The sequence below is a fragment of the Manis javanica genome, chromosome 7, assembly GCF_040802235.1.
Source record: "Manis javanica isolate MJ-LG chromosome 7, MJ_LKY, whole genome shotgun sequence".
Taxonomy (NCBI): domain Eukaryota; kingdom Metazoa; phylum Chordata; class Mammalia; order Pholidota; family Manidae; genus Manis; species Manis javanica.
Window position 1 is genome coordinate 31805695 of NC_133162.1, and position 103283 is coordinate 31908977.

Here is a 103283-nt window from a genome sequence, read left to right on the forward strand (position 1 = left end):
ATTGTCATATTCTAACAAGTTATCAATTATTAGAATCTGAATCAGAGAGGGACCAGTCCCACTGGGGTGAATTCAGTTCATCTCTCAAACTGACAATAAATGAGTATATATTTTAATACTAATTTTACTATTATATGGTGAACTTTGTTGTCTGAGCTATTGCAACTAATCTTTAATATTCAGTTTGCATTTTGACTATAGAATATAAGCATCAAAATCGTGTTACTTTTGAATCCAGATTAAATTTTCCAAGGGTCTTTCTTTCGTCAGGCATCTTGGCCTAAATTACAGGCATCTCTGCCTTCACCAAAACAACAAAACCTGAGGAATAAAGTGAAATTCTGAGCTGGATCTTACAAGCATATTTAAGAATAATATTAAACTTCATATATAATAATTAATAACAAAATGCTATAGTATCTATAGCTACTTTTTTAAAATCCAGCCTCTAGAGAAAGATTATTGCCTGTATCTTTTTAGCTTTGAATGTATTTTTAAACATGTGCTGTCCAATATGGTAGTAACTAGTCACATGTGGCTGCTGAGCACTTGTAGTATAGGTAGTCCTGATTAAGATGTGCTGCAAGTGCAATATACACAACAGATATCAAAAACTTAGTATGAAAAAACTAATAATAATAATATTTATTAACTACATGTTGAAGTAATATCTCGGATATAGTCACTTTCTTAAACTCTCCCTAGTTACCCAGTTTAATGTACCATTTTTGTTAACAAAGATCTTGATAAGTACAACATGAAAATGAAGCGTACTTTTTAAAACTTTTATTTATATTTCATTTTATATTTCCCATGAATTCAAAAACTGAGTAAGATGAAACTTTTCTTTCTCTCTCTCTCTCTCACATACACATACATACACACAGCCTAATTAAGTTACTTAATTCTTTTATCTACAGAAGTTACCACTGCCGATTGTTAACACCTATGTGTTCACAGGAGAAGTGTTTCCACCTTCTAAAGAAATGGGGTCACTAGAACCAAGTTTGAGTGAAGGTTTAGGAAGGAATGATAACCACTTATAAGCAGTGGCCAATCCAATATTAAAATTAGTTGATATTTTTTGGCCTTTCTCATCCAGAATGGCCCAAAGCAGATTCCTTAATTTGCATCAGAAACATTTTTCCCTCCAACAGAAATTAGATTAGGTTGTGCTTGCTGATCATCTCCATCATTTGAGATTTATAACAAGGGCAGTTTGGCTTCCAAATACCTTAAGGGATTTTTATTTTTTTTACCCAGGCAGCAATACAGAAATGGATAAGATAAGATTTTAGTGTTTATTGAAGGAAACATGAATTCTAATTTCAACTTGCAAGGAGCAGTGTTGGGAAAAGAAAAAGCAATAAACTTAGGGCAGAAGACATGTGTTTGAGTATCAGCCCTGCCAAGTACTAGTTTGTGTGACCCTTGTTTGTAAAATTGAATTAATACTTACACCCCCCCATGGGGTTTTTTAGGATCAGAATAATGTACATGACAGTATTTTGTATATGCACACATAAGGAAGAAAGGAGTTGCTATTGGCTCTATTTATACGACCTTTAATTTTCATCATTATCATCAACTATTTGAAATGGTGTGCAGTAATAAGCAAACAATAAATTTAAGAAATTAGGAGTATGGGAATCCTTGATTAGCCTTGTATGCCACCTATGTTACCATGCAAAGTATACAAAATAACAGTGTTGCCATGACAGCCTTTTTGGACTTAAAGCAATATGAAGTCTCCAGTCCATCAGTTAACACATCATCTATCTATGTGCCTTTCCACCATGCCCATAAGCCCGGTATTTATGCATAATTAAGTGCATGCTTACAAGTTATAAGGAATCAGAGTAGTATATTTGAGAGAGAAAATAATGGCTAAGTGCATGCCAAGTTTTAGCTCAGGCTTATGGGGAAATGTCTTAACCTCTCTGAGCCTCAATTTCTGAAGTGAGAGTAGAATAGCTACTGTCAGATTGTTGTGAGGGGAAAATGAGAAAATGAATGTATTGCACGTGAGCACAGAGCATGATACACAAAAAATGCTCAATAAATACTAGCGATAACAATATAACCAACTACCACTAGAAAGAGTTTAAATATTCCTAATTTGGCTTCTCATTCTTTATCAAGGTACAACAAGTTGAATTGTGAGTAGCAAAAAAGAAAAAGTCCCTTATATTAAGCTTATATTCACCTGGATGTTGTCAAAAATGACTTGATTATTCAAGAAATATAGAGATATTTGGCTTTAGTTTTGAGGTGAGCTTTTCCTTCACCCCATTCCCCACCCTGTATGAGCTCAACAGTCAGTCCCCAGATTCAGGGATGGAGAGCCTGGGACAAGGCCAGAGTAACACATCATCACTCAACAAGTAATTTACAGCAAGCCTTAAAGTAGGTACAGGTTCTCTTCATGTTCCCATGATAAGGTTCATAGTTGCTCCTCCCACAAAATACTCCATGAATAAGTAAATAGAGCCTATTCTTGTATGATGGGAGGTGCAGCACTTTCAGATCTGATTCCTGACACATCTTTATGAATACCATGAGAGTGAAAGGCATGCCACTTCTCTAACTAAATTAAACCCTTGGACAATAAGATATGGCATGGCTTTAAAACTTAGTGAGTATCTTTGTGGTGCAGTTGGTTGGCATACTTGGCTATGAACTGAAGGTTGGTGGTTTGAGCCTACTGAGGCATGGGTGGTCCTGTCTCCAGCCAAATTCTTGGTAATGAAAATATTGTGGAATTAGATACGGTGATGGCTACACAACATTGTGAAAGTACTAAATGCCACTGATCTGTACATGTTAAAATGGTGAATTTATGTTCTGTGTATTTTATTACAATAAAAAAACAAAACCCCAATAATTGATGCATTGGTAGATGCATTTTCACAACCCTGCATTGTAATTATATTTTTCCTCCTGACATGTATCCCTACCATGAAGTATGCCCTAGTATCTGAATGCCTATATGTACATCAGCTTTAAAAAAATATCTGGGTGTTCCATTCTGTAGCATTTTGGCCTCACCCAGGAATATCTGATTCATCCACATCCCTGTTTTGAATTGGATTAAATATTATATTACCTGCACAAGTACATAAATTCCCTTGCAAGACTTTGGTCCTAGCACATATTTGCCTAATCTAGAAAATTCTATGTAAAGGGCAGGCTGGGAATGTCTGCCCTCTCCAAAGATATTACATGGCTTTCGTAGTAAGTGGGAAACAGGAGGAAAAAAGGGTCTGTATGAGCATAACTGAACCAGTTCCTGAGATTCTTCTCTCAGCCAGTGCAACTTCTCAGCACAGGACTCAGAAATCTCAGTTCTTCTGGACAAAGTCAATATTGTTCTTATATAAAGCAAAGAACATGAAAGGTGACAGGTCCTTAAGATCTATACAAGCACAGAGTACAAAAGGTAAATGGGGGCATTGGGAAAGGCTCATAAAAGAGATAAAGTCTACCAGGAAATCCTTGAGGCAGAAGTGGTGAATACCTCCCACAGAAAGGCTTCTGCAAAAGCCAAGGAAACTTCATGCTGGTCAAGACTGGTTTTGGTGAGCAAGGAAGGATGACCTCGTACACCACTGTGGAGGAAACTGCTTCTTGGCAAGTTTTTTTCTCACTCCAGCCCGTAGATTTCAGTTGCTCCTGCTATACCATGTCTTTCCAGAAATATGAAGGCTTGCGAAAGATAAACAAGCCAATGATGACCACTGTGACCAGGATCAGGGAGAAGAGGACCATGAGGAAAACATAGGTGGAATGGGAAAGAGGTTTGGACAATGGCTCCTCAGCTGGGATCATATTGGTCAGGTTCAGCATGTAGCCCAAAGTCCATCCAACATTGCTGCCCTGGATCTGCAAACAGAAAAATCTGTTGTTTCTGGTCCAAGAATTAAATGAGCTTTCATGCAACCCCACTCATCACACTGAGAGACCAGGAGTTAAATAGCGCTACATTCAGTTCTCTAAATGGATTACTTTCACATTCTAAACAGGGAATTTGGTTGTAGATAAAATGGAGAAGGAGCAAAGTGATCAACAAAGAGATTCCCAAAATTCAGAGAGGAATTTGGTAAATGACTACCTAATTCTGCCTAGAAGACCTTAATTCAAATAAGTCTTTGGAGATCTGCATTCCTCTTGTTATTTGCATAAATGTGGGAAGATGGAGAAGGAGATGGTGGGTAGCAGGAAGCAGGCAAAGGATGAGAGAATGATGATTGTTCCTGGCCTTTTACATCTGTGTCAGGCCTAGCAATATCATCCATATAAAACCAGGGCTTCTCAGTGATTCAACTAGGGAAAAATTGGGGAATAGTCCCAGTAAGATTGACTTACTTAAATGCATACGCACATGAGAAAGGATACTTACTAATGATAAAACATGCTCTGACTCTGCCACCTTCCTAGAAATATTTTCTAGTCACCTCAAAACTTACTGGAATATAGATAGTCTATGAATAATAATTTCGGAAATGTTATTATATGAGTTGTGCATGGTCATGGTAGAAAAATTAGGAAGTACAATTAATCCTAAAAAAGAAAATAAAAACCACCTATGCTTCACCTCTCAGAAGGTGCTGCTGGCTATTATCATTTTGTGACATCCTTCCAGTCCTCTTTGTGCATATATTTTCTTACAAAAAAATGAAATTAGATTGTATATATAATTATTCACTTAACAATACCTTGTAAACATCATCCCATGTCTATCAAGGGATTTCTACATCATCATCACTGGCGTGAACTTATATATTCATTTTTACTCATTTTATCCAATGTTTAAAAATCCTAAAAATGGAGTAATAGGATAAAATGATGTGCATATTTTAAGGCTCTTAGCATATACTGCCAAAACAACCCAAAGGTTGAGCCAGTTTACATTATAACCATTACCATGTGGAAATGCTCCTTTCTAAACTCTTACAGTACTGGGAATTAATAATTTGTAAAAGGTCCACCTCCCTTTATGAGGGACAAGAACCTTATTTGACTGCATGTATCAAAGAAGGCTGCAGTTAGAGGAATTAACACTTAGGGTTTGGAAATACTGGATTGTTCGTTGAAGTTCAAAGAATATAAATCACTCGTAAGTTTGACATAGATATATCCTTCAAAGAGGCAAAGTAAACTGATGGTATGGAAGATTGGAATATTAAACCAAGGAAAAGATTTGTGTTTTATTAGCAAGGTCAATATTGACAAGAGTCTAATGAAACTAGTTTCCTCAAGGCTGCTGCAGCCCTCTGCTTCAGTGCTTTGTTTTGCCTGAAATAACCATATTTAATAGAGGGAGTAAACTGTTTTTGCCATTAGTGGATATGGGTTTAAAATATAAACTGTTCTTGAAACTTTTCAAGCATGAGTTACCCATGAATGGCACAACAGATGTAAATGTTTGTCTGTGCCTGGATACCTGCAGGTGGCGCTATGGTAAAGCACAGCAGTGAGGTTGCTTCTTTTAAGACTCAGGCTAAGCTTGGTTTTTAAGCAAAGATCTCACCTTCCCATTCACAGCCACTCATTCCCTTCTTCACACACTAATCTACTTCAGATTAGTCAAACTTGAAACTGTAAGTAAGGCCTTCACCCCTTATAAGAAACCACAATCATCCTTTCCAGATCCATGGAAGGGGCCTTTGGGGTGGATATTGAAGTCAGCACGCAGAATCACTGTGGCTACTGAAATACTGTTATATTACTTTAATATCTCATTTTTTTGTTTGTTTAATAAGGAATTAGTCACTGTTATGTGAGCAGAAAGGAGAGGCTGAGCATGCTGGTGGCTCTCCTTAGATAAGATATCCACAACTAGCTGGTCAACATAGGAGGATTTGAAAAAAAATGCCAGCTTGGGTTGGAGGTGAAGTGGTAGAACAGAACATCAGGCCAAAACTTAAGTCAGGTTGACTCTTGCCACTTTCAAGCCTAAAGCTGCCCCAGTCACTACCATCCACCCTTCCCCCAACCCAACAAGTGTCCAAATTACCTTGCCCATGAAATGAATATTCTTCCAGGAATCAGCTGTGAAATGATAGCCACTCAGAAGGAGAGAGAGAATGTAGGCTCCAGAAAAGCAGTATTCCCTCAGGTACTTCTCCTTTACGTCACCAAAATATATCTTCATCTGGAAGGAAAGGACAGATACTTGTACAACAGGCACCTCTCCATAGCCCTCTTTTTCACTATAGAGTTGATCAAGAGAGGAAAAAGCCCTAGTGCATGAAGGCCTGACAGTTGGCCTCTCCAGGGGGCTTTGGAAGTGGTGCTGCACTCCTTCAGTAGGAGCAGGGACTTATAGTTTAGGCTATGTTGAGGAAACATTTCCTTCACAGGGTTCTGAGATATTAATAAATGCTCCAGAAAAAAAGTAGTTTCTGTGGTCTAGTAGGTTCAGAAGTGCTGAAATTTTAGTATACCTTTTCATGCCTTGTGAAACTTGAGTTTCACAATCATGTAAGCATATTAAGAGCTGTGAAAAATCCTGCATGAAAGAAGTCCATTAATCTTTGTTTACAGAGTTTTCTAATTGACCAGAATTTCTGGTTTGGAGTCTCAATAAGCATCTTAAAGAAGTAGTGTCATAAAAAGCCTTGCCACTCAGTTTAGTTCCCAGACCAGCAACATCAACATCTCCTGGGAGTTTATTAGTCTTCACCCCAGTACTACCAATGCAAAATGTGCTTTTTAATGTGATTCCCCAGGTGACTGCATACACCATAAAGTCTGAGAAAGGCAGCTCTGGGACACAGCTTAGAAATGTTTTGCTCAGGACTGCTAAAAGTACTAACATCTTCCCTTCTGTCCTCTGTCCTTACCTAACCTCCTTTTTGGGGATCTTCTAGAGGCTTTCATATGTTTACTCACCCTACTCCTGAATGAAAATACTAAGGTTTGCCTGCTGACCCTTGCCCTTACCTCTCCTAGTTGTTGTAAATATATGCCCAGATGCCCACAGCTTGCTCTGCTTCTCTCCAGCCCTCAATTAGAGGACAGTAGGCCAGGATATCTCTAGCTTAACCCAGAGTTCTGTCTGCTATTAATTTCTCAGCCTTTGAGAAATACATTCTTTTGAAAGACATTCTTTTCTGGACACCATAGGCAGAGAGAGAACTAACATTTGATAGGCATTTTCATGTACTAGAATTATGCCTGATGTTTTATATTAGAGCCTCCTGGCTTTCTGCCCCCCTTCCCCTCTTCCTTTTGTCCAGATTTCTCTCCCCTCCCAAGGAACATCTATCCCATTTCTAAACCCTGCCTGCTAGCTGGGGGTTCTGTTTCTCGCTTGACTCCTGCCAGCCCGCAATATCTGGGAGGCTAAGTCCCCATCTAGCCTGCCTTGTCCTGCTCTGATGAAATTCTCTGAATGGCCCTGCTTGGAATTGTCATTTTATCACAGTTGTAGAAATTACTCTTTGATAAACTCTGTGTGTGATGTTCTCCTGAGACCTTGGTATGACATCAATTGATTTTGCCTATCCAAGTTCCTACCCCTTTGAGTGCCTGCACCCTGCTTTTCTTTTGTGGAAAGACCTCTTCTCCCATTTAATGTAGTTTCAGCAAGCCTGTCAGAAAACCCTTATAGGATATAGAATTCCAAGAATCTACCTGGCCCAATTTGAAATTGCTACAACCCATAGGTTCTTGATGGCTAGCTTATCCATTGGGGAAATGCCATTTTAGTCTAATTTCACTGAATTCTTCAACATTCCTATCCCCCTCCTCCTGGAAAGCTGTACATTGGCTATGCAGTCTAACCTGCTGGAGATTAATTATTATGGCAACCAACAATATAGAAACCAAAGACATCTACCTGGTTCATCAATCCAGAATTGATGATGCTTGTGGATAAAGTACTTTGTGCTCTCCAAATACAGGGATGGTTCTCCCTCCTCTTTCTCCCACTCCTCTGCCTCTCTCCCTTTCTCCTTTCTATTCCCAGGGCAGTGGGACAGTACCAGCTTCTCTCCTCCTCACCCATCCTCCTATATGAAGGGGCATGGTAAATCTTCAAGAATGGAATGCATTTTCCTAGAAAGGCTAAAGTCTGTGACATTGAATGTCAGGACCCAGAGTACACCGACTATACGTAGAATCTTACAGCATTGTTCTGTTAGACTGACCAGATCTTGGATGACTAGATTTTCAGAGTGGAAATGTGGTTGTGTTCTGGTTACTAAAAAACTTTTACCAGCTCTCTAAATAACCCATCAGAAGATAAGCATGAAGGGCCCCTTTCACTCACTTTCCTAGCCTCTCCTCCTCAGGGACCCAAGGATTTAGAACACCCCATGGGGCATCAGTGGGTATCGTTTGAATTTTATTTCCCATTTCCCCTGCCAAAGCAGAGACAATAAGTAGGATATAATATGTAAAAATCATCTACCCACTTTTCAGCACAAAGTATATGCCTAACAATTGTTAGTTCTCTGTCTGCCAAAGCTATCTAGAAGGCACATTCCCAAACTCAAGCCACACCAGAATGACAGTCCTTCCTTGTGTTGAGGCTAGCATGAAAAGAAGAAAAAAGTTACCCTTATAACAAAGTACTTGATAAAACTATGCTTTCCCTATGAATGGACAATGCAGTTGGGAGAAATGAACTCTGGGTCATAATACCCACCTCAACGTTGATTCTAAACTCTGGGTGATGAGGGTCTGAGTCTCACCCTGCAACTCTCCTATTGACCCCCTGTCAAATGTTTCAGAATTTCACCCAAATGCATGCTTTCCTGAGCTTACTTCCATGGCTTCTGAGCAAACTACTCATGTGGCTTATCTGAGCCAGACCTACAGGAATATAACATTCCCAACCTAAGGTAATCTGATGAAATAAAAACCTAGAGGAGGGTAGGGAGAGGAAATCTGACAGAGCATTCCCTCTGAACAAGAAGTAATTTTTTTCAAAGAGTAGCCTAAATCTACTTCCTAAACAGCCATACATAGGTCTGGTCACAAGTTACCCTGAATCCAAGATGTTCATCTTCCTCTACAGATAACCACAAACTGCAAAAAAGCCTCTTCTGAATGTTAACTGTAAAGTACCCAGGCATATTTGAGTGTCTCTGAAAGCCCTGAATATGTTTCCTTCCTATCCTAATTCAACAAAATACACAGAATTCCAAACCTCAAGGCTCTTGCACAGTCTTCCTCCCCCCTTTGTCAGAGAACAACATCCATTTTTACTTAATTGCATTTCTTCAGAATGAAAGTACCATTCATTTTTGCAACTGTGTCAACTTAAAACAGCTGCTGTTTTGAGCTACCCCTACATGGTCTGTTTTTTTCAATCAGAGTAGACCCCACCCCTCTCCTCCCTGGAAGCATGGGATCTTGAATGATTCAGTGCCTCAGACAAGAAAAATCTTGACAAACTTATGAGTAAGTAGAGGATATCTTGGAGAAAGGATCTTAGCCACAATGGTGTGTCTGTAGCAGATTCTGTGAATTGCCTTCTTCCTTGCTAATAAGGGGGCTGGGGGATGGGAATGTGTGACTGCCTGGCTCCAGAAAGCAGCTCATGATGGATCTTCCTTGCTAATAAGGGGGCTGGGGGATGGGAATGGGTGACAATGCCTGGCTCCAGAAAGCAGCTCATGATGGATCTAAGGCTCTAAGCCAGTCATAAAATCCTGCATCCTGTTTTCCTAGCCAGTCCTGGCCAATGAGATGTAAGAGAAAGACTGCTAAGGAGCCTCTGGGATAGCTTTTACTTTCCGGTGAAAAGAAACAAATGTAGGTGGCTCTACAATTCTCACCTTGAACATGGCAAGTCAATGGTCTCTGAAGCCGCATCTTGTTTCCATGAGAAAATAAGCATGACAGAATTGAAGAAGAAATGGCTGAGATAGTCAAGCTGCTGACCCTATGCCAGCACCTGCCTACTGCGAGACTTCTTATTAGGTGAGAAACATAAGACCTTTTTTGTTTAAGCCATTGTTTGCCAAGTTACCAAGGAATGCTGATGAACTCATTCCTCACTGTAGCGCACCATCTGGTCTTCTCTACCATATTTGCTGGATCCTGGTCGAATTGGCAGGACTTGAAAAGCAGACTCACATCCTCTGTGATGTCGGGCACAAAGCTGCTGTTTCTAGCCACTTACCTGTTCCCAAGGCCTAGAGCAGAAGTTTTCCATTGTGTTTCTCATCTTTTCCTGGGACGGGGGTTCCTCTGATGTAAAGTTTAAAAAGTTCATTACATAATAATAAGCTGAAAATGCCTACAAGAGAAAAATAGAGAGTTTTGCACACTGAGTCCAACAGAGGGATGTTGCTCACTCTCCAGAAGGCCGAACACCTAGTGAGGATGCTTGGAAATCTCTGTTGAGTAAATTAATAGATCAAATGATATTTCAGACCCAAGAGCTGTTTCCTTCCTGTCAGAGGTGTCATTTTACTGCTGACATGCATTTCTGAGCCACCTTCTCTATAATTTTAATAAGAGAGGGTGAAAGATGGGGAAAAGAGAAGAAAAGAGAGGAAGAAGTTACAAAAACCCCATCCTTAAAAAAATGTGTTATATATGAATTTTTTCTTCACCATTCAAATGAGTTTTTTTGCACTTTTTTTACTGAAGGATAGTTGAGACGCAATCTTGGTTTCAAATATACAACACAGTGATTCAACAGTCACCTGTATTATTAAATCCTCACCCCCACTAGTGCAGTTACTGTCAACATAGATGTTACAGAATCATTGACTTTATTCTCCATGCTATACTACTATCCCTGTGACCAATTTATATTATGATTGAGAATTTTTATGCCTCTTTATTCCTCTCACCGTTCCCATCCCCCTAACCCCTCCCCCATGGTAACCACTAGTCAATTCTCAGTTGTCTATGAGTCTACTGCTATTTTGTTCATTCCGTTTTCCTTTGTATTTATATTCCACAAATAAGTGAAATCATATGGTATTTGTCTTTCTGCACCTGGCTTATTTCACTGAGCTTAATACCCTCTAGATCCATCCATGTTGTTGCAAATGGCAGGATTTCTTTTTTCTTTATGGCTGAATAATACTCCATTGTGTATAAGTACCACATCTTCTTTATGCATTCATCTATTGATGGATACTGAAGTTCCTTCCGTATCTTGGCTATTGTAAATAATACAGCGATAAATATAAGAGTGGGTGCATCTTTTCAAATCAGTGATTTTTTTTTTCTTCAGGTAAATATCTAGAAGTGAAAATGACTGGGTTAAATGGTATTTCTATTTTTAGTTTTTTGAGGAAACTCCATGCTGCTTTCCAGAGCAGTTGTACCAATTTATATTCCATATACCAACAGTGTAGGAGAATATATAAGAATTTTTTAATAAAAACTGGAAAATTAAGAGTAATTTCTGAATGACAATTGTAGGATTTTTTTCCTTCCTATTTGTGCTTTTTTTTGCCTACTTTCTATAATTTATATATACTACTTTCTTTAAATAGTTACTCTTTATTAAATAAATATTTATTGCAAGTCTTTCATGAGCTAGGCATAGTTAAAGTTAAAAAAGATCATCATACATAAGAACTATAGGAAAAAGTTAAAATGAGTAAAAAAGAAAACATTAAAATGACCCTAAATTCTACCACTTAGAGACAACTGTATTAAATATGACATATAGGCTTCCAATCTTTTTTCCATTCTAATATATATAAATAAATAATTTTTATTATGCTTTATACATGCTATAACTGCCTTTTTTTAGCATGAATTTAAAAGAGGAAAGAGGAAAACATAATTGAGCAGAGCTTGCTAGATGAGGCAGCTCAAACCCCAACTCTAGTGCTTCTTTTCTCTCTACTGCCCTAAATGGTGCCAATATTTAGCAGAAATCATTTGAAGGTCATAGGAGCATATCATTTTGTTTTTTCAACAGATATTCTGAGCTCTGTATGCTAGGAACTGGGCCGAATCAGAAAGGCTACTGTGATTAATAGAAGCAAAAAGCTTTCCCTATGCTAGAAATGGCTTGGATTGGGGATTATATTTTGCCTTCTGCAAAATTACTAAACTGGGTTTGAATGTAGAAAAGAAATGTGATTCTCAAAAAACCAAGCACATTCCCTTATAATTCTCATGGGCAAAGATAAAGGAGGGCAAAGAAACACGCCTTTGATGGACAAAGGAGTTAGCGGAGTTAGCATTTTGGTAGACTCAATTCTGACTCAAACAATAGGAAAAATATCCTCTTCCAGACAAGTTGCCAGCTGCAAAGAGGTCTTGTGCTTCAGTTCTAGTCCCAATGCCAACTTCTTAAAAACTACATTATTTTAAAAAAATTCTTATACATATGTAACTTCTAATTCAATAAAAATGAATGAGTGAGTGTATTCATCCTTTTTAATGTTTTCTTTTTCATTTATTTTTTGGCTTCATTTTCTTCTCCATTTCTAGTTAGAACAGGATCCTACATTAACAATGTGAAGCCTTACATTTTTTTCCTCCCTGCTTATATAATCATACACAAACACAAATAAAGGATTTGCTTTTTAAGTAAAAATTTAAAACACATTCTGCATCTTGCTCTTCTTACTCTTCACTCCTTGAATTCCCCCCCAAGTCAGCTGGGGACACTCAAATAGTTACATAAGAGTCCATGGTGTACACGTATCATAATTCATTAAACAACTCTCTACTGGTGGGCATTCCCTTGGTTCCTGTATTTTTCCTTGTGAGCAATGTTACTATAAATAACTCTGTACACTTAGTCTGTGTGCTCATTCCCTAGGAGCTCTGATTGGCAATGTCTACATTCCTTGAACTCAGGAATTCCGACACTTTAAATATTATATGCCAATAGCAGAACAAGATCTTGATATGCTCCTACTTTTACTATCTTAAGCCACCATCATCTATGTGTGGGCCCTACAATGGCCTCTCACTTGGTCTCTACATTACCTTTCTAGTCCTAGTCCAATCCATCCTGCACGTGGTAGTTGCAGAAATCTTTTAAAAAACGAATTTGATCATATCACTCCTCTGCTTAAAGCCTTCAGTGACTCCTAATTGTACCTACAATAAAGTCCAAACTCTACCCGGTCTCTCAAGGCTAGGCATGATCTAAGAATGTAAGAGGCACTAGGTAAATCTCTTGACTGAAAGATTGGGTAAATCCAGAGACTGGATAGCTATGATATACAGAGCAAATGCTTGGAAAGATTACCTCCCCCCTATTAATTAAAATAAGTAAGAGGGTTTTCCTCTAGTGAACTGCTTGTAGGACAGGAGGGAGAGGAGGACTTTTTAGGTTTTACTTTTTAAAATCTTATTTTTATTGTATAAGGACATTTAACGTGATCTCTCAACAAATTTTTAACTGTACAATACAGTATTGTTAACTATAGGGACAATGGACAACAGATCTCTAGAACTTAATCATCTTGCATAACTGAAATTTTATCCCCATCAATTAGCAACTCCTCATTTTCTCCTCTCCCAAGCCCCTGGAACCACCATCTATTCTCTAATTCTGACTTTGATTACTTTAGACACATCATGTAAATGGAGTCATGCATTGTCATTTTGTAACTGGCTTATTTCACCTGGCATAATGTCTTCAAATTCATTTTTGTTGCATATCACAGGATTTCCTTCTTTTTAAATCTGAATAATATTCTGTTGTGTATATATATACAAATTGTGTGTGTATATATGTATGTATATCCATTCTTTGTCCATTCATCCATCAATAGACTTTTAGGTGTTTATGTAGTTTCCACATCTTGGCTACTATGGATATTGCTGCAGTGAACATTAAGTGCTAATATCTCTTCCAGATCCTGGTGTCGATTATTTTGGATAAATACCCAAAAATGAAGTTGCTGGGTCATATGATAGTTCTATTGTTAGTTTTTTTTTTTTTTTTGAGGAACCTCCATACTGTTTTCCATAGTGGCTGCATTGTTTTGCATTCTCACAAACACTGCACAAGGTTCCAGCTTCTCCAAATCCTTGCCACACTTGCTGTCTTTTGCTTTTTTTCTGATAATAGCCATCCTAACAGGTATGAGGTGATATCTCATTGAGGTTCTTATCTGCATTTGATTTGCATGATTAATGACACTGAGCATCTTTTCATATACCTATTGGTGATTTGTATGTCTTCTTTGGAAAAATGTGTTTTCAAGTTCTTAGCTCATTTTTTTAATTGAGTTATTATTTCTTGCTATTACAGGCCTTCCTTATATATTTTAGAAATTAACCTCTTATCTGATATATGATTTGCAAATATTTTCTCCCATTCCATAGGTTGCTTTTCACTCTGGTGTTTCATTTGCTAAAGAAAAGTGTTTTAGTTTGATGTAGTCCCTCTTCTCTATTTTTGCTTTCGTTGACTGGGCTTTTGCTGTCATATCCATGATATCAGTGCTAAGACTAATGTCATGAAGCTTTTCTCCTATGTTTTCTTTTAGGAATTTTACAGGTTCAGACCCATTCTAAGTTGAGTTTTGTGTGTGGTGTAAGATATGTATCCAATTTCATTCTTTTGCATGTGGATATCCAATTTTCCCAACACCATTTATTGAAGAGACCATCCTTTTCCCATGGGGTATTCTTGTCAAGTTTGTTAAAGATCAGTTGATATGTATGCATAGATTTATATTTCTGGGCTCTCTATTCTGATCCACTGATCTGTATGTATGCCAGTACCATACTGTTTTGATATTTTTTTTATTGGAGTATAGCTGATATACAATATTATATTGGTTTCAAGTATGTAGCATAGTGCTTCAAAGTTACATAGGTTATTAAATCCTCACCCCAACTAGTGTAGTTACTATCTGTCAACATAGAAAGATGTTACAGAACTATTGACTATATTCTCTATGTTGTACTTTCATCCCCACAATTAATTTATATTATGATTGAGATTTGGTGCCTCTTTATGCCCTTTACCTATTTCTCTCATACACCCCCAGCCCCATCCCAGTGGTAACGTCCAGTCACTTCTCAGTGTCTACAAGTCTATTGCTGGGTGCTATACTTTTTAAATTACTATTGCTTTATATTTTGAAATCAGAAAGTATGATACCTCCAGTCTTGTTATTCTTTCTCAAGATTGTTTTAGCTATTCGGGGTCTTTTGTGATTGCATATGATAACTGTTTTTTCTATTTCAATAAAAAATGCCACTTGGACTTTGATGAGGATTGCATTGAATTTGTAGGTCAATATTGCTGGTTTGGACATTTTAACAATTCTAAGTCTTCATTGAATGTGGGATGTCTTTTCATTTGTGTTTTCTTTAAGTTCTTTCACCAGTGTTTTGTGGTTTTCAGTGTACAAATCTTCACCTCCTGAGTTAAATATATTACTAAATGTTTTTTGATGTTACTATGAATGGAGCTGTTTTCCTAATTTCCTTTTCAGAGAGTTCATTGTTAATATATAGAAATGCAACTGATTTTTGTATGTTGATTTTGTATCCTGCAACTTTACTGAATTTGTCAGTTCTAACAGGTTTCTTGTTTGTATGTGAAGTCTTTAGGGTTTTCTTTATATAAGATCAAGTCATCTGCAACAGAGTTTTGCTTCTTCCTTTCTGATAATAAATGGATGCATTTTATTTCTTCTTGCCTAATTGTCTGGCAAGGACATCAAGTACTACATTGAACAGAAGTAGTGAAAGTGGGCATCCTTAACTTATTACTTATCTTAGAGGAAAAGTTTTCGCTATTGAGTATGACATTAGCTGTGTGTTTTTCATACAGGGCTCTTATTTTATTGAGGTAATTTCTTTCTATTCCTATTTATTGAGAGGTTTTATCTTAAAAGAGTGCTAAATTTTGTCAAATGCTTCATCTACTGAGATGGTCATGTGATTTTTATCCTTCATTCTGTTAATATGATGTATGATTTTTTTAGGTTGGACTATCATTGTATCCCAGAAGGAAATCCCACTTAGTCATGGTATATGATCTTTGTAATGCACTGTTGAATTCAGTTTGCTCGTATTTTGTTAAGGATTTTGGTTTTTCACAAGTGTGTTTAATTTCCACATAATTGTTGAGTTATCCAGTTTCCTTCTGCTATTGATTTCTAGTTTCATTCTATTGTGGTTAGAAAGAATATCTGGTATTTATCACTCTTCTTAAATTTGTTAAGACTTGTTTCATGACTCAAGATGTGATCTTACTGAATGTTCCATGTGCACCTCACAAAAATACATATTCTGCAGCTATTGGTTGAAATATTCTATATTTGTCTGTAGGTCTATTTGGCCTACAGTGATGTTCGAGTTTGCTGTTTCTCTGTTGATTTTCTGTCTAGTTCTATCCATTATTGAAAGTGAGGTATTGAAGTCTCCTACTGTTATATTGCTCTCATTTTGGGTATATATATATATATATATATATATATATATATATATATATACTTACAACTTTTTTATCATTCTGTTGAATTGATACTTTATCATTATGTAATCTCCTTCGTGGTCTCTTGTGACAATTTTTGACTTAAAGTCTAACTTTTCTAATATAAATATATATCACCCTTCTTCCTTTTGGTTGCCATTTGCATGGGATATCTTTTTCCTTTCTTCCATTTTCAGCCTGTGTATGTCCTTATTAAATCTAAAGTGAGTTTCTTACAGACAGCATATAATTGGATCTTGTACAATACATATAGTTGGACCTTTAAGTTTTTTTCAGATTTTGATTTTTTTGTGATGAGCATGTGTTTTTTTTTTTTTGTAGATGACTTTTTTTTGGTATCATTAATCTACCATTACATGAGCAACATTATGTTTACTAGACTCCCCCCATCATCAAGTACCCCCCACATACCACATTACAGTCACTATCCAACAGCGTAGTAGATGCTATAGAATCACTACTTGTCTTCTCTGTGTTGTACAGCCCTCCCCGTGCCCCTTTTATTCCTCTTATCCCTGCCTTCCCACCCATCCTCCCCAGTCCCTTTCCCTTTGGTAACTGTTAGTCCATTCTTGGGTTCTGTGAGTCTGCTGCTGTTTTGTGCCTTCAGTTTTTTTCTTTGTTCTTATACTCCACAGATGAGTGAAATCATTTGATACTTGTCTTTCTCCACCTGGCTTACTTCACTGAGCATAATACCCTCTGAAGCTCCATCTATGTTGTTGCAAATGGTAGGATTTGTTTTCTTATGGCTTAATAGTATTCCATTGTGTATATGTACCACATCTTCTTTATCCATTCATCTACTGATGGACACTTAGATTGCTTAAGGGTGCATATGTCTTTTCAAACTGGGTTGCTGCATTTCTAGGGTAAATTCCTAGAAGTGGAATTCCTGGGTCAAATGGTATTTCTATATTTAGTTTTTTGAGGAAACTCCATACGGCTTTCCACAATGGTTGAACTAGTTTACATTCCCACCAGCAGTATAGTAGGGTTCCCCTTTCTCCACATCCTCGCCAACATTTGTTGTTGTTTGTCTTTTGGATGGTAGCCATTCTTACTGGTGTGCGGTGGTTTCTCATTGTGGTTTTAATTTGCATTTATTTGATGATTAGTGATGTGGAGCATCTTTTTGTGTGTCTGTTGGCCATCTGAATTTCTTCTCTGGAGAAATATCTGTTCAGATCCTGTGCCCATTTTTTAATTGGATTATTTGCTTTTTGTTTGTTGAGGTGTGTGAGCTCTTTATATATTTTGGATGTCAACCCTTTATTGGATCTGTCGTTTATGAATATATTCTCCCATACTGTAGGATGCCTTTTTGTTCTTTTGATGGTATCCCCTGCTGTACAGAAGCTTTTCAGCTTGATATAGTCCCACTTGTTCGTTTTAGCTTTTGTTTCCCTTGTCCGAGGACTTGTCCGAGGAGATACGTTCATGAAGAAGTTGCTCGTGTTTATGTCCAAGAGATTTTTGCTTATGTTTATTTTAAGAGTTTTATGGTTTCATAACTTACATTCAGATCTTTGATCCATTTCGAATTTGCTTTTGTGTATGGGGTTAGACAATGATCCAGTTTCATTCTCTTACATACAGCTGTCCAGTTTTGCCAACACCAACTGCTGAAGAGACTGTCATTTCCCCATTATATGTCCATGGCTCCTTTATCATATATTAATTGGCCATATCTGTTTGGATTAATATTTTGGACTCTTTATTCTGTTCGACCAGTCTGTGTTTCTGTTCTTGTGCCGGTACCAAATTGTCTTGATTACTGTAGCTTTGTAGTAGAGCTTGAAGTTGGGAAGCGAGATCCCCCCTGCTTTATTCTTACTTCTCAGGATTGCTTTGGCTATTCAGGGTCTTTTGTGGTTCCATATGAATTTTTGAACTATTTGTTGCAGTCCATTGAAGAATACTGTTGGTGTTTTGATAGGGATTGCATTCAATCTGTAGATTGCTTTAAGCAGGATGGCCATTTTGACAATATTAATTCTTCCTACGCAAGAGCATGGGATGAGTTTCCATTTGTTAGTGTCCTGTTTAATTTCTCTTAAGAGTGTCTTGTAGTTTTCAGGGTATAGGTCTTTCACTTCCTTGGTTAGGTTTATTCCTAGGTATTTTATTCTCTTTTTGATGCAATTGTGAATGGAATTGTTTTCCTGATTTCTCTTTCTGATAGCTCATCATTAGTGTATAGGAAAGGCACAGGTTTCTGCGTATTAATTTTGTATCCTGCAACTTTGCTGAATTCTGATATTAGTTCTAGTAGTTTTGGAGTGGAGTTTTTAGGGTTTTTTATGTACAATATGATGTCATCTGCAAATAGTGACAGTTTGACTTCTTTACCAATCTGATGCCTTGTATTTCTTTGTTTTGTCTGGTTGCCGTGGCTAGGGCATGTATTAATTTTTATGATAAATATTTAAGTTGTCACATTTCAAAGGACTTTTTGAAATTACTCTTAGACTCATTCTACCAGCAAAAGGTTTAATAAGTTAAGCACGTAGAAATTCTCTTGCTTTTGCTAAGGTATGATGTTTGTTTTTTAAATAAGTACAGGTTATTTTTTAAAAATAGGAACAGAAATTTCCTAGGTATTTCTAGCAAAATATTGAGCCTTAAGTGGAACACATAGCAATCAAGTCAGCAGGGTATTAGGTCTCAAATCCTGCTGTCTGAGCTGAGAATATGTCTATTCATCATTCTTTCTTAGACAATTGTGCTCCAGAATAAGGTCATCTATTTTTCTTCCCTACTCCAGGACCAGTTCATTCATATTCATATTCATTGGTGGTTTTCATTTCATCTACCTGTTAATCTTCTTTGCAAATCTTCCATGTGTCAGGGCCTAAGTTGTAGTTTTCCTACTTGATTTGGTTTAATATCTAAGGCCTCTTAAATTGCTTGGAAAAGGTCTCTTCCAGAGGGGAATATCACTTACATCAACATGTACTGGAATTGAACCCAGAAAAATAAAGTGTTGATGGGATGGGATGAGAGGGTTTAAGGTGAATATTTTTTCCTTGATCTACATGTGTTGTATAATAAAAAAGAAACCTTAATCTTATTCAGAATGCTTCTATTTTTAATCTAAGAATTATACTGAATGATAAAAACCACTTTCTTCTTTTAATACCCCAGGAAGATCCATTGCTCAAAATAAGATGGGGTTCAAAGACACATCACCAAGTTTCTTCCTGTGGTTATGGTACGTGACTCTTTAAAAATCTTTAAGAAAAAAAAATCATCCTAGTGTTACTCTTGGGGTAAGATTTAAGAGAGTCAATCCATCAGATGTTCTTTTGACAGAGTGGACCCAAAGGCATTTCTTGAGGGAAATATTGACTCACTTGTAGGAATTGCTGACTTTGCCTTTATGTACAGGTGGTATGCCCTACCACTGAAGTCAGAATCTGTGATCAGAATCCTAATTTCCATATTAGGGATCAGTCTTACTTTATAAACCTTTCCTTAGTTGAAGTCTGTAACCTATGGGTCCATATTTAAGCAGCAAGTCAAAATAGGAACACTCTTGGCCATCTTCAGAGAACATAACCTCAAAAGGTTAGCTCTTCATCTTCTTTCAATTGATAGCTTAGATAATTATTATTTATGGAAGATAATTTGAAGGATATATGTCTCTTCTCTCTTCCAGCTACCTACTCTGAATTCTTTCCTTCTATCAAGTTGAGTATCAAAAGCCTATACTGCCCCAGTCCATTGCAGAATTGCTATCACTAAGTTGGCTTTTAATATTATGCCTTTGGGTTAAAGTTGCTATGAAGAAATTACAATTTTTTTTAAATGTGGTTAATTTTTGAAGACATTGTTTAATAAAATCTACTTTTTGTAAAATATCCTTGGGATCCAATTTTGGAATAGCTCTGCTTTGCCTTAGGATCTGGCACGCTGAATATAATGAAAATCTTGTATCTGATGATGTCTTATTTTTCCCCTTGGCTACTATGAAGCTCAGAGCTAAAAATACACACACATACACACATGTATATGGATACATATGTAAATAAATAAATGTTTAATGTTCTTTAATTTCAATTCCCTATTTAGTATTATACCCTTTCTTTCTATATAAATGATACAATATTATCTTTTAAAAAATTCCTTAATCACCTCATAAATAATTCCCTACAGAACTTCCCTCTTCTTTTTGATGTTTCTCCTTTGCCTATAAGTCAGATTCTGTCTGGCAACCAAGGCCACAGTATAGCCAAACTGACCAAGAGTACTGACAGTTTTTAATACTCTGATTACAAAATAAGAACTAGATCATCAGTGCTGAATGCAATTGCCACAAAATTCTCTGTGGTTGAAGAATACCCAGGCTAACTGGTCCCAGAAATAATGTGAATGCAACTAGACTTTTATGTTGCAAATAGTTATGCTTCAAGATGCAGGACTTGGCAATGGCAGTTTCCTGCAGGAACAAGGAAGGTTAAGAGAAAGAACTAACCTTTTGAAGCCCACCTGGTGCTAGGGTACTGTTAGCTTTTTGCTATTTCCAGTGGTACACTGGAGCTGGCTCTTACGCACTCATGAGAGCCAGTTGTTAAAATTTCATGAGTTTTGTGAGCCATGTTGATAGCTTAAAATAGGCCATTGTGGGAGTATTTATACCTGCAAATTGCCAAATGCCCACAGATCAGCCCCTCCATCCCTAGAGAGCTAGCTGGTTGTTAGACACCACCACTGCTTATCTGGCTTATTGCTCACAACTAGCAATAAAATAGGTCTTTCAGTCCTCATTCTATAAATGAGGAAACAGACCCCCCAAAAAGGGGAAATTGTCAAGCTTTAGTGAGAAATTACAGGGACACCAAAAAGAAAATGAAACAGAAAGAAAACTGCCAAAGCACGAATAGGTACAGGTACAGTGCTGACCCTAAGGGGCTATACTCAGAGAAGAAAGATCCTATTCAGAGGAAGTCAACAAGCTAATCTAAGGAGATTGCCAGACTGAGGTTCAGAAGACTGTGAGGAGAACAATTCAATGAGGGACTAAGGAACCAAACAGAAAGTCTTCTAGGGGAAGCTGAAGGTTCCTCTCCTTACCTTGGTTTAAGGAATCATGTTCAAAAGCAAGAAATTCCACCAACCCCAACCCAAAATAGAAAGGTTTGCTCAAGATTGAAGGCAAGAATTAGGCCATGTTCCCCAGGAGGCAAAGTTTTCAGAAAAGCTAAAAAGTCTACATACAACAGTATATTCCTTTTCCCTCAGATGTACTTCCTAGCAGTGGCTGGAATGGGAAGGAGGGCTCTTGGCTGTCCCCAGCATCCTCCCTCCCTCCCTTTTGTGGCACCCTCCTTTCTCCTTCCAGCAGTTGGAGCCAAGACAAGGGCCTTGGCCTAAAGAAGCCCAACATGAGTATCCAGTACTAGCTCAGCTATAGGTTCTAGTTCGTTCTGAATTTGGGTTTAGAGCCAATTGATAACCAAGTATAACTCTGCCAGTCATTGTCCTATCATGTATTTCCCTCAGGAACCTTCAGGAAAAGGGAAACTGTGGTCTAGGCCATGTTTAAGGTAAGCCTGAATCCACAGTATTGCCCATTGCTGTTTTCCCAGAGACCAAGGGAATGAGGAGCTCATATTGTTCACAAGTGACAAAGCCAGGATTTAAATCAGGTATAATTGCTACAGGGCCTGTGCTCTCTTCAGAAAGCTCTTTCTGTGCTATTGTGGGCTGTGTCTGGAGACCTTGGGAGAATTCTCCTGCTGGGATCCTGGAGGGGAATGAACCTCCCTTTCACATGCTGAAAAAGGTAGAAAGAGCATGAAGGCAGACAAAGCCCTTGTTTTTTTGAATGATATCTTAAGTGATTAAGTGAGATAATGTATATATAGTGCTTAGTCAATAACTGGCATTTGACTGATGGTATTTAATTTTGCTGTATACTACTAACTAGGATCAAAATAATGGTTGGTCTCTAGGATTGAAATACGAAATTTGAATAATGAGTAGATCAAGGATCTAATTAATATCTTCTCAAATATTATATCTTATTCTGGAGTAATTTAGAAAAGAAGAAACTTAGGTGTGGGATTCAAACTGTCCCTCAACTTTCCCCACCTCTTCAAAGTGAAAATGATGCTATCTTCAGTGTTTCCTTGGGATTTCCTGAGTTTCTAGCTGAAACACCTAACTGCTGCTTCTCATTCTTCTGAAATCTGAGAAGCCATGTATGGCAGATCTTAATGGGTACCCACCCAACAGCCAGCCCCCTCCTTCTGACTCATAGATTGTTGATTTTACCCAGGTAGAGGAAAGTGATGTGCTCAAGAAAGTCTCCCCAAATCCAGGGGATAAATGGTGTCTAGTCTAAACTAATCATGGTAATCCATTCCCCTTTATCACAGATTGGTTTAGAGATGTACATTTCACCAAATTCTGGCCAATAGCATCTGAAAGATGTTTGTTGGCACTTCTGCAAAACTGGACAGATATATTCAAGAGACTCGTCTTTCTTTCCTGCTTTGTCTTTTTGCATGTGAAGATAAAATGTGTAGAGAAGTAGCTGCCGTCTTAAGCATCACAAAAAGGCCAATGAGATAATGGAAAATCTGATCCCAAATCCTGACATTGTTAAGCCAAAGAACTAACTGAATTATCTACCTCAAGGCTTATTATCATATAAGAGAAAAATAAATTCTATTATTTAAACCATTTGTAGGCACATATTCTGTAACTTGCAGCCAAAAATCATCCTAACCAGTACACCTTATCATTTCATAAACTTACCCCAAAATCCCCTTGGAGTGGTGGCAAGAATATCCCATTGAAGGAACAGTGGGAGTAAGGGCAGTAACTGGTGTTGAAAAGTTGAAGGATGCTTTCCTGGCATCGCTGAAAATTACCAGTGCCCTGGATTTGAAACTGCTGGAATGGAAGTATCATCTCAAATCTCTTGGTGCAGGGGCCCTCATAAAGGTCACTTACATTCATTACAGTTGTGTATCCAGGGTGGAAACATGGATCACTGAGCGTTCCATTTGTACCCTGAATGGAAAAATCACTCGAAGTCATCATGTGTGAATGCTTTGGGTACAAAAACACCAGTTCATTCATGTGTAGGAATTACACAACAACTCAACACTCAGAATTGTCATCAGTATGCCCCTGCCCTGGCTTTTTCACCCTTGGGAATACTCATATTTGTGTGACAGGCACCTGAAGTGGTATCACATATAAATTAACTTTTGCTATTCATAGCAAGTTCATAAAGTTAGAGCTGGGCCCAGAAATACCATTAGTCCGAATATTCCCTAGTGTTTAGTACAAATAATGTAGGTCAGAAACAAATTCACAAGGAAAACTTTCAACTCTGAGCCTGCAGTAGTTCTCCAGGACTCTGCCTACACCCCACCCCCATCTCCAAGCAAAAATCAGAAGCTCCAAGAGCTGCAAATGTCTTAGATCATTTAAGCCAGGAGTATCAAAATTATTCTTAACCCACATCTCAATATGTTCAAGAGAAGAAAGGGGGCTACTGTTGATAAGAGGTTTAATGGATCCTTGGGTTCAGCAGACATCTCTCAACAACCCGTAGTCCAATGAGAGTCATTGATAGTATTTTTGAGAGCGAAAGAGAGAACTCTAGATGTGAGCAGAAAACTGGTTGTACTTTTCAGTGGAGACAGGGAACATCTGGAAGTGACATCCTTGCGCTGTGTTTACTTGTCAGGGTGTTCCTGGAACTGGTATGATTTTGAGTAAGTTTAACTTTTCTTGCTCTCAACAGAAAGCATCTGGGGATAAGATTTGAAGTGTTGATTGATAAGATAACCTTTGTGTTTTCCCTGAAGTGTTTCTTTCTCCTCTCCAGGAAGAGAACAACCTGACAACCCTGTTTTCTGAAGTTTGTAAGAAATGGGGATTTAAAAGTGGTGTTTTATAAATTGTACACACCTCCCCCAGCAATACCCTAGCATGTAATTTCTATTAACCCCACAATCCAGGGGTAAGAAAGTTCCCAAGAAAGGATTTGAGTCATGTCCTTGGAGATAATGCAGTAAACAAACATAGGAGGTGATGTCTGGATGGAGCAATTCACAGAGGTTGACCAGATGTAGTTAAGATATACTGCCTGCAAAGGTTTGGAAAGTACAGTATCCAAGTTCAGACCAATTACTGAAATAAAGAAAACAACAGGATGTGGGTCTGGCAGCCCACATGTGAGGTGGGTGGGCCTGGATTCAGTTACACTTGCCTGAATGTCCTTGGCCAGTTTCTGCCTGAGTGCTTGGTCCTTCCCATAGCACAAGAAGCTGTGCGTGTATACACTGTAGTCCTTGCCATAGAGGCGGAAGTGTAGTGCATTGTTAGGAGACTCGATATTCTTGTCTTGGGGCACAAAAGTGATTTGTGTAGAGGCTCCCCCAAGGTCCAGAGCTCCATAGGTTTCCTGAACATCGCCTCCATTTGGCTTCAGGTAGAGCCAAGTCAGCTTCTGAAAGAGAGTATAATCACCAGTGGTAGAAGTCTCTGGACAACCCCTTTCTCACACTATTTCTTGGGCTCAGGGACTTTGTAAGGTGAAGGAGGAAAGTCATAAGGGTAACGCAAAGGTCACTGGAGGTTCCTGAGTCAGTCTCAGATCAACTGCAAGAAAAGAGGGGCTTCAAAGACATGACTCAGACTGCAGCAGCATAGAACCAATATAGCCAATGTTTCTGGACAAGGGGTCTTGGGCCAGAAAGGCTCGAGTTCAATAGCCATGTGACCTTGAGCAGAATAATTACTTCTTTAGGCCTCAATTTGAGGCTCTAAAATGAGAGAACAACCTCATATGGTTGTTCTGAAGATGAAATCAGACAGTACACGAAAAGTGCTTAGCACAGCACAAGACATAGAGTACTAGGCAAGTATTAGCTCTTCTTATTTTTGATGACAGATTTTTAATTTCCTCTACATCTCCCTAAAGTGAAAGTGTGACTTCCTTATTCTCCAGTAGTAAACATTCTTGTAGGAGAATATATACCTCTGTGACACTTGCAGATGTGGGAGTAAAATTAATATTCTCATTCATCCATCATTCATTCTGGCTACCTATCAGAGTACTGCCTGAGATAGTAATGGCATTGGTCCCCAGGGAGCCTCCTCCATAGGTGCTTTGAGCGAATTACCTGAGTGAATTTGCCCAACAGATAGTTGATAGTAATCCAGCCATAGGCACCTTCCTCTTGGCCACTGATGATTCTGGCACCCTGGAAGTCAAAGTGGTATCTGCTGAGGCTTTCCGTCACCATAGTCAGGACCTTGTCCGCCAACTGTTCATTTTCTATACTGCACAAAGGAAGAGCTGTGGTTACTGATTTTGTTTGTATAACTAAACTACCCATTTCACCAAGAGCTTCCAGTGAGTTCTCTTATCATGTTCTACTCACTGGAATAAACAGAGAGATGGAGATGCCCACACTTGGCTGGCTGAATAACCCTCCTTTTTGGGTGAGGCAGAACTAGTCTTTTGATCCCCTTCTACTCCCTGCTTAGTGATCTTCCTAAAGTACTATTTTCAGTGTTTTCTAGCTCCACAAAGTTACCAAAGTAATTTTAATTACTGTGGTGATGGTAGCTGGGTATTGGTTGATCACCACGCCTAGAGCTGATGTGAGCTACATTAGCCACTGCTCGTTGCTTCTAGCTGGTTACATATCCTGGCTCCGTTTGAGGTTTTTAACTGGAGCTTTCTTAGACACCAGGTGGCAAATATCCTGGGACAGATACCCAACCTCCATCGGTGCCCAACTTGGAAAATATCTTAGTCATGCTGTATCTCAGTTCTTGGGTCTGTCTGAGATCTTGGAACCTAAAGAAGGAATATTCCAGGGTTGTCATAATGAAGATGGGATGCAATTGCTTCCAAGATCTAAGCTACACAGCACTGTGAGCCTCTGGGTCAGAGGATGCTGCCTTCCAGCTATCATTAGACCCCTGTAATCTCTCATGTGAATAGTTTCCACATCCTATCTACCTAATGGCCTCTAGTCCCTAGTTTTCCTCCCCTCTAATCCACCTCTCTACCAGAGTCATCAGTTGTGTAACATCCTTTAAGGCTTCCCATTATTTCCCAGATAAACTCCAGACTCCCTAGAGTGGCCCATAGGGCACTTTGTGATCTGGACGTACCTTCTTAGAATCCACTCAGAATCCTGGCTCTACCATTTACCAGGTGTGTGACCTTGGGTGAGTAACTTAACATCGGTAAGCCACAGCTTCCTTATCCAGTTAATAATAGTTAATAATACCTCTTACTTCATAGACTTATGATTCAATTATAGCACAGTGCTAAGAACATCATAAGGGCTCAACAGATACAAGCTGTTAATATTTTTACTATATGCACCCAATATTCTATCTCTTCAAAACTGTTTACAGTCCTCTGAACATGCCCTGGTCTCCAGCACATCCCTGCCCTTGCTCATCTGTTATAACACAAGCTCCAGAAAGGAAGGGACTTTGTTCTCTTCACTCCTGTATTCATAGCACTTAGAAGAGTACCTGTGACATAAGGGGTACTGAATAACATAGGTTATGGAACGTATGATGTCTGCTCTGCCTGTAACACCCTTCCCCCACCCTCCAACTCATCCCTCAGGATTCAGCTCACATGTCCCCTCCTCTGGTAAGTCTTCCTGGCCTCCTCCCATTCCAGGCAGGGCCAAGTGTGCTCCCATTAGCTTCACGAAGCACTCCTCTATTAAAGAATTGATCACCCTCTATTGAATCTGTGGTCTTCTTGAGAGCAGAGTCATCTACTTCCACGTCCCAGGACAGAGTAAGCAATCAGTACACACTGAATGAATGATTGAATGAATGAATGATGTTCACATGTACTAAGTGGTGACCAATAAAGAGGTGTTACTTGTGATTATTTGTGTCTTGCAACAGCTCTGAGTATTCTGTTCTTCCTCCTCCCAGATACTGAATGGGTATATCTGTAGCCCCATAGATGCGAATCTCAGAGACTACAGACTCAATATTACCCTCCTTGTGCCCTCAACCTCTTAAATTCCCTGTGGGGAGATTAACGACTAGTCTTTTTTTTTTTTTAAGTATTTCAATTAAACTCCCACTATTATACATACTAGGCAGTTTGGAAGTTTTACCCACTTTTTACTGAATTTTTACCGAGTTTTATAAACATTTAAGGTGTTTAAAACTCAGAGTGTTAGGGAAGTGTGGTGCTCTCCCATAACTTTAGACTCTTGCCCTGCCAAACTTAATTCTCAGCCACTCTTGGTCTTTATATGCTGCTATACCTGAGTAACCGCATGCCTGCCGTAGCTCCCAGGTAAACAGGTGTCTCTTTGTGCTTGGACTCTGGAATCACTTGTCTGGCTCTTTCCATGCATTCAGTCAAGTAAGTGCCAATGTCATTTAATTTTTGAGCATATTGTGAGATTCCAGGACCTAAAGAAAGAGGTAGAAGCAGATGACAATCTTTTTTTAAAAAGTATAGAACTCACCTTAACAATATTAAAAAATACTAGTGTTTTCTGAGAAAATGTAAGACAGTTTCTTGATGTGATATATATTAGGTTGCTTGTACTTAGAGGGTAACTCACTGAACCTAGCCTTTGTAGGATTCATTTGCAGACCTCAGGGTGGGTCTTCAATAATTTTGCCACTGGATCACATTTCACACTGGCACAATTTTCACATTTAATTGTACAAACTTCCTTTACAGGTTTTCATGGGGATCTTATAGATATTTCTCATATAGCTGCTTTTGATGTTTCTTCCACAAAGCTGTAATTAACAACATTAATTCCTAGTAGGCCTAAAAGGAGAAATATGACATTTAGAACAAAAATTTAAATATGCACCAGGCACATTAGCTTTTATAGAAAAGATAGGAACTGCAACTAACTACTTAGTTGCATGACTAGTCTCCTAACATTTCGGAAGCAGAATTTCTTCCTTTGTTAGAAGAACAGAAATAGAATCTGTATCTCCTCAGCAATTTTTCCATTCTGATATCCTGCCTCCCTAGTAAAACTGTTTCCAGTTTTAGAACAAAACTAACTGTTGCTATGGAGAGGATTAGAACCAAGATTCTTTAAGCTTTTTGAAGTTAACACAACAATTTTGGCTCACTCTAAAATAAACATCTACATTGTTACTGCTTTATAGTGAGGATTTTCTTTAAAAATTGTTATCCATAATCATTCACAGGTTTTTAAACAGCCTGTTCACTCAACAGTAATGAAAAAATCAGCTCTAAGTTTTCAGCTACTGTTTCAAATTAAAAAGTATGGCCTTTAAGAACTGGTGGCTTTAATTCACCCTTCGTCTAAATATTTGAATAGAGAACTCTTTTGAAAGGGAAAAAGTGCTGCATTTGTTAGTTCAAAAACACATGGGTCAAGTCTCAGAAGAAAGGTACCTGCTAGATTGAAAAAACAACAGTGATTTAAAAAATGGAAGGCAGTGAATTAAATAGAAGCCAGTAAGTTGAGGGATTTGGGCTTTAAGAAATGCTTGAAGTACTGTCTAAGAATTGATGGGGTCAACTTCTGAGTACATCAGGTGACTGAGTAGAATGACTTGCTCTCTCAGAAACATCTCTCTACTGCTTTCTTGACAAACTGTGGAAATTAGTGGACCCCATAGGCCACCAAAGTAAAAGCTAATGATATCCAGGGGACTAGGTTACTTGTCTGATTAATAATTAGTGGGTACTTGATTCAAAAGGAAGAGAAATAGAAGTCAGAGAGATGACAATGTGGTATGGTAACATTTGGTGCATGCTGGGGTATTGGATGGGAGAGACTGGAAAGAGTTGAACTGTTAACGATTAATTTGTTTTGTTGCTTTAAAAGAAAACTAATTAGAAAAATATCAATATGTAACAGCATCTCAGAGTAACAGGCAGCCTGGAGTTCAGTTAGCAGACCTAGATTCTTGGCCTGGTACTATTGCTGCTTGCAAGAGTTAGTCTTCTAGGTTTTTGCTTCCTTCTCTGTAAAACGAGATTTAAATGATCCATAAAGTCCTTTTCCAAGACATAAGAGCCTATGATTTGGCCTTCTCCGCCTACACACATACAAAAAAGGCTTTCAAAAATGTCTTCCAAAATTACACACCAATATCCCTGATGAACATAGATGCAAAAATACTCAACAAAATATTAGCAAACCAAATACAAAAATACATCAAGAGGATCATACACCATAACCAAGTGGGATTCATCTCAGGGATGCAAGGATGGTACAACATTCAAAAATCCATCAACATCATCGACCACATCAACAAAAAGAAGGACAAAAATCACATGATCATCTCCATAGATGCTGAAAAAGCATTCGATACAATTCAACATCCCTTCATGATAAAAACTCTTAACAAAATGGGTATAGAGGGCAAGTACCTCAACATAATAAAGGCCATATATGATAAACCCACAGCCAACATCATACTGAACAGTGAGAAGCTGAAAGCTTTTCCTCTAAGATCGGGAACAAGACAGGGATGCCCACTCTCCCCACTGTTATTCAACATAGTACTGGAGGTCCTAGCCATGGCAATTAGACAAAACAAAGAAATATAAGGCATCAGATTGGTAAAGAAGTCAAACTGTCACTATTTTCAGATGACATCATATTGTACATAAAAAACCCTAAAAACTCCACTCCAAAACTACTAGAACTAATATCAGAATTCAGCAAGGTTGCAGGATATAAAATTAATACACAGAAATCTGTGCCTTTCCTATACACTAACAGTGAACTAATAGAAAGTGAAATCAGGAAAACAATTCCATTCACAACTGCAGCAAACAGAATAAAATACCTAGGAATAAACCGAACCAAGGAAGTGAAAGACCTATACCCTGAAAACTACAAGACACTCTTAAGAGAAATTAAACAGGACACTAACAAATGGAAACTCATCCCATGCTCTTGCGTAGGAAGAATTAATATTGTCAAAATGGCCATCCTGCTTAAAGCAATCTACAGATTGAATGCAATCCCTATCAAAACACCAACAGTATTCTTCAATGGACTGCAACAAATAGTTCAAAAATTCATATGGAACCACAAAAGACCCTGAATAGCCAAAGCAATCTTGAGAAGGAATAATAAAGTGGGGGGGGATCTCGCTCCTCAACTTCAAGCTCTACTACAAAGCCACAGTAATCAAGACAATTTGGTACTGGCACAAGAACAGAACCACAGACCAGTGGAACAGGATAGAGACTCCAGACATTAACCCAAACATATATGGCCAATTAATATATGATAAAGGAACCATGGACATACAATGGGGAAATGACAGCCTCTTCAACAGTTGGTGTTGGCAAAACTGGACAGCTACATGTAAGAGAATGAAACTGGATCATTGTCAAACCCCATACACAACAGTAAATTCGAAATGGATCAAAGACCTGAATGTAAGTCATGAAACCATAAAACTCTTAGGGAAAAAAATGGCAAAAATCTCTTGGACATAAACATGAGCAACTTCTTCATGAACATATCTCCCCGGGCAAGGGAAACAAAAGCAAAAATGAACAAGTGGGACTATATCAAGCTGAAAAGCTTCTGTACAGCAGGGGACACCATCAAAAGAACAAAAAGGTACCCTACAGTATGGGAGAATATATTCATAAATGACAAATCCGATAAAGGGCTGACATCCAAAATATATAAAGAGCTCACGCACCTCAATAAACAAAAAGCAAATAATCCAATTAAAAAATGGGCAGAGGAGCTGAACAGACAGTTCTTCAAAGAAGAAATTCAGATGGCCAACAGACACATGAAAAGATGCTCCACATGGCTAGTCATCAGAGAAGTGCAAATTAAAACCACAATGAGATGTCACCTCACACCAGTAAGGATCACCACCATCCAAAGGACGACGACAATCGTTGGCAAGGTTGTGGAGAAAGGAACCCTTCTACACTGCTGGTGGGAATGTAAATTATTTCAAGCATTGTGGAAAGCAGTATGGAGGTTCCTCAAAAAGCTCAAAATAGAAATACCATTTGACCCAGGAATTCCACTTCTAGGAATTTACCCTAAGAATTCAGCAGCCCAGTTTGAAAAAGACAGATGCACCCCTATGTTTATTACAGCACTGTTTACAGTAGCCAAGAAATGGAAGCAACCTAAGTGTCCATCAGTAGATGAATGGATAAAGAAGATGTGGTATATACACAATGAAATATTATTCAGCCATAAGAGGAAAAAAAATCCTACCATTTGCAACAACATGGATGGAGCTAGAGGCTATTATGCTCAGTGAAATAAGCCAGGCAGAGAAAGACAAGTACCAAATGATTTCACTCATGTGTGAAGTACAAGAACAAAGAAAAAACTGAAGGCACAAAACAGCAGCAGAATCACAGAACCCAAGAATGGACTAACAGTTACCAAAGGGAAAGGGACAGGGGAGGATGGGTGGGAAGGGAGGAATAACGGGCTAGGGGGAAAGGGGGCATCACGATTAGCATGTATAATGGGGGGGCATAGGGAGGGATATGCAACACAGAGAAGATGAGTAGTGACTCCACAGCATCTTACTATGCTGATGGACAGTGACTGTAATGGGGTTTGTGGGGGGGACTTTTTGAAGGGGAGAGCCTAGTAAGCATAATGTTCCTCATGTAATTGTAGATTAATGATACCAGAAAAAAAATGTCTTCCAAGCTAGAGATTAGGGGATAAAAAATTAAGAGCAGTGATTCTCTGAACCAGGAGCATGAGCATCACCTGGGAACTTGTTAGAGATGCAAATTCTGGGGCCCCAACCTACACTTAAAGAATCAGAAACTGACGGTGAGGCCCAGATCTGCTTTCACAAACTCTTCCAGTGGTTCTGATACAGATTCAAATTTGAGAACTGGCTAAATCATGGCTTTGAAGTTGGGCAAATCTCCATTTGAAGCGCTTTTCCTTCACTTACTAGGTCAAGTAACCTTAGATAAGTGGGATAACCTCTCTCAACCACAGTGCAATTATTTCGTAAAAATGGAAATAATGATACTCCAATGGGAGATTGTGAAATAAAATAATGCATTTTTAGTACTTAGTTGGTGCATGGCACACAGAAGTGTCCTTTTGATAAGATCTGCTGTTAGTTATTTTTAAGTTTGTTTATTCTTTGAGCTCTTGATCATTAAGGACTTATTTCAGTATTATTTTTATAATGAGTATACGGTAATAATAGCAGCTCCGCTATGTTCTTCCCTTCACTTCCTTTTTCTCATGTGTTCCACTTGCCATACATTTCTCATGTTCTCATTACCCACTTGGCTCTCCCCTTTTCCTTCATCTTACCTTTTACCTTGCACTCTTCTATCTGATGCACCACCCCTGTGTCATTCTCCTTTTCTGCTGGCCACTTATAGATGTACAAACTGGTGTGAGAAGAGCCTGCATCCAGCACAATCCCAAACTGAGGGCAAAATAAACCGAGAACATATCAGCATTACATCATTCTTCTCCATGTTCAGCTTGCATCAGCAAGGATACAAAGACAAGAGTTTTTAAAAACATGAGAATATATTTTAACTTAAGAGCAGCATGAGGGTATGGATAGAAATGCCTTGTGTTTCCCTAATCAAAAAATCTATCAGGACACCAATCCCTCTAGAATAGGGACTATCAGTATAGTTTCACATTAGAAATAACCAGGCCCTTACACAGAGTGGGGCCCTGAGCATCAGTATCATTTAGAAGTATGTCAGGTAATCTAATGTGCAGCCAAGATTCAGAACCATAAGCTGAAGTGGCTGAGACAATATGGAGGGAATACAAAGCCACTAATCCAGTAGTTTTCAAACTTGTATGCACATTGGAATCACAGTAGAATTACCTGGAGAACTTTAAAGGCTACTGATGCCTATGACCCAGCCCAGATATGTAATTTAATTGTTCTGTCATGTGGTCTGGCTTTGGAAGAAAGATATGGGAAATACTAAGCATGCTTGCTTTTAATTATAAATATATCTGTAAATTATCCAATAAATTTTAAACGTTTTTTAAATTTATTTTTAAGTTATTTAAAAGTTATTTTAACTTCATGTTTTTGGCTCTTAAGGTGAGATGAAAGGAAGAAAGAAGGTGCAGGGGAGTAAGAAAAACAGAATAAGAAAAACTAGATGGTCAGAGGAGGAAGGGGGGAAAAAATTCACTACATCACATCTTATGAGCACATTAAATGTACCAGGCAGGTGTTACATGAAGCATTTTATAAGAATCATCTGACTTAACATTCAGAACAGTGCTGTATAGTAGGTACTATTTTTTATCTCCACTATATAGGTGAGAAACTAAAGTACAAAGGGTTAATTTATTCAAGTACACAGCTAACAGATGACAGAGACTCTACTGGCATTCTTCTCCTTATACAGAGAGATACAGGAACCTGGGCTGAACGATAGTTCTCAAATTGTTGCCACCTTTTAAGGACTTTTAATGAGGGAATACCATAGCAAAGTGCACAGATTTTAGGTGTGCATCCCAATGAATTTTTGCCTATGTGCACATCCGTATAAACCATCACCAAGATCAAGATAACAGAACATTTACTATTCCCCAGAAGGCTTCCTGGTGCCCCTCTCAGTCAATTTCTTCTGTGGGCAAAATCCATCCACCCTCTGAGTTTTGCCTGGTTTTTAGGAAAGGGGTAAGAGGACTCACATAATGTCCCTCCTTTATGTCTAACTTCTTTTACCTCTGCACTGTCCCTAAGATGCCTTCCAATGCTGTGTATCAATAGTTTGTCCTTTTTCATTACTATAGAATGTTTCATTGTATGCATGTGATATTTTATCCATTCTGTTAATAAATATTTGGGTTGTTTCCAATTTGGAACTACTGAGAGTATATCTGCCAGGAACACTCTTGTGCATGTGATTTTGTAGACATAAGCTCTCCTTTCTTTTGGGTATTTACCTAGGAGTAGATTGAAGAATGCCAATTTTGATCAACATTTATTCATCTTTGGTTACATCCTTGGGTTTAATCAGGAAAAACAATGCCATGTTGAATAAAGATATCTGCCATGGGCTTGTAAGGGGAGCATGATGACACATGTACTTTTTATTTATCATCCCTATTTGGGGGACAGAAAAGGAAGAGTAACAGAGGAGGCACTTTTAAAATGTGAGCCAACCACTCTTGTCACAGTTTGCTGCTCATTTGAGCTGTAGAAAAGTGTGGTCGTCTGCTACTTGATAATGCTTCATTTGGCAATCATTTTATATATATCCCCTCATGTTGTCTTACCACTGGGAAAGAACCTAAGAACCTCCAGGGAAAAAAGAAGACAAGAATGAGGATCCAAGAGACCTCACTGGGCCACTGAGAAGGCTAAAAGAAGAGTCTGTTGAGGTGTCAAGCTTTGTTCATTTCATGACAGACCATTTATTCATTTCATGTTCAGTGTCATGAAGATCCTTGACCTTCCATAACCTCCAGTGTCTCTGCCTGGTTACAAACAGCGGGGATTCCCTGTGGTAATTAGCATTATGCCCTTATAAAGAAAAGGACCTGACACATCAAAGTGTGGGCAAAGGGTTTGTTTGTGTTTATACAGAGGATCAAAGCCTAATTTGGCTACACAGAAAACGAATTAAGATACTATATGAAGAAGAACTTCCAACATCAACATTCTCTGGAAGAGTCATTCCAGAAGATGATCATCAAAAAACTTCAACAAAGATCCTGGCACTGTTGCAGTTGTAGCTGCATTCATCCCACCGGTTCCTGGACTTGCCATTTGAATGAAGAAGGAGATAGCTAAGCTGGCCTGTGCATACAGTAAAACAACAAATTTGACTGGATCTATACTGTCGGAACTCAACCAAGAATTAGGAGAAGTGCAAGTTGCAGTGCTCCAAAATCTTGCGGCTATAGACTATCTACTGTTAAAAGAACATATGGGATGTGAACAGTTCCCAGGAATTGTTGTTTTAATTTGTCTGATTTTTCTCAAACTATTCAAATTCAGTTAGACAATATCCATCATATCATTGATAAGTTTTCACAAATGCCTAGGGTGCCTAACTGGTTTTTTTGGTTTCACTGGAGAGGGCTGGTAATTGTAGGTCTGCTTTGGTTAGGTAGCTGTATTCCTATTATGTTAATGTGTGTATGCAATTTAATTAGTAGTTTAAAACCTATACATGCTTATGTTACTCTACAAGAAGATATGTCAAAGAAATAATCTTCCCATGTTTTCTTCCATCTGCTACTTCTATAGCTTTTCTTCTTCCTTCCTAATTACAACCCTTAAGTAGAATTCATGCCTCATATCGAAATTACCGAGTATCATGATTCTTCCAAGTGGTAAAGATACCTCAAGACAAATGCTGGGCATAGAAGCCACAGGGCATAAATCTGCAAAGAAGTAAAAAGCTAACCTTTTCAAACAATGTTGCTTCTCTCTCACTTACCAACTTTACATTTCCCTGTATGGCCCTGGAAGATGGCTGGTTAGCCAGAGATGGGTAAGAGTTCTCAAGGGAGGAACAACCTAAGACAGGCACAGTCGCAGGGGGGCCATCAGGTGAGAAATTGGGGATCAACAGAGGTGAGGCTCAGAACCTCATTCCCCCTGTTTTGAGAAAAATCTTCTGCATCCATGGATGTTTTATTGCCCTTGTCTAGCTTGGATTAATACTTAGTCTATAGGCACACACCTGATCATCTACATTTGCCCTCTTATAGCACTAAACTATGTTTTCTACCTTTATCTTGCATCTACCTACCACTTCAGCATTTTATTAAAAATAATAATAATAATAAGGGAGAAATATGGGATTCATATATAAATCAAGTATAAAAATCAAACAGATATTCATATTTGACCTGATTGTTTATAGGTCATGATGCGTGATCAAAACCGAAAGTTTCTGTGATGACTGCCCTTCTACTGTTCACCATGTAAGAACTTATTCACTATGTAAGAACTTGTTCGTTATGCTTCAGAAGATTGGGGACTGTTGAGAGTTGGGCTTGGGGTTGATTAATGATTGTGCATTGAGTCCCCTATACAGAATTTTATTGTTGTTAACAACCATTTGATCAATAAATATGAGAGATGCCCTCTCAAAAAAAAAAAGAAAAGAAAAGAAAAGGACCTGAATAGTTGCTTCAGGCATGGTGAGGAAGCAAGCTGGACAGACTCCTCTACAGCTAGGCTTGCAGGAAGAGGAAACCAAGAATTGACTCATATGGTGACTGTTGTAGGCAGAGAGGAGTCTGACAGGTCTGGGACCTTTGGACCTGTGGGAAACCTCTCTGGGTGGAGAAAGAGGCTCAGGGATTATACAGCAGAAAATTCTGTTGTTCCCTAGTAGGGCTCCTGAATTTTCCCTGCCAGAAGGTGTTTCAACCACAGTAGCACATGATACAAGGTAGTGAGGCAGTAACAGCAAGCAGTCTGTGGGATAAATGACACAATTTCCAGAATCCCCTGTCTAGCCCTAGTTCATTTACATATCAATAGGTGTTTACCACTGCAGAGACTCCCAGCGATCTGGGCCAAGAGGTGGACAGAGAATTCTCTCCTCCCCTTTGTTTCTAGTATGTAACTGGTTTGGCATCTGCTAGTCACCAAGGACCTGCCCACGGGATTACTCCCAGAAGGGGGTGGGAGGGGAAAGAGCTCGCGCCATGGCTGCGGGGACAGAGAGCACCAAGCGGGCTTGGCTAGCAGGGACTGGGGAGACAGGTGGAGCGCAAGCAGTGGCCAGAGGAGATGGATGGGGCCAGGCCTAGCTAGCGAATTCTAGCAAGCTGTGAGCAATAAAAAATGGTTTTTTCCAACCTACCCTTTCATTTGACTGATTTCAGTTTCACCAGTTTCACAGGGCATTCTCCCCAGCCTGGGCACACTCCCCACCTCACCCCACCCCACCCCCAGAGCTACACAGCCTTTATCTAGAATCTGGACATTCTGTTCTGTCTGTCGACATGAAAGTCACTCTTCCAGTAGAGCAAAGCCTTGCTTCTGTCAGCCTGTTTCTCAAAGGACTTATACAGTGAAGTTCCATTGAGAAATGGAAGGTTTTACATTTTGTTTGAGAAGGGGATAGATTGTACTTTAACACAAGAATTGAGGACATTTCACCTTGTGTATGCAAGCTGAAATGCTAACCTGTTGAATTATGCCAGATGTTTTTTGTCTCCTAAGATGATTTGCAGAATATCAATTGGCATTGCTTGCTGCTTGAGGGATAGATAAAAATTCATTGTCTGAAAATTCTCAATTTGAGCATTTTGAGAGTTTGTCCTTCATCATAACAAAGCTGTCACCATATTTACTCACTTTTCATAGCTGGCCCATTTTAGAGCTAGAAGTTCATTCCATCTAATCTTCCTATTTTATAGATGAGAAACTATGTCCAGAACAGTTCAAGGACTTGCCTAAATAGGTACAGATAGTGAGTGCCTTGACAGATAGATACATCTAGAGCCCAGGAAGCCACCACCTTTTGTTCTCTTTTGCCACACTAGCATTTTCCAATGCATGTTACAGAGAGCAGCAAAACTGCAAGATATGGGCAAGTAAACCTTCCCAGAAGTGTGAATATTGAGTGCTCTTTCCCTCTTCTGGGCTCAGAAAATCACTAGGTAGTGAATGCTTCAGGGAAGTCTGACAGTGGAGAAACCTGCCTAACCTCCCTTGAGCCAGTATTCCCCTGACTCAGGGACAACAGAATTCTATTTTAAACAAAATCTCTACCCTACAGAAATGCTTTGAGAAATGCTGTGCCTTGCTGTGCTCTCATCCTTGCCCAGTATTTCTCTGTAGGTCATATTTAAAACATTTCTAAAAGCCCCTGTGAGTATGTCCTTCATATTACAAAAAAAAAAAAAGTGAGGAAGAGATGTGACATTTCCCTAATATTATTATTTCATTATTGCTTTCTATTTTAAGAGCACTAAAAGTTTATTAAATACATCTAGAAAATAAAGGGAACAGGAAAAAAAGACTTAAGATCCTACCAACTAGACATCACTGTTATTTTGATTTATTTACTAACAGTCTTTTTTTTAAATGCATAGTAATCCTTATAAAACTGTAATTTTACTATGCACACAACTTTCTTCTTAAACTAGTTTTTGATCATGCAAATGATTTTAGCAATCATAACTGATCTTCATGAGCAATGTTGAATGGCATGAAGCAGTGGTCTAGAAAAAGGAACAGGAGAAATGATTCATGGAGACACCATTGTAAGGGCTTTGGTGAAGACCTGGAGATGCAGGTAGCAACAGAGCGTGAAGGCAATTTGGAAGTGGGAAGACCCCCTGCCCAAGATGGACATAGTTCTACCTATCCAAATGTTGTAGGTCGAGGCTTCTGAATAAGTGTCTTTAAATATGGAAAGAAAGAGAAAACCAGAGTGTCAGATGACCTATTCCTGGCCCTACAAAAGTGGGATATTCAACCCTGTCCTCTGAGTCTCCAGATTTAGAAAACACCTGCCCTCACACTGGCCTGCTCTCAGTTTCCCATGGGCCATGCAACTTCTTTTCCAGAGCCTGTCCAGAGCCATCTTTTCCAGAAAGCCCTTCACCTGAGATTCCAGCCTTCTTTGACCTTCTCAAATTTGATCCTACCCTCCTAATCCATGTCTCAGAGTACTGACATTTTTCCTCTAAAGATAGGATGTGCAGTTACATTTTTATGCATTATTTGACTAATGTCTGTCTTCCCTATTCAAATGTAAGCTACAATAGGGCAGGTCTTCTTTGCTCACCTAGTGTATCCAGCATCCACCATAGTATATATCAGGCACAAAGTAGGAATATAATGAATGGTGGGGGAGGGATTATGGTTCCTAAACTTTCAGTCGTAAAAGAGGTTAACATTCAACGTCTATATAGTTTAGTTGACCCTTAAACAATGGGTTTGAACTACATGGGTCTGCTTATATGTGGATTTTTTTCAATAATTATATTGAAAGATTTTTTAGAGATTTGCAACAATTTGAAAAGAGATTTTCTTTTCCCTAGCTTACTTTATTATAAGAATATATTATATAACACATACAACATACCAAATACATGTTCACTGACTTTATGTTATCAGTAGGTAGGCTTCTGGTCAATAGGCTATTAGTAGTTAAGTTTTGGGGGGTCCAAAAGTTATATGCAGATTTTCAACTGCATACAGAGTTGTCATTCCTAACCCCTGTGTTCAAAGGTGCCACTCCACCCCCCAAGAAAAACCCATAAACCAGGTAACATGGACAACAGCATAATAATTAACCTCTCTTGGTCACTTCAGGCATACTAGTTCTTCAAAATCTTCCTTTTTTTTTTTTATTATAGTAGCATTGATACACAGTCTTATGAAGGTTTCACATGAACAACATTGTGGTTTCAACATTCATCCATAGTATCAAGTCCTCACCGCCGCCAGTCCCCTCCCCTGCCCATTGCAGTCACTGTCTATCAGCATAGGAAGATGTTATAGAGTCATTACTTGTCTTTTCTATGCTGTACTGCCTTCCCTGTGACCTACCTATATTGTGATTGTGAATTATACTGCCCCTTAATCACCTTCTCCCTTCCCACCCGCCCTCCCCATTCCCTTTCCCTTTGGTAACCACTAGTCCCTTCTCAGAGCCTGTGAGTCTGCCTCTATTTTGTTCTTTCAGTTTTGCTTAGTTTTTATACTCCACAAATGAGTGAAATCATTTGGTACTTGTCTTTCTCCACCTGGCTTATTTCACTGAGCATAGTAGCCTCCAGCTCCATGCATGTTGTTTCAAATGGTAGGATTCCTTTTCTTTTTATGGCTGAATAATATTCCATTGTGTATATGTACCACTTCTTCTTATCCATCCATCCATTGATGGACACTTAGGTTGCTTCCATATCTTGGCTATTGTAAATACTGCTACTTTGTTTATTCAAACAAAGGGTGCATATGTCTCTTTGAATCAGGGATCTTGTTTTCTTCAGGTAAATTCCTAGGAGTGGAATTACTGGATCAAATGGTATTTTCTTCAGAATCATTCTTAGAAGTCCCTGTGGCTTTAACAGAAAGTAAGCAATCTCATCAGTCTGTCTCAGTGAGTCCTTTTGAATAAACAGCTTATCCTTTCGAATGTGACTTTAATTTTCTAAACAAATCAGGTCTCCATTAGCTACTGTGATGCTGGCAGGGCCTATACACAATTGGAGACTACTTCCTTCCTTTCTTTTTCCTTTAACTGGAGTTACCAGACCTTTAATGCAAACTGCAGTTTTGTTGTTTTTATTTTTTTAATTGTGGTAAAATACACAAAATACAGAATTTACCGTATTAACCATTATGTCTACAATTCTGTGGCATAAAGTACATTCATACTGTTGTGCAACCAACACTACTATCCATCTCCAGGTGTTGTATTTTAAAACCAGCAACAGTAAAATCCAGTGGAATAAGAATAATAGAGATATTTTCCAGGAGTACTTGAGGTTGAAAATTGGAGCAAATCTTTACAACTCCTTAAAAAGGTAAAATTACAAATACTTATCAAAGAGCAGAATGTTAGTTCTTTGTGAAACTAGAAAGCTCAGTCTGGTCCCTGAGCCAGCATTCCATCAATGTGGAAGCTTTTAATCAAGGCATGTGGTTTGGTGTTGGGTCAATCTGGTGCCTTTGAGAGAACCCTGTGGAGCTCTGTGTGCCAGAATATTCAGTGTTTCTGCTAAATAGAATATCTGACAGCTCACTAACTTCTAGTGTTCAGTGATGAGCAGGCAATTAAGAAATGGTGAACCAAGCAGTCCTCCCCACCAAGGTCCACCAGGACAAACGCACTTCCCCAAGGGACACTTAGGTACAGATAGTTCTAGTTTTATCCTTCCCCACTAATTCACTGCAGCAAGAGTGATCTTTTCAAAACACAAATCTGATGCTATCACTGGCTTCCCATTGCTCTCAGGATTAAAACTAAGACCCTCAACCTAACTTGCAATGCCTTGCCCACATCACCTCCCTCACTCTCCTATCTTTATCCAACACATGGCCCCATCTTGCTCTCTGACCAATTCCTGGAAATTATCCAAATACATCCTACTGTGAGATTCTTGCACTTGCTTTCCTTCTGCCTGGAATACTCTTTACCCATCTCTAAACTGACTAACTTCTAATCAGCCTTCACATGTTCTTATTAATGTCATTTTCTTCAGAAAAGATTTCCTTGGCCCCCAAAACTTTCATTTGTGGGACTTAATCGGAATTGTAATTAGTAATCTGCGTCATCTATTAGATGTGTCTCCTTCCTCAGACAGTAAGCTCAGTCATTTTTATATTGGCTTCCCAATTGTGTAGTCTACTGCCTGACACAGATACGTAATAAATAATTCTTAATACACAAATTTGTGAACAAATGAAGAGCTGCTGAATGAGGTATGTCATAAAGAGATGATGATATGTGTTTTTAAAACAAATGTACCACATACAAATATCCAAATAATTGTTATATTTTAAATTGTCATTTTTGAAAGGAAATATTTTTATTCCAACAAACTACTCAAAACAATTTAGTAGCTTTGGAATGATCCCAGTATTAATTTACAACACACAAGAAACAAACTCTTAATTTCACAAGTCTTAAATTCTCACTAATTCTAAGATATTATCAAATATCTAAAGCAGCAATGTCCAATAGAACTTTCTGCAATGATAGAAATGTTCCATGTCTATAGTGTTCAGTTTAGTAGCCACATTAGACTACTGAGCACTTGAAACGCAGGTAGTGCAACTGAGGGATAAACTTTATTTGATTTTAGTTAATTTAGGTTGAAAGAACTGCATGTGGCTAATGACTGTCAAACTGGACCACATACATAGCTTAAAGCCATCACCAAATACAAGTTCCTAAAATATTTTTGCATATATATGTACAATTGTGCTATATGCACATGCGCACATCAGGACTTTTATTAAAATTAGTATAGAACCTCAAAAAATTACTAATTTGCATATATAAAACTATCTTTGTATAGAATAAACTAGTGATACTGCTATAAATTCACTTCACATGCCAGTGTCTGCTCTTCAAATATTCATACCTTTTAGTTAAAGAATGCCAAAGACCTTGTTACGTTTTGCCAGGCCAACACAACAACACAGAATCACAACAGACTTGAAGACGACCACTCGAAGCAGGAAGGTCATCCATGACCGCAAGTATTCACTGGGAACACAGAGCTCAAGTGTGTCATAGATTTGCCTCCTAGGCAGTTCCCCTCTCCAATGATGCAATGATGAACATGTAAAAAGGTCAAATCAAGAAGGCAATCATGTACTTTCAGAGCTGGTAAACAAATAGCAGAACCAAGATGTCATGAGGCTTCAACTGTGAGTGAAGTTTTGCCAAGAGAGGCAAAGTTAAAAGGCAAGAGACCGTTGACAATGAGATAGTATCAGCCTTTTATGCTAACAAAGGGACTGCTGTGCACAGCCCTACGGAGCTGAATTTGTGTGGCAAATAGATGCCAATGTAACATCCAGGGCTCTGCTATACAGCAAGGGATTTTGGTGGATGGCAAAAGTTTCAGAGGCCTGGCATATGCATCCATCTTCCCAGGCTTAGTTTAGTATCTTCAAGTACAAGAAAATACTCTTCTGCACATGTATTTTAGGGCCTCTGTGGTCAAGTTAACTTCTGCGTATATCATTGCTCCATATACCTATGTGCTCATTAGCATATTGATGTATTACAAGCCCTAGTAGATTTATTTACTGTAATTTCAATGAAAATTTAAAATTGTATATTTACAATATAAATTTACATTTACCACATTTTTAAATTAATGGATTAAATAAAATAGCCATATTGGAAGGTACTTGTGAGATACTCATGTCTTTGAAATTTTACTTTGATGAATTTGAAAGGAAGCAGAAATAAATCACAGCAGTTAATGACCCTAATTCTTTTTAATTATATTAACTAGTTTTTCAAATGTGGAAATTTCACAAGAAATCTGTCCACATATGAATTCATTTCAAATCACTATATTTAATACATTTATATGTTCTCTGGGAGTCTTTTTAAGTTGATTTTGCTGCTTTTTTAATATTTTGGAGATGAACAAATCTTATCCACAATCTTTGACTTCCAAGTGCTTTATACAGAGCTAATAAGTTTTATTATTTTGATGATGATAATAATAATAATAGAATAAAAAGAACAAAGAGTGCAGTATTGTAACACATCCACAATGAAACAATGGGTAAGAAGTAGAGATAGTACTAAATCATAGAATATCAGCACAGTATAATACAGATCTGGATGAGGTAAATAAAATATTTGTTTCCATTAGAGTATGATTTAATTAATCTGCTGAACAATCATAAAGACAATTATCTTCCCACCACTAATTGAATCCAGACATTCCCTCTTCCAGAATGAGAATCCATTTCCATTTTACTCCCTTAATCCAATGGATACTGGCTTGCTCTTGGGCTGCCAGAGCCTCAAATCTCCCTGTATGCTCTGATTTACCATAACTTCCCTTTCCCTCCACACCCCCAGACCTCCTCATTAACACAGACACACAGATCTGAGTTACCTTAACATTTTCTGGCAGTGGTTTGTTCTGGGTCAGCCCCACAGCAATCAAAGCAATCACAGCCATGATAGAGGAAAAGCCAAGAATGATGAGTATATTTCTGGAACAAAATGTCTTCAGTTCAGAATCTAAAACCAGAAGCAAAGAGAAAATATCGACAAGAAATCAATGAACATTGATTTTCCTTTCATTTCTGCATGTTCTTGTGCTAGTTGTCTGGAGCATCAAAGACAGATAAAATTACTATTTTTTAATTGAGGTAGAATTGACATAATATTATATTATTTACAGATGTACAGCATAGTGACTTGACATTTGTATACATTGCAAAATGGTCGCCATGGTAAGTCATGCTACCATCTGTCACCTTACAAAGTTAATCCTATATTATAGACTATAATGCCCCATGTTGTACATTTATTTTATAACCTGAAAGTTTGTACTTCTTAATTCCCATCACCCATATCACTCCCCCTAACCTCCTTCACCTCTGGCAACCACCAATCTGTTTTCTGTATCTATTAGTCTGAGTTTTGTTTTGTTTTTAAGTATAAGTGAAATCATGTGGTATATTTCCCTATCTGACTTATTTCACTTAGCATGATACCCTCAAGGTCCATCCATGTTGTCACAAATAGCAAAATACTCTTTTTTAGTATTCCATTGTGTGTGTGTGTATCACATCTTTTTTAATTTTTTTTTAATTGAAGCATAGTTGATATACAATCTCATATTCATTTCAAGTATACAACACAGTGGTTCACCAGTTACCCACATTACTAAATCCTCACCTCAACTAGTGCAGTTACTGTAAACATTGAAAGATGTTACAGAATCATTGGCTATATTCCCCATTCTGTACTACCATACCCGTGACTGTGACAAATTTATATTACGATTGAGAATTTTTGTGCCCCTTTATCTCTCTCCCTACCGACCCATCCTAACCCCTCCTCTATGGTAATCATCAGTCACTTCTCAGTGTCTATTAGTCTAGTGCTATTTTATTCATTTTGTTTTGTTTTGTTTTTAGATACTACAAATATGTAAAATCATATGGCACTTGTCTTTCTCCACCCTGGCTTATTTCACTTAACATACACCCTCTAGGTCCATTTTTTTGCAAATGGCATGATTTCTTTCTTTTTTGTGGCTGAATAATATTCCATTGTTATATGTACCACATCTTCTTTATCCATTCATCTACTGATGGACACTTAGGTTGTTTCCCTATCTTGGTTATTGTAAATAATGCTACAGTGAACACAGGAATGCATATATCTCTTTGAATTGATATTATTTGCTTTCTTCAGATAAATTCCCAAAGTGGAACTGCTGGATCATATGATATTTCTATTTGTAATTTTTTGAGAAACCTCCATACTGTTTTCCATAGTGTCTGCCCAATTTCCATTCTCACTCACAGTGCATGAGGATTCCCTTTTCTTCACATCTTTGCCAACAGTTATTTCCTCTCTTTTTGATAATAGCCATTCTGACAGGTATAAGATGGTATCTCATTATGGTTTTGATTTGAATTTCCTTGATGATTTAATGATTTTGAGCATCTTTTCTTGTACGTGTTGGCTATCTGCACATCTTCTTTGGAAAAATGTCTAGTCAGATCCTCTGCCCATTTTTTAATCAGATTGTTTATGTTTTGTTATTGAATTGTATGAGTTCTTTATATATTTTAGATGTTAACCCCTATTGAATATATTTTGAAAATATCTTCTTCCATTCACTAAGTTTCCTTTTGTTTTGTAGATGGTTTTGTTCATTGTGCAGAAGCTTTTTAGTTTGGTGTAGTCCCATTTGTTTGTTTTTGCGTTTGTTTCCCTGGCCTTTGGAATTAGATCCAAAAAAACATTGCTAAGGTCAATGTGAAGGACCTTAAGCCTATGTTTTCTTCTAGGAGATTTTTGGTTTCAAGTCTTGCATTCAAGTCATTTATCTATTTTGAGGTATATTATGTGAGTAGTGGTACAGTTTCATTCTTTTGCATGTAGCTGTCCAGTTTTCCCAACACTCATTTATTGAAGAGATTGTCTTTTCCCATTTTGTCACAGACTAATTGACCATATAAGTGTGGTTTATTTCTGGGCTCTCTATTCTGTTCCATTGATCTATGTATCTATTTTTATGTTAATACCATATTACTTTGATTACTGTAAGCTTTGTAGTATTGTTTGAAATCAGGGAGCTTTGTTCTTTCTCAAAATTGTTTTGGTTATTCAGGGTCTTTTGTATTTCCATAGATTTTAGGATTATTTGTTATAGTTCTGTGAAAAATGTCATTGGTACTTTGATAGGGAGTGCATCAAATCTGTAGATTGTTTTGGGTAGTACAGACATTTTAACAATATTAGTTCTCCCAAATCATAAGCATGGAATCTCTTTCCATTTATTTGTGTCTTCCTCAATTTCTTCTATCAATGCCTTATATTTTCAAATTACAGATTTTTCAGGGAAATACAAAAGACTACAGAATAAAACACGTACCATATAAAGAATGGAGGAGGAGGAATAAGAAGGGAGAGAAATAATCACCAGACTATGTTTATACTAGCTTAATAAGACAGTTAAGTTAGACAGTTAGATAGTAAAGAAGCTAACCTTTGGTAACCCCAAATCTAAAGCCTGCAATGGCAATAAGTACAGATCTTTCAATAATCACCCTAAATGTAAATGGACTGAATGCATCAATCAAAGACACAGAGTAATAGAATGGATAAAAAAGCAAGACCCATCTATATGCTGCTTACAAGAGACTCACCTCAAACCCAAAGACATACACAGACTAAAAGTGAAGGGATGGAAAAAGATATTTCATGCAAACAATAGGGAGAAAAAAGCAGGTGTTGCAGTACTTGTATCAGACAAAATAGACTTCAAAACAAATAAAGTAACAAGAGATAAAGAAGGATATAACATAATGATAAAGGGGTCAGTCCAACAAGAGGATATAACCATTATAAATACATATGCACCCAATACAGGAGCACCAACATATGTGAAACAAATACTAACAGAATTAAAGGAGGAAATAGAATGCAATGCATTCCTTCTAGGAGACTTCAACACACCACTCACTCCAAAGGACAGATCAAATTACAGATTTTTCACTTTCTTGGTTAAATTTATTCTTAGGTATTTTATTATTTTTGATGAAATTGTCCATGGGATTTTGTTGATTTCTCTTTCTATTAGCTTGTTATTAGTGTATAGAAATGCAACATGTTTTTCTGTATTAATGTATCCTGCAACTCTACTGAATCCATTTATTTGTTCTAACAGTTTTTTTGGTGAAGTCTTTACAGTTTCTTATATACAGTATCATATCATCTACAAATTGTGACACTTTTACTTCTTCCTTTCAATTTGGATGCCTTTTATTTCTCTTTCATGCCTACTTGCTGTGGCTGGGACTTACAATCCTATGTTAAATAGAAGTAGAGATAGTGGGCATCTGTGTCTTTTCCCTGATCTTAGAGGAAAAACTTCCAGCTTAAGTGTGATATTAGCTGTGGGTTTGTCATATGTGACCTTTATTAAGTTGAGATATGTTCCCTCTATACCCTTTGTTGAGAGTTTTTATCATAAATGGATATTGAATTTTGTCAAATGCTCTTTCTGCATCTGTTGAGATGGTCCTATGACTTTTATCTTTCATTTTGTTAATGTGGTGTATCATGTTGATTGATTTGTAGATGTTGAACTATTCTTGCATCCCTGGAATAAATCCTACTTGATCATGGTATATGGTCCTTTTAATGTATTATCGAATTTGGTTTTCTAATATTTTTTGAGGATTTCACATCTATGTTCATGAGTGATATTGGCCTGTAGATTTTTTATGAGGTTTTTGTCTGATTTTGGTATCAGGGTAATCCTGGTCATATAAAATGAGTTTGGAAGCTGTCTGCCTCTTCAGTTTTTTTTGGAAGAGTTTGAGAAGGATGGGTATTAAATCTTTGAATTTTTGGTAGAATTCACCAGTACAGTGGTGTGGTCCACTTTTGATTGTTGGAAGGTTTTTGATCACTGATTCAATCTCCTTACTAGTAATTGATCTATTCAGATTTTCTATTCATGGTTCAGTCTTGGAAGATTGTAAATTTCTAGGAATTTGTCCATTTCTTCTAGGTTGTCCAATTTGTTGTTGTTTGATTGTTCATAGCTGTCTAATGATCCTTTGCATTTCTGTGGTTTCAGTTGTAACTTCTCATCTTTTCATTTCTGATTTTATTTCCTTGAGCTCTTTTTTTTTCTTCGTGAATCTAGCTAAAGTTTGTCAATTTTGTATATTCCTTCAAGAATGAACTTTTAGTTTCACTGATCTTTTCTATTGCCCTTTTAGTCTCTCTCTTTTATTTCCACTTTGATCTTTATTTCCTTCCTTCTACTACATTCAGGCTTTGTTCTCCTTTTTCTAGTTCCTTTAGTGGTAAAGTTAAATTGTTTATTTGAGATTTCTCTTGTTTCTTGAGATAGGTAGGCATGATTGCTGCGAACCTCCTTCTTAGAACTGCTTTTGCTACATCACATAGATTTTGGTATGTCTATTTCTGTTTTCATTTGTCTGTAGGTATTTTTCTTATGTCTCCTTTGATATCTTCTGTGAACTAGTAGTTGTTTAGTAATATGCTGTATAATCCTCTTGTATTTGTAGTTTTTTCAGTTTCCTTCTTGTAATTGGTTTCTAGTTTAATACTACTGTGGTTAGAAAAGATGCTTGATGATTTCAGTTTATTTGAATTTATTGAAACTTGTTTTGTGGCTAATGTGATCTATCCTGGAGAATGTTCCATGTACATTTGAGAAGAATGTGTATTCTGCTGCTTTTGGATGGGAGGTTCTGCATATCTATTAAGTCTGTCTGATCTAATGTGTTGTTTAAGGTTGATGTTTCCTTATTTTCTGTCTGGATGATCTATCCAATGATGTAAGTGGGGTATTAAAATTCCCTACTGTAGTATTGCTGTCAAGTTCTGCCTTTGGTTATGTTATTATGTGCTTTATATATCTTGGAGCATCTTTATTTTGGGTGCATATATATCTGTAAATGTTACATCTTCGCTGATTGACCCCTTTACCATTATGTAACACCATTCTTTGTCTGTTACCACAGTCTTTGTTTCAAAGCTTATTTTGTCTGATATGAGTATAACTAACTACACCAGCTTTCTTTTCATTTCCATTTGCATGGAATATATGTTTCTCTTCACTTTTAATTGTGTGTGTTCTTACCTCTTAAGTTAGTTCCTTGTAGGTAACATATAGCTGTGCCTTATTTTTTCATCCATTCATCTGTTCTGTGTTTTTTTGACTGGAGAATTTAGTCAATTTATATTTAAAGTAAATATTGATTGGTATGTACTTACTGCCATTTTATTAATTGTTTTGACTTTTGTGTAGTTCCTCTCTGCTCCTCTTTCTCTCTTCCCTTGTGGTTTGATGACTTTCTTTAGTGTTATGCTTAAATTTATTTCACATTTTCCTTTGTGTATTTATTAGAAGTTTTTGCTTTGTGGTTACCATGAGGTTCACATACATCATCTTATGTATATAACAGTCTATCTTAAATTGGTAGCAACTGAAATTTGAAGACATTCCAAAACTCTACAATTTACTCCCCCCTTGCCACAGTTTGTTTTTAATATCACTTTTTACATCTTTTTATTTTATATATCCCTTAACTAATTATTGTAGTATAGTTAATTTTACTACTTTTTTCTTGTAATCTTCTTAGTAACTTTCTAAGTGATTTATCCACTACCTTTACTATATATCTACTTTTTCTAGTGAAGTTTTTACTTTCATCTGCTTTATTATTATTATTTAGTGCTATTTCTTTACAGCTGAAAGAAGGCTCTTTAATATTTCTTAGGACAGTTTAGTAGTGATAAATTCTTTCAGTTTTTGCTTGCTTAGAAAACTACTCTCCTTCAAATCTGAATGATAACTTTGCTGGGTAGGGTATTCTTGGTTGGAAATTTTTTTTCCTTTCAGTGCTTTGAATATGTCATGCCACTCCCTCTGATTAGCAGAGTTTGTGCTGATAGCTTTATGGGGTTTCCCTTGTACATAACTATTTGTTTTCTCTCACTACCTTTAAAATTCTCTGTCTTTAATTTTTGACATTTTCATTATAATGTGTCTTGGTGTAGCTTTCTTTGGGTTCATTTTATTTGGAACTCTCTGGGCTTCCTCTTTGGAATCCTGGACCTGGATTGTTACTCCCTTCCCTAGGTTTGGGAAGTTTTCAGACATCATTTCTTTAAATAAGCTTTCTGCCCCTTTTGCTTTCTCTTCTCTTTCTGGGACCCCTACAATGTGAATATTCTGCTTGATATTGTCTCCAAGGTCCCTTAAGTTATCTTCATTTTTATATTTTTATTTATTTATTTTGCTCCCCTTAGTGAGTTGCTGTATCTTCTAGTTTGCTGATCTGTCTTCTACTTAATCCCATCTGCTGTTCAATTCTAGTATATTTTTCAGTTCAGTTATTGTATTCTTCAGCCTTGTGACTTGTTTGGTACTTTGTTTTCTTTGTTGTTCTCACTGTGTTCATCCAGTTTTCTCCTGAATTTGGTGAGCATCTTTGTGACCATTATTTTGAATCCTTTGTTAGGTAGATTACTTATCTCTTTATCATTAAGGTTTTTTTCCTGAGGTTTTTGACTTATTCTTTTGTTTAGAACATATTTGTTTCTTCATTTTGCTTGGTTCTTTTTGTTTCTATATATCAGGTGAAATAGCTTCCTTCTCAGTCTTGAAGGAGTGGCACTGTGTGGGTGATGATCCTTCTCATTCAACCTTGCCTTCATTCTTGGTTGTCTCTCAAACCTTTGTGATTATCTAAACTGCCTGGTTTATTCTTGATACATTCCCACAGTTGAGGATGTGCCAATACCTGTCAGTCATCCAAGAGGAGGAATCTCACTTAACACCTAATTTCAGACTGATTGGAAGCTAGATGCTCAGGCAACAGCTTTAAAGTAAGCAGATATATATAGTCCTTTCTGGCAACAGTTGTTGGTCTCCTGACCAAGAGATCTGATGTATTCTCTAGGTGAAGGTTGCAAACATCAGGGCTCCAGATAAGCGTATAAACTCCTTTCTGGGAACTTTGTCAAGCTGTAGTGTGTGTGCCAAGGGGGTGTGCAAGAATAGTGTCTCCGTGATTACATTCCCTAGAAGCACTCCCTTAGCTTTTAGATGTAGGGAAATCTGAAGCCTGTCCCCCCAGCTGAAGCTCCAGTTTAATTAAATAGGCCTTTCCTCAGGAAGATTGGGGTTGTGCTTTAGTCTGCTATCTGTGCAGTGCCCTGGGGGTAATGGCCTGCCAAGAGTTATATTTCAAGTTGTTACAGTCCTGTAGAGTTCTGGAATGCCAGCCTTCTTGGCCACAAAGACCAGGAGATCAAGAGGTGTCCCCTATGTGGATTGCACATGCCCACTGGCTTTAACAAGGCAGCTGCAAGGTGTACTAGGCAGAGCATGCTGACCAGCTTCAGAAAGGCAGTGGGAAAATATCTTGACTGCACATGCCCATGAACTTTAGCAATGCAGAGAGAGAGTGTGTCTCATACAACTTTAGGGAGAGGGAGAAATGCATAACTGCTCACTCGTAAGCCCTAGCCAGGGAGCAGAGTAATGTTGCACCATCCAAGCTCACAGATTTTAGTCAGAAAGTAGAAGAATTCCTTAACTGTTTGTGCTTGCCCAGCCCAGCAAGGGAGCAAGGGAGTGCTGCAACTGCCATGTCCTCCAGCCTCAGCAAGTATCTCCATCACGTGCTCTCAACCACCCTGGCAAGGCAGTGGGTGGGTCCGCATTCCAGCTCACCTGCCTGTACTAGCAGGCTACGTGGAGAGTGCAAGAATGGCATCCTCCAACATCTCTGTCTCCACGAAGTATCTCAGCTTTTCCCCCCTCCTCCAGCTGATGCCCCCAGATCAGCAAATAAGTCTCCTTCACATGTAATCTAAGTGATTTTTTTACTGTTATGTTATCACTGGGTCTCAGGATGAATGAGACTGCATGTGAGCCCTCCAAGGGGGAAATCTCAGTTTCTTATAACACTTGTCATCCATGAACATCAGCCCCTTGGTTTTTCCAAGTCAGACATCCTGGGGGCTGGTCTTTCCAGGGAAGATCCCAGGGACCAGGGTACCTGACGTCGGGCACCAAACCCCTTGCTCTTCCAGGAGAAGCAACTATCTGGGGAGATGTCTCCCTATTGTGTGTCACCATGCCAGAGATGGGGCTTTTTGCTAGACCCATGTCTCTGCCTCTCCTACCCTCTGGATGTAATCTTTCTATCCTATGTGTGGAAAGCAGTACATCTAGTTTTCATATCTTTTTCAAAGGGATACGATCCATATGTAGCTGTAGGCTTAATGTGGCTACAGGAAGAGGTGAGTTCAGGATCTTCCTGTGCTGCCATCTTGGACCCTCCTCTTGCCTATATTGGGACAGGGGCCAAGACTGAGTTAGTGGTTGTGGTTAACAAGAATGCACAGAATTGGGTCAGTGATCAAATATGGAATGAAGAGAGGGAAAATCGGAAAATCCCAAATTAACAGTTTGTTTAATAGGTCAGGTAGGTCTATCAAGGTACAAGTAACAACAAAAAAGAAAGGATAGCCGCCTTCATTAAAAAGAATCTATCACAAAATGATTAAATCATTAAAACATATTCAGAACAGATCATCAAACATCAAAGTCTCACTACTCTATGACATTTTCTGGCTTGACACACCCTTTGCATTTCAAACACAAATATATATATATTAATAATAGGTAATAGTATAGAGGCTGTGGAATTTTGAATATTTCATTGTTCACATCTTATCTATTCCGTTTTAAGTCTTCCCCCTGTTGTGCGACATAGAAAAAGCTCTGAGAGGAGAATTATATAAAAGGCAAAAGTTACCTTGATTAGAATAAACAGAGCATAGAGCTGAGGTAAATAGAAAATGGAATGGTTGCTCCATTCCCTCCATTCTGATGACTCACTGTCTTCTCTTAACTTCCCAAAATAGGCCCCAAATTTTTCCTTAGGTTTTGGGGAAGAAGGGTAGGATAAAATAATAAGCATTGCAGAAATGAGATGGGTTCTCCAGAATAGATTGTATTCTTCTAAGGACAGGCATGGGATTAAAACAGCTGGAAGAGGAGCCCATGTCTCCCCTTTCCTTCCCTTCTTAGTCAGCAGCTGCATGCTGAAATGGTGGTTCCTCCTCAAGCTCTAAAGCAGAAGCTTGGACTTAATCCAAAGGACTGTGACTGTATGGATCTCCTGTCTACATCAACCTCTAGAATCTTGAACCAGTCTTTACTCATCAGACCAAACAGTACAAAAATTAGGAGAAAAACTTTTAGCAACTCCGTTATCTACTGCTTCCAAATAAAAGAACATATGAAATATATAGCATTTACCCCCTTCTCCCTTCCCAAAAGAACTTCAGTTTTGTTCAGAGACTTGCTACACCTCCAAGCACCCATTTTGCCAACTGTTGTGGCAAAAATGTCCTGTTTGATGCGAGGGCTCTAAACTCTGAACAAGAGGTCCCTAAGTACTACCTACCTTGGTTCCTAAAGTTGTGATATGGGAAAGGGATACAACCCCCAGCTCAAGGATGGGCCTGATTGTTCTGCATAATCTCATTCCCCCATCAGTGATTGGTTCAGTAAAGGCTAGTACCCCAAATGGCACATGAGACCCTGCTTAACTACCTATTTAGTTCCTTTATTTTTGTAAATATGACAATTCTGTGATCTCATTGCTTTCCACATCTATTTGGGCACTAATCTTAGTATCCAATGAAAAAAACTGACAAGGTCGCTGATCTTTGGAGTTCACAATCTAATTGCAGACATAGATAAACGAATGAGGAAAGAAGTACATAAATAAGTGGCCTTCAAGTCTAAGAAGAAATTAAAACCAAAGGATGTCATGCAGTGACTTGCAGTAGAGTTGGGGTGAGTGTCAGGAAAGTTTCTGTGAGAAAGTGAGATTTGAGCTAAGACCTGGATGATGAGAAAACGCCAGCTTTCATAAGGAGTGAGAACATTCCAGGAAGAGGGCATGGCCACTGCAAAAGCCCCAGGGTAGAAAAGAGCTGTCTGTGACTGTTTCATCCTTTTCCTCATGAGATTATTTACTATTATCCCTGAAGAGTTGGAAATATACTTTTCCACATTTGCTCAGCTTTTGCAATGATAACCGTATTATTAGAATATATTCATTCAAGCCTTTCATCATATTCTTCGAAAGCTTAGGAATTTTTCATAAACAATTTTCAAAAACTTTATTACCAAAAAAATAATGGCAGTTTGTTTTTCATGTAACTGGCTAGATTACCCAGAGAAGAGTAATTAAAATACTCTTTATCTGTGGACTGTAACAGGTAGTTTTCAAAAGCCAGACTTTTCTTAGGAAGTGGTAGTAAATGTGGGGGCCCAGTTGGACTTATCCAGGATGTGCTCATAAAAAGGGAACCACTTAGGTTACTGGTCCCCTTCTCAGGCCCTCAGAGTTCTTTCAGATGCCGTGACAGCTAGAGTTAAGTTCTGTTACGGAAAATTCACAATGACTGTCTTCCCCCAGAAAGACCTCCTTGGCCTTGTGGATGACAGAAATGTGGTTTCTATCACACAATGTGAAATTGCATTTCAAAAAACAATTTCTAGAAACATTTTTACCAAAAATATCTAATGGCAAAGTGTTGTTTGTTTTCCTTTGAATTGTCTCACTACACTGGAAAATTCAGGACTACCACTCCCCTCCCATTTTTTTTCCTTTCATGTGACAGGTGAGAAGGCTTTTCTATTTGAGGTGAGAGATCCAGGTAGAAACTTCAGCTCTCCACTTGAAAGAGAAAATTGAAGGAAATCCAAGCTTTGAGAAAATACAGACTGATTTCAAGCCAATTAGCTGTCTCAGAGGAAAAAAAAAACCAAAAAACTGATTTTTATTCTTACCAAAACAGCTATCATGACATCCACAGTTAACATCCTATTAAAGATCAAAATTATTTGGTTTTGCCCTTGATCAAAATTCTGCTGAACAGAGAAATCCTAGCATCTCTATTTCATGATACCAAAGATGTAGTGTTTTAAATCTTTTATTCCATTAATAAAAATATCTGGGGTTGGCAGATAGAGGGGGTTTCAGGCAAAAATAACAAAAGTTTTGCTCTGCAGATCCAGTGTGACTTACTGGATTTAAATTGTTTCCAATTTCTGATGAGTCACATCTGAACTAAGCTCCAGCTTTGTCATATAGAGAAGAAAACAGCAAACATGGGCAAGCACTGATGTGTAAAACCAGTGGAGTGCTACAGTCCCTCCTGTGTTTTCACAGCCCAGCAATGGAACAATCACTGAAGGTCAGGCAACAGGTCATAATCTGGCCTTGCTATTCCCCAACTCCCAGAGCCAAAGTCTCTGCACCATCTCTGCCACCTTCCTTTCTCTCCATCAGGGAGGAGTTCTTAGTGACACACATTTAGCTTATTCTCACGCTCCAGCTTTAAGATCCTTTCTCAGTTGCCTCATCCCAGGCACCTTAGTCCAACCCTGCTGTATAGCAATATCCACCTCCCTATTCCAGTCACTTCTACCTCTTCTACAGCAACCCCTTCTAATTCCTTTCCCTGTCAGAATCCATCCTTCATGTGGCTGTAGAAATCTTCCATAACTGACGTTCCCAGGGCTCTTCCTGATCAAGAATCTAAGACAGCTTGCTAGTGCTTGCCAGATGAAAGCCACACTGTTTACCTGGACCTCTCAGCCCTCCCCAACTCACTATTCCAATAACCAGATGTTTGTGTTCAAGATCATAATGTCTAATGTTATGATCACAAGAATTTAAGTTCCCTGAGTCTAGGGACTTTCTTCTGGCTGTTCACTGCTGCATTCTTGGTTGAATGAATAAATGAATTTTGGATTCTGACTTTATCTCAGAAATCTCTGAAATTTCTTTCATTCCCCTTTCTCTACCAAGTCCTTTTTCCTTGTCTCATTTAAAATCAAGCTCAGTAGGAAGCTATGTCTCCTCCATATGCTTGGAAGCTCAAATTGTTCCATTAGTCCTCTCTTCATATGCTGTGTCTAGATGCTTAATGGATTGACCCATTTCTGTTTGGGAGTCCTAACGTAGTTGGGGAGGGAAGGTACCTCATTCATTCTTTCAGTTGATCATTCAGCAATGATTTATTGAATGAATTTTGCTATGCACAAGATTTGTCATAGGCTCTGAGCTAACCAATGAACAAAACAGATAAACATCCCCATCCTCCTGGTGCTTATATTCTACCTTGGATGAAAAGACAATAGACAAGATAAGTAAAATTTGTAGTATGCTACATAAATGCTACCTTAGGAGGATGAAAAAGCAAGAAAGGTGAAGAGGAAGGATAGGGTGATTCTTGCCTCTCTGAGATGGTGGTATTGAGAAAGACTCAGGGGAATAGGGAGAAAGCATGCATACCTCCTGGGTAAGAGCATTTAAGGCAACCTAAACTGTATGTGCAAAGGCCCTGAGGTGGGACGGTGCCTGGCCAGGAGGCCAGTGTGTATGGAGGAGTTAAGAGGAGGAAAACAGTAAGAGATGCTCGTAGGGTAACCAGGTGCCTTGCTTGTAGGGTCTTAGGGTTCCAATGGGAGCTTTGTCTTACTCTAAGTGGTCTGATTTATTTCTAGTCATTTGTATAATTTACACTCAGCACCATAAGGGTAAACAAGGAACTATCAGGGACCTTTAAAGTCCCTAGAGTGGAAGGGTGTGGCCTTTTATGTAGCACACCCCTTCCTCTTATGATGAAGTGCTTAGTCTACCCGCATTGAGATCAGGTCATAGGACACCCACACAGCCAAGTGTGGACAAAGCCTGGGTCTGTTGGAGCTGAACTTGTGCCAGGGTTGGGAAGACACATCCAGAAGGAGTAAACATCATCACATTGGAGATCTCTATGGCTTCTAGTGTTTCTGGTGGCCCAGGACTACAGTCGTTGCTGAGAGACAATCACCATGAGGAGTTGCCAAGCCAACGGAGTTGCCAAGCCAACGGTCACGAGGATCCATCAGCAGAAAGCCACACTCAGACTTCCGAGGGATGGCTCAAGCTGGAGCAGAGTCCAGACAAGCTCACCTTATTCTGTCTCTCTAAGCCTCCATTTCCTCATGTGCAAATTGAGGGTCATATTAGTACCTACTTCATAGGGTTACTAGGTAAGATTCAATGAGCTAACAATACATAACAGCCTACACTTAATGAGCCTTCACTGTATTCCAGATTCTTAGCACATTAAAAGCAGCAACTAACTTAACTCTCACTACAGTCCTGTGAGGTAGATGTATTATTATTGGATCAGTTTCCTAGAGCTGGTATAACAAATTATCACAAACTTGTTGACTTAAAACAACAGAAATTTGTTCTCTCACAATTCTGAAGGCGAGAAGTCCAGAATCAGGATGTCAACAGGACCAAAGGCTCTGGAGAAGATTCCTTTCTTGCCCCTTTCAGCTTGTGATGATGGCTCCTGGTATTTCTTGGCTTATGGCTGCATCACTCCAGTCTGTTTTTGTCTACCTGTGGTCTTTTCCTGTGTGTGTGTGTGTGTGTGTGTGTGTGTGTGTGTGTGTGTGTGTTTCCTCTCCTTTGTCTTATCAGGACACCAGTCACTGGTATTAGGGCCTGCCATAAATCCAGAATGATCTCATCTCAAGATCCTTAATAACATCTGCGAAGATCCTATTTCTAAATAAAGTCACAATTACAGGTACTATTATCATCATTATTGTCACTTTACAGATGAGGAAACTGAGTCACAGAGAGGTTTACGTAAGTTTCCCACAGTTACATTGATGTAAATATTGGGACCAGGAATTAAACACAGGTATACTTGGTCCAAGGCCAGGCTTTTAGTCATCACCCTACCCTATACCATATGACTGAGGCTCAGTGCAGTGCTTAGAGTTTGGTACTAGTGCTGTGTGTGGGAGCAAATCTCATTAACCAGAAGTGAAAAGTGACTGATTTTGAGGATTTGGCTTGAGAGATTGTCTGGACTGTTGTCACTGATGACACCAGACAATGTTGTATCTTTTAAATATAGCCTTTGGCCCCTGATAGTCAGAAGCTTGCAGTTAAGAGGCAGAGCTTGACATTGTGATTCTAAAGATTAAGGGACTTACTCAGTCATACATGTTGCAAATGGCAGAGCAGGGATTTGATCCAAGTTTTACAACTCCAGCCCACTGCCTCAACCACTGCCCTGCATTAGGGATGTGTAGAAATTACTCGGGTTCATTCCTTCTCAGCCGACCCAGTATAAAGAGGTTGCCCAGAGTTCTGTTCACACTCCCCATGTTTTCCCAATTAATAAGTCCTGAGTCAAGTTTAAGAATGAAGCAGTTTAATTTTGGGCGGGTAGGGGGGTTTCCTGCCTGTATTTTTAAGTCAAGGCAGTCACTACAATGTCAATAAATACAAATGTTAAAAATGAACTTAAAGGCCTCGATGTTGACCAGTTAGTGAAAGGGTAAGAGACAAAGGAGAGGGAGGAAAAACAAGGGGACCCAGGGTTAGAAGACACAGGCAAGAAGGCAGAGGCAGAGAGAAAGAGGTGATAGGAGCGCTGGGGGTGGGAATAAGAAAGAGAGGTAGAGAGATGGGCAATTAAGTAGCTCGTGTCCTGTTCCACTGACCTCTTGACCCACAGACCTCAGGAAGTTAATTTGCTTTTATTTATGACCTTTTATTTCTGAAACTCTTTGGAATGTTTACTAGCTGGTTGTTCTCAATTTACAACACTTTAGTTAGGAAAGGAGTACATTTATCTTAACAGAGTAATCTGGCTGATCCTGATGGACCCCTCAAAGGCTCACCTGTGGGTGAGAAGAGTCGATCTAGTGACACACAGGCAGTGGAAATGGGGGCTGGGTGCAGAACAAGTTCTTCCTGCAAATCGGATTCTGCCAACCCCACACTCCCACCTCACAGTTTTTGCTGTGGGCTGTGCTCTTCTCAGATTAGCAGCAACTAACTGACTTTGCACTTGATGTGCCTGACTAAAAATGTTAATGACTGCAAGATTCAATGCCAACAGGAGCTCTGTGTGTGGGAAATAAGGAAGCAAAGGCATCCCCTTCCCTCATTCTCCTCACTACCTCCCTCCATACCTTCTCCCTATTCCCACGCCTCTACCGAATTCTTTTGCCCATAGATTTCATGGGGCACAGTAAGTCTTTGTGATCATTGTAGAATCCCATATTCAAATATAGTCTTGGCAAGAAGGAGGGTTGTTTCCAGCAAAGTGATATCACGGTGACTGCAGACAGGAATTCCCTGTGTCCCAGCCAAGAAGCCTAACAGTCTGATGTATTGCTGGTCACTGCAATAAGCACATTGCTTCCACTGAAGGCATCCTCTTCCACATCTGAAATTGAAGAACTGTGCCCTGGGAACTCTTCCCTTTGTCAACAAGTCTTGGTTATCTGTAGCCAGTGAGAAGTACAGTGAGAAGTATCTGTACAGTAAGAAAATCTGTACTGGCCATATATCACTAGTGTGGTGGTAATAGCAGGGGTGGGGTGCACTGACTCACCCAGCTCACCTGGTCTTATAGTTCCCTGTATTCTGTACCTTGCAGTCATAAATTCTTTCATCCTACCTCTTCATCTTTGCACCCCAGAGGTACAAAAGTCAGAAGCAACATAAAACTATTTCTGCAGCAAAATATGTCATAAGCAAAGTAAAAATTAAAAACTAGAAAAAATGATTAACACTGAAAATACTTGGTTTCCTTAATATATAGTCATTAAAAATCAAGAATATGATCAACCTACCTAATAGAAAAATGAGCAAAGAATGTGAATAGGCATTTCAAAGAAAAATGTATATTCTCAACATATTAAATATACTCTAATTAGCCTTAACGAAATGTAAATGAAAAAATAACAAGATCTCTTTAATCACTTAATCAAAATAGCAGTTTTTTTAAGTTTGATAAATTTATTATATTACTACATACTTATTAGAATGGCCAAAATTTAAAAAAAATACTGACAATACCAAATGTCGACAGGGATGCAGAGCAATGGAATGCCCACACATTGCTGCTGGGGGGGGGGGAAACAGCACAGCCACTGTGGAAGGAGTTTAGCAGTTTCTTATGAAGTTAAGAATACTTAGCAAATTACTAGACAATCCCACTCTTAGGTATTTACGCAAGAAGAGTGACGACATATGCCTGCACAAAAACCTATACACAAGTATTTCTAACAACTTCATTACCAAAAACTCAAAATAATCCAAATGCCCATCAACTAGTGAATGTACCCAAATGTGATACAACCATACAATGGAATTCTACTCAGCATCAAAAATGGAATTAACTACTGATAAATGCAACAATGTGGATAAATCTCAAAAGTTTTATGTTAAGTGAAAGAAGCCAGACTCAAAAGGTTAGGTATTATATAATTTCATTTACATGATAATATGGAAAAGGCAAAACTAAGGACAGAAATCATCAGATCAGTGGGCAGAGGGTCAGGATAGAAGACTGACTACAAAGGGCCACCAGGGAACTTTTTGAGATAATACTCTATATCTTGATTGTGGTTGTAGTTAGATGATGATATGCATTTGTTCAAATTCATAGAACTGTATACCAAAGAAGGGTGAATTTATTGAAAATTCAATAAATTATGTATATTGACTAAGATGTGAAGAAACAGGCACTGCTTACATGTTGGTGGGAGCAAAAAATCCTGAACTCTCTTTGGTGGGGGACAATTTTGCAGTAACTATCAAAGAATAAATTATATATATCCTTTGACCCAAGATTTTTACTTCAAGGAATTTAACCTGCTAATAATACATACAAATGTAAAGAAACATGCATGTGTAGGGATGTTCAGTGCATCATTTGTAATAGCAACACTAAAAATAGCAAGACTAAAGGTCCATTAATTGGGGTCTGAATATGTAAATTCTGGTCTAGCTATAACATAATACAATGCAGGCATGAAAAAGATTTTGATCAAACTGTTATACAAACTGTCTTCAAATGTTGATACAAACTGTCTTCAAAACATTTTACATGTGAAAAGCAAGATGTGGAACAATGTTTACACTATGTTCCCACTAGGTAAGGGCATACATATCTCTGGAGGGATACAGATTCACCAGGAAGACTCACAGGACTCAGCATATAATCACAGCTAAGATTTATTACAGTGAAAGGTTATGAAGCAAAATCAGCAAAGGGAAAAGAAGGATGGAACTAAGTCTAGGAGACACAAGACACAAGCCTCCAAGGAGACTTTCTTGGTCTTCCCAGTGGAGACCACTGGACACAATGAGCTGTGACAGCTCACCAGAGACCCAGTGGTCAGGGCTCTCACTGCAGGTTGCACAGGTACATTCTATCCAGCACATACCAATATCCCAGACTCCCAGAAGGAAAGCAGGTGTCCAGCACAAACAGTCCAGGCACAGCAAGCCATCCCATTAGTTCTCAGAATGATGAGAACCTTCCTGAAATTCAAGCTTCCAGACACCAGCCAAGGGACAACCCAGCAAGCAGATTCCCCAGAGGACAGCAGTCCCAGGCCTGCATGTTAATTCTCTCCTGCACAAAGTGATTCTCAAAACATTTTATTATGTGACTTCCCTTCCTCCCTCTGTCTTTCCCCTCCCTTCTTTCTCCTCCTTCCTTTCCCCCTCTGTCTCTTCCTTCCTTAATTATCTGAGCAATTTAAAATTGTTAATAGAAATTCCTAAAAACCCAAAGACTTTGGGTTGAAGGGAAAAATTCACGGAGGGTTTCCAGTTTGGACTAGAGTGGCAGAGATGCTGGGAGCCCTGAAGATGGGCACTGGGTAAAGAGGAAGCTGTGCATTGGTGGTTTGATGTTGACCTTACTGATTCTCTGGCCACTCTGCCATCCTGCTGCCCACTCACCAACCTGATTAGTCCAGGTAACCATCTCTGGGGGCCTACTCATTCATTCGTTCTCAGATCAACATCATCTCTTTTCTATTCTCCAGTGCAGAATCACCAGGTCTCATTTGGCCAGGCTTTGGGGAGATTCAAAGCTTTATTTTGAAAGAGATTTAGTACCTCCTCTTAGGCACCTCTGCCTTTCTTTATCAGTACATGAGGGAACAGCTCTCTGGTTAAAATATGGTCAAGTTTCTAAATGCCCATGGTAATTTTGTCACAGATCATCTGATATCTAAGCAGCTGGCTCTCTTCAACCATCCATACAACCATCTTCACTTTAGATACTTATGTTAAGAGCTCAATTTTAAATTGATTAGTATCTAGTTCCTGTCTGGGATGTGACCAATAGAACTGATATTTCAGAGGGACAATCTAAGAGTCACCTAGATTTTTTAAAGGCATATTTTCTGTGCTCATTTAATGAATGAGGTAGAAGACAGGAAGGGTTAGAGAAAGGTCCCTGGAACTTGGAAAAAGAAATGTTCTCCTAGAGCAAAACCAGTAATACCAACACATAAGAGATGACAGTAAGCTCCCACCAAAGACAACCCACACCTTTAAAAAATTGTGATTTGAGTATTTCCTCAAAGACAGAACATGACTAAAAAAGTGGTGTCCTCCTTAATTTTGTGCCCTGAATGAAGAAAGAATGTGTGAACATGGTGAGGCGGGATCATCTGCATGGAGTGAAAAGGCAACCTACAGAATTGGTCAGTGAGCTCCATCTCTAGCACAGTTTGAGGGGAGAACTTGGCCCATGGACTCAAGTATGCCATTTCCCTGAGAGTTCTTTCTCCATTGCAATGAAAAATGACCCCTTTAAGGTAAACTAACTCCCCCACTATGATTGCATGTTCATCAAGCTATCTTGCCATGATTTTTCTACAGGATCAAAAAAATGAGCCAATCATTTTTAACAGTAAGTGAGTAGTATGCCTTATATACCTATCATTTGCATGTTTGGTTTCACAACGTTCTCATTCTTTTTATTCCATGAGATGAAATAGATTGTCTTTTCCTATAAGATACAGGCTGCCTATAAAATATAGATGCAGTGCAGAAACTACAGGAACCATTTGTCCAGCACAATCTGTGCACTTCCTGCACACACTTAGGTGGTCTGCTTTCTTATTTGCTCAGATTCACAGAGGTAGGAGGGGTGTAGCGAGACAGTGAAGCCGACTTGGGAGGGAGGGGGCAAAGTAGAACAGAGTGATTGCATATGCTTTCTCCTTTTTGGAATTATAATAGTGTTCTGAGTGGAGGGTAAGGGTCTCCACCTCAGCAAAAGTTCAGGATACCACATAAAAGGAACATATATTATGGTCCTTGGAAATGAAGGCTAAAATAGTTGGAATTCTTTACAGGAAGTCCTTCAAACCCAAAGACCCTGGGGAACACATGAAAGGAAACATATTGAGGAAAATTTTACTCCACTTTCTGGGAAAGTCTTTTGCCTAGAACTGACCTTTGAGAATGACACATTGGTAGACCCATCTTTAGGGAAGGGATAGTGAAGTTAGATAACAAAGTCACTATTGGGCCCAGCCTCTGCCTCTCCCCTCGGGACTGGGTGGGGAAAGGCCACTTCCTCTCTTCTTAGAGCTTTATACGTGCTGGTCTGTTCATTCCACTTCTCTCGCCTTCAGCCTCTCCCTCCAGTATTCCCAGTGAGCTGATTCTTGCCACACTAGTTATTATGATTTGATTTCCTCCACCTTGTTTTTTTTCTCCCTCCCTCTCTCCTTGTACTCCTAAACTCTACTTCCCTACAACGCACTCCTTGATCCACCACACCTGGCTTCTGCCCCATCATTCCACTAAAGCTACTCACACAAATATCCAGTGGGTTTTTACATTTCCTGTAGAATTTGACACTGTTAACGTCTTACTACACAGACTATTTTGTAGGCTCCCACGATACCAAGCTCTTCTTGTAGTCCCCTACTCCTCTGACCCCTACTTTGCTGACTCCTCTTTCTCACCGTATCTTTCCATAGGGATGTTACAAAATGCTCCATCTTGGAAACTTCGCTCATCTCACCTCACAGGCATAGACCCAACTAAGTGGTGATGACCTCCTGGTCAGCATCTCCAGGCCGGGACTTTCTGTGCAGCTACAAATTTTTAATTCTTGCCGCCTATTGGACATAACTGCTTTGATGTTCTACAGTTAAATCACCTGGCCTAAACTTAACTTTCTTCCCCACTCTAATTTTTCTGCGTAATCTGCTCTATTAAGGTCACCCCTATGCCCCCAGCCTCCTTAGACTCCCTCTCCTTCCTCTAATCAAACTCCAAATTTTACTGATTCTGTCCACTAAGAATCTGTCAAATCCTTTCATCTATCTCTATTTCTTGCCTGGATTCTTACAACAGCTTCTGTAGAGGCCTCCCCACATCTAGGCTCTTCCCCTTTCCAATTCATCCCAAAATGCAAACCTGATTATATGACCCCGCCAGTGTAAATTTCTTCAACAAATCCCATGTATCTCAAAATAAAAGGTAAGCTCTTTAACAATTTTAAGACCATGTCCCCACACAATCTAGGTGTAGTTCAAATTGTTAGTCTAACCTGGCCCTTCCTTTTCATATCCTCATGCCTTGTACAATGTTCCTGCTTCTTTCTTCTGCATGAAACATTCTTCTTCCCTCTCTTCTTTATCTACCTAACTCCACATGATAAGGAAGTCTCAGTTTAGGATAATATGTTTATGTGTCACTCCTTCCAAGTAGTCTTCCTGAAGGTCGCTTGCCTGTCCTGTCATGATGGGTTAAATGCTCCCCTCCGCATCTGTCTCACAGCACTCCTCCCGCAATGCCATGATGGCCTTTCATCTGTGTCAGTCTCCTACATGAGGCTGAGCACCTTAAGAACAGAGTGTACCTTTTAGATCTCCAGAAGCCAGAAGGAGTCTGGCCTGTTAGTATTCCATATGTCAGTTGAATAAATGAATGGATAAGATTTATTTGAATTTTTAGTATACAGTGTTTTCCACCAAGAAAAGGGAACATTTATTTGATTATTCCAAATATGTTTTAACTTCTTAACTCCATGGTTCTGACCATTTTCAGTGAGCTGCCAATGAACCTCAACTTCAGTTTGCATGTATTGTAGGAAGCAAGAGAACAAATGTTTGGGCAGTAAATTACAAATCTGGATCCCAGAGATTAGTCATAAATTCCATGGAATATTTTCTCACTGAATTACAAAGAATAATAGACTCAAATGATATGTTTATAATAGAAGGAACTACACATTTAGCTAGTCCTTTCTAAGCTAGCATGTTAACTCTACATTGACTCGGAGAATGTGACGTTCTGATTAAAGAGAGGCAGTATGATTAGATAATAATGAATCTCCTTTTTTATAACTATATAATGATCCTGTAGGATGTAGGATGGAATCTCAACCCTGCCTCTTATTAGCTGTATGACTTGGACAAGTTACTTAACCTTTCTAAATCTTCATTTTTCTAGACTAAAATTTTAAAAACATCCCTCACTTAATCTGAGAAGTTTATGTGAAAATGTAGTAAGCTCTGTATGAAAAGAGTGATTAGAGTGATCCCAACTACCCCATGACCTCAGTTACTACTGTCTATATGTGGAAAAAAAATTTATATTGTGAAGACATATATATTCATATTCTTGGCCTTTCAGCTGCCTCCTTGATGGCAGCTTAGATGACTCACAAGTACCTCAAACCTATTCTGTCCAAACAGAATTCATACTTTTCCCTTTCCCCTCCTGCCTTCCTCCTCCAGCCTTCCACAGCTCAGTGAGCATCTCTGTTGCCCATCCAGTTGTGATGCCAAGAATGATGGCATCATCCCCCATGCCCTCCTCACCCTCACCCTTCACACCCAAGCATCCTACTCATTCAGCAAATGTTGCCCACCCCTTATGTGTCAAGTCCTGGGATTCTACCTCCCAGAGATTCTGATGCCTACCATCCATCTCCATCACGCTGCCACCTTCTTAGTCACCACATTCCACAGTAGGTTCCTAATGGGTGTCCCCCCATCCACTCTTGCCTCTTGATAATTTGTTTTCCACGCTGCAGCCAGAGTGATCTTTTCTATATGATCATATCACCCACTAGTTAGTTAAAACACTTGATACCTCCCCACTACTTTAGAATAAAGACCCAAATCCTACACATTACCCATGCATGTTCTGCCCCTTCCAGGTTTCCAGCCTCACCCTTTGCCTCCTCTGAGCCCTCATTTCACTGTTCTTCCCCTGCCAGAGAGCCTAGCACATTTGTTTTTAACTCTGAATCCCACTAGATCTCACAGCACTCTAAATTTTTTCTTCATATCACTTAAAGCTACTGTAATTAACTATCTACATGCTTAAGTCTTCCACCACACTAGTTATTCTAAATTCTGGCTGCACATTAGTTAGATTCACTAGAGAACTTTGTGAAAACACCAGCTCCTCAGTCCCACCCCAGACTAAATCAAAATTGCTAGAGGTGGGGCCTGGGCATTGCTCTTTTTAATAACTCCCTAGTGCATCTAACATGCAACCAAGTCTGGGAACCACTGGTTTGGATGGCAAGGACCATGTCTGCTTAGCCATAGCTTTATCCCTGGTGCCACTCACACAGTAGTGTCTATACACAGTAGACACTCAATAAACAGTAGCTCTGGCTATTGTTTTATGGTGTACTATTAAGACCATAACCTTTTTCACATTTTTGGCATCTGTAATTCTTTACCACATAACTCCTAGAAAATAAAACTGTAGCAGCCAAATCATCTTTTCAAAATTCAACGGGTTTCTATTTTCCTGTCAACATTATTTCAATTAGGACTGACCAGAACCTGCTAGACATGTTTTCACAATAACCCACATCTCCAAGGTGAAACCAAATACTTAAAAAAATTCAATTCATATCATACAGTTCCTTTTTTATGTAGGTATGTATTGGTAAAGTTATTTGAATAGTGACCTTCTACTTTTGTATGACATGAGTTAATTGGATTGACCACCACTCTGTGATTGTTTCTATTTAACTTTACCCCTCTTTGTTGGTAGTTTTTTCCTCCTGCCACATGACCTACTTTACTAAGCAAATGTCAACTCCACTCTCCACCCTGGCTCAGTGGTTAGGGCTAGAGTTTCTTCAGCTTACAGTTTTCATGTTCAACCCCGTGTCAGAGGGCAGGCTCTGGACACCTCCTTTAGAGAACCTTCTAAAGACATGCTTTCTGTAATCCAGTTCTCAACCATAAACCTCCTCAGAATCACCTGGGAAGCTTGATAAAACAAAAACTGCTGGACCTTATCCTCAGAGTTTCTGATTCTGTGCATCTGGGGTAAAGCCAGAGACTCTGCATTTCTATCAGGTTGCTAGGTAATGTAATGCTGAAGCTGCTGGTCCAGGCACCACACTTTGAAAACAACTGCTTTAATCCCTAATACACTGTAACTATCCTTTAGTTAATGGCTGATTTTTTTTTTAATTGAGAAAAGCAGTTGTGAGGCCTTTTAGGGGTGCAATTGGTGAAGGCTGTTTAATTTATTCTTTATAGTTAAAAGTCAACCAGGGGCCTTTCTCCTGTGATTTCAGAAGGATTTTCTTCTTTTTATAAACATCTCAGCATATCCCACCCATACTCTTTCTAAGAAAGAGATTGTGAAGGTATGTGGGGGCAGCACTCCTCCAGTCTGTTCTCAATAGGCAATCCTCAGCCACCCTTTAGCCTACTTTTTAAAGGCAGCTCTTGTTCACTATCCCTGAAGCCAGCCAGCTCTGTAACATCACCTTCATAACTGTTTAACACAATGGTGGGAGTGGGAGTGAAATAGCAGTAAGGGAATTGTAGAAGGCTCTTCAAAGAAACAAGCTTAAAATAACTTTAGGAGGTTTCAGCAGGATTTGGGAGGGAAAGTGGGGTAAAGGATTCTGCACCCCAAAGGAAGTGAGCTGAACACTAGCCTCCTGGCAAGACACGGGGCAGGCAGGCAAGGCACTATTCCTGGAAGAAAACAGCTGTGTTATGCATTTTAACCTTTGCAGTTGCTCACTGTGCCAATGTGATGCATCCAGGTGTGTACACAGGCAGTGACTATGATAACAAAAGGTTTTCTGTGCTCTCCTCATTTAGGGGCCTGTGGGGCACTCAGGGTAACTGCCCAGGACCATCCTCTTCAGACCCTTATCTTCTTCTGTCACACTTCCTTCCCCTCATACCATTCCCACGCAGCCTCATTCCCTCCTTCTTCCCAATTATACAGCACCTTCTTCTCTAAGTTGCATTCTGTACTGGTTACCTTGGCACTTTTAGTCTTTCTTAAACAATTGTTTCTTCCCTGAGTTCAGTTTTGTGTCTGACTTCTCTGTCGTCTTCAGGCTTTTCACCATTCTGACTTTTTAAATATTGTATAAATGTGCTTTATCTTCTTCAGATCAAAGAAATCTCAAAGTTGAAAGGATCCTTAGAGATCATGCACTCTCCAATTCCCAGTCCTGACTGCCCAGGAGAATCACCTGGACTTTTTCCAGTCCTACCCAGAGCAACTACCTGAGAATCTCTAGGATCAGGGCCCAGGCATTGGTCAGTTTAAAGCCCTTCAGGTAGTTCTAATGTACAGCCAAAGTTTTGAACTTCTTCCAAGCAGCAAATCTGCTTCTACAGAAATCTTGAAAGATGGGTGTTTATCCTCTGCAGTAAACTGCCCGCTAAAGGGGACAGAAGTGAATGTTCATGTAGTCCAGGCCATTGCCAGACATCTGTAATTGTTAGGACATTCTTATCTCAACCCAAGTTTTTTTCATTCTACTTCCACCCGTTGATCCCAGCTCTAAGGTATGAAGCAACACAGAGTATGTTTACTACTTCATTAGAAGACTTTCTTTTCAAATCTTGAAAGATACCCAGTATGTACATTCCATCCTCAAGTTTCCTATTCCTGAGGCTAAAAAACTCCAGTTCCATTAACCATTCTTTACATATGATTGCCAGATCTCACAACACCCTAATAACCCTCCACTAGATGGAGTAATGTCTCTTAATGTCCCTCTCAAAGTACACTGCTCTGAACTGAGGATAATACTGCAGACATAATGGAGATACTATATCCTTGACCAGGAAACAACTTTAATTGGTGCTGCCTGGTATCACTAGTTAGTTTAGATACTCATATGGAGACCTGTGGTCCAGTAAAACCTACAGATTTTTTTCACATGAACTACCTCCAAGTCAGGTTTCTCACCCTTGCATCTATCATTTAAATGTCAACTTTATGATTCCAGCCCATCTTTCCAGCTTGACAACACTTTATTCTTTTATGTAATACATTGCACTCATTAAAAGCTATGTATTGTTGGCAGATTTGCTAAGCATGCATTCTATGTTTTCATCCAAATCCTTGATAAAATATGCCATATAAGCCTGGGACAAAGATCGAACCTTGTGGTATATTCCCCTATAACCTTCTTCAAGGTGGATTTCAAACCATTTCTCAACACGATTTAGCCATGAATGCTGCTAATATAAGTCCTCTTAGTTTGTTCTTATCCAGCCAATATGTCTCCAGCTCGTTTTTAAGCATATCATGAAAGAGTTTGTTACACATCTTTCTCATACTGTAATACTTACAAGTAAAATTATATGTCTGAGATTTGCTTTAAAATAGTCCATTACCAATAACAAAAAGACTTGGTGGAGGAGAGAGTAACAGAGGAAACACAAATATGAGAATATTAATAATTGCTGAAGTTCAGTAATGGGTATGTAGAGACTTATTATACCATTCTCTTTTTGTTTGAAATTTTCTATAACTAAAAAGCTTTGTGAATCTCTTGCTGAAACAGAATACACTATTTCTTTGAACTTGAGAGACTGCCAAACTTTATTAACTCTAGCACCCTCCTGCACATCATCCACACTGGGATAATTTGATATAACTTGATTTAGTAAATCCATGCCAGTTTAAGTGATTGGGACTTTCTTTCCTGGGAGCTAACCCATCTTCCACATTTACTCTAAGATTTTTGCCAAGAATCAACATCATGTGGAGTTTCCAGAATCCATCCTCTCCTGTATTTTATGATTTAGATTATGAACTCTTAGAATGTAAAGAACATAAAATTCTTTAAACTCATTTAGAAAAATCAAGGGCCCTCTTAATAATTTCCCACGTGTTTCAATGACTTCCTAATGATGCATGTTTTACTTTGAACTGATTGAACTGCATTTTTCTAGACTGAAGCAAAATAAAAGCTCAGAGGTCCAACTGCTTTGCATAATCCATTATTGTTGTGCATCCCTCTTCCTGTTCGTGTGATTGCACTGAACCGTAACCAAAATAATTTTTGTTATCTTTAGCATTTTTTCCTGCATGCCTCATCTCCAAGTGATACTTAGCTCAAGTGATGCTACTTTTAAAACAATTCTCCTAGTTTCTGAACATTCTTCTAATTACTTGCCAACTTTTTTCTCTAGTGTACAAATGTTTGGGGAAACATTTTACTTTATAAAAGTCATGGTCATAGAAATTTTTAGAAAATAGAGAAATATGTAAAATGAAATTAAACTTAAACTCACCCATAGTTTCTGAGCTCCTTATCAAAATCCCTCAAATAAGTCAAGTAAGTGTTTTAAATGCCTTTCACTCATCTTTGCCTGGGAAAGTAAATCAGATTACTTATGATTAAGATTTTTCATATATGTGGTCATTTAGTTTTTAGACCTGTATCTTTTTTGAGCCATTTCTTTAGTAAATATGACCATGAGCTCCCACCTATTATCTTTCTGATTTTTTTAAAATATGCCTGCTTAAAAACTGATGCCATATATCTGGTTGCCTTATATTTACCTCCTTCAGGATTATTAATGCCTAAATGAACTAGTCATTTCTCCTACCTTCTTAACCATATCTTTCTTTTGGGTCAGAATCAAATCAAAGAAAAGGGACACTAATATCTTCCTTTAACTTGCAAAAAGTATCTACAAGGAGAATCAAGAACTTTTTTCTTCTGTTATTGGAAAATTAGATTTCCAGTAAATATCTAGGTAAAGTTACAGCATTTCAGAATTTTGTAATTGAAAGGGGTTGGGGGGGATAATAGAGGAAAAATGTTGCCAACATCAATTGCAATCTTCCTCATACCAGGCACTGTACTAGGCACTTCACATAATTTTTTTCATTTAATGGTCTTACAGGTACTATAAGAAAAGTGCTGTTTTAGTCCCTGCTTTACACATAAGAAAAATTAAAATGAGCTAGGTTAAACAATTTCCCCAAGACCAAGATGGTAGACTATCATTGAAATACTAATAACGTGTAGATCCAGGACTCAAAGCCTTCCTTTAGTTGAAATACTCCAATGATAGTCTATTTTGCTTCTGTCCTTGCTTTGTTATTTGTAATCAAAACACTTTATCCAAAGCCACCACCTGATGAAACCGGTTTATCTTATACTAATCCAATGTCCTTTTCACTCTCCCTCCTTTGTATTCTCACCCAAAGCCCTGCACAGAACTGCCAACCTCATGCCTCTGTATTCTCATATAGACAAATAATATATTTAACATTCCCTCCCTCTCCTAAAGCATCTATGTCTTTGAATAAGGAATAGAACTTCATTACCCTTCATCAATTAGGAGGCCCATCCTTCTAAGCCCTTTGTGACATGTAGAGCTTCATGTTTATGTAAAGGAGAAGATGCATGTCTATTTCAATAGGTTAAACTTTGATTTGAAAAAAAATGAAGATGGTCAAAATCTTGGGATACTATACTGATCAAATTTCCCTAAAAATTGTATCAATTAATCAGTGAATCTCTTTTCTCTCTCAACCCTTTCCTTGGAAATTAATACAGCTTATTATGCTTCACACTCGAAGATGCAGATTCCATAGTCCAGCACCTTTCTATGCATGATTCTAATGTTGGTAGCTCATTGCCTAATTTTAAAAACAAAAGAAAAATAACACTTAGAGGTTACTAGATCTGGGGTCTTGAGTAAGTCACACACTCAGCCTTTGCTTCATCAATTGTAAAGTATGGATTAACAGTAATACCTACTTGACAAGGTTGTTAAGAGGATAAATTAAATTGAACAATGTATCAGAAACTGCCATATGAACTGTAAATTCAGTGATTATGATTATTATAATGATGACTATTTTTCACAAGGCCATAACATCATTTGTAATAAATACATAAAATCAAATATGCAAATGTGCAGTGTCCAAGTAACCAGAGACTTTTTACATTTGTGTTGGAAATTTTTTGAATTCCCCAAATTTCCAGGTTCTTCTTTTTCTCATCATAGAAAAGTCTAGGATGCATGAGAAGATTCCTGCAGCTCAGCAATTGCTGATACTATTCCTTGCTGGATTTGGTGTTTTAGGAGCCAGCTTTTTCTGCTGATAGTGGGCATTGGGAGCCAGAATAGGACTAAGGCTTGGAGGGTACCAGCCCTGAGTTGCCCTCTTTCTTGGGAAGCAATATTAGCCTCAGGTTCTAGAATCAAAGTTTTCTTTCCCAGGCATAGAAGGGGGATGTGATAGTGAGGCTGGGGAAATACACACCTTCTTCCTCCCCTGTTGTCCTGCTCCCTCCTCCAGGCTTGTCTTTCAGGCTCCTTTCAGGGCAGTAAGGAAGCCCATGGGCTCATAGTACCCTCTATCCTCCATTGCTTCTCCCTCTACTAATTTCCAGTTCGGGGGAGTTAAAGAAGAAATACCTCTGGTGGCCTTAAAAGTAGAAGGAAGGTCCTTCATACCTTAGAGTGAATCGTTAGGATGAACTGTATCCCCAAAACTGGCTGTGGCAAAGTTGCACAGAAAGAACAGGAGTTTGGGGACAGTATAGGAAGGGGAGTGGCAAATGAACCCTTGGGATGGTTTGGGAGCAAAGTAGGCAACACTCAGTCTTACCAAGTACCCACCCTGGCTCCTTCCCACCTCACATGAAAAGAGCAGTATCTCAGGACACTAGACCAGAAAAACTCCTGTCATCCACACAATCATCCTCAACGTCATTTGTAATAATGGATGCCAGGAGCTGTGCTAAGCGCTTTACGTGCATTATTCTTGAGCTCCTCACAACACTGTAAACCTCATTAGCCTATTTTGCACTTGAGAGAACTGGGGTTCAGAGAGTTTATTAATGTTCTCATGGCCACACAGACAGTACAGAGCTGGAATTTGAATTTAAGCCTGTCTGACTGAGAATTCTATGCTTTTAATTATTAGGAGGAACTGACACTCTAACTCCTCTCTTCTATCCACCCCACCCACTACCTACCCACTTCCTTCATGCAAGTGTGGCCAGTTTACATAGTCATCTTCTGAGAAAATTGCCACAAGTGGTTTCTGTCTTACAAGTTGCTAGACTGGGTTTTGTGGCTGACCTTCATGTCCTGTGACCTTAAAATTTTAGCCAAAATAGACTGTTCCAGCAAATGCTGCTTGAGCCAAAGCCTAAGACAGGCTTGCATTAGCTCATTTAATCCTCATAACAAACCTGTAAACTAAGTATTAATATTAATCCCATTGTACAGGTAAGAAAACTGACACTCAGAGAAGTTAAATTACATGTCTGACGTCATGCAGTTAGTAAAAGGCAGACCTAGGATTGGAAGGCTGGTTCATCTAAGGCTTGAACACTCTGCCTCCATTCTGGGGAGATGAATGGAGTTGGCCTAGAACAGGAACTCTCTTGAATGCAGTTTGCCATGACAGAGGTGTGTTGTCCAGCTACCAAAGCAGGAGATGTAATGTACAGAGTCAGAGAAGAGCTGAGTTTTGACAGTGGAAGAGTGTCCAGAGAGGGTGACCTCCACAGTGGCTTTCTAGTCAAGTGAGCTGGCACGGTGCCCTCATCAAAGGGGCTCCACTCCAGCTGATGTGCAACAGTAGAGCCTGTTAACGGTGTGTCCTGACTTCTCTGTATGGGGCTATAAACCCCTGTCACCTCAGATAACTGAACCTAGTCCTTGTCATCTGTACCTCACACATACATACTCTCTTAGGCTTAAACTCCCTGCAACACACCCCCATCGTGATCTTGGCCTGATGAAATGGAGTGGTGAGAGCCGTGGAGCCTTGCAAACACTGTCGCATGAATCCTACTCCCACCCAAGCCCCTAGCTCTTCTTCCTCCTCCAACAAGTAATTTTTTCTCCTTCAGCTCCATGAGAAGGAGCACTGGGCCCTCAGGGTGCTTTCCACCAGGTCCTGGGTTTACATCAAATGTTTCCTGAAGGAACAACAGGTCACGTGGAGTGTACAACTGAGACAGCCATACAAGTATTGACCTCCAGAACTTCCACTTCCTGGCTTCACCAAGGTCTTGGGGTAACTGGGGAACAGAGCCCTCTTTTTGCAGGCCTTCACACCCTGCAGTTGGCCCCACTCTCTACACAAGACATCAGGGCTCATAGAAGTCCCCACATCTTTGAGGCTGACCAGAGCAAAGAGCTGTTGGTGAGAGTCAGCACTGGTAGGAAGCCACATAGGACATTTTTAGGGCTCCCATGAAGTCTGTATATTCTTGGGAACTGATGTTCATGAGAAGCTGGTGCTACATCTTTCGGTATCACACATGACGGGTTTTTCCAAGAGAGATCCAGGAATACAAAAAACTGGATTTCCTGGCTCCAGTGTCTCTTCCTTTTGAAACGCTGTCCTATACACAGTTTGGCAAATGATCAAATTGTTACCCTGAACTTTCCTACCAAAAAAAACAGAATAAGAAAATCATTTGGTTATATAAAGCATCCCACCACATTTCTCCTTCAGAAAGAGAAGATATAGTTAAAAAGAAACAAAAAGAAAAATTTAATGACAAACTTGTATTTTTACATAGATATACTTCCTTCCACCCCTCTTTCCAGCACTTCCTACTGTTCTATTTCTTGGTCACCAAATTATCTCGTCTCCAAATCTGTTCCTCCTTTCCATAATCAGTAGATCTAGAAGCTGAGTTCCCAAGGCAACCACAAATATTTGATATTCTTTCTGCCATCTGACTTGCCCTAAAAATAAACTCAGATATTTTTCTTGTCACCAAATGCCAGGAAGAATATAAATGGATACTAGTTTTTTATGCATACCTGTGAAATAATATATAATGCTACAGAGCATTATATTTCCAGGAATACTGTGAAAGTCCTAAAACAGCAGGTAATATAGAACTAGGGTGTTAGATTAGTCTGTCTTTAAAATGGAATAAGCAAAGGATAGCTTGGGGAAAAGGATTAGAACAAGCTCATATACATATGCTCCCATGCACCACAAGTAGGATTTGTTTTCCTTTTTAGAAAGGGAGTAGCAAAGAGAAGAGTGCACATTTGCTCTGAGCTCTAGTCAAGATTTTGCCGCTTTCCTTTGAACTGCCCCCTTGAGACTTCTGCAGATAGAAATGTTCCTAAGCCTAAATAGTTTTCACCAGTGAAAAGAAACCCACAGTAAAGGTAGTACACCAATTATTTACCAAGCAAGTATGAAATTAAAACAAAACAAAAATGATAAAACCAACTATACACAAAACCAATCAAGGGATACACAAAAAAGGCAGATAATGACATCTAATACATAAAGTGTGGAGGAGGAAGAAGAAGAAAAACGAAGTACTTTTAGATTGTGTTTGAAATAGAGCATTCATCAACTTAATATATACCGTCATCAGTTAGAAAGCTATCATTGAACCTTATGGCAACCACAAACCTAAAGTCTATAGTAGATACACAAAATCCAATCACAACACTACAGAAAGATATCAAATAACAAGAGAAGAGTATAAGAGAGGAAGAAAGGAACAGAGGAGCTATAAATAACCAGAAAACAAGTAATACAGTGGCAATAAGTAGATACCTACCAATAATTACCTTAAATGTAAATGGACTGAAGGCACGAATCAAAAAGTGGCAGAATGGATAAAGAAACAAGACCCATCTATATTCTGCCTACAAGAGACTAATTTTAGATCCAAAGACATATACAGACTGAAAGTGAGGGGATGGAAAAAGATATTTCATGCAAGTAATAGGGAGCAAAAGCAGGAGTATCAGTACTTGTATTAGACAAAATAGACTTCAAAACAAAGTAACAAGAGATAAAGAAGGACATTACATAATGATAAAGGGGTCAGTTCAATAAGAGGATATAACCATTATAAATATCTCTGTACCCAATATAAAAACACCTAAATATGAAAAACAAATACTAACAGAATTCAAGGGGAAATAGACTGCAACTCATTCATTTTAGGAGATTTTAACATGCCACTTACATCAATAGGCATATCAACCAGACAGAAAATAAATAAGGAAACAGAGGCACTGAAAAATACATAATATCAGATGGAGTTAACAGATACCTACAGAGCATTACACCCAAAAGCAGCAGGATACACCTTTTTCTCAGGTATACATGGAATGGCCTCCAGAACAGATCACATACTAGGCCACAAGAAGAGCCTCACTAAATTAAAAAAGATTGAAATTGTATCAAACAACTTTTCAGTCCACAGTGGTATAAAACTAGAAATAAATTACACAAAACAAAAAAGCCTACAAACACATGGAGGCTAAGCAACACACTTCTAAATAATCACTGGATCAATGAACAAGGTAAACAGAAATCAAGCAATACATGGAGACAAATGAAAACAAAAACTCAACAGCCCAAAATCTGTGGGATGCTGTGAAGGGAGTTCTAAGAGGGAAGTACATAACAATACAAGCCAACCTCAAGAAACAAGAACAACCACAAATAAGTGGTCTAAAGACATTACAGTTAAAGAAATGAAATGAAGAACAAATGAAACCCAAAGTTAGTAGAAGGGTGTACATAATAAAAATCAGAGCAGAAATAAATAAAACAAGGAAGAATAAAACAGTAGAAAAAATCAACAAAACCAAGAGCTTGTTCTTTGAGAAAATACACAAAATAGACAAACCCCTAGCCAGACATATCAAGAAAAAAAGAGAGAATACACAAATAAACAAAATCAGAAATGAAAAAGGAATAATCACAACAGATACCACAAAATACAAAGAATTATTAGAGAATTCCATGAAAAATTCTGTGCCAATAAATTGGACAACCTAGAAGAAATGGACAACCTCCTAGAAAAAAAAAACCATTCAAGACTGACCCAGGAAGAAACAGAAAATCTGAACAGACCAATTACTAGCAATTGATAATTGAATTGATAATCAAAAAAATCCCAACAAACAAAAGTACAGTACCAGATGGCTTCACAGCTGAATTCTACCAAACATTTAAAGAGCTTATGCCCATCCTTCTTAAAGTATTTGAAAAAGTAGAAGAGGAGGGAATACTTCCAAATTCATACTCTGAGGCCAACATCACTCTAATACCAAAACCAAAGATAGTACAAAAAAAAAATTTAGAGCAATATCCCTGATGAACATAGATGCAAAAATCCTCAACAAAATATTAGCAAACCAAATTCAACAATACATCAAAAGGATCCTCCATTATGACCAAGTAGGATTTATTCCAGGGATGCAAAGATGTTATAATATCTTTAAATCAACCAACATCTATATTACTTTAACAAAAAGAAGGATAAAAACCATATGATCATCTCAATAGATGCTGAGAAACCATTTGACAAAATTCAACAACCATTCATGATAAACTTTCAAAATTGGTATAGAGGGTATGCACCTAAATATAATAAAGGCTATATGGATAGACCCACAGCTAACACCATACTCAATGGCAAAAAGCTAAAAGCTTTTCCTCTAAGATCAAGAACAAGACAAGGATGTCCACTCTCACCACTTTTATTCAACATAGTACTGGAAGTCCTAGCCATGGCAATCAGACAACGCAAAGAAATAAAAGGCACCCAAATTGGTAAGGAAGAAGTTGAACTGTCACTATTTGCAGATAACATATTATACATAGAAAACCTAAAGACTCCACTAAAAAACTATTAAAACTAATAACTGGATTCAGCAAAATTGCAAGATAAAAAATAAATACACAAAATTCTGTTGTGTTCCTATATACTAACAATGAATAACAGAAAGAGAAATCAGGAAAACAATTCCATTTACAATTCCATCAAAAAGAATAAAATACCTAGGAATAAACCTAACTAAGGAGATGAAGACCTGTACTCTGAAAACTATAAGTCATTCATGAAAGAAATTAAAGAAGGCACCAATAAATGGAAATCTATCCCATGTTCATGGATAGGAAGAATTAATAATGTCAAAATGGCCATCCTGCCCAAAGCAATTTACAGGTTCAATGCAATTCCTATCAAAACACCAACAGCATTTTTCAATGAACTAGAATGAAAATCCTAAAATTCATATGGAACCACAAAAACCCTGAATAGCCAAAGGAATCCTGAGAAAGAATGAAGCTGGGGGTATTACACTCCCCAACTTCAAGCTATACTACAAAGCTATGGTAATCAAAATATGGTATTGGCACAAGAACAGGTCCAAAGATCAAGGAAACAGTATAAACAGCCTAGATATAAACCCACACGCATATGGTCAATTAATATATGACAAAGGAGCCATGAATATACAATGGGGAAAAAACAGGTCTTCAATAACTGGTGTTGGGAAAACTGGACAGCTACATGCAAGGGAATGAAACTGGATTACTACCTAGCTCCATACACACAAAGGATCAAAGACTTGAATATATTACATGAAACCATAAAACCCTTAGAAGAAAACACAGGCAAAAATCTCCTAAACATAAGACTGAGCAATTATTTCCTCATCTCCTCAGGAAAGGGAAACAAAATAAAAAATGAGCAAGTGGAACTACATCAAACTAAAAAGCTTCTGTACAGCAAAGGACACCATCAGTAGAACAAAAAGGCATCCTAAGGTATGGAAGAATATATATGTAAACAGTTTATCTGATAAGGGGTTAACATCCAAAATATATAAAGAATCAATACTCCTCTCAACACCAAAAAAACAAATAATGACAAAAAATGGGTGGAGGACCTGAAGAGACATTTCTCCAAAGAAGAAAATACAGATGGCCAACAGACACATGAAAAGATACATCACTAACCATCAGGGAAATGCAAATCAAAACCACAATGAGACATCACTTCACAACAGTTAGAATAGCCATTCTCCATAATAACAAGTGTTGGCAAGGATGTGGAGAAATGGGAACCCTCCTACACTGTTGGTGGGAATGGAAATTGGTGCAGCTACTGTGGAAAGCAGTATGGAGGTTCCTCAAAAAACTAAAAATAGAAATACCATTTGACCCAGTAATTCCACTTCTAGGAATTTACCTGAAGAAAACAAAATCCCTGATTTGAAAAGATACATGCGCCCCTATGTTTACTGCTGCATTATTTACAATAGCCAAGATACAAAAGCAACCTAAATGTCTATCAGTAGATGAATAAAGAAGAGGTGGTACATATATACAGTGGAATATTATTCAGCCATAAAAAAGAAATCCTGCCATTTGCAACAATATGGATGGGTCTAGAGCATATTATACTATGCAAAATAAGCCAGGCAGAGACAGGCAAATACCATATGATTTCACTTATTTGTGGAATATAAAAACAAAGCAAAACAAAATGAACAACACAGCAGTAGACTCATAGACACTGAGCAGTTACTGGTGGTTACCATGGGGGAGGGGTTGGGGGAGGGATAGAGGCATACAGGAGCAGAGAAATTCTTAATGATAATATAAATTGGTCAGGGGATAATAGTACAGGATGGAGAATGTGGCCAATGATTCTATAACATCTTCCTATATTGACAGATAGTAACTGCACTAGTGGGGGTGAGTATTTAATAATATGGGTAACTGTTGAGCCACTATGTTGTATATTTGAAACCAATATAAGATTGAATATCAACAATACTTAAGTGAAAAAAAATAGAAATGTCCCCTTGATGTGCCAGCCCAGGACTCCCAGAGACCTCTATTTGAAGCTAACAGTACTTGAAACCAACAAACAAACAGGATCTGCTTTCTATTGTCATGTGACTTTTGCATGGATGATCTTCCAGAAATCATGGATAAAATATCTGTTTAAGGCTCCAACACAGTAATGATCCCAGTCCACCAATCATTGTGATTTAGGAAGCTTCCAAATTAAACAAGGTCCAGAAAATGGCAGTGTCACAGTAGCAATAGTGATACTCATAAAGCTTTACGTTTTGATAGTCTCAACAACAGTTTGCAGATGTACTTATGTCCACTCTCTTTTTTGATCCTCAGTGAAACTCCCTAGGACACAGAGGATGCACATATACACATATACAGCATATACACACACATATATAATCCCACTTTGCAGATTTGTGAAAGCTGAGGCTCAAAAGCAAGGGAACCTGCCCAACCTGTATGTGGCTGGGTGTACAATTCAACCAAGGCTTTCACTTCCAGCCTCGTGTCTTTTTAATCTAGATGTTCTTTATGCCTCCCCCTCAGCATCCACACTATCATCCAAGAATCTTGAAACCAATAGGATTTGGATATAGAAGACTGGGATCTTAAAAAGCAGCTTTAGAGCTTTTATGTAATCAACTCAGAAAGAGATATATAATGCAAAGACTGTGGCACAAACACAAATAAACAGGAAAAGCTGAGATGAACTAAAGGCAACAGGGAAAATTCTCTCTCTTCCTCCTGCACATCCTTCCTGCTCATGACTGTCTGTTCTAAGGCCCAGGACTTCCCCAAATGGCCCTATAATAACCCTTTCTTCCAATGCTGGAGAGTTTCTTAAAATACTTTGGCTGAACTTCCTGATTGACCAGGAGCAAGTTTCTGGTTTTTTCTTGGAGCTACCTAATATGTACCAGTCACATTCATATCACTACTTCCTTTACACATGCTCCTTATGTGACAAGGTCTCTGGATCCTTCCCATTCTGGACATACCAACCCACCCTGTTTGTCAAAATCTCACTTCCAGTGTAATGCAGAAAGGAAATGTAATGCCCATAAAGTCATTTTCAGTTCTCCACTCAACAAATCAAGCAAAAAGTAATTAAGTATGTGTTGAATCATGAAGGAACTTTTTGGGGTGATGGAAATACTCTATATCTTGATGGGGGCAAAAAAAGTGTTATTGTAGGGGTAAATGAGGTAGTGAAAGTCAAGCATATAGCATAGGACCTGCCATAATATACGTCCTTTATGGCACTATTTCTGAAGTATTATCTTCAGTTCAGAGCAATTAGTTTTGAGAGAGAAATTAGCAAACTGGAAAGCAGAAGGTCCAATGAAGAGAAAGGAACTGCTGCTACGCACAGAACTTCTACTAGCAATTTGTCCTTCTCTGTTCCTGTCCAGCTTTGCCCTGGTCTGGTGAAGACGTTATCTCCCAAAGATCAACCCCACCTAATTCCTGCAATATATTAGAAACTTGCTCGCCCTAGTGGGAAAGCATCTGAAAATCCGTGATTTCTCCCATGCCTGGGGTCCAGTATCCTGGAAATAATTTAACCTCCCCTTCGGGAGAATCTGGGGACTCTGTAGCTAAATCCATCCCATAGAGTATTATAATCTGCCTGGCTACCTACATCTGATCTTCATTTCATTTTCACCCTTAAGACTAAAGCCTGATCCTAAATGTTGACCAGATTGGTAGGGAGCTGGCTCTTCTGGTTTCACTCTACTCCTTTCATGCCGGATCTGAATTCAGTCTCCAGAGTCTCCCTGGTGCTCACTGAGGCAGACCTACCTGCCCAGTGACTTGGCCACAGACCAGAAATGTTTTCCCCAAATACCCCTACAGCTGGACCCCACACCTCGGATCAGACTCTTTGAATACGGCTATGATCTGAATCAGACATGAGTTTATTCCTCTTTCATGGACATGATCTGAACTACCCAGGGCAACTTCCTTTTACTTCCCTGTGAAGAGCTTCAGGCACATTTCACGTCTATGGATGTTGCATTTAGAACACCAACAGTAAGGAAGGAAAAAAATTACAAAGAGCAGACATATGAGCTCATAAAGTAAGCAGTGTTTTGAAGATTTACTGTTAGGACAAATAGATCTAAAAAGTTTAACAGTCATTGCTGCTTTATAATTTAGTCATTCATTCATCCACTAACTTAGATACTCATGCTTGCACTGATCTGAATCACATTTGGTTGCCTGGAATATACTTAGCACTGGATATATAAATATGAATATTACCTAATGCCTACTCTGAAAGAACCATAAAAATTAATGTTCAGAATGTCAGTGTCATCACCTTGAACTATCAAGTAAAAGTTTTTATGTTGGTATGTTTTGTTAAAGGAGAAAGATGCAGTACACCTCAGTATATTATATAAAGTAATCCCATTCTACAATATCAGCTATAATCAGCGCAAAATGAAATGTGTGAGAACTTCATTTCTCCAGGTAATGGCACTATCAGCCTTGTGTCTGGCCTGTCTTGGCATCACATCTTTGGCCCTCCTAGTTATATGGTATTGGCCTTGCTTCCTCACTTTAAACTGGGAATAACAGTAGCTTTCATCTCATAAGATTGTTATAAAAGCCAAATGAGGTAATGTGTACAAATACCTACCATGATGCCTGGAAAACTCGCCATTATGTTGTATTTTCCTTTTCAAATGCACATATGATAGTTTTTATTTTTGCCCTTTGTATTAACAAAGCTTTCCATTTTTCAGTATCACCTTAGCACCTCCATTTGGGGTTAATATCTAAGGTCAAGTGCAATTGGCCTTAAAAAGGAAATCCCAAGAAGTAAAAGCAGTAACCAACAAGAAAGAAAACCCATCCATAACCCTAGTCAAAAAGTATGAGTTGAAGTAAGCAGTTTAGAGTCCTAGACAATTTGTGAGAAACTTGGCAAAACTCTCATCTACTAGAAAAAGATGTCAGGGCACATGAAACTTCCCTAGTTGAAACTAAACCAATTGGAGGACACATTAATAAAAGGATAATATCCCATTCAAGACTCAGTATTTCAAAGCACATCAGGACTCAGTATTAAGTTATAGATATCACACTTAAGTGTGACCTTGACAGTCAGGAGCTGATTCAAAGCATTCCAAAAATGTTAGCCAACTGACGCTTGACAAAAAAATGAAATACATTTGGGGAGCTTAGGCCTCTTCAGCTCGGCAATGGCAGACATGGAAGAGTCATGACAATATCTTTTCAAACATCTAGGGACTATCCTATGGAAGGGGATTTAAATTTAGTCCATCTCTATGGCCCAGAGGGCAGGACTGCACTATGGCAGAGGGAAGATGCAGAGAAGGAGAAATATTTCACTTAAACTTTTAAAAGATCAGATCTTCCTAACAGAGCTGTCTAATATAGTTAAGACTACTGTCTGAGAGTTAGAGGATGTAAATTACAGGAGGGAAAAAAGAGACTTTAAGGGTTCAGTAGAGAACCCAATTTCATCAAGAGACTGGACTGTGGATTTGACTGGTCTACAAGAACTTTTTCAGACATCCAAAATAAGAAAAATAAAACAATAATATACTCTTTAAGGCCCATTAACTATAGAATTAGGATAATAATAATAATATAAACATGATAGAACTGTGTGAAGATAATATGTGAAAAATTCTTCAACATGAAAGACTAAAATGGAAACACACAACAACAAAATAGAGGAAATGGAAAAAAATTCAGTTATCCTCAGAGACATGAGAGAATATTGTATCTCTGAAACCATAAGAGTATACAGTTTTCTTTAACGAAACAATCAGAAAGCAAAGACAAGCTTTTAGGAATTTAAGCTATAATAACTGAAATAAGAAATTTTAATAAATTGCGTTGAAATGTAAAAGATGAAGTTGAAATATCCTGGAAGGTATAGCCAACTTTCAAAGTGATGGACAGAAAACAAAAGAAATTAAAATTATTAACACAATTGTTAACACAAGAAAGAAAACACCTGACTAATAGGCCTTCCAGAAAGAATGAACAGAGAAAGCCATGGGAAGGAAACTACCACAGAAACCATACTAGAAAATTTCCCAGAACTGAGCTGTCTGAGTCACCAGATGGGAGGGGTTGAATGTTCAACACAAAGGATGACAATAAACACACACCAAAATACATCACCATAAATTTTTAGTCATTAAAGGATTTTTTTTAATCCTAAATGCTTCCTAGAAACAGAGGGTGGGGTAGGAGGAAGAAGTGACATAAAAATAATTGGGAATAAGAATACCATTAGATTTCAAAATTCTAAGACATAAAGGCCTCAAAAATTTTCCTCCAGTGCACCTTTTCTCAGGAAGTTACTGAAGGATGTGCTCCACCCAAATGAGGTAGTGAACCTAGAAAGAGGAAGAGATGTAGTACAAACAAGAGAAAGGTCAAGGAAAGCCCAGGAAGATAACTATGCAGCAGACCAGGAGAGCAACCAGCCTAGACTGGAAACAGACAGCAGATTCAGAAAGGAGGTTTTACAAAACAATGGACAAGAAAAGAAGAGGGACAAAAAAAAAAGATGACTATGTAGGACATTATATCAAAAGGTTTGCAAAAAGGAATTACTAATAGAGACATCAAAAACTAAGCAGATGAAGAAATAAGACCTTATAATGCTAAGAAAAATAAAAAGTCATACAAGAAAGGAAATCTAAGGCACAAACAGTACTTACCTAGACTTGCTAAGGTAAACATTGGATATTGATTTAACCAAAAATTTTGTTATCTTATATAGGGATGGTATGGAGAGGGTGCAACCCTGGGGGAATGTAATAAAATGAAGTACTCAGCTACCACAATAGGGAAGCAACAATAATATATCACTTAGAAGTGTAAGCCCAAATGCCAGAAGAAATCCTAAAAAGATTGAAAGTGGCTACTCTGGAGAATAGAATTTAAGGGTGGGGTTAGGGTAGAAAGTGATGGGGCAAGCAACTACAGTTCTTCATTATGACTTACAAAACTTGACTTCTAATTACATGCATATGTCACTTTGGTACAAACTTGTCTTGATTTTTAAAAAAGAAAAAGCCTGCCAGTCCATCAAATAAAAGAATCCAGAAGTCACTGAAGTAGGTGATTATCAATGTTCTACCTTGAGACTGGTATTTGATATCCTCATGTCCCCTAGTGGAGCTGTGATTCTGTGCTGGGAAACTTCATCTTCAAGGCAGACAAAGGAGAATTGCTGCCAATCTTACTAGAGGATAAGTAGATGCTTTAAGAATTTAACAATTTCAGGTTTGCAAACACATGTTCTTTTTGTTAATCCAAGATAATTTCCTCATTCCAGTTTTATCCACCTGCTTTTATTATTTTAAATTCAGGTGTATTTCTTTTTTCTTTCTTTTTTTTTTGAATTTATATTTTTCTGGGCTATTCACATCACGTTTTTGGACATTCAAATATTTTGGATATTCAGAAAGAAGGAGACATCTTGTATCTGTAGATCTCTGGAAAACTAGCACACAATTTTATTTAAAAATTACAAATAAGGCTAACAGATAATTTACTGTGTTTCACTTACTCTTTCTAAAACCTGCTTAATTTTTTACTAGTTAATTAGTCACTTTCCATTTAACATTAATGTTTTTCCATAGCAGATTTATCTTAATAGCATTAATTGTTTTTTATGATTGCAAAAATATTATGTGCTTACTGTTAAAAATGTGGATAATATAGGAAACTATAAAAGAGGAAAATAGAATATCCTTTCTTTTCATTACTCATAAGTAGTCCTTTTAATACTTTACTGTATATCTTGCCAGTCTTTCTCCTGTGCATATTTAAAGTCTACATTTATTAAATTTCAGGTCTTGATTGTTCAACTTAAGCCATGCTTTTTTCTCTTGTCTTTGGTAATTCTTTTACAACATCATTTGATTATTGTTTTATATATGGATATACATTACTTTAGCTTATTTCCAACTGTTCACTATTACAAATAATGCTCTAATAAATATCCTTGTAGGTACATCTGTGCACACATCCAGGCTGCCTCACTCAGGATAAGTTCTCATGGTAGATGCGCTGGGTCAGAGTATGCACATTTGTAAGGCTATGAATAATTATAGCCAAATTTCCCTCAGAAAAGTTTACCCACTGCACTTTGGCCAACAATTTGGGAATATTAATTTCCTCACATCTCAACAGCAATGGACATTTTTCAAAACAAAAACAAAAAGACTTTGCCTTTTCATATGTGAGAAATACAGCCCTGGTTTGGTGCTTATCAGTCACGGCAGACCTTCCAGAATATAACTTGGGAAAAAAACTGGTGTATTTTCTATAGCATATTCTTGACATCTAGGATCATTTTACATAGTAGGATTAATCATAAGACATTGCCAGTGCTTGACAGTTTTTGACCTACAAAACTGTCCATTTGAAATGGTTCAACCTAACATGTATATTTGTAAAATTGGGGAAGGTATAATAGGTTAAGAATTGGCTGAATTGCCATTGCCTTTTCAAATGCCTTCTCAGTTATGGAAGAGCCATTAGTATAACCTGCTCTACTATGTAGGCCTTGCTCTGTTTTCTCCAACCTGGCTGGACCGGCTGGAGTGAGTCAAAGTAAACCGGAACTGGGGTCGGAAAGGGACTCGATCACAGAGTCCACTGAGAGATGGTCTTCCTATAGGGAAGTACTACTGTGAAATAGAATTTTGGAGAGAAAACATATAATCAGTAAGGTTAAAAAGAAGTTAGAGAACCACTTCAGCATTTTATTAAATAATAATAATAATAATAATAATAAGGGAGAAATGTGGGATTCACATATAAATCAAGTATAAAAATCAAATGAATATTCATATTTGACCTGATTGTTTATAGTTCATAATGCGTGATCAAAACCGAAAGTTTCTGTGATGACTGCCCTTGCACTCTTCACCATGTAAGAACTTATTCACTATGTAAGAATTTGTTCACCATGTAAGAACTTGTTCGTTATGCTTCAGAAGATTGGAGACTGACGAGAATTAGGCTTGGGGTTGATTAATGATTGTGCATTGAGTCCCCTATACAGAATCTTATTGTTGTTAACAACCATTTGATCAATAAATATGAGAGATGCCCTCTCAAAAAAAAGAAAAAATAAGTTAGAAAAACCTCAGGAAGGCTTCAAGTGTATGAGGGAATGTCTGATGGTGGTGGCTCTCGACCAATGGGGAAACATTTATAGCCCTAAAGGGGAAAGGTATCTGAAGATGACCATCTTCACTCATGAAAAACATTATCACTAATTGTTCAGAATTAATGCCCACAGATGAATTAGAGAACTAGCTTGGCATGAGTGGAATCCACAGTACTTAATGAAAAAAATTATATTTCATCAAGCCCCAAGGAGTCCTACAGGCCATCACTAACAAGAGGCTGGAATGTAACAGGAAACATGGTATCAAGGAAAAGGAATCTTTAAAAAGCAGGGGAGCTGGACTCCACTGCACACTCAGCTACCAACCAGCTGTGCAACTTGGACATAGTCCTTCATGACTCAGGACCTCAATGCTCTGAAACTCATCTACTACTGTACTTTGGAGAAGAATCTGGAAATGCTTTTAGGATTTTATCCTAAAGAAATATTCAAAACCATGCACTTACAACACAGAAAAGACAAGTAGTGATTCTACAACATCTTACTACGCTGATGGATAGTGACTATAATGGGGATGGTGGGAGGGTGGTGAATGGGGGAATCTAGTAAACATAATGTTCCTCATGTAATTGTAGATTAATTATAACAAAATAAATAAATAAACAAATAAGGCCTCCAAAAATCAACTGCCATTTATTTAGTATATCAAAGCTGTGTGCTCTAAGCTGATTTTTAAAATAAATATGTATATCAAAAAAAAAAACATGCACTGAGATTGATCCACAAGCAGTTATTTATAATAGTAAAATATTTGGAAATTTTCTAAATATTCTGCAAAAGGAAACAAACATAGGGTATATGTTTGAATGATGGAATATTATATGCAGCCATTAAGAATCATGTGGTAAAAGCCATTTGATTGTCAGGACAATTTGTAAAGTAAAATAGATCATTACAATCAGTATGCATGAATATGGCCCCACATTTTTTGAGAATAAATAATAATAATAAACAATAAAAAGGAGGAGAAAGAAAAAGAGAAAGACTAGAAGGTGACATGACAAAGAGTTTGAGTGGTGAGCTTACAGAGAATTTTTATTTTATTACTCTTTATATATTCCAAATTTTCTGTAGTAAATTTTATTATTTGTATAATTTTAAAAGATAACAAATGTAATTAATTTTATTTTAATTAAGAGATTTAAGAATACTCAAGTTCCTTCTAGCACTAACATTTATTGAGTCTTTTTAAAATGCCAAATGTAGAGATACCTAAACCACATTTGAATTGTGGTTTCTTACTCTTACCCTACCCAAACCCCCCCTTACAGTGCAAAGTCCTCCAAATCATTGGTTTTGCAAACAGATATACCCTCTGAAACCATAAGGCAGTTCTGGGAAGTGAAACAGTAGGTAGGGGCCTGGGGTTTGAACTGTCTTCACAATCAGAATCCTGGAGTGAGCTCAGAAAGACACATTTGTAGAAGACCACACTTCCTGGCCCTGGAGAGCCTCTGGCTTTTCTTTCATGGAAGAGGTTTGTAATCTGGATGGTCTGTCAGCACCACAGGATTAAACGCTTTCCCATAAAGGTTTCCATTCCTAAAAGACTTCACACATAGCTGATCATAGAGGCTGTAAATAGGATACACAGGACAGAAACAGGCTAGTTCTAGCTGAAGTGAACATTTGCTATATTGTCTACCATGAGTCCATTTCTCCTTCATTTAGCACCGCGTCTCTGAATTTCCTTTGAGGAACCATCCTCCCTCACACTCAATCATGAAAGATGTCACTGATTCCTCCTTACTTCAGGGAGGGAAGAGGCAGATGGGTAAAGAGCAATAGAATGAACACCAGTGAGAATTTTGCTCCCAGCATTCCACCAAAAGTGCTCTTACCAAGATCACTGTCGACCTCCACTGTGCTAAATGCAATGGTCAATTCTCATGTTCACTTTTTTTGACTGATGAGCAGCAACACTTTCTTTACTTGGCTCCCAGGACACCATTATCTCCTAGTTTATCCCCTTCTGTCAACGCTAGCACATACACTTTTTCTCAGTCATCTTGAATGGTTTCTTCTCTTGTCCTAAACCTTTATAGTTGGAGCATCCAAGGCTCAGTCCTTGGAACTTTTCCATCTACACTCATTCCCTTGCTCATCTCATCCAGTCTTGTAGCATTTAAATCCAATGTCAGTGAGTTTGAATACCACCCGATGACCCAAATTTGTATCTCTGGCCCAGTCTTCCTGAACTCCAGACTTGTTTATCCATCTGCTCAATTCAAAATCTCCATGTCAAACAGGCATTTCTTATCAACTTAAAATACCCAAATTCTGACCTTACACTCAAACCTGTTCCTCCTACTCTTTCCATCTCATTTTAAGGCAACTCCATTCCTCCAGTTTCTTAGAAGTCAAGTTTCCTTCTCTGTTTCCCATCCAGATTCAATCAGAAAATGCTGTTGAACTCTATCTTCAGAACAGATCCCAAATCCAATCATTTCTTACCACTTTTACTGCTACCATCTAGAACTGAACACACCTGTATTATAGCAGCAGTCTCCCAATTTGTCTCTCTTCTTCTACCCTTACCTCCTTTTGGTCTATCCTCTATGCAGCAGCCAGAATGATCCTATTATAACATGGATTGAGTCACTCCTCTGCTCAAAACCCAGAGTGGTTTCTCATTTCATTATAAGTAGAAGCCAAAAGTTAAACAATTGTCTGCAAGGCCCTTGATGGTCTGTTTAGGCCAAACCCACATCTCAGCTCTCACCTCTTTGCTGTCTCCAACCCAGCCACACTGACTTTTTTGCTGTTCCTTGAATACATAATTTCTCTTCAAGACTTAGTACTTGCTGGCCCCTCTACCTAAAATGTTCTTCCCAGAGATAGCCACATCACTGACTTCTTCATCTTTAAGGTCTTTCTTCAAAATCACCTTCTATCTTACTATCCTATCTAAAATTGTAATCTCCACAACACTTCTTATCACCTTTCCCTGCTTTCATTTTCTCCTTAGTACTTATCATCACATAATATACATACACTTTACTTGTTTTTTTTTTCTTATTGTCTTTCTCCAACCAGAACATAAGCCCCATGAAGTTAAGAATTTTGTTTTGTCCCCTGCTGTATCCTCAGTGCCTAAAATAATGCATGACACATATTCTTTGCTCAACAAATATTTGTTGAATGACTGAGTCCATCTCCCTTCTGCTGGCTGTTATGCTTCAAATATAATCAAGTCTACTCTAGCCTGTAGCATTCTTCCCTTGATCCAGCTCATCCCTCAAATCAACTCTCTCCTTCCCTCCACAAACTCACTTCTTGGCTTATCTATCTGAGCTCAATGTTCCTACTTTCTTAACTTCTGCTCTTTAATCCCTTAACATGGTCAAGTATTCTACTAAATATGTTTTCACTGGAGACAACAAAGGACACTTATAAGCTCCAAATTCTCAAAACCAATCACCTTATTTCTTACACTGTAAAATGTACCATTAGAGTCTTTTTGTTTTGTCTTGTTTTTTTGCTGGGCTGTGAGTAGGAAACATCATAAAATACAGCTCAATTCCCAAAAACATTATATTGTGGGTCAAGGGTAGAGGGTAAGAGGGGGTGTGCTAAAAAGGAGAAAATAAACACCTATTCTCATTCTCCTTCTTGCCTTTTGGCACTTCCTCCTGAAACATTGGCCTGAAATCACTCTCTGCCTTGGTTACCAGGTTCAGACTCCTTCCTTGGCTTTCTCCTACCTTCCTCGGCATTCTTTCTGAATCTCTTTTTGTAAATCCTTTCTCTTCCCATCCCTTTGTTAATGCTGGTGCTTCCTTCAGTCCCATTCTTTATCCTCTTCTGTTTTTATTCTCCATACTTTCCAGGGTGACTTTCATGCCCATACTTTCAACCACTGACTTCATGCTCCAACTCCAACTCCCATTATCTCTCAGTTTTGGCAGACCTCTCCAAGTTCTAGACCCAGATTTCCAGCAACGAACAGAAGGCCTCTGCCTTCGTGTCTTATAAACATCTCATATTTAGCATGCACCAGGATGAATTTGTTACCTCCCTCCTCCCCTGCCAAACCTGCCCTCCCTCCCCAATTCCCAGCCTTATTTATAAGCACTTACTAATCATCCAAATCTAAACTTGAGGATGTCTGACATCTTGCTCCCCTGCCCTCCCAACAAACCACATAGCCCTGTACCACAGACTCTACCTCAGAGATATTAAATCCAGTCCCTCCCATCCATCCCCCTGTTCCCTGCCATCAATGCCTTCGTGCATCATCATCTCTTGCCTACTATTGCAGAAGCCCAATACCAGTCTCCCCACCACCCATTGCTAATGAACTTCTTGGATCATTCCTCAGACTGCTGCCAAGTTATCCCACATAGCCTAGTCTCATGACCACCAAGTATGATGATAGCATAAGTGAATATACTTTGCCACCCTCTCCCACATTCTTGTGAAATCTACATCTGTATCCTAAAAGAAACAGGTTTTTTCCCCAAATGAAATGCTAATGTATTAGAATTAAGAAGTGGCACTAGTGGCCCACATCACCTCTTCTGAGACAAGGCAGCATGACCGGGGCAAGAAAGCAGAGGCTTTAATCGGCCCTCCCACCCTTATTAACTTGGGAACAAGAATGAGCTATGGGAAAAGAGCAGCAGAGTGTGATGGAACAGGCACAGTAAACTCTGGAAAACGCTGGGTTTGTTGTTTTGCTTGCTTTGTTTTTTGTGTGTGATTGTTTCTGCCTCTCTGAACTGCCATGCATCTACCATGAGTGTGTCTGCCGCGAGTATAAAAAGAGAGTTCAGAACTGATTTCCAACGAAGGCATTTCTCAGACAAGGCAGCTAAGCAGTGGAACAGGAGCTCACTCCCCAGTTCCACAGAAGTTTGCTTTCCATGGAGAAGGGGTAAAAGTAAGAAAACGGTCCCAGAAAAGGAGCTTCCTGAATGCCTTTTTGCCTCTGGACCACAATATTGACAGAATTCTGACAGCCCTAGTTTCTCTGTCCTCTGAAACATGCATGTATGCTGACAGGACTTTTGCTTTCTTTCCTGGATCTGAGTGAGCTTTTTTTTTTTGGCTGGAGGATTGAGATGCCTTCCCACAAATAGAAGGGGATCTATTATTTGGATTCTTCCAGGATCCAAATGGAATCTGAGGGAGTCAAGGGTAGAACATGCATTCCAACCATCTTTACCACTGGACTGGAATGATCTCCCCTAATTATTCCTTAAATTCTTTTTAGAATAAGGTCAAAAATATACATTCATTTGTATGCACATACAAAACGAATCTCCTTTCTTTCAAGAATAAGGCCTAAGATTAAATAAATTTTGCAGTAAAGTAGAAAGAACAATGTGGGAAAAGCTTGCCTTGAAAATAGATATGATGAAGCAAAGACAGGGAAATCTTTCTTTGTTTATTCTTTAATTAGATACAAGAGATGTTACTACGAGAAAAGAACAGACTAAGAAAAAAGAGTTCGTGGGTACCAAAAACATTGTAGCTGAACAAAATTTATATTGGAGAAAATTAGGGAGAATTGAATCAGTGTTGTAGAGCACAATCTCGGGAAAAATAAATGAAGGAAAAAAAGAAGGAAGGAACGAATGAAGGAAGGAAGGAAGGGAGGGAGGGAGGGAGGGAAGAAGGAAGAAGGAAGAAGGAAGAAAGGTACATGCAATTCAGAGATAATAGTAGGTCCTTGAAGAAGAAAACTTAACGAACAAAGCAAAAGCACTGATCAAAGTTATGACAAACCTTTCTTGCTCCTAAAGAAATCCTCAATTTGGAAATCAAGAAGGTTTACTATATTCTAGGCAACATCTATGAAAGGAAGTCTATACTCTGTTGCCTTACCTGTGAAAATTATAAATGTCATGGATAGAAAACAGAAAAAAAACATTCAGGAATAAAGAACAGAAAAACATTGAGGATGAAAAACCGTTGTCCTCAAACTTCTTTACAGCATCAACTTCTCGAGACATTGGAGGAATTTCTCCAATTACTTGAGGACGTAAGAGTTCTTTTCTTTCTTCCTTTCTTTTTGAATAAAGGAATATTTTATTTTCATTTAGCCCAGCATTTCCCAAGCTTATTTTGTTAAAGTCTTTAACATTCCGTGGAATTAATATTTTGTGGAATACATATTTGGAATAGGATTTCCCAGTGCTCTGGTGAAAATCTAGCTGTGAAGGGGAAAATAAGGATGGACAGGCAAATACATTTGGGATTTCTGACTTCAAACTTCCTTTAAAAATATTTATTTGTACTATTAAATGTAAAAAATTGAATTGAACTGATTTACTAATGGTCATAACAGATTGTCCGAGAGTGTTCAAGTTACTACTTGAAATTTTAGCTGCATTTGACAACTCAGTCAACAGTTTTTCACCTAGAATTCTCTTAAGTTAACACTAATAAAACATAGGTTCAGGTGACTGTGTTTTAAAACAAGCATCCATTCTTCTGGGGCATATTGAAATGACTGAGAGAGCAAGTTCTGCATTTAAGCTCCCTGGCTGGGAATCCCTCTTCCACCACTTTCTCGCATTGTGAGTCTGCGCGCTCATCTCCAAGCCCTGGGTGGCTCATCTATAAATAAAGACTATTGCTAAAAACCAAATTTCTGAGAGACAAAGGGAGCACTGATTTTAAATGTTAGTTAACATTATCACTACCTCTTTCATTTTAGCTGAAATTACAATTCACTTCCAAGAGCTTCTGACAAATTTACTTTCTTGAAGAGACAAGATTTCTATATTTAAACATGTCACTCTCTTACCACACTGATGCCTTTTCTAAAAAATTGCTTTGGTATGCCTACCAGGTCATTATGAAAGGAACCAAAATTCAGAACTTAAGAATGCGGAAAGGCATAGTGAGAAAAGTCTATACTGAAATCATTTAAATTCATGAAGGAATGAGTTTGGTTGTTAATATCTAAATGAATAGAAAAGCTCTGAAATAAGTGACTAATAGAATTTTCATTATTGGAATTTACAATACCAGATTAAATAATTAAAATTAAAAAGGACACAAGGAAGCAAAAGCTCTCAAATTCTTACCGTTCATAACAGAATCAAAAGATACTCTTTTTTGCTTTGATATTAAGATAAACATAAACTCAGAAATATTTTTCTTTTAAGATATCTATAAATAAAGTTAAAACTAAGATGTCTGTTGTTCGCAGCTTTGTGGAAATATATATATAAACAAATAAGCAGAAGTCCAGAGTCTATATAGCAGAAAGCATAATATGAGAAAACATTAAACAGTGGGGAGAATAAAACCAGAATGGCAAGTATGAACTATTTAAATTCCTCCATGAAAGCAGAGACTCAAATTGGATTTAAAAAGCCAATGATTTACAGAGGATACATCAAAAATAAAATTAAAATCCCAACTGATTTCTTTACAGAAAATGACAAGCTGGTCCTTTGGAAATTCAAGGGACCCATAAAAGCCAAAACAATATTGAAAAAAGAAAAAAAAACGGAGACTCACACTACCTGATTTCAAAACTTACTACAAAGGAAAGCCAAAACAATATTGAAAAAAGAAAAAAAAACGGAGACTCACACTACCTGATTTCAAAACTTACTACAAAGGTATGTAATCAAGACAGTATGAAATAATAAGATCCACAACTGTGGGTTTGAATCTTAACTTCAACACTTAACCAATTGAGACACTTGACGTAAGTCATTTAACTACTCATTCTTCAGTTTCTTATTTGTAAAACAGGAACAGTTAATAGTACCAACCTCTAATAGCTGTTTGAGAACTGAGTAAACATCTATAAAGTGATTTGAACAGCTTGTGGCCCAATACACACTCTAAACCTGTAGATTAATTAACTAAAGATTCTACTGCTTTCATTTATTCAAAATTTACTCTATTAGTTTCCTATGGCTGCCATAACAAGTTACTACAAATCTGGTGGCTTAAAACAATACATAATTACTCTCTTCCTGTTCTGGAAGTCCAAAACCTGAGATCAGTTTCAGTAGACTGCAGTCAAGGTATCAGCAGGGCCAGTCTGCCTTCTCCATCTTCTGGACCGCGTTCCATGAATTCCTTTGTTGTGGCCACCACCTCCAAGTGCAAAGCATCTTACTTTACGGGTTACATTACCTTATTCTGTGTCAAATTGCTCTCTCCCTCCTTCTTATAAGGACATTTGTGATTGCATTTGGGGCCCACCTCGGTAATGTCCCCATTCAAGAGCCTTCATTTAATCACATCTGCAAAGACTCTTTTTTTGGTTTTTGGTTTTTTTATTAAAGTATCATTGACATACAATCTTATGTTGGTTTCACATAAACAACACAGTGGTTTCAACATTCACCCATATTATCAAGTCATCACCCCCTCTATTGTGGTCACTATCAGCGAAGTAAGATGTTATAGAGTCATTAATTAAGACTTTTTTTGTATAAGTAACTTCATAAATTCTAGGGATTAGGAGCTGCAATCTTTGCAGCCTACCAGTTATCAGCCAAGAAAAAAGAAAAAGAAATAAACCTATAACCTATGAAAAAATCCTTATGATTATTTCTAAACTCACCAAAATAAAGCAATAAAAAGAGGATATTAAGCAAAAGATGGTTTCAGGGATCTTTTACACAGATTAGAAAATATGAGCACTGCACTATTAATTTCTATTTATCAACCCTTGCTCACTAGAAATTTTTAGGTCCTTTTTACCCTGACTTTACAGTGCAATGCCTAAAAAATTATTTGTTGATGACACATGGCTTCAGATATCTTTTTGTACATGTGTCTTAATCTTTATCCACTTGAGCAATACTGTTCCAATTTTATGGGTCTGACCCCTACCTCCTAAATCCTGCCAACCAGACCCACCTCCTGGCTCTGGCCTTCTGGGGCCTGTCACAGTTATTTGGCAAGCAAAGGCTTGGGAATTTTCACTCACATCCATTCTATACTTCCTATAGTTAGGTAGCCATAAAGTGTGCAGCTATAGAAGATCTTTATCTCATCTCCTTTTATCTTTCCCAAGACTTAGTGGAATTATTCCTTCTCTGCATCTACTTTACCTTCCTTTTTTATTCCTAATTCTCCATCAAACACCCTCCCTTTTTAATAAGCCTCAATAAAAATGATTCACACCTCATTTTTTCCACTGGAACTGAAATTCTCCTAAATATTGCTAAAAATATACCAAAGTAGATGTATATATGTGCGAAGGGTTAATACAGTGACTGGATAGATTCACAAATATCCAATATATGTTATTCACAAGTGTTCATAGATTTATAAAACTTCACTATATGCTTAGGTACAAAGAAACCTCAGAAATTATAAATCCATATTCTCTAACCATTGTGAAACAGAATGAAAAATTAATTAAAATTAATGGTTTAAACAAAAATAATCTCTTGGAATTAAAAAAAAGTATTATCCTGGGTAAAGAGATAATAAAAATGCAGTATCGAGCTACTTTGAAAACTACACCACCACAGAAATGTATTGGATCAGTAAGTCTCTATAAAAACACTAAGAGAAGATTCAGAAAAACTTGCAAATATGGCAGAAAAGCATGAATGTATTTTATGAAGAACTCACAAAAATTAATTTAAAAACATAAAATCCAGATAAGTAATAAATGTAAAGAACATAAACACAGTATACAAAAGAAAAAGCACATTATGTGAAAAATGTCAAATTTACTGGTAACTAAACAAATACAAGCTTAAGCAACATAAAAGTGGATAAGATTAAAAAAAAAAGAGCACCAAAGCTGTCAGGTATGCAGCAAAATGGGAACTGCTTCTAGGGGCTTGAAGGGTCCACCCTTAGGGAAAGCAATGTTCCAACAGTGATGAAGAATTTTAAAGAACATTTCCAAGTCTTAATCCAATAATTCTACTTGTGGAACTCTGTTCTCAGCATGCAACCCCACATTTGGAAAAACCTGATGCACAAAGATGTTTATAGAAATGGAAACAACTTAAATATTCAGTAATAGGATAATTGTTAATGTTAAATAAACTATGAGACTATAAAGATTATGCTAACAAAGACTATGCTAAAAGATGGGAAATACTTGTGCTTTCCTGCTCTGCTAAAAGCCAGGCTTTAAAATTGTATATGTAGCCTAATGATCACAATTCCATCTCATCATTTTTCAAGGTTCTAGTCAATGCTCAAAGTGAGAAACAATAAGGGCATAGTAAAAGGAACTGCAAGGAACTACACCAAAATATTCTCACAGTCGATTGTTTTTCTTCTCTCCCCTAATCTATATTCTCATATTTTCTTTAATGGGCATGTGCCACATCAGTTACACCCTCTGGGACATAAAGGAATTGTCCACATCCTTCCTATGAATCAAAAGGAAATACTGCTTTATGTAGGGTGTGTACTGCCATTGTTCCTAGGTCTCTAAAGTCGTTTGATAATCTAGCACAAAAACTGCACAATGGAAGCATGTTAGGCAAACTCTATGCTGCCTTCTTTTCTCCAGCTTCTTTTCCCTCAATTTCCCAAACTTAAAGAATTCCAGTGGTCCTCCCGGCACCCATTTTCCTCCTTTGTGCCTGGACTCATTCCTGACTCACTTCTGCACTGTGCTCCAGGCACTACACTTCCAGTCTCAGAGCCCTGACTCCCTGCTGCCCCCAGCTTCCAGCACTCCAAACACCCAGCAAAGGGTTCTGGAGGCAGCCAGATGTTATATTCCAGTACTTCTCAGGTTGGAAACAGAGAATGAAAGCAACTTTGGGAGCCTTTCTTCATAGAGCCATGGAGGAAAGGTGAGAGATCTTTTAAGGAACCCAATACAAGGCCTTTTTGTGTAGTAATTGTTTGTAATAAAGATTCAGACTTGCTGCTATTATAGCAAATTGAGGGGCTTCAACTTCCTGTTCTAGGACGTATATTTACTGAATGAACAAACGAATGAGTTAGACTTATCATCTTGCAGTGACATCTGATCAATGACTCAACGTGGTAGCTTGGGGGCTGGGGGGCTGGGGGACTTGGTCATGTGGTACCAAAATTAGCCCTGAGACTAAGGCATGCAATGAACCCTATACCATGGTCAGTTGAAGTATTATCTACAGAGGGTCAGTGTTACCATCTCTTGGAAGCTTGTAAGAAATGCAGACGCTCAAGCCCCACCCCAGAGTCTGCATTTTATCAAGATTCCCAATGCTGTACATGAATGTTTAAGTTTGAGCTACACTGACTCAGACACATTCACCAAGGCAAACCTAGTGCCGCACCCTCTGCACTTCCATCAAACCATCAGGAGATTGGATGATTCTTTGTCACAAGAGCTGCCCTCAATTTTGGCTTCCCTCAAAAGTGTTTCAGGGAATGAAGCTCACAAAGAACAGACCCTATGTGATTTGCCCCAGGTATCACCTTCACTCTGCCCAGGCTGAGCCCAGCCCTATCAACCCATGGCAGGTGGAATTAAATGCTAAAGCTCTTGAGCATATCTCTGGTTGTAGAGTGCAAAAGCAACCAAAAATACTCTTTAAATATGGTTTGGCCAAGTAAAAGCAATACCAATCACTGTCATCTGTAAAAACCACTTACCCTGTGTGCCTAATGACCATGCAAGATAATTGTGATTAAGGAAATTAGTTAATATGCAGCTGATTACATGGTTTATTCAATTGCATGACTGGTAATCCCAAACTCATAGTCAAAGCTAAACTTTGGACTTCTGCCTTCAAATCTCCAGCATAGACATGTAAATCAGTTCCCTGCTTGGAACTTGGAAAAGGTGAAGGAGCTTTTTACTCTTAAATCTAGGATGTAGTTTTGGTAAAAGGGAGAGAAAAGGTCTTGAGCACTGCGGGGACTTGGAAGGGGCTTGTTGTGAGTGACAGATTCCAATCATCTTTCCAGATCCAACAGAAGTGTCCCATCCTTTGGAAAGTTTTTCCCAGAAATGATCACTCCCCTTTATGTTTCTCATGGGATTTCTTTAGACTTTTATTACAGCTCATAGGGAGGTAGGAGAACTTGTCTGTTAGAAAGCCAGGCTTTGCAGCTTTACTACATGGGTCTCATTCCCCATCTGCCTCTTACTAGTTATGTGACCTGGTCAAGTGACTTCCCACCACAGGTGTAACATGCAGTAATCTGTATCATAGGTGTGTTGTGGGCTTTTTGTGAAGATTATATGAAACAATACATATAAAAATTATAGTGCCTGGCACATACTAAATAAGCAAGGTTAGCTATTAATATGAGCACTTCACAGGGTCTGGCTTTCAATGAGAGTTGGTTGTATAGATGTCTATCTTCCCCACTGGACCATAAGTAAACTGTTTATAGCCCACACATCTGGCATAGGGACTTAGAAATGGTAGACACATAATAATATTTGTTGAATTGGTTTGAAGGTATTCCAGGAAGAGGAAAGGGAGGGTGCTGGAAACAAATGTAATGGACTTCATGATTTTACCCAAGGTCAATCTCTTCAGTGTTTGTTTTTCTTTTATTACCAGAGTACATTATCTCAGACTATGAGGTTGCCGTAAAATGAGGCTGAAGTGACACTATTTCTGGAACCAGACATTCTGTTCAGAGATAGCAAGGTTGTGCTATGAGGTACCTGCAGTCTCCAGTTTGGCCCCAGACTGAGCAAGGAGAGTGGTGACTGAAGTTCAGCTACAGCTAGACTGGCCAAACTGGGTCCCCTGGCATGGGGTCACATCTGCTCTGAAGAACACCTGCCTAGAGAAGATGCATTTTGTTTTTCAATGTAGTCATTTAGAGGGATGTCTTTATAGGTTGCACAAAAGCTGTATGTACCTGCAGAAGCTCTGCTATAAATTCAAAGGTCTCCTCTTAAACCAGTGTCCTGACTCCAGGATGAATAGCAACTAAAATAATAACACTTAGTTTACCAAACATTTATTGACTGTCTGCTAACTAAACATTGCACTAGATACTGCAGATCCAAAAGTGAATAAAGAAATTATAGTCAGGAGAAGCAGGAGGCAATGCAGAGGGCAGAAATGTAGATAATAAAGTTCCATTAGTCATAAATAGTGACATGTAGTGGAAGCGTCCAAGACAGGGTTGGAGAAAGCTTAAAGGGGAGACTAATAACCAAGCTGAGGCTTGCAGCAGTGATGACGACAGCTAACATTTATTGAGCACATACTCTATGCATCAGGACCTGTTCTGAGAACCTTGCATGGATCCCTCATTTAGTCCCTCCAACAACCCTATGATATAGATAACATTGTTCTTTTCATTTTGCAGATGAAGAATCTGAGGCACGCAGTTGGTGGGGCTGGAATTCAAACACAAGCTCCAGACTAAAGGGGAAGCAGAGGCCCACATAGGCCTTCAGGACAGAGGCAAGTGCCTTGCAACAATGTGGGAGGGAGGAAAGGAGCAAGGTTGCTTGGGGAACTGAAAGTAGCTTGGGGAGGAGACAGAATTTCAGAAATGACTGGACTCATTCTGCAGGTTAGAAGGGAGACCAGAGGCAGGGGATTTCTAGTCTGGCCTGGGCTTTTGAAACTAGCAGTGTGATTCCTGTCACCTAATCCCTCCTGGCCTCAGTTTTTCCCTTTTGTAAAAGGCAATGATAATACATGGGCTCTACCGTAAAGAGCCCTGGGCACCAAATGAGAAATAGTATGTGAACTTGACAGCAGCACAGTTCCTTCTTAGCCTTGAGATTTTTAATCAGTATCATTTTTCCAGTAGCTTCAAGGCTTTGCAAACTAGCGACCAACTATGTCAGAGCAGTAGTAAGAGCCTCCCGAGTGGGGCAACAGTGTGGGTAATTGTAAGGCCCTCAGGCCCTATGCCTGCATCCAAATTCACCACTTACTAACTGTGCGATCCTGAGGCAAACCACTTTCTCACTCTCTCAATTCCACTCTGGAAAATGGGGATGATAATGATAGCACTCACCTCATAAGATGATGAGAGAATAAATAACACATGTAATATGCTTAGCACAGCTCTTGGCATAAAGACTTAGTAAACGTTAATGGTTCCCATCATTGTCCTTATTAAGAAATCTGCTGGCTACCCATTCCATTCCTCCACATTCCATTGGGTAAAGACGTATGGGGACATTAGAAATTAGAGATGTGGAAGAAGGTTTGCAACCCTACACAAGCACACTGCTGCAGAGAGCCTTCCTGGCTCCCACAGGCCAGCAAGCAGCTGCCTCACCGTCCTGGCAGAAAATGCCCAAAAGAGGTAAAAGACAGACACTGCACACCATCTGTGCAAACCCGGCCGCTCTTGCAGTTTTTAGACAAAATCTAAATATAGTCAGTCAGATATGCCTTGCTTTTTTAAAGATAAAAGTGTCCTTCGTCCCGCCACCCCTCTCCTCCCTTCCCCCATACACATGCACAGTTCCCCACACATCCCAAGACACTTTCAGTCTTTTGCAAGATACACTCTGGGGTGCTGTTGTGACAGCCTCTTGCCACATTAACTTCTCTGTCCAACTCCAGGCAGAGAAGCCTTGGCTAATTTCACAACAGGAAAGCAGGCAGGAAACTCGAGAACAAAACAAATCTACACACGGAGTCCAGCATCTTCAAGCAAATAGGCTGAGGTACCCACCAGAAGCAAGGTGACTCTGGACTGTAAATGAGGCAGCTGCCTCTTCAACTTCAAGGGGACGGGAGAAGTCGTTTGCCTCTAAAAAACCAGATCTGAATACAGATTGCTAATGAATATTCATGAGCCCCTCCAGCTTGCTCAAGAGCCACCCTTGACTACATCCCGAGGCTTTGCTTCCTAAAAAGCTCCCAAAGTTCTTTCTCTGCCTCCTCTCAGAAGAAGGTGGGAAAGTTCATTTAGGGCTTTTTGCCTCTTGCGCTTTCAAGTACTTGCTTTTGGTCTGGGTTTTCGGATTTCTTTTTTTTTCTCTCTCTCTCTCTCTCTCTTTTTTTTTTTTTTGCTTTGTTTTGTTTGTTTTGTTTTTAAGGATTCAGATCAAATCAGTTTTGCTCTTACCCTTTCTATCTTCCATAATTGGCAGCTTTTGTTTTCTTCCTCTTTGCTCTTTTTTCAGCCTCTGCTTGCTGTGGTCGGTTCAGTAAGAGAGGTACTCAAGGAACCGAGATATAACAGACCCTCGGGCTCGTGGGAGGGGCTAAATTAGCCGGCCCCGTTTCGGAAGGAACCTCAAACCCTAAGGTCTTTTTCATTGACTGGAAAGGACAGATTGGCCGAGAGTCCAGCTGCTCATTTCCCTAAAGCTACAGGAAGGTTTCTCCCCGGGTTGTAACTTTGTATTCTTGAAGCAATGCATATTAAAATATCTCTAGTGCGCTCTCCCTCTGTAACAGAAATCCATTTTTCTCCCTTGAAAAATGTATCTTGGCTGCAAGAAAAAACAAAACAAAAACAAAACTACTTATTGCAGTTTTGAAGCCAGATGGCAAGAAACTTGTTACCTTGATACCCACTAGAAATTCTGTGGGACGCCAGAACAGTTCTTCCAGCCCCATAAAGCCGATCACTTCTGGTCCCCTGAGGAACAATCCCTTTTCGAGGCTCATAAAACCAGAAGAGCAACGGTTACCCAGGCGGTGGAGCTGTGGCAGGAGAAACCGTGTTATTGGTTGGAAGGCACGTGGGACTGCAGAGGAGCAGCTCCGGGGAACAGCTGGCTTGCTGGTGCTGGAGCAAATCCTCCACCTTTCCCAAACTTTAACCTCCTACCTCTGAAGTCTTAGAAGCATGAATTGCCACACCCAGTCCTTGCTGAGTGGACCCAAATGCAAGTGAGAGGCTGATCAAAACTTTTTAAAACTGTGTATACGAAGTTGTTTTGAAATCAGGACAAGAGCTAATCCTCTTGAAGAAGGTAAATCTTTAAGTCCCAAGCTCGCTGGGCAGCTTCCCCCTCCACAAAGCTGTCACAAACCTTAGCATTTTAAAAGGTTTGAAAAAGGCCTCAGAAATGTAGTCTAATCAGGTTAGAGATGTGGAAAAGTCAAACCACCGGCTAATGTTCACACACAGAGAGAGAGAGAGAAAGAGCAGGGAGTGGTCTCTCTTACTTGCTGTCATGCCCCCAGCACATGATATAGTTGCTCCCACAGTGCAGTAAATATTTGAATGTTCGAATGAATGAAGAGCAGCAAAGCAGGAAAGTGGATCTAGTTTCCTGACTCCTAGTTCATAGTTTTCCTACATTGCATCTCCAGCAGGAGAATTTGTGTCTAAGGCCAATTATACCATAAGACATTTTTCTTCATATAA

The 103283-nt window shown here is 38.5% G+C and overlaps 1 protein-coding gene and 1 long non-coding RNA gene across 7 annotated transcripts; one reads left to right on the forward strand and one right to left on the reverse strand.

Annotated features, from left to right (window-relative positions):
• Positions 1-771: 771 nt before the first annotated feature.
• On the reverse strand, positions 772-102627 carry ENTPD1 (ectonucleoside triphosphate diphosphohydrolase 1). Of its 6 annotated transcripts, XM_037015775.2 has the most exons (11): positions 102030-102316; positions 70549-70626; positions 43963-44090; positions 32713-32830; positions 27688-27838; positions 25552-25711; positions 24636-24875; positions 23168-23425; positions 10136-10252; positions 6017-6154; positions 772-3882 (listed from the first exon to the last, which is right to left on the reverse strand). In XM_037015775.2, exons 2-11 carry the CDS (start codon positions 70550-70552, stop codon positions 3676-3678), a joined length of 1521 nt encoding a protein of 506 aa, XP_036871670.2. In that variant the 5' UTR covers positions 70553-70626; positions 102030-102316; the 3' UTR covers positions 772-3675. The 6 variants fall into 6 exon arrangements, with proteins under 6 accessions (XP_036871670.2, XP_017512310.3, XP_017512309.3 ...); XM_017656821.3 differs by lacking the exons at positions 70549-70626; positions 102030-102316 and adding an exon at positions 102485-102627; XM_017656820.3 differs by lacking the exons at positions 70549-70626; positions 102030-102316 and adding an exon at positions 102473-102625.
• Positions 16391-23150, forward strand: LOC140850376 (uncharacterized). Its single transcript, XR_012133110.1, has 3 exons — positions 16391-17133; positions 19550-19616; positions 20064-23150. It is a non-coding gene; the product is annotated as an uncharacterized lncRNA (long non-coding RNA).
• Positions 102628-103283: the final 656 nt, after the last annotated feature.

Coding starts and splice junctions, on each gene's coding strand:
- ENTPD1 (XM_017656817.3), bottom strand. Junction 24,876..25,551: donor TGTTGGGCAAATTCACTCAG/GTAATTCGCTCA, acceptor ACTCTCTTTCAG/AAGCTGACTTGGCTCTACCT. Junction 23,426..24,635: donor AACTGGCCAAGGACATTCAG/GCAAGTGTAACT, acceptor TTTTCCATTCAG/GGTACAAATGGAACGCTCAG.